Source organism: Xenopus laevis, chromosome 6L (assembly GCF_017654675.1).
Source record: "Xenopus laevis strain J_2021 chromosome 6L, Xenopus_laevis_v10.1, whole genome shotgun sequence".
In the NCBI taxonomy this organism is placed as follows: domain Eukaryota; kingdom Metazoa; phylum Chordata; class Amphibia; order Anura; family Pipidae; genus Xenopus; species Xenopus laevis.
In genome coordinates, this window is record NC_054381.1 from 156,927,614 (window position 1) to 157,069,580 (window position 141,967).

A 141,967-nucleotide genomic window follows, 5' to 3' on the forward strand; every position below is an offset into this window, starting at 1 on the left:
ATGGGCCCCTGGTGTCCCAGTCCGACACTGCGTCGACCCCAGCTTTTTATACTACGCTTCACACTGCCTGCATTAATGAACGTCTACTAATGGGACCTGCTCATAGGGCCAGATTCAATTCAATGAGAAAAAGATTTATCACATGAAGACTCATTGGCAAGATTCAATTTGAGATGCAATTTAATTCAGAAAAAAATTATCTCACTGTTTATCAAATGAAAACCCCATTGAAGGCTATGGGAAAAAACTGGAACTGAATTTGGAGAAAAGTTTTTTCCCTTCTGGCCCATTGTTTAAAAATAACCAGGAGTTAAATGGATTCTGTCACGATTTTTATGATGTCGTTTTTATTTCTAAATGACACTGTTTACACTACAAATAATTTACTCTACGTTATAAAATTTCATTCCTGAACCAGCAAGTGTAATTGTTTAGTTGCAATATTGGTGTGTAGGTGCATCTCAGGTCATTTTGCCTGGTCATGTGCTTTCAGAAAGAGCCAGCACTTTAGGATGGAACTGCTTTCTGGCAGGCTGTTATTTCTCCTACTCAATGTAACTAAATGTGTCTCAGTGGGACCTGGATTTTACTATTGAGTGTTGTTCTTAGATCTACTAGGCAGCTGTTATCTTGTGTTAGGGAGCTGCTGTCTGGTTACCTTCCCATTGTTCTGTTGTTAGGCTGCTGGGGGGGAAAGTGAGGGGGTGACATCACTCCAACTTGCAGTACAGCAGTAAAGAGTGAGTTAAGTTTATCAGAGCACAAGTCACATGACTGGGGGCAGCTGGGAAACTGACAATATGTCTAGCCACATGTCAGATTTCAAAATGTAATATAAAAAAATCAGTTCTTTTTAGAAATTGATTTCAGTGCAGAATTCTGCTGGAGCAGTGTAACGATCTAGTTATCGGAAACCTTGCTATGTGACAGGTACACTCACAATGCACAGGGGATCCCTGTGGATCCCTGTGGATTCCGGTGTTCAACGACGCCTGTTAGGGGCCCAGGACTTTCTGCTGTGGAAAACACAAGAGAAAAGTGCAAAACAAACAACAAGCCCGTAAACGAGGTACCGGCAAGGATTTAGAGGAGACGTAGTCAAGAATCAGGCGAAAAAGTTCAAGGCAGACGGCAGGAATCAGAGCCAGAAGTCAGGCATGGGTCAAAACCAGGAATACAATCACAGAATAAATGCTTCGGCTGGAACAGAAAACTGGAACCTAGCTTGGGCACTCTCAAAAAGGTGGACAGGCCTTTAAGAATGATTTGAAACCAAATTCAAATCTGGCGCCCCTCGATGACGTCATGACGCAGGCGTCAATGGGACCAGGAACCCGGAAGAACGTGCCTGCGCACCAGGATTGCTCGAGAGATGCGCCGGGAGGTAAGGGGAGCCGGTAATCTCCCGGTGCGTCTTACAAGCAGCACTATTAACTGATGCGTTTTGAAAAAAAATATGTTTCCCCATGACGGTGTCCCTTTAAGCCAATGCTGCTTTCAATAGGAATTTTAAGAGATTTTAAGAAATAACTTTAAAAACACTGAAAATTTTTCATGACTGCATATTGGAAAGTTACTTAGAATTCTCTATTTTCTTTTATTTTAGGGATGACTTGCCCTTTAAATAGTTCTCTAATTACTGAGTCCATGCTAGCATTAGCAGCTTATTTTTTTATAGTTGGAGACCACAGTGAGGGTCATTTATTAACACTGGGCAAATTTGCCCATGTGCAGTAACCCATGGCAACCAATCAAATTGCTGCATTCATTGTTCTTCTTACACTAATCATTGATTGGTTGATATAGGCAGGGACGATTCTTGCTATTATGCCGCCTGAGGCCTTCTTTCGCCGCCCCCACCCCACGGCACTAACCTTTACAGCGCCTGAGAGGGCAGGGGCGGTCCGCGATGCATAGTGCAGAGAGCGCAATAGCACTCTCTGCACTAGAAGAGCCGAATTTCCGGTTTGAAAACCGGAAATTCGGCTCTTAGTTACCAGGAGCCGCATTTTTGCCGCCCCTGGCCACCAGGGGGCGCTGCCGCCTGAGGCGAGTGTCTCAACTCGCCTCATTGGTGGAGCACCCCTGGATATAGGTAACTGCCCATGGGCAAATTTGCCCAGTGTTGATAAATGAGCCCCAGTAAGTCCATATCTTTAAGTTCCCATACTTGAAGGGTGCTATTGTGTCTGCAGTGAATGTGGCCAACTGAACTGACAGAAATCAGAGGCGACAGTTAGGAAACGTCCTTTCCTCATAGGCTACAATTCCTTTCTAATTGTGTGAGAGCTCAGCAGTTAACCGGCAGCAGGTCTGGTGTGAAAGACATGAGGGAGTCCTGGAATATCTGTAAAGAATCATCTCTTTCTCCCGATAGAAAATGAAATGCAGATACAGGGGCTCTGAGAGACACACTTTGAAATGAATAGATTTCCACACACACTCCCTGTCACATCTCATGTCTCTTCACTGAAGAAGTCGCTGGGCACTTGTCACGAGTTTTTTCACAGGCAAATGGAATGAGAATCAAGGTACAGGGCGAGTTTAGCAAAGGAAAGTCTATTTACTGTTCAGCTGAAAGGAGGAATCCTAAATAACTTCAGCTAAACAGTATAGATGTTCCTGTAGTTTGTTTTTAATGACAGTTGAGAACCTGCACTGTTTAATGGGCCTTTAAATTAAATGTCAGTATGATATAGAGAGTGATATTCTGAGACAATTTGCAATTGGTTTTCATTTTTTATTATTTGTGGTTTTTGACTTATTTATTTTTATTCAGCAGCTCTCCAGTTAGCAGTATCAGCCGTCTGGTTGCTAGGATCTAAATTCCCCTAGCAACCATGCATTGATTTAAATAAGAGACTGGAATATGAATAGGAGAGGCCTGAATAGAAAGATGAATAATAAAAAGTAACAATAACAAGACATTTGTAGCCTTACAGAGCATTTGTTTTTTATATGGGGTCAGTGACCCCCATTTGAAAGCTGGAAAGTCAGAAGAAGAAGGCAAATAATGTAAAAACTCTAATAAAAGAAAAAATTAAGGCCAGTTGAAAAGACGCTCAGAATTAGCCACTAGAGATGGGCGAATAAATTGGGCAGACACCAATTCGCAGCGAATTTCCACGTTTCGCTGCAAGAAAATGAATTCCCGAAGCTGCAGCGTCAATTCACCGGCGAAAAATCTGATACGCCCAAAAATTTCCGTGCACATAAAAATTGCTTAGAATTAGCCACTAGAGATGGGCGAATACATTTGGCAGACACAAAATTGCGGCAAATTTCCACGTTTTGCTGCAAGCAAATTAATTTGCAAAACTGAGGCGACAATTTTCCGTCGAAAAATCTGCACGGGCATAAAAATTGACTTTAATGCATTTGGACCAAATAGTCGCGCATATAAAAATTGATCGCATCGAAATTGATGAGCGAGAAAGTTGACAAGTGTCAAAATTATTTTGATGCCCATTGACTTCAATGCGTTTCACAAATTTTTTGCCGTTTCGCCAATTTCGCGGTCAATTCGCTATGGGCACAGATTTATTCTCCAGAGGCAAAACTGCCAAATTCGCTGCAAATTAGAGCCTGCTGAATAAATTCGCCCATCGCTATTCAACAGCATTTTAAGAAATCTGGTAACCAGGGTCCAAATTCCCCTAGTAACCATGCATTGATTTGAATAATAAACAATAATAAAAAATAAGGTGAACCACCCCCTTTAAAATATCACCAAGGTGAGGACTTCCCAGCAACTCATCTGAGAGATATTACCTATACTACATGTTACATTAGGGGGCAGAGGGAGATTAGGGAGATTCACGTAAGATTGGTTTAGGTATTTTATAGAGGGTTTGGAATGGGTTTTATCAGTCTATTATGTCATAACAACATCCCTGTAAATGAATTCCAGAGCATGGAATTGTCCGCACAGTATGAGAGGTTTTGTTTCCAACATAATTCTGTAAGGCAATTTCCATCTAGTTATAAGTATGTTTTTCCTCTTCTTTCTTCTTTTATTTTCCCTTTAAATTCATTAGCAGGACCCATGTTTTCCTCTGGCACATCACTGGTTAAGTTAAAGGCTCGCGCAGCCCAAACCCCAGGCATCACACAAACTCGTCAGACTGCTACAAGGAAACATGTCGTACATGAAATGGCTAATTAGGCAAATGTACGGAAGAGAAAATGAACACTGAAAGCCATTCGCCGCTAGTCTGAACAAACATCTCATTTCCAGCAGAACCAGTTGAGAAGGAGAAGCGATGGGCGTCCTTGGTTGAAACTGTTGCACTTGCTCCACTCTACTGGCTCTGCCTTTTGTACACGTATTTGGTCTGCCAGTTAGTCAATTAAACATGAGATTCAGCAAATACAGGCAGTGAGAGGAGAGCTGGGAAGGAAAGGCAGGTTATAATAATACAGTAGGTGAAGGTTGAGGAATTTGTTGCAAGGACTCTACATACCAAACTGTCTGCTCCTTGCCTGGCACTAGTGTTCGGCATGTGGTGGAAAAGTGGACAAATTATTGGGTAGGGCTGGGGAAGACCCGAAAGTTGGGGTACACATAGGGGCTGATTCACTAAGCTCGAGTGAAGGATTCGAATGAAAAATACTTCGAATTTCGAAGTATTTTTTGGGTACTTCGACCATCGAATTGGTTAAATTCGTTCGAATTCGAACGAAATCGAACGAATCGAACGAAAAATCGTTCGACTATTCGACCATTCGATAGTCGAAGTACTTCCCCTTTAAAAAAAACTTCGACCCCCTACTTCGGCAGCTAAAAGCTACCGAAGTCAATGTTAGCCTATGGGGAAGGTCCCCATAGGCTTGCCTGTGATTTTTTGATCGAAGGATTTTCCTTCGATCGTTGGATTCAAATCCTTCGAATCGTTCGATTCGAAGGATTTAATCGTTCGATCGAACGGAAAATCCTTCGATCGATCGATCGCAGGATTAGCGCTAAATCCTTCGACTTCGATATTCGAAGTCGAAGGATTTCAATCCGAGGGTCGAATTTCGAAGTATTTTTAACTTCGAAATTCGACCCTTAGTGAATCGGCCCCATAGGTACCAATGAGAAAGTTATAGGAGATGGGGAAGTCCTTAAGTATGATTTTAAAAAACTAGGTGTAAAGTTGAGGGCGAGGACTTCCAAGTAGTGATGGGCGAATAAATTTACCAGCATTCGCGGCAAATTTCCTTATTTCGCTGACGGCGAATAAATTCACAAAAATTCCACAAAAAAATGTGTCGCGCTTCAGAATAGTCTCGCGCATAAACATTGTCACATGTCAAAATTATTCGACACCCATTGACTTAATGCATTTGGGCAAAATAGGCGCACGTATAACAATTGTCACGGGCGGCGAAATTGGCGTGCGTTAAAATAATTTTGACGCCCATTGACTTCAATGTGTTTCACAAATTTGGAGGGAAATTCAGAAATTTTTCACCCATCACTACTTCCAAGGTAATTTCCTCAGCGATATTCCCTGTGCCACAAGCAATGTTAAGCAGCATCTGGAGCTTAATGTGGGGAGATTGTAGGAGGGTTTTAGGGTTTTTGGAGAACTGGGCCGATTTCTAAATAGGCTACAGGCTCTTTGCCAGGGATGGGGGAACCTCAATGATGATGGTGCAGTTGCTTTGGAGAGAAGATGGTTAGAGGGTTGGAGGAGATTTTAAACTAGGCGTGGGGGTTGCAGTAGTGAGGTAATGGACATAGTAAGGGAAAAGGGGTTGGAGATTTGGTTGGGGGTATAGATAATGGTAGGGAGGGTCACAAGTGGTATTTACACAATTTAAAAGCTGGTGCCAGTATTAAATGTATGTATACTAATGTAAGACTGATTCAATTAGAGATTTGAAGGCGGTGGAGGAGAAATAGAGAATTTTACTTACCTACTTGACGTAAATTCCTTTTCTTCTAGTCCCGACATGTCAGTACACATGGGGCATTGCCCCTCCCAGACCTGGAGGTAGGACCTATAACATAGCCAATCAAAATGAATCATGACCTATAAGACCACATGACCTCCTCCTCACCACAGTTATACTTTTGCCATAGCAGTACAGTAACCAAAATAAATAATTGGGATGGGAAACCCTGTACTGACATGTCGGGACTAGAAGAAAAGGAATTTACGTCAAGTAGGTAAGTAAAATTCTCTATTTCTTCTACGTCCCTCCATGTCAGTACACATGGGATCTACCAAGCCATGCACCGAAAACAAGGGGTGGGAATAACCAATATAATGCAAAAACCAAACTGATGCTAAGGAGGCCCTGAGAAAAGGCCAGCATCACATCCATCCAACAGGGGAGCTGATAAATGTATATCTCCTGAAAAGGGTAGATAAAAGGCACAAGAACAACATGTCCTAGGACATGGTAAACGATTAACAAGAGCTACAAAATCAACCACAAAATTACAGAGACCGGTACTTGAGGATCAAGCATTGCAGATGAATAAACATATTCTGTTTAAAAAGGTTCCCTCAGTGACTAGAGGGATACCTGCAATATGGTTATCTGACAAAACCCCACCTGGGGAAGAACAAAAATCCTGCAACTGTTAAAACAAAAAAGGTGCCTAGGACAAAACCAGAATGATGGCAATAGCCATCTCAGAACTAAAACACCCTAGAAACCACCAGGAAATCAATCAGATCAGAAACTAAACACAACTTGAATGCATCTATCACCAGTGCTGGAGAAATACATGATCCTCAGCAATAGCAAGTGGCTCTAAAAAGACTTGGCCCACATTAGCCTGGTCCTGCATCTTAATGGAAGCAGCTCAAACCAGTGCTGACCGGAGTCACCTCTACACCAGAGATCAGTCCAAGATCCACTAACTCCATGCTAATAATACCTAATGAAGACTTAACTAAATGAACACCAACTCTGGGTTATCATAAATCAGCATATCATTGTAACCATTGTAGAGCCAAGCTGGTACAGCCCAGTAGCTCCACCAACCACCAAATCTAAACTGGGTATACAACAGCACAAGGATAAGCTGCTGAACCAACCAATGTGACTTAAAGCCATCTACCAGTAAGCTATGCTGTTGCCCCAGCCAACTGCTACACAAGCAAGCAATGGGACCCAAGCCAATTACAGTTCTAGAAAACACCCACAAAAGCCGAGGCCACTACAGCTCAAGCTGCACAATGATACAGTTTATGCAAAAACTGAACCAAACCTGTGACCATACATAGAAGCTACTGAACCAGCCAACAGCTGGGATCACAATCCAAAATCAGGCATGCCAGAAGCTTATTGCCTACAAAAACTGGTACCAACCAGCAATGATGCACAATCCACTGGCAGAGAGCCAGCCACCATACATGCAACCAGTGGTGGACCAGCCAGCTATTATGTATTCCAACATAGATGTGCAAGGCCATTGTCACACTAGCAGGCCAAGATGCCCGTCAGCTGAAGTGTTTGCAAAAAACCAGAGTGGAATTCGAATACACAAGCAATAGTAAATAAGCCAGCTATTGTGAATGCCAGCCTTATTGATGATAAGCAGTGGCATACAAGACCAAAAACAATGCATGTAAGGCAGAAGAAAAGGTTAGCTGTAAGCCAATATATGACCAAGATCAGCTGCTGAATACCAATCAGCAACAAAATTAGCTATGGGCTGTGAAACTCAGAGCAAACACCAGCTGATGGTACAACCCAACTAGTCAATCATGCCTACTGCTGGTGTAACCAGAACCATACCTGCAAGGATTGCAGACAAGACAAAACCAATGGCTGTTGTCCTGCCAAGGATTGCCGCAAGGCAAACAGACATGCCCACCAAGGGCCACAGCAAGAATAGTAACCATGCCTATCAGCCGCCACAGCCTGGCTGGCACAGCCAAGACTGGCAGCCACAAGCCCACAAGGACTATAATAAAAACTAGCGGCCACCTTAGCCAGGGGCCACAGAAAAGGCCAACAGCCCAAGAACCCTGGTAAAAGGCAAGCAAGCACCTAAGTTAAGGGCCATGAAAACAGGCCCGCAGCCATAATAACCCAGGTAAAAGGACAACCAAACAAATGTGCCAAGGGTAAAAGACCACATGAGCCAAAGGCTCATGCAACAGGCCAGCAGAACAAGGGCCCTTGTAAAAGGCCAGCAGACCCAGGAGCCGAGGACCATGGTAAAAAGCCATGGACCAAAACAAGGGCTCTAACCCAAGCCAAGGACCATAATTAAAGCTAGAGGCCACACAAACCCAGCTCCCTGGCGAGATGCCCGAGGCCACACAAAGGGCCATAGACTACAAGCTGGCTTCAAGCATGTTAAGGTGCCAATAGACATAACAGTAAGTGCCCTTTAATCTACCAACAATTAAAGAAGGGAAACCTACAGTCACAAAAACTCAGTAGATGTAGTATAACTACAACTGAGCTCCCAACAAAAGCCACCAGATGGGAATAGAATATCTAAGAGAAGGCCTATATCACACAAAAAGACACCATATAACTCGGAACACTGCCTGTTAAGTGTGGAAACATCATAGGAAAAAATGGGGTACAATGCTGCTACAGCAGAACAAACCCCTAGCCGGTCCTGGAAATACCAGGTGTAATAAGAGCACACTTACCTACTGTGTCTGCACAGAGAACTCGGGCTCACAAACCTAAGACCTCAGATGACAACTATACAAGAAGTCAGAGGAATACAGGCACCAAACCAGATAATATGTGCTAGACAGTAGGAATAATCCAGACAGATCCTTGGTGGCAGACTGCTTCTAAGGAGCAGACTCAGGGGCGTAACTAAAGAGGAAGCAGACCCTGCGGCTGCAGGTGGGCCCAAAAGGTATAGGGATCCATGAGGCCCAAATAAAGAGCAATTTCAATACGTATTGGTAAAAAAGCACAACCTCTGGATATGTTAGGGGCCCTAAAATGAATTTGATGTGGGGCCCAAAGACATCAGGTTACAGCACTGAGCAGACTTAATGTAAGGAAGGGGCTACCATACTGCTTCAGCAGTGCAAGCCTCCAGCCAACCCTGCAAGCACCCAGTGTAATAAAAGGCAAATATAACCTCTGTGTCTGCACAGAGGACAATAGAAACAACAGAAGCAAACTGAGGAGTATCTGCACATTACCTGATAGCAATGAAAAGTCCGCAGGTTGGAAACTTCAGCTAGAACCCGGATAGCTTGCAGCTGAGGGACATAATTAGCTTATTAACATGCAGACTTAGTACCTTGTGTAACTGCATTTTGCACAGAGGACTCCAGCTCACAACATACGACTTCATATAATATAAGAAGGAACACAGACAGCTTACCAGATAGCTCAGACTTGTCAGCAGGAATATCCAGTCCAGTGGAACACTGCTTGTTAAGACTCATAAGAAAGAAAGGAAGGAAGGAGGTGCCATACTGCTTGAGCCAATATAACCACTGTGTCAGCCAAGAGGATGCAGGTTCACCCATACAAAACTTAAAATATTAAACAGCAATATTAAATGGGCCAAAGGAACACCTGCACCTTACCAGATAGTGACTAGTTAGCTTGATGGAAACTCCAGCCAAAGCCCTGATAGCTTTCAGCTGAGGGACATATTAAGCATATTAACATGCAGACTTCCCAGTGAAATTAATGTTTCAAATACACAATGGATACTGAGAAATCAAAATCTCTGGATTCAGGTACCACACTGCTTAGGCAGAGGGATTCACCAGCCAGTACTTAAAGTGCAGCAAGAGCCAATACTGTATTTTGCACAGAGGACGCCAGCTCACAACACAAGACTTCAGATAATACAAGAAGTCAGGGGAACACAGGCACCTTACCAGATAGCTCAGGCTTGTCAGCAGGAATATCCAGGTGGAACACTGCTTGTTAAGAGGAGACTCATAAGAAGGAAGGAGGTGCCATACTGCTTGAGCAGTGCAACCTCTAGCCCTTCCTGGAGGTGCCAATATAACTTCTGTGTCTGCACAGAGGATGCAGGGTCACCCATACAAGTCTTAAAATATTAAACAGCAATAGCAAAACGGGGCGAAGGCACACCTGCACCTTATCAGAGTGGCTAATTAGCTGGATGGAAACTCCAGCCAAAGCCCCAATAGCTCTCAGCTGAGGGACATAATTAGCCAATTAGCATGCAGACTTCCCAGTGCACTACACACAGTAGATAATGAAGAATCATACTCACCAGCTTCAGGCTGTTATAACTAGCCCATATGCATACCCACGGCCCTTTTGCAGAAGTTCTGTAAAGTCTCACATAACTCAAAAGAAAAGGGGAGTCCAAAAAGCTCACAGGTAACAATGTGGGAAGCCCACACCTGTGTCTGTTCCCAAAAAAGCACTAGATTTAATCTTGTGCCTCGCTGGGCATATAGCAGGGGGGCTATTTTAGCACAGGGCTAGGACCATGGATATGCCCACACCTGCACCTCTTCCCAATAAGCGATAATTTACAGATTATGCGTCTTGAGGCATCAGGTAAAATCTTCTCCATTACCTGGGAATCATCCCTCTGTGTCTACACAGAGGTAAAAAATAAATAAATAAATAAACAAAAAGAAAATGCAAAAGAAAAACAAAAACTGTGTTTGATTTCTCTCAAAATTCAACAAAAAATAAAAAGTGAGGAGGGAGATCCTACCTCCCTGTCCAGTAGGACAAAAAATAACTGTGGTGAGGAGGAGGTCATGTGGTCTTATAGGTCATGATTCATTTTGATTGGCTATGTTATAGGTCCTACCTCCAGGTCTGGGAGGGGCAATGCCCCATGTGTACTGACATGGAGGGACGTAGAAGAAATACAATATAAATGGCATTGCTTAAACATGGCTAAATAAGTTGCATGAGTGGGCAGTAAATATTGGAGGTTATACTTTGTTTCAGAGGGACAGGGGCAATAGAAAGGAAGAGGGGTATGTCTGTTTGTTAAGCAGGAGTTAAATGGCAATATGAAGAAAAAAGTGATGTTTGAAAATAAGGGGGCTCAAGCCTTATGTGAAGATCTTTTCAGAGATTATACAGGATTATAGGGGTGGTTATAGACTCCCTCATGTTAAAGGAAAAGTTAAGCTCCTGTTGAAACTAGAACAGGCTGCTAGTTTGGGTAAAGTAATTATAATGGGGAATTTTAATTACCCAGATATTGACTGGAGCAACAGTACTGCCAGGACAGTTAATGAGAACACGTTTATAAACTGGTTACATGGCAATGTGATGTCACAGGTTGTTGAGGAGCCAATCAGAAACCAGGCTATTCTGGATCTAGTGATCTATAATGTCCCAGAACGTATAGCAAATATGCAAGTTATTGAACCTCTGGGTAATAGTGACCATAATGTGATCTCATTTAATGTCTGGTGCAAAAAACAAAGTTACATTGGGGCAACAAAGAGTAAAAGAAAAAGAATAGCAACTTTTAGTCTAGTACTTCTGACCTTAGATTGGGGTGTTAGGTTTTCAGCTAAAACACAGACCAGAAATGGTTGTAATTGAAAATGTTATTAAATCATTAAGTAAATGTAGAAGCACTAAGAATCACCCTGTGTGGCTTAATATAGAAGTAAAGAAGTCAATAGGAAAGAAGAAAAAGTCTGTGGGAACATAAGTTGTGTTTAATAAATATAACACTATAATACATTTTGTAAAACAGCAATCAGGCAAAGATAGAAAACGGGGAGCGCATTGTGGCAGATGCTAAGAATAACCCCCCAATAAAAAAGATTTACATATATTAATAGTAAAAAGATGGAGGTTGAAAGTGTAGCTCTATTAAATAATGGAAACAATGTGGTTATAAAGGGTACAGAAAAGACCTTTTCAATTCTTTCTTCAGTGTATCCAATTGAGGAGTCATTGTATCAAGACCCATCTGATAGAGACACAGATGGCTCCGCTCAGTCTAGTCAGTGGGTGTAGGATATTGTACATAAAGGTGACTCAAAATTAAGGTGAAAAGGGCTCCATGGCCAGATGGAATACACCCCATGGTACTTAGAGAGCTTAGTTTGGCTTTAGACTGCCATCTATTTCTGATTTTCTCAGACTCGCTTTCATCTGGTATGGTACCTATGGATTGGAGGAAAGCTGATGTCATTCCTATATTTAAAAAACACTACAATCTCAGCCTGGCAATTATAGGCCAGTAAGTTTGATATTTGTGGTGGGCAAGTTATTTGAAAGCTTGTTAAGGGATCACATTCAAAATTATGTTCTGGAGAATGCAGAAAATGTAAAGTTTGGTGATACCTTTTATGATGCAAGTTCTGGAGAATAGCATTACAGGCAGTAATCGGCATGGCTTTGTGGAGGATAAAGACTTGAAGCCGCAGCCCTGCCCTGACATACACTAAGTTTATTTTAAAGCAAAAATTCCCTTTAAAATAATAACATTAACAGCTGCCGTTTTAGTGACATGAGATTTATTCATATATTGTATTGTTCAATTTTTAGAGAAAGTCTTCAAGAAGTGTGCACAAAAGTGAGCATGGCTCAATAAGTAACATGGGTGGATCTGTCAGAATGGCTCATTCACTCATTGATCAAACTCTGAGAAGATTCGAAAAACATCCACTAAAAAGGAAGAGGGAGCTTGAAAAGAGCTTTGAAACCCCCTGGCTCTCCTCTCCCTAATAAAAGCCTTCCAATCCTGCTCATACATAATACATTACAAAAAGAACGCAGGGAAACCAATTTTACAGAGATTTCTAATAGTTGTCGCTTTTTTTACTTTTCCGATTTGGATGATATGGAAATGGATATAATCTCTAGTCTTTCAGACCGTTGGAGAATCTCACCGATAATAAATGAGAATGTGAGTTTTAAAATCCCCCTTAAGTAGGGTATAATCTGAACATTCCCCTGATGCATCTGAGAGCTTGGTAGATCTTTGCAAAGTGTCTGAGAGTGGGTTCTACTTTCATTATAAGAGAGTAGTAGGGGCTGAGTATTCCCCAATGAAAATCCATGGGAGTTTCTCAAAGAGTAAAAGGCACAGATATTGTTTGCTTTGATATCTGAGATATAACTTTGTCCAATACTGTTGTATTCTACTGGGGTGCTATTACCATTTGGTTTAATTAAACATTTGTTTAGAACCACTGGTACATTGTGTGACGAGTAAAGGTGGCCATACACGGGCAGGTAAAAGCTGCCGACAGAAAGTGTCTGCAGCTTATTGGCCCGTGTATGGGGCCCCCCGACGGGCTTCCCTGATCGAGATCTGGCTGAAAGTCGGCCAGATCTCGATTGGATGGGACGAAAAATCCTGTCGGATCACGGCCGCATCTGTTTGTTGATGCAGTCCCGCGATCCGACCCCCGTTTCCCATGCGTTAGGATCCGATCGTTGGGCCCTTGGGTTTGACATCGCCAAACGAGCGGATCTCTCCGTGTACGGCCACCTTAAGCTGTACCATATCCAACGGAATCTTATGCAGCCTGTACACTGAATTTACTGGATAGTAAAACAAGACAGTCTGGAGAAAGATGATTGAGTAGTTATCAATAAGCTTGAGATACCTTGCGCTTAAATGAAAGGACCCTTATAAGGAACGTTACAAGGGAAAAGATGGGGCTGCAGCTAAATGTAAGAAAGACGAAGGTTATGATGATGAGAATAACAGCTCACTTTGGAGTTTATGGTGACCACACAGAAGACTTAGACAGCTTTTTCCTCCTTTGGTTCAATCTTACACAGTAAGAAAGGCATTACCAGCATAAAGGCCTGTCAAAACATTCTTCAATATTTGATATCCTTAGTGTATTACCTGTGAATGATCCAGAGCTGAACGTAATTATGCTGCTCGAAGTAGACACAAAGAGCCGTCATGCACCTGTTATGGATAATTCTATTAATTAGAAATTATTTAATTTAAAAAAGTCAGAGCAAACTATTTGATTCTATTTATTATTAAAAAAGCACAATTTAATCAGATTGGGGAAAAACCTGATAAAATTGAGCAAAAACATGAATTTTTGTAACTGCACGATTTTTTTCTAGCTTTTTTCCAAAAAGCTCTAATTTTTTGGATTTTTGCCTGAAAAGCCCGAAATAGTCAGATTTCCAGGTTTATTCCAATGCAGACCACATAAACTTTCAAATAGGATAGGGGCCTCTCCCATTGACTTATATACAACTGACTTTATGCAGCCTTGGGGTATGATAAATGTCGAAAAATGTTAGTTTTTTTTCCACTAAAAATTCTGATTTTATAATAAATTTTTTTTAGTTTTTAGCATTTGGACTTTATTAAATAAGCCCCAAAAAGTACAGACAGATAAAGTTCTGTAGTGTATGTAAATGTTGCTAGTAATGTAGGCCATTTTGAAGGTGTTCAAAAAGTTATATCCAAAGATATATGTCCCCAAGGCTTTTCATAGGTAAAAACAAAAATGTTTGTTTAAAGTTTCATTAAAAAAATTAGATACATACTGACCCCACACGGTCCACCTTACGCATTTTTGTACCCTCCGGCATAATGACTATGATAATGACTAAGTGCCGGAGGGTATGAAACGCGTAAGGTGGACCATGTGGGGTCAGTATGTATCTAATTTTTTTAATGAAACTTTAAACAAACATTTTTGTTTTTACCTATGAAAAGCCTTGGGGACATATATCTTTGGATATAACTTTTTGAACACCTTCAAAATGGCCTACATTACTAGCAACATTTACATACACTACAGAACTTTATATGTCTGTACTTTTTGGGGGTTATTTAATAAAGTCCAAATGCTAAAAACTAAAAAAAAATTTACTATAAAAGCCTGGGGACATCTATCTTTGGATATAACTTTTTGTATGCTGTGAACTGGGGCAAGTCCCTTTGGTTTGATTGGTTTGATTGAGGATACACAGAGATCAGGTGTGGATTCCCGACTAAATATTCATTTTGAAGGTGTTGCCCAAAAATGTCAGTAAAACGTGGAATACACTTGAATAGAAATGCTTCAGTGAGATGAATCCCAAGCAGTTCATGACAAATACAGTAAAAGCATGTGCACCATTCTCATTAAACATTTATGAGGCAAATGAAGAGAGAATGGATCATTATAGAAATGTATTAAAGTTTCTGCGGAGAGTTTAGACAAATACGTCTTTCTGGTAAAACATTTTTCAAGTTGGCGTTCCCAGGAGACAGTGTGCATTCAGATGCTCCGTTTGCTTCTTGGTTGCTACTTGCTATTCGAGATGCATCTCACCGTGGGAAATCTTGAATTGGGTTAATTTCTTAGGGAACCATCGTTTTTTTAAAAAATTTCATCCACAGTTATGAGATTTTTTTTCATTTAACCTATTAATAAATGTCAAAATAGAAATAGAAACCTTATATAAGAAAATCAATCTTCTAATGACAGTATTTTCTACATGGAGTTTGGAGAAGGAAAAAAAACAAAAGGTTTTATGGTTAGGTTGGATCTGATCCCATGTTTGGTTAGTTCCAAATGCCTTGAAATGATTAGTTAGACAGAATATATACTGTATGTGTATTTATTTATTTGGTAGCCAACCCTTCTGGGACTAAGCTCTTTGTGTAGGATAGAGTCTACAGGGGTTGCCTGGGAAGAACATTTTGGAAAATTTGGGCTTTCCATGGAAAATAAACTGAAAAAAACCCACAGTTCTTTTAAATCTTGAGTGATCACAGTATACAGAGTATACAGAACAGTATATAGAACACTCCCTTTGCTGACACTTTGTCACATTTCCATTATCACTTAACGTTTCAAACCTATCTTACCTCTATGATCACTCAATGGGGCAAATTCACTAAGATCCGAAGTTGCGCTGGCGACAGCTTCGCCACACTCCGCCGCACTTCGCCAGGCGTAGTTTCGCCAGCGCTACGCAAATTCACTAAAATGCGAAGTTGCGCTCAAGGACGCGAAGTTGCACTAGCGTTAATTCCTCAAGCAAAGCGAAGTTACGCTAGCGATGCATAATTTGCATACGGCGCCAAGTTAAAGTACAATTAACGTATATGTTGCAGCAAATACATTACACTACACAAACCTGGGAAAGCTTCATAAAATAAAATAAAGTTGTTATATTGCCCTACACATGAGCCCACTGTATAGTTTATGTGCCATATGTTAGGAAATGTAGGGGGGAAGGAGGGTACCCCCCAAAAAAATGTATGATCTTTTTCAGCCTATCACCCTTAAAAAAGAAAAAGACGCCAGAGTTTTTTTGGGACTTAGAAAAATTTTCAACCTTTTTTGAAGCAATCCCTATCTACTCTATTGCACTTCGCCTGGTCTCAGTTGGCGAAGGCAAGTCTGGTGCAAGCGTTAACGTTCATGAAAATCCGCAAGTTAGTGAATTAGCGTAGTTACGTCCCTTCGCCTTAGCGCAACTTCGCCTGGTCGTAAGGGTGCGAAGTAGCGGTAGAGTAGGTCCACTTCGCTAGCCGTTAGTAAATCGGCAAAGTAACAAATGACTAGTGATGGGCGAATTTGCGCCGTTTCGCTTCGCCGAAAAATTTGACGCCGGCGCCCGTTTTTGACGCCGGTGCCCGTTTTTTCGCCGCCGGCACCCATTTTTGACGCCGGCGTCAGTTTTTTCGAAAAAAATTTTTTTGACACCAGCGAATTTTTGCCGTGAATTTTCGCGGGCGTTTTGCGAATTTATTCGCTGGCGGCGAATCACGCAAATTCGCCGCGAATTCGCGCCTGCCAAATAAATTCGCCCATCACTAAAAATGACGTCACGCTGGCGAATTTGCAGTAGCGTTAGCCACTTGGCACTTTACTGAATTTGCCCCAATGTACTTGCAGGTCAGTCTCTGGGAATTTAATCGCCCATCACTACTTGCCAGTATTTATTACCCTTTATGTGTGTATGTATGTTAAATTACCTACTCTATAGGTGTGTCTCTTAAAACTTGCCATGTAATCGTTCCAACAGTGTATATTTATATAGTGAATAATTATCCCCTATTGTGAAATATAAATAAATTAGAAGTCACCTCGAAGTTGTATGACCACATAAAGGGAAAATACTGGAAAGCAAATACCATTAGAAAGTACATTTTTGGATTCGTAACTGTAAATAATTATCATTTCTGATACATCCCACTCAGATTACATTATCTCATGTTTGAACAATATAAAAAGAGTAGAAGTTCAGTTGTTTTATATCTGACTTCAATCTATTTTTAATTATTAATTTCCTTCATTTGACCTGGTTTTCACCTGGTTTTCGCTAAATTTTTCATGAATTCTTTGCAGTAGGTACTGAATTTTGATTATGAAGGTTTCGCTAATTGGGACACCACTTGCTTTTACTCTATGGCTATTCTGTAATTAAACATGATTGAACATGGTTTATGTCATATTAATTATAAATCTACAGTATGAAACTTTTATATAAGATTCAATCTGCAGTCCCTTGGGTGGGTGTCAGATAGAGAACTCATAGAAGCTGCTCGGAGTGGTCTGAATTTTGCTCAAAAATGTATGTTGCTTGACAGTATTAACTGTCAGTGTCACTTTAAATGAGTGGTTGTTGGAAATATTCAATTCAGCAGAACCACACTCAAGGAAAGTATTGCTTTATCTGTTGTTCAGTCATAGTTCCAATATAATCTAGGAGAGCAAATAATGATCTGTCCCATATCTCACAATATTGAACCTTCCAGCTTGGTTTTCAGTTGTATCTTGGAGAATGAAAAACAATCTCCCCAAATCAATCCATAGGGTTATGGATGTAAAACTTGGCGGAAGCCTGTGTATCTATTTATTTGCATATGTTTGTTAGTAACCCAGGGATGTGCTGATTTAGTAGCACTTCCTCTTTGGCCTTCACCTGAGGAACAGGGTGGATGTTGCTCGGAGCATGGGCCCAGTAAAGGAAAGGCCCCAAGGGTATGGAGGCCCTTGGTGAAGTAGGAGAACAAGGTCCCTCAAATGAGGTATTAGATAGTGGCAGGTGTAGCTCCCACACTAGTACACTATAGAAGCATAGGTAAGTTAGGGTTGAGCTATAAAAAGCAGTCCTGAGCTCCAACATTTGAGTGGCAGATTGTAGGTGTCTTTCCAAGGTCATATTGTAAGGGTCCCAGTGGATAGGGAATCAGGACAGAGAATTTTCTGGAGGTGATTAAAACCAATAAGAGGTGCTGTAGAGATGAATTGAGATCCCTGCCAATTATGTCCTCAGTGGAGTGTCAGCTTGTAGTATGCTCTCCATTTGTTGTTGCCTGTAACACATGCCTAGAGAAACTGTAATGTGAGTAAACCCTGTGGATGCTGAATAAACCCTTTTTATTGTTTTTTTGCAAGAACCATTTTTTTGTAACGCAGCATGAGCGTTGTAATTGCAGAACACCCTCAACTTCCTCTTGCACTAAGAGATGGTCCTTTCTAGTTTCCAGTGTGACCCATCTTCTGCTGGTACTAGTCCAGGAAGGCAGGAATTGAGCCAACAAGAAAGCTCTGTTGGAAAGTCCAGCCCCACAAATTTGGTATTTTGGACAAATTTGGTATTCTGCATCACTGTCAATTAGATGATTGGCAGACAAATGATACTGCAGCAAATAATATGTATGGAAAAGAAACAGAGGTTTGTGACTCCACTGGCCTCTCAACACACTATTCTTACTCTCCAGTGTGGAAAAGCTACAAAAGCACCAGAGGTGCACCATCAAAAGTGCAGTAATAGCCACCTTAAATTCAGCTATGGTTTGTGCAATTGTAAGCAAAGAAATTGATGGCATCGGCAATGTGATTTTTTTTTTTTTTAGGAAAGACTGGAGAAGAAGTGCAAAGCACTAAGGGGGACAACAGCATGCCCTTTAATGCACATTTAGCAACCAATCCTTATGGCTGTGGTCTGCACCTTGCATGCCAAGGGACATTGGCCAGCCCTGGAAAGGAGGTAAGGAAAGGGCTCCATTGCCGTCTGCATGCTTTGAGACACCCTAACTAGGGGACAGGGAGAGTACAGGTGGGGGTTGCCTACATACCTCCCTACTCATGGGACCATAATTTACCCCTCATTTATTCTACATTGTATAGTATAGCTGCACTATGGTTTCAAGGTGCAAGTAAGGTGGCTGGACAAAGATCTGCAGAGGCAGAAGAGCATGGGAATCATTTTACAAAATGGTGGCTCAACGTGGCTGACATGCAGCACTGAAATGTTTTCCAGTGTCTACGTGGGTTTCTTTCATGCACTCAGGCTTCGTTCCACAACCAAAATATGGAGGCAAGTTTATTGGCTCCTGATAAATTTGACAACAATGTGTGTGTGCACAATGCTGGGACACGCTCCCGATGTGACGTGGGTGGGGGAAGACGGTCAAGAAGTGCCACATGGGAGGGCAAGCAGGGCAATGATCCCCCAGGAACTGCCAACTAGGAGGAACTGTAGGAAGTCAGAAGAGGTACATGCTTGGCACCCCCCACCGTTGCACTCTAGGCACATGCCGCTTCTGCCTCCTCTATTTCCGGCCCTGTGTGTTACTGTGATTGGGACCTTAGATTGCAAGCTCCACTGGGGCAGAGACTGATGTGAATGATGAAAAATCTTTGTAAAGTGCTGCAGAATAGGCTGAAAACCTCATTACTCTAAAAAATGCATGTGGTGCACCTTATTCTTTAGGTTTTCCCATGAGTTCTTTCCAGTGCTGACTGTTACAAGTTGATGAATTAGCGACGTTGGGACCCAGATGATCATGGGGGTCAGTTAAATGCCATAGGTTTTGGGAACACAACACCTTGGTGCTTCCTGACTCTGTAATAAAGAGTCCCCTTCCTCCTTCAGGAACCAACTAACAACAAAATGATATTCCGTCGAATGATTTATGTTGCTGAACACAAACATTTTTCTTCTGACACAGTTTATTTTTAACATAAAAACATTAGCCTAAAACACAAGCCATTCATCTCCCAGCTTCCTCGGGTAACTGACAGCTTGCAGTGTAATGATTAAGTAGAAAACAGCGAAATATGTCATGGGTCCGACAGTTTTACACTGGTGTGTTAACTAGGTGCCATAAAACCAGCCTCAGATTAGTCTTGTACATCAGTGCGTGTGAATAATGAAACAGCCAGGGCCCAGGCCAAACATGTTTTCTGCATCTTACAAATGTTAGGCCATTAAACAGAACTGTCCATGAGAACACAGAGCGGCGATTGTTATTAATGACTTGTGCATCTGCCAATACTAATTGATAACATTAGACTGCCGGGAAGATGTTTTGTTGAATGATATAAACAGGACAAAGGGATATGGCTTTAACAAGAATTCTGCACTGGCTCTAAGCGACCAGACACACCCAACCCAGACATGGAGTCCACTCCTGAACCAGAAACTTTCTGCACAACTTATTCCCCTACTCCAGTGTTTCTATAACTGTGAGCCTGGTCCCCTGAGGGGCTTGGAGCAAAGATGGGGGCTTAGCCTAAAGGCCAATAAGGTTTTTCCCCTTATTCTGCTCAGCAATCCCTGCTCTATAGCCGGTCCCACTAGCACTCACCTACTTAAACCCTTCTTCTACCCTTCTTCTTCTATCCAACTCATTCAACTTCCATTTACCTGTCCCACTTCCTAGCCCAGTCAAGGCTCGTCCACCCCAGGCTACACTCTCAATCGGCGCCCCAAATGCAGGGGTTATGCTATTAGAGGTAAATGAAAACTGCTCTACTAGACCCAAACTAAAAATAAAAAAAAATAAAGCAGCTACCAGACTCTGTACCCAAATTCAATAACCTACATCCTGTCCAAAACCTTCCTTGAACTATGGGTACCAATATGTGCTCATAGGTCCAACGATATAAAATGTAAATCTTCCAACTATCCTATTATTTATGGGATGCTCTTGAACTGAGCTCCTGTAGGGGTATTGTGCTGAACTCTGATGGGCTTCTCCTCTGAGCTGAAAAGGAACATTACCTTTTATAAACAACAATAAACAGGAGCCAGTTCTTCAGAATGAATACAAATGTTGGCAATGATATCACTTACTGGTCTCTATTGTATCACTTCCAGATCCAGGTTCTACAGGGGAACCAGGAGGATAAAAGCGAATCAGTAATTGACAACAAAAAGCCACACTTGGCATGGAAGGACTTGGTCTGTATCGCACATAAAGGATAGATCTGCCTGTATGATGGGACTCACTTCATTTTTTGCTTTCAACATGCACAATGGAGATAAAACTACAGCTGTTCCTGGCTGGCAACCGATGCGCCGAGTAAACAAAATGGTGATTAAATGGCAGATACAACGTATGGCCTTTAGTGGGACTTCAGAACAAGGCAAGATTTACTTTAGTTGTCATATGCAAAGAAGAACAGCTTCATAAATCAGACTAGGATATATGTATATGAAAATTGCTGCTTAATATTTATTGTACATTATACTATAGGATTGTGATCCCCAACCAGTAGCTCGTGAGTAACATGTTACTCTCCAACCCCTTGGTTGTTGCTCTCAGTGTCCTCAAAGCAGGTGCTTATTTTTGAATTACGGGCTATAGTGTATATAGTGCCAAGTAAAGCCTCTTGTAGGCTGTAAGTCCATATTGGGGCTACCAAATAACCAATTACAGTCCTTATTTGGCACCCCAAGGGACTTTTTCATGCTTGTGTTGCTCTCCAAATCTAAAAAAGGTTGGGGACCGCTGCTATAGGAGATGAGTTTTTTTTAAGCGTGGCTTAATCGAAGTTGGTGGGATTTAGGGAGGTTCAGGGCAAGCCCAGGCATAACCAGCTCAGATAAGGGGCTTGGCCTAAAATGTCCTGATTTCTGATTAATTGGGTGGAAAATTATCTAGGGTTACAGGGCATATATCATCAACCTAGACGTACTACTTGTCCACTTTTGACACGGACAGCCCAGGTTTCAGAAGGGCTTCCTATTTGGAAAACCTGTCAGGATTCTCCTTGATTGACTATGTGATAGGCCAATCGCCTAGTCATAGCCCTGCCCACAATGGCACACACTCCTCCCCACCCTGTGACATCATGTACACGCCCCCTGTATGTTCAGGTAATATGGGAACCCTACATCAACCAGAGTTGTGGGCTCATATTGCTGGTGCTCTGGTTAGGGGAACAATACTATCTGGAACACTATGGGGAACATGTTCTAAAGTTTGAATTTTCTCTTCATCTAACTTCACCAACGTTCACTTCGCCAGGCGTATTTTCACATCTCATATATACTAAAAATCGTAAGTTCACTTTTTCAAGAGAAATGTGGTGAATTTTCTCCTGGCATAAATTCTCTGTGAAAATTCACCAGTATATTTTCCCCTAACAACAGTAGTGAGGAATATTCTCAAGATAAAATGAGCATGTTGATAATGAGTTTTAAAAGTGTTATCCTTATAATGGTATTTCTCCAGCTTGAATCTGGAGAAATTTCTCTTGGAGAAACTTTGTTCTTGTACTGTTAGTGAATTGGAGGCTTTTCACTGGAGAAAGTTCCCCTGGAGAAGAGAGGTGAATTTACAGGGCAGATTTATCAAAGGTGGAGGCGAATTTTCAAATTCAAAAAATTCAAACTTTGAGCTATTTTTTGTGTACTTCATCTAGGGAATAGTCCAAATAAGGTTAGAATTTGAAAAAAATTTGAATATCGAAATTTATCATGTACTGTCTCTTTAAAAATTGGACTTCGACTATTCGCCATCTAAAACCTGCCAAAATTGCTGTTTTAGCCTATGGGGGATCTCCGAGAACCTATTTGTAGTCAATTGGTGGACTTTGAAAAATCAAAGGTTTTTGGGGAAAAACTTCGATTCGAATTCAATTGAATGTGCTATTACTTTGATTCGTACAATCTAAAATGCGGGGGTAGGCTCATCACTTCCCATTATATCCAGTGACAGCAGATAAAATCCAGGGAAACTAGGAAAAACCAGTATAAGAGACAGTACATGATAAATTTCGATATTCGACTTTTCGAATTTTTACACAGTACACAGTACACAAAAAATAGCTCGAAATTCACATTTTTCTAAATTGAAAATGAACCTCGACCTTTGATAAATCTGCCCCTTAAATGTTTTCCACCCTCCACCCCATGGGGAATGTCATCTTAATGGACAAATACAGCACTAATCAGTAGAACCTCAGATGTTTTTCCCACCAGTATAGATGAATAAATATGTTGCCATAGAGTGAATGTTGTGACCTTCTTTCCAATATCTGCTCTACATTGAGCTCTTTCCAGCATTCCACAATGTTTCCACAATGTTGGCAAGAGCAGCCTAATTTATGTTAATTGATGTCTGATCTGAACTATTTGGCTCACAAACTCTGGCCATATATATATGGCACCCATCCTAACTCTTAAGTTACATGCTAAATATGTGCCTCAGTGTGGAACACGTCTTGCTAATGTCATTGACCTCATCAGCTTGGCACCCTGGATGCCTAGAGTTGCACAGTCTGTTGTCCATAAAAATCCCCAAATCCTTCTCAACTCTTTTCATCCATTTTTGCACTGAACAAGAAATCAAAACCACTTTTATGTTCTAACATCCTGGTTCTGCTGAGCCACTGTTTGAGGAGGTATATGTAGAAAAATAAATAGTCCCGTTCTCTTTCATCATTAGCAGCTTCTTTTTTCAGAGGCTAACAAAGGCCTACACTTAGAGTAAGGAGGGGCCTTGTTTATACAGAGGTCATTATTTCACATTATGGAAGAGGGGGCAAAACAAATCCAATTTCCTTTCCGGCTTTAGAAAAGCTATGGATCCATTGAATCCATATTTTTGGAATTCGTCCAAATCCTGAACAAAACCCTAATTTAAATAGTTGAATGTCATTTTCACGAGTCAAAAAATGAATAGTGATGGGTGAATGCTAAATCTGACCCGTTTTGCTTCTCCAATAATTTGCGAAAACGACGAAAATTTGCCGAAATGCATTCTCTTAGTAATTTTTTTGACTTGTGACCAATTGCGAGTCAATTTTTTGATTTTTTTTCAGCCATTACAGACTATGGGCGTCTAAAAATGAAGTGTGTACCAAATTAGTCACATTTTCTGCCTGGGGTTTGGAATTGGTTGGGCTAGCTGCTTGTATTCACCTGAATTCAAATCCTGCTGAAAAATTGTATTAAAGGGGACCTGTCACCCTAAGAAACAATTCCAAATTCTGTTCTATCATGTTAGTTTAGCAAAATAAACTTTACTTACACTATATTTATTATTTCAATTTTGTTTTCTTCACTCTTGGAATTACACTATCACACCAAGAAGGCAGCAGCCATTTTGTGGGCACAGTTATTTAGATAAATTATGTATTACCCCAAAATCTTGTGTTAGAATGAGAATGGGGAACCTAATGCCCAAACACAGTGTCCTACATAATTATAGGGCCTGGGGAGGGAAGGGGCAATGTAAGAAGTGCAGTGATATGTAGGAAGTGCTGAATGGAAAGTGAAAGTAATTAACTGCCCCACCTCTATGCCACAGGCATAGAGGCGGGGCAGGTAATATTTGATTGACAGCTCAATATACCTTTATAACAGGTATGGATGTTTTAATGAAAAAAATAATTTATTTCATGTTTAATTTGCAAAGGACTTTCATTATGCAGCTTTTTATGTGTAGGTGACAGGTCCACTTTAAACCAAATCCCGGATTCAGGGCATCCCTAATAAAAGCAACTAGGGATGCACCGAATCCACAATTTTGGATTTGGCCGAACCCCTGAATCTTTCGTAACAGATTTGGCCGAATACCGAACCAAATCCTAATTTGCATATGCAGATTAGGGCTGGGAAGGAGAAACATTGTTTACTTCCTTGTTTTGTGACAAAAAGTCACAAGATTTCCCTCCCCGCCCCTAATTTGCATATTCAAATTTGAATCCGAATCCCGAACCGAATCGTGGATTCGGTGCATCCATAAAAGCAACACATTAGGAATATTTTTAATTTGCTTTACTTAAAGGGATACTGTCATGGGAAAAAACATTTTTTTTTCAAAATGAATCAGTTAATAGTGCTGCTCCAGCAGAATTCTGCACTGAAATCCATTTCTCAAAAGAGCAAACAGATTTTTTTATATTCAGTTTTGAAATCTGACATGGGGCTAGACATATTGTCAATTTCCCAGCTGCCCCAATTCATGTGATAAACTTCAATCACTCTTTACTGCTCTACTGCAAGTTGGAGTGATATCACCCCCTCCCTTTCCCCCCCAGCAGCCTTACAACAGAACAATGGGAAGGTAACCAGATAGCAGCTCCCTAACACAAGATAACAGCTGCCTGGTAGATCTAAGAACAACACTCAATAGTAAAAACCCATGTCCCACTGAGACTCATTCAGTTACATTGAGAAGGAAAAACAGCAGCCTGCCAGAAAGCATTTCTCTCCTAAAGTGCTGACACAAGTCACATGACCAGGGACAGCTGGGAAATTGACAAAATGTCTAGCCCCATGTCAGATTTCAAAATTGAATATAAAAAAATCTGTTTGCTCTTTTGAGAAATGGATTTCAATGCAGAATTCTGCTGGAGCAGCACTATTAACTGATTCATTTTTAAAAAAAATGTTTTCCCGTGACAGTATCCCTTTAAAGAAAAGGAAGAATGCACAAGTCCTATATGTTGTACTCGCATTGAGCAAAGGTGTATACTGCCCCTCTTTTTGGTTGCACAGGTGTTTCACTGTAATTCCAATGCCATAAAATGGTTCAGGTTGTTTTATCTTTTCCTCTTTTATTGTTGTTACTTCCATGAAAAATATCCTTTATTTCTGAGTCCTTCCCACCTGCCTTTGTTCTGGCAGCGACTACATTCTGATAGAATGGCAGACTTTACTCTATTCCCCGCGCACGGCATCAAACCAGCCCTGTTGCAGATTGACATGCGGTGATGGAGACCTTTGGAACATTAGAGGCTTAATGCTTGGTGCGGTGGCGGCTGTCAGAAACTTGCAAACATCTGTGCTTTCTATTGACTGAACAGAGTAGAACAAAGACGGGAGCTACCACTGCATTGCCAAAAGGCTGGTCGTGACATTATTAATTTTTTACTCGCCGTGTACCTGTCTCCGAGCACAGAAAGCAAACTCCTACAGAACTAGGCTAAGTCCAAAGCACGGTCAGCTTGATAAATGGAAGTGCGTAGAGGAACGCTAAAGAACGTTCTCCTCTAATAACCGGCAGATACCTTGGGATCCAATGTGACCATCTGTGTGACTGCGAGCCGCAATCATGCATATTAAAAAACGTGACAATAGAGCATAATATTCCAAATTAATAATGTAATAAAAGAAAGAGAGTGTTAAAATAAAAAAGAGAGAGAAAGAGACAGAGAAATTCCGTTTAAATTATTTTGCGTTCCCAACTGGGTCATTTACATGGGGACCCGCCATATTTTATTGATGTTGTTTATGCATTTTTAAAGCGCAGAAGACAAGGCAAAAGAACGTTATTTGTCGGCAAACAGTATAAAACCCCATTATTTTTTATGCATTTTTTTAGCTCGAACGTTCCAGTGCGTTTAAACGACAGTATAAATTCAGACTGCTGCCATTTTCTTTAAAATATTTAAATTATTTTTTTTGCTTGCGGTATAAAGGAAATGGATTTCGCTCGGCTTTCTCGTCCATTAATTGCGTGCGCAGAAGCAATCTGTTTTGTTTAAGTGGTAGCTGAACCCTCGGTGCTTTGAGATGCAAATGTACAGAAAATTACTCTGCATCTCTTTCTGGGGGTGAGTGACGGGGGGGATCCTCAGCTCACTCATGTGTAGATGTAGATAAGAGCTTGGCGTTGCACAGGAGTTACAGGTTCTAACTAAAAAGAAACAATGATAGGAAATAAGATAACATATTTCTGCAGCTAAATTATTCAGAGCCTTGCTGAGAAAGAGCAACAGAAATAGAGAGGAATGTTTGTAGCATAACTAGGTGGCGGAGTCTATGACTACTACTACTACTACTACTACTACTACTACTACTACTACTACTCTCTGTCACTGGGGCGGCCAACTGGATGAACTTTGTTTCCGTATGGAAAATACGTCTGTATATTGCGCCACTGCAGTTAAGGAATAGCAAGCAAGGATAATAGTCCTGGTTCCTCCCAATCAGAACAGCATTTGTAGTAGAGTTGCCACTTGTCCGGTTTTCGCCCAAACATCCCTGTTTTCAGAAGGGCTATGCAGGTGAAAACTGCCTGTCTAGATTTCAGAATTAGGAACTCTGGACAGGGCTTTAAAATGCATGGCCACCTCATAAACCTGCCCCTGATGTCACAGGATAGTCGCCAGTCCCGCCCCCTGATGTCATCTGCCCGCCTCTGACATCACCAGGCCCACCCCATGCCCTATGGGCAGAAGGTGGTAACTTTAATTTTTAGGGAGGAAGAGTAGGCACCTTGTAGATCGTATGTCACTCATGAAAGAACTATTCTTAAGGTGGCCATACACGAAAAGATTCGCTCGTTTGGCGAGGTCACCAACTGAGCGGATCTTTCCACGATATGCCCACCACTCTATGCGATTCTCAATCACCAGAAAAAAACAACACTCCCTGATCAATATCTGGCCGATTTTTGGCCTGATATTGATCGGGGAGACTCGTCAGAAGCCTCCATACACTGGCAGATAAAATGCCTAATCTGTCTAAAGGACCAATATCAGCAGCTTTAATCTGCCTGTGTGTGGCCATCTTAACTGCCCAAAAATGACCAAGATTAGTGTAAGAACCTACCCTGGTGGTCTAGTGGGAGGGGGTCGGCAGGGACGCCTGCCGCCCCCTCGGCAGGGACGCCCGCCACAAACCGAATCCTCTCTCCCGGCGCGCGCTGTTTGCTAGGTGTGTGACCCCTGCCTGTTCCTGACCTCTGCATCCTGATCCATTGCCTGAATTTCGACTATCTCTTCTACTATATCCTTCTGATTGATCTCCCGGTTTTGACCCTTGCCTGCCTGACCTCGCTTTGAACGCTGCCTGCCCAGACCCAGCCTGATTTGTTTACGCTTACTTTCTGCCTGCCTCGACCTGGCCAGTTCCGACTACGATTCTGTCTAACACCTTGTACCACGACTTTCTGCCCAAAGACTTTGCTAACTCGTGCTTATCCAGAACCTCTATCCTTGCACCTCTCGTTTAAGTCCTGGTGGCATCCAAGTAGCTGAGGGCTCCTCCCGAGGCCAAAGGCAGTCACACTACAAGTGAAGCACTAGCCGAGACCAGGGTGCTTGACATTTGTTCTGGTGTTGGGTGCCAACCGTGACAATTAGTATCTAATTGTCCATCAAAGCAATACATAAGGGTATTACATTTAGCAAACACCACATTGCCCCTTTTAGAAAGCTCTAACCTATGTCAAGAAGTGGTGGTGATTGTGGTGGTGGTGCTTAACAGTAGATCCTTCCAGATGACTCAAGGACTTGAAATGAGAAAAGAGGAGGTTTAATCATAGGATGCTGGAAACGTTTTTACAGTGAGGCTGGTGATGTTGTGGAATTCTCTCCACGAATCACATGTACTGTCTCCAAAGACCATTTGGGCCAAGGGCTGGTTGCTTTTTAAACAAATATAGATTCAATATACTGTAACATGACAACAAGAACTCCAAGTTTACTCCATTTGAAGGGATTTTGCTTCTTCTCTAGCAAACTGGGCATAATGATAGATTTTTTTGGTTTAAATAAATCGTTTGGGGGTCTGTGGGCTGTAGTACTGTACATTGAGCGTTTGATCAGTGCTACTTCTTGCAATGGTAAAAACCCTGAACTCTGCCACTAGTGATGGGCGAATTTCTCCCATTTCGATTTGCCGAAAAATTTGTGAATTTCCCACGAAATTCGCAAAACGCGAATTTTGACACAGACGTCAAAATATTTTTTACGCCGGTGACAATTCCAACACTGGTGACAATTCTGACACCCGTTAAGGTCAATGGGCACCTAGAATTGTCGCCGGCATCAGAATTGTCACCGGTGTCAGAATTCTCTCCGGCAAAATGCAAATTTTCGCAGCAATTTAACTAATTTATTCACGGCGGTGAAACGCGGAAATTCGCCTGGCGAATAAATTCGCCCATCACTATCTGCCACTTCCCATTGACATCTGTGGTGCTTCCTATTTACGTACAGTATTTTGGAAGAGTTAGTGGAAGGGAACTGATGTTCCCATTTGCCTTGAAAGACTCTCCTGGGGTCATTTATGTCTGGGAAAGCAGCATGCAAAGTGCCAAAAACGGCTGCAATTGGCCATTTTTGGCATTTTTTACCCTGTCTCCCAGATGAAAAACTTGCATCAGGTTCCTGTACTTTGAGCAGTGTCGTATTCATGAGAGGCAAAAAGAGAGGAGATACTGTAGGCAGCCATTTCCCCTCCCACCCTCTACCTGCCCCAGACTTGCACATCCTTTATTATATTGTTTTAACCCTTATACAGGTATGGGATCCGTCATCCTGAAACCCATTATCCAGAAAGATACAAATTACAGAAAGGCCGTCTCCCATAGACTCCATTTTATTCAAATAATCCACATTTTTTTTTAAAAAATTCCTTTTTCTGTGTAATAATAAAACATTAACTTGTACTTGATCCCAACTAAGATATAATTAATCCTTATTGGAAGCAAAACCAGCTTATTGGCTTTATTTCATGTTTACATGATTTTCTAGTAGACTGTAACTGAACTAGACAATTACTGAAAGATCCCTTATCTGGAGAAACCCAAGTTCCAAGAATTCTGGATAACAGGCCCCATACCGGTACAATCATGAGAGGTGTTTTCCCCATAGGCCACAATGGAACTCAGAAAAGTAGCAGCTTTAGTCCTGTTGTAGTGAGTGTCATAAATTCTGCAGATAATAATAAAAAAATTAAATAAAAATCTATTTAAAGGGGTTATTTATAGAAATCCGAATATTTCTGGGGATTTTTAAATAAAAAAGTCCAACCAAACTAGAATCCCTGATTCGACCTTATTTATTATTAAAAATGTAATAGGATCAGGGGAAAACTAGATAAAATCGAGCAAAAACAGAGGTTTTCCCGAATCGCTTGTTTTTTTCTGGCTTTTTCTCAAAAAGCCTGAATTTTTCAGATTTTTGCCCAAAAACCCAAAATATTCGGATTTTTTGGGCTAATTCCAGCGCAGATCACAGAAACTTCCGAATAGGACTGGGACCTCGCCTGTTGACTTATATAAAACTTTGCCAGCTCTGAGATGCCAGATATTCGGATTTGGACTTTTTGCATCCTCTGGGTATAATAAATCTAAAAAAATTCTCGTTTTTTTAAACCACAAAAAATTCGGATTTTATAATAAAAAAACCTTTGGTTTTTGGCATTCGGATTTTAACAAATAGCCCCCTAAATGTGTCTTGATTAGTTGTGCTAAACAATGAAGTGCACCCGGTTCAAACTTCAGATCAATGGTTGGAGCATAAGGTATTTAATCAGATTCTTCCTCTCGGTTAAAGGGATACTGTCATGGAAAAAAATTTCCAAAATGAATCAGTTAATAGTGCTGTTCCAGCAGAATTCTGCACTGAAATCCATTTCTCAAAAGAGCAAACAGATTTTTTTATATTCAATTTTTAAATCTGACATGGGGCTAGACATTTTGTCAATTTCCCAGCTGCCCCCAGTCATGTGACTTGTGCCTGCACTTTAGGAGAGAAATGCTTTCTGGCAGGCTGCTGTTTTCCCTTCTCAAAGTAACTGAATGTGTCTCAGTGGGACATGGGTTTTTACTATTGAGTGTTGTTCTTAGATCTACCAGGCAGCTGTTATCTTGTGTTAGGGAGCTGTTATCTGGTTACCTTCCCATTGTTCTTTTGTTTGGCTACTGGGTGGGAAAAGGGAGGGGGGTGATATCACTCCAACTTGCAGTACGGCAGTAAAGAGTGATTGAAGTTTATAAGAGCACAAGTCACATGACTTGGGGCAGCTGGGAAATTGACAATATGTCTAGCCCCATGTCAGATTTCAAAATTGAATATAAAAAAAATCTGTTTGCTCTTTTGAGAAATGGATTTCAGTGCAGAATTCTACTGGAGCAGCACTATTAACTGATTCATTTTGAAAAAAAAATGTTTTTTCCCATGACAGTATCCCTTTAAACATTTTGTATAATAAAATTGTAGGAAGGAAAATTCTTTGTATATAGAACATATTGTTCTCTACAGACTAAATCCGTTCATTTGACTTTGCTCTAATAATAATAGGGTATTGCTGGGGTGGGACAAGCATGGGCCGGTTGCTTTCCGCCGACGAAAGAGTGAATTATCTCTGCTGTATTCTTTCCAGATACCAGCTGCTCAGCCAAGCCAGTTCAATCTTATTTTTCAGCAATCCCAATGCACAGCCTAAATGAGGTCAATGTCTGTGCCGTGCGGAACATCTTGATTCAAGAATGTTTGCCTTTGGCATTATGGCATGAAAATAAATATACCGCATCCCTGACTAGCAATAAGAAAATACATAAGACAACATTTATTCCGCTCTTGGAAATGCACATAATAACGTATCTAAACCTCATGAAAAATGTATTTTTGAAAGAAAAGACCAAACCGGTTATCAATTTGGTGGGCGGTAGGAATCAAGGTATTTTATACACGATAATGGGATTTTTATGCATTGAAAAAAGTGAATTTCAGGGAGGGGAAAGTCATTTGGAAACGACGGGTATTTTTCTTTGCTCGGGAGCCTCTTCATCAGACCTTCTTCTTATTCGGCAGATCAAAAGCTGTGATTTCAGTACGACAAGCAGAGAAGATATCTCAAAAGTTGGGTTTATAGAGGAAAGAGTTTTCCTTGGTCCAGGAGCTTATAATAAATCATTCTGCAGTTAAGCTTTTGTACAGTAAGAATAATGAAATGAAACAAGTGATTTGGGTTACTGGAAACTGTAGACTTATTGTTTCCTTCAAATGTAACAGGAATTTCTTACTGATATGGAGGAAACAGAACCTTCAGACAGGTCTTTCCCTAATCAAATCCATTGGAAGGGCCAGAGGAGGAGCTGGCAGTTTGGGATTATTTGTGCGTTTAGGCAGCCAGTAATTTATGTTACTGTGACGCTAATAAAGCCTGTGAGAATCACTCACAATTATAATGAGGCCAGAATGGACCCTCTTGTTGCTTGTAATGTGGAATAAATGTTACTCTGACCTACTGCATTAAATTCCTCAAGGCACAAGAATCTACTACAAAGATTGTTACTATGAAATATTATTACCGTATATACCCGAGTATAAGCCGAGTTTTTCAGCATCCAAAATGTGCTGAAAAAGTCTACCTCGGCTTATACTCGGGTCAGCGGTACCGACCCGAGTAGCTGAGATTGCAGTCACTTTTAATCATTCCTATACCAACAGTACACTTGGGGAGAGACTGCAATATCCCACAATGCCCTCTGTTGGTTATATGAAAGAATAACAGTGACTGCAATATCACACAGCGCCCTCTGTTGGTTATATTAAAGAATAACAGTGACTGCAATATCACACAGTGCCCTCTGTTGGTTATATGAAAGAATAACAGTGAATACAATATCACACAGCACCCTCTGTTGGTTGTATGAAGGATTAACAGTGACTGTAATATCACACAGCGCCCTCTGTTGGTTATATGAAAGAATAACAGTGACTGCAATATCACACAGCGCCCTCTGTTGGTTATATTAAAGAATAACAGTGACTGCAATATCACACAGCTCCCTCTGTTGGTTATACAAAAGATTAACAGTGATGGCAATATCAAACAGCACCCTCTGTTGGTTATACGAAAGATTAACAGTGATGGCAATATCACACAGCGCCCTCTGTTGGTTATACGAAAGATTAACAGTGATGGCAATATCACACAGCGCCCTCTGTTGGTTATACGAAAGATTAACAGTGATGGCAATATCAAACAGCACCCTCTGCACATGGTAGTGGGACAGTGGGACAATGCACACAGTAATCCGTTTGGCAATTCTCTGTCACCGTCAACTTTGCAAAGAAGTTGGGTTGATCGCTGGGGGGGTCGCTTTGGCAGAATGTGCGCTGCTGGGAGACAGAGCTGTAGTTGTGTCTAGGCTTATACTCGAGTCAATAAGTTTTCCCAGTTTTTGTAGGTAAAATTAGGTACCTCGGCTTATACTCGGGTCGGCTTATACTCGAGTATATACGGGTATGATTGCCTTGGAGATACAGACTTGTGCATTTAATGGTCATAGAGAGCCTCACTTACTTTGAATACACAAGTGATACTTGGAAGCAGGTCCAGACTGGAGGGCCCGGGGCCCCACCAGGCACCCCGCCCCTCCTGCAACCCCCCTCCTCTACCCCCACGAGTGCACGCACCTGGTTTTTTTTTTGCTCCGAGAGGGAGATTTGGGACAGGAACACTGGGTTTGGGCAGGGATTGGATCTGGGCCAGCGGGGCACACAAGAATCAGGTTCCACTGAGTTTTTTCCCAGTGTCCTGCCAGCCCAGTCTGACCCTGCTTGGAAGTCCCTGACTCAGCCTTGTGCCTTTATATGGTCACAGAACCCCTCAGTGACTTCTAATCATCCTTATCATTTACAGTAGGGGGTACATAATTAATATACATATTAGAAGTCACTGAGGGGTTGTTCTGTGACCATATAAAGGCACAAGGCTGCAGGCTGAGTTATACAGGGAACTCCGAGTATCACTCATGTATTATAAGGGATAATGTACCCCCTACTGTAAATGATAAGGATATTAGAAGTCACTGAGGGGTTGTTCTGTGACCATATAAAGGCACAAGGCTGCAGGCTGAGTTATACAGGGAACTCTGAGTATCACTCATGTATAATAAGGGATAATGTACCCCCTACTGTAAATGATAAGGATATTAGAAGTCACTGAGGGGTTGTTCTGTGACCATATAAAGGCACAAGGCTGCAGGCTGAGTTATACAGGGAACTCTGAGTATCACTCATGTATTATAAGGGATAATGTACCCCCTACTTTAAATGATAAGGAAATTAGAAGTCACTGAGGGGTTCCGTGACCATATAAAGGCACAAGGCTGCAGGCTGAGTTATACAGGGAACTCTGAGTATCACTCATATATTATAAGGAATAATGTACCCCCTACTGTAAATGATAAGGATATTAGAAGTCACTGAGGGGTTGTTCTGTGACCATATAAAGACACAAGGCTGCAGGCTGAGTTATACAGGGAACTCTGAGTATCACTCATGTATTATAAGGGATAATGTACCCCCTACTGTAAATGATAAGGATATAAGAAGTCACTTAGGGGTTGTTCTGTGACCATATAAAGGCACAAGGCTGCAGGCTGAGTTATACAGGGAACTCTGAGTATCACTCATGTATTATAAAGGATACATTGGGCCTCTAGAGTCGTCCTCTAAATGTCTTTTATTGGGACCCCAGCCTTGTTTAATGCGTTCCCTGTATATAATTCCATTCTTTCTTGTCCGCATGATGAAATATATCCATGTTTACTTGTAACATAATTATAATATTTCATTTTAGAATACAGTCCCTTAATTATTTAAAAAAAAAAAAGAATTCTCATTTGAATATCTGATACAGTAATTATTTACTCAGCACTTTGGAAAGACGCTTTACTTATTATGAAAGTTTCTCATTTTTAACCTCGGTGACATTTCCTGTTTCACCCCGCAAGACAAATTGTTATTTGAAGTGGAATTTATGCGCAACACAGAAATACAGTCATGGGAACGTTATTAAACAAGAAGCGCTCGAGACATTAATTAAAAAAAAAATATTCTCGCAGATAAACGTATTTTACGGAGCATAAAAAAATAGCGGGTCCGATGTCGCATCATTATTGTTCCATTTAAATAGATTTGCAATTATTTTCATTGCGCGGGAAGCTGAAACTTATGCACAGAGATGCGGCCGTTGTATTTACAAACTGTCATCTTTATGCTGCACTTTAATTTCCTTCCTTGTAGCCTTAGGTTCCCGCTACTTCCAATAATTATTTCATCCATTTCTTTTACTACTTTTGAAAGGAAAGAGAATGAAACGAAACAATAAATATATCCAGCCTAAAACCATAGTTTCACAACTGCGTATAAAGGGACGACTTGAACAGAATGCACTAAATAAAGGCTTTTAAAGGACCACTAAACTCAGCTCCGCGTCCAGGTATGGAATCCATTATCCGGAAACCCGTTATACAGAAATCTTTTAAAAAATCAAGAATTTTTTTCGGAATTTATTAAACCCCGAGGGTGTAAAATTCTGAATCAGAAAATCCAGCATCTCAGACCTGTCAAGGTTGCATATAAGTCAATGGGAGAATTCCCAATTATTTTTTGATGTGCGCTGGGTTTCCTGCAATACCCCAAAGTTTTCGGGTAAAAATTCAGAAAAAAAACGTGAAAAGCGGATTTTTTTTTACCACATAACACAGTTAATAATAAATAAGCGCCGTCTATTCCGTCTATCGCATTTCACCTACGACTTGGTGCTCTTAAGCATAAAACGCGTAAGGAGATTGAGATGTTGTGTCAATAAAGATTTTTCTTTTTAATTACAGGAAGGGGATCTGTTATCTGGAATCACATTATCCAGACAGCTCTGAATTACGGAAAGACCATCTCCCATAGACTATGTAATAATAAAACAGTAGCTTGTACTGTATCACAACTAATATATATAATTAATCCTTATTGGAGGCAAAACCAGCCTATTGGGTTTGTATAGTTTTTAGATTATTTTTTAGTGCAACTTTAAGTACCATATCACAACTTCCTAGGGATGGGCGGATTTTTTCGCCCATAGACTTCTATGGCGCCGTGCGTCAAAAAAAAAAAAAGCGCGTCAAAACAATTTCGCTGCGCGACAAAATATTTTTGACGCCCATAGACTTTAATGGGCGTCTGCGACATTTCGCCGGCGGCGAATTTTGGCCAAAACGAAACGGGTCAAATTCGCCCATCCCTACTTCCTAGGCCCTCTCCTGATATCCCTCCATTTTCCCTCAAATCCCCAGCCTAGTCAGAGGAATGGGTCGGGCCCACTGGGTTTTTTACAGGTGTCACGTCAGCCCAGTCCGACTCTGGAAAGATCTGTTATCCAGAAAACCCTAGGTCTCAAGCATTCTGGATAAAATGTCTCGTACCTTACTCTTACATGGTAGGGTGCAAAGTGCAAATAAATGGATGCAATATGATATGTGCCACAGGTCTCTGTGTTGCCTGCTTTCAGCAGCACTGTATTCATTAGAGGAGGTCGGAGAGAGGCTCATAATCACCCCTGCTCATACTTCCCAACATTTTGGAAATAAAAAGAGGGGGAGAATTGACCATGTCCATTTTTGTGGCCACACCCCCTAATTACCATGCTCATTTTACAAAATTTGGCAGGTTATGAAAGTTTGAATATATTTCTGTGGTTTTTTTTTTCAGTTATTACAATTTTACTAATACCTTCCTGCCGGCTATAATGAAAATTCACCAGCGGGACGGCTTTTCGAGGCACTTCATTTTCCGAAGTCGCCCGAAGTTTCTTCAAGAGGCGACTTCGGAAAACGAAGCACCGCGAGTGCCATCCCACTGGCGATATTTCATTACAGCTGGCGGAAAGGTAGGGGCTAATCTCCCCGAATCTGCCCTTAAGCTGTGAGTCTAATTTTTCCCAAGGGATCTTTGTTATGTCATATTGTTATAATTACTTATTTGCTTATCTCAAAATTGTACAAAATTATCTTATCTACTGCTGTGGCTGTGCTGGGCTTTCTGCCAAAAACCAAATAAAGTTAGAAACTTTGTTTCTTGTTCTGGCTGTTCAGTGCAGAGAAAAACGGGACTTTCCTGTACAAACGAGGGACTGTGGGTTGAGCAAAAGAGGGACTGTCCCTCTAAAAACGGGACAGTTGGGAGGCCCTGCTCACTGCATAACTTGCACATCTGGAATTGTAACAGATGACTTTGCACTGTTATTACAAGGAGTAGAGGTGCAAAAGGTACAATTAGCATCAAGGGCTCATCGCGGCTGCTGCTTCAGGGGCCCCCGCACACCCCCTTGCCCCCACCCCAGCTGCAAGGCCCCCAGCTACAGGGGCACATCTGGGTCATCAGGGGCCCATCAGGTTTTTTCCCAGTGTCCTGCTTACCCATGCTGACCTTGGGCACAACCGTGGTTCAGAAATGCATGTGCTCTTATTTATAGGAGGTAGTTAGGTGCATGTGCTATAATATACTGTAGCTTAAATATATGACCGACTCCTCTCAGCACCCCATCAACATAAAGATAAAAGAAAGAATAAACAAACACCAAAGATATTCAGTTTTTTTGCATCTCTGAACTGCAGTTTTTTTATATACTACAAATGAATTGGATTGAAATTGTCCCATTGCAGCACCTCTAGTCCTTTACCTTTAATTCAGATGCAAGAGAACTGACCAATAAGAATTCTTACCTGCATTTTTTTTTATGTTTTTTTTTAATTATTGGCTTTCTTCTTCTGACTCTTTCCATCTTTCAGTTGGGGGTCACTGACCCCATCTAAAAAACAAATGCTCAGTAAGGCTACAAATGTACTGTTATTGCTACTTTTTATTTCTCATCTTTCTATTCAGGCCTCTCCTATTCATATTCCTGTCTCTTATTCAAATCAATGCATGGTAACTAGGGGAATTTGGACCCTAGTTACCAGATCTAGGAGAGCTGATGAATAAAATGTGAAATTACTCAAAAAAAACACAAATAATACAAAATGAAAACCAGTAGCAAATTGTCTCAGAATATCACTTTCTGCATCATATTACAATTTTATTTAAAGGTGACCAGAACCTTTAATAATGTCTTTAATGTTGCCCCATCTTGGATCTATTCAGGCCACATTGTGTGTGTCACTGGCACTGCACATGCTCAGTGGCTCTGGCAGCTGATTGGAAGCTAAGCTTAGGGTTTATTAGAAATGATCAAGCAGAGATTATAGTTTATTTGTCATAGAAGCTGATGCTACAAGGTTGACTATTAAAGTCTGATGCTTGGGAATTCACACTTAGGGGCCTATTTATTAAACCTTGGTTTTGTTTTTAGTCGAGTTTTTAAAGTGAAAAACTCAAATATTTAGAGGAAAAAAAACCTTGTATTTTTAAAGATTTATTATACCCCAAAAACTGCTAAAAATCCAAATCCGAAAATACACCAGCTAAAACCTGTTGAGGTCATGTAAAAGTCAGTTGGCAGATATCCCTTTTACAATTTGTATGTGATCTGTGCTGGTTTTCATGATAATCCAAAACATTTAGGGTTTTCAAAAAAAAATAAAAAAATCAAACGATTCCGGACGTAAACTTGAAAATTTGTACAATTCAAAGCTCAATTTAGTCAATACTTTGCCCTCACCGACTTTTTCTGATCAATGATTTAAATTTCTGGATGGCAGTTTTTGATAAAAAATTACATAAAAAATAGTGAAAAAAAAACCCTTTGCAATTTCAGACCTAAACCTGGAAATTCCAGGCCTGGCATGGGCCCAGAGTTGTCACCTTCTGCCCCTTCACAGTCAGGGCAGAGGACAGGACCAGTGACGTTTTAAAGGGTGTGCCAATGTCATCAGTAGGCGGAGTTATGATGTGGCTAATTTTTGGCCAATCGCCATGCTATTCACTTGAAGCCCTGCCAGATTTCATAACTTCCAACATTTTTGAAATAGAAAGAGGGACAAAAAGATTTTTATGACCACGCCCATTTTTGTGGCCACACCCCCTGATTACTATGTTCATTTTACAAAATGTGGCAGGTTATAAAAGTTTGAACACATTTCTGTGTTTTTTATGTTATTAAAGTTTGGCTAATGAAGGCAAATTGGCCTTTAAGCTGCGAGTCACAGTTTCCCAAAGAGACCTGCTTATCTTAAATCGTTACAATTACTTATTTGATTATCTTAAGTTGTTACAAAAGTATCCAAGTGCACCTGATGCTTGTTCTGGGCTAATCAAAGGAGAACTAAAGTTTAACTAAAGAAGTAGGTAGAAATGTTGTACATGATGTTTTGTGCTTCTGTACCAGCCCAAGGCAACCACAGTCCTTTAGCATTAAAGATCTGTGTCTCCAAAGATGCCCCAGTAGCTCCCCATCTTCTTTTCTGCTGATTCACTGCACATGCTCTGTGCTGCTGTCACTTACTGAGCTTAGGGAGCCACTCACAATATACAGTACACATAGAATAGAAATGTCACAATATAAGGCTGATTAGTAATTAATACAGATAAGTACTACATGGCAGCACAGAAACCAGTGCAATTAGCATCAGAATTGAATAATCAGCAAACCTGTAGCATCAGCTTATATTACAGCCAGGGAAGCTCATTTTCTGCTGGATAATTAGTGCCGAGCCCTAAGTTTAGCTTCTCAACAGCCAATCAGAGCCCACTGAGCATGTGAGTGTCACAGACACTTTCCAAGATGGTGACCCCCTGTGACAAGTTTGAAGTCCTGGATCATTGCTGCTATTGACAAGCTGAAACTTTAGCCTCATGCAAAAAGTTCACTGTATAAAACATGGCATTTTTAGTCAAATTCATTTTTAGGGTTTAGCTCTCCTTTAAGTTGTAAACTTTGTATCTTTTTCTGGCTGTTCAGTGCAGGAGATCGAAGAAAAAGTCGGGACATTTCAGTAACAATCTTGGACTGCGGGTTGAGTTGTCAAAATCTCAACTGTCCTACAAAAAATGGGAGAGTTGGGAGGTATGAGATTTCCTAATTTGGAAATCTGGGCAGGCAGTTCTTATCTGAAATCTACCAAGTGTCAACCCTAGATGGGCCTAAACAAGGAATCCATGTTACAAATCATCTCTGTGGCTTGAGCCTGAAGTCATAGGGGCAGATTTATCAAAGGTCGAAGTGAAAATTCGAATTAAAAAAATTTGAATTTTGAGCTCATTTTTGTGTACTTCAACTAGGGCAGGGGTGCCCAAAAGGTAGATCGGGCTCTACCAATAGACCTGGTGATCAGTAGATCTCAAGACACAAGTCACAAAAAAGCTTGTCCAAATCACCCTCCTGTTCCATGCTTTTCATTCAGATATTTATTATGTTAAGGTTACATAAGTAATAGCTGTCTGCTAAATATAGCAATATGCATTTTCCCATAAATCAGTATTTAAGTAATATTTTCCATGGAACAGAATGCTATCATGGATGTGGATCATCACGGGACAACATCACTAAAAATAGACCTCACATTAGTAAAGTATGGGCACTCCTGGACTAGGGAATAATCCAAATTCGTTTGGAATTTGAAAAAAATTAAAAAATTTGAATATCGAAATGTATTTAAAAATTCGTCTTCGACCATTCGCCATCTAAAACCTGTCGAATTGCTATTTTAGCCTATGGGGGACCTCCTAGAACCTACTTGGAATCAATTGGAGGACTTTGAAAAATCAAAAGTTTTTTTTTTGGAAAAACTTTGAATCGAATTCAATCGAATGCGCTATTAACTTTGATTCGTACTATTCAAATTTGATCGAAAACTGACCTATTCGGCCAAAAAAAAAAAAACTGATTTTTTTGATAAATTTCGATTGGTCTTTTTTAATTCGAATTTCGAAGTTAGGGGAGTTAAAAAAACTCCCATTACTTCGAAATTGGACCCTTGATAAATCTGCCCGCCGATCAAGTGACTGCCGGTCCTCTGTAAGACATGAGGGGCAAGTGACCCCACTGCAGAAGAAATATTTGGGTTTCTAGTACGGCTTATTTGTATTATACACATGGCGGATGAGCACGGACCCACATCATCTTCAGTCTGAACATCCTCTCCATTTCGATGCAGCGTTCATTGCAAATTAACGCCGTCGGAGATCACAGAGAGTTTAGTTAAAAGGTCTGGGTTTCATAAGCGCACACGGTACAGTCTGTTTGCGAACGAGCCATGAAATGTGATTTTTAATTAAAGTTGTACGACATCCATACGCCGCACCGCCACACGGATATTTGCTGGAGGAAACGCTCGCGACCTTACATTAGAAATAAAAGCTCGTCCTAAAATTCCTCCGGGACCCACAGGGATAATTACTTGCGTACACTGTAGCCGTCAGTCCCCTCGCTGGGAGAGAGCAATTATAAACAGAAGCCAGCATGCCCCATGCTACAGCCACCACAGATTCCTCTCCCCTCCTTCTGTCGCTGATGATTTTTAATGACAAAAACAGGGAATTCTGTTGAGCATTCAATCCATTACTGGCTAGCTGCTGCCGCATTAACTTTATAGATCCAGCCCTAAATTAAAAGATGGGCTAATTAAAATGTACTGCGGAAATAAAAAAAACAAAAAAAAAACAGATTGGGCTCGGCTGCAAAACGATCCGGCGATGATAAAATAAAGAGAAAAGCCTCGTTATTACCGTAAATCAGCGATGAATTAAACAATAAGTTCTGCTGTCTTTGAAATATAAAAACTGTATGAAAAACAGGTTCATTAATAATGTTTTGTTTTTCCTTGCCTGTATCTTCACATTCCCCCCGGAGACAGGCCGTATTTCATTCCCATAATTAAACACTGCCATCTACAGGTCCCTGGTTTTGCCAGAGAATCGCCCTCGTAATGTAGCAATATTTCTATCCACAGGTCATTCCTGCTTTATCAGATTGATATTCCCCCTATTGCACCAAAGGACATTGCTGGTCGTGGTCATTTGTTACCTGTTCCCTCTCGATGGCGACTTGTTACAGTAAAATCGTTAAAAGCAGCGAATAGAGATCCACATGCGCCGGAGACACCAGGTCTGACGGCTTAACCCATTCACTGCCGGCTGCAGCACCTTAACGAGGCTCTAAGAATATAAGAAAAAGAAAAATGATGTTCATTGTGACAAATGACATCTCCCTCGCGGCCACAATTACACTGGAATTATAGGAAATAAATGCTGCATTATAGATAAAACAACAGCAAATTGCATCAGAAATGACAATTTGCACCGTTCACTTAGAATTTGAATGAACGCGAAAAGGCATTTTTCTTTTTTAAAGAAAGAATCAACTGTCCAAAATACGCTAATTAAAAAAATGTTCAGAAAGTTGAAGCACTATGGGTTTGTTCCTTCCTGCAATGCTGGTTGGAACTCTTAAAGGGCTTTAAAAATTTATTTTCGTATGATGTAGAGACAGATATTCTGAGATAATTTGCAATTGGTTTTCATTTTTTTAATATTTGTGGTTTTTGACTTATTTAGCTTTTCGTTCAGCAGCTCTCCAGTTTGTAATTTTAGTAATCTGGTTGCTAGAATCCTAATTACCCTAGTAACCATGCACTGATATGAATAAGAGACTGGAATATGAATAGGAGAGGCCTGCATAGAAAGATGAGTCATAAAAAGTAATAATAACTATAAATGTGTAGCCTCAGAGAACATTGGATTTTTTAGATGGGGGTCAGTGACCCCTATTTGAAAGCTTGAATGGGTCAGAAGAAGGCAAATAATTAAAAAAACGATCAAAAATAAAAAATGAAGGCCAAATGAAAAAGTTGCTTAGAATTAGACATTCTATAACATACTAAAAGTTAACTCAAAGGTGAACCACCACTTTAAAGCCTGCTCTCCCTTTAGCCAATACTTTAGTTCCCACAACGGCTTCTGCTACATGGTTGTTTCTAGTGTCAGAAGAACCAGCCTTGCTGAGAATAGGAAGAGACAGACAGGTAATGCTTTCAATAGTAATACAGGTATGGGATCTGTTATCCAGAAACCTGTTATCCAGCTAACCCCCCATTGATTGTTGTATTTCCTACTCATTTAAAGGAGAAGGAAAGGCATATTTAATTGGGGGTGCCAAAAGTTAGGCAACCCCGATTTACTTACCTGACACCCCGGGCTGGTGCTCCTATCAGTAGAAAACTGCACGGGGTGTCAGGTAAGTAAATTGCTGTTGCATAACTTTTGGCACCCCCAATTAAATATGCCTTTCCTTTTGCTTTAAAGGAGTAATTCCAGCGAACGCCACGGAGCGATCGTCTTCCTTCTTTTTCTTTTTTCAAATTTTCTGGGGTAAAACTCATACCCAGTAGAATGAAATAGCGACTTTGTTAAAGTTTGGCTTTTCCCGCTACTGAGCAGGAAAAAGAAGCAGGAAGAGGATCACTCCGTGATGCTTGCCCCAGGTAGCGCAGCAAATTTTATTTGACCATGCCCATTTTTGTGGCCACACCCCCTAATTACCATGTTCATTTTACAAAATTTGGCAGGTTATGAAAGTTTGAACATATTTCTGTTTTTTTTCCAGTTATTACAGTTTTGCTAATGAAGGTGAATTGCCCTTAGCTGTGAGTCTAACTTTTCTCAAATGTTATTTGCTTATCTCAAAATTCTAACAAAAGTATCTTATCTGCTGCTGTGGCTGTTCTAGGCTCTCTGCCAAAAACCAATTAAGTTAGAAACTTTGTTTCTTTTTCTGGCTGTTCAGCGCAGAGAAAAACTGAACTTTCCACTACAAACGACGGGTCTAACACCTCAGGTTAGGGCCTTTGCTAAATGGAAGAATAAAGATGTGGTGTAGAGCAACTACAACTCCCACGGGCTAATGTGCAATAAAATAGGAAAAGAATGGGCGTCAGGTGGTTCTTGCAGTCAAAGAAAATAAACTTTTATTTGTCAGAGACAAATGATTCACAGGGGACTTACATCAGTAAAGAGACATTTGCAGAATATATGTAGGCACACACAAAGCTCACACAGAGCTTCAGAGGTAGAGGCAGGTGCATTCCCTGAGGATGTAGTCAAGGCAGTACAGCACCTCCAGGCAGAAATACCTCACACCTGGTCTGGATCTCACCCAGTGGACTGGACAGGGAGGAGAACCTAATGGCTGACACCGTATCCACTGTGTCCCTTCACTGTAGGCAAATCTTACAGCCTAGGAAGCTACTCCCTGTTACACCTCCTTGATGGAGCACACAGCTGCTCTTTCTCTCTTTCCTCACTGCCTTACTCTCCTAGAGAGTCTACAACAGATCTAATCCTGTCTCTAGCTAATCTCGTGCACAGGGTCCCTGCTCCCCGATTTATCTCTCTAGAGGTACTAGTCCCTCTAGGGCACATGGCTTAGCCAAAGAAGAAAATCCACCCCTTCTCACTCACTATACCAGATTGTGACAGGAAGTGGTCACAGCGCCTCCTGGCCAATAGCACCACTATGCAAATTACATCTAGCTACATGGGCATCTGCCCAGCAACTAGGGAGATCAGGAAGTGTAGGGAATTAAAGCCATAGAAGCACATTAACCCTATGGGTCCCTATATATATATATATATATATATATATATATATATATATATATATATATATATATATATATATATATATATATATATATATATATCTCTATATATATATATATATCTATATATATATATATATATATATATATCTATATATATCTCTATCTATCTATATATATATATATATATATATATATATATATATAGATAGATAGATATAGATATAGATATAGATATAGATATATATATAGATATATATATATATATATATATATATATATATATATATATATATATATATATATATATATATATATATATATATATATATACCAAGAATTAAACTGCACTCCAAGGCCTTGAAATGGTGAAAAAAGTGGAAAGTTTTATTTCAACATTTCGGCACACCAACTCGGGCCGTCTTCAGGAATATATATATAATCAGCTGTGGGTGCCTAACTTTTAGCAACCCAAGTAAAGAGTGCCTTTCCTTCCCCTTTAAGCAGAAGTGTCAGACTTCAGAGGGTTTGATGGTGCCGCAGGGGGCTCTGTGATAGCAACTTACCTTTAACCAATTCCTAAAGGAAGAATTCTAAACTAAGGACTATACACCTTTATCATTAGAACATCTGAAACAACAGCTCAGTAATATTGGGTCACAACTAGAGCTGTCTCCTGTCCTAATTAGGGTTGCCACCTGGCCGGTATTTTACTGGCCTGGCCGGTAAAAATGTTGCATGATTGCAATGTTAAGTATAGGGAAAAACCATAAAAACGTAGGAAGGCCGGTATTTTTTTCTAGAAAAGGCGGCAACCCTAGTCCTAATACAAATACCAGCCTTTCTATATCTGTCATATCTATTCCCTATTAATAACATTATTACTATTTCTACTGACTGGGACAGTTGGGAGCCCTTCCTACAGCTGAGAATGTGTCGCTTTCTTTCTCATAGGGGGCAAAGTAGTAAAACGTTAGAGGCAGACTACATGGCAGCACAGACATCAGTACAGCCTGCAGCATCCATCTCAGTGAATTGCTAATTAAGCTTAGGGTGCCGATTTAATACATATTCCTGGTTCTGAAGTAAATGGAGGAGTCAACTATAGAACTCAATTCTACCCAGAATTCCTCTCCCCTGCAGTTTTATATATATAACATTGTACTTCCTGTGTGGGATGTATACAGTAAGGTGGTCACATGACCCTGACCCTGAGGGGGAGGACTGTTTAGTGACAGGAAATCCCAGTATCTGGTGTAGGTACATTGCATAGGGATATGGTAACCATAGAAACAAAGTATCCTGTGTCTTGTAGGACTACATAAGGACACAAAGATAAGGAAATAGGCTAGAGAGTCCACCACAGGAAGTACCAATTAGCACAAGAGGCCTAGAGAGCGATAGGCAAACCATAGTAATGAGGAAATAGGCTAGAGAGTCCACCACAGAGAAAACCAGTATAAAGGAAGAGGTGGAGGACCCTAATCACAAGGAAATAGCTTGTACGATCCAGTATTAGTGGTGAGGTAAGATCCATTGCAGGTTAATACAGGGACATCACTGTGCACTTCCCACACATCGACTTACCTCTTTGCCAGTTCTCTAGCAGCCCAGCAGGTTAAAATGGTGTTTGTTGCCAAAGTTATTAAAGAGAAACGTCACCTGTAAAAATGCTTCTAATACATTATAAATGACCGATTATGTTATTTTACTGTTTATTGTTTGGAATTATGAGCCTCCCTCTTCTGCCTGTACTTATTGTATCATTGTTTATGTTTCTATTCAGGCATCTATCATCCATCTTCCTTTTCACTTCCACTCAGACGCCCATTTCTTCGGTAATTATTATTATTATTATTATTATTATTATTATTATTACGTATTTATGAAGTGCCAACATGTCCGGCAGTGCTGTACAATGAATGGCTGTACTACACAGGTACAGATTTACAAACAAAAATACAACCACAGAGGGCTCAGCTCAATAGAACTTACAGTCTAATTAAAACATAGCAACCAGTCTAATTAAGCCATAGCAACCAGTTAGCTGTTGAAATTCTGAGCTTGACAACCGCAGAGGATACAAAATTTTAATTAAAAAAAACTGCAAAAAATAATTAAGAGTATTAAGATTAACTACAAGTTCTCTTGAAATGCCAATTTCTACACACAGTAAAACTAAACACTATAAGGCAGACTAACTAACCGTCGAAAAGTCGCCAGCGTCCACTTCGCACCCAGCGCAACACTGGTGAAAATCTGCTAAGACAACACTTATTCACTGAAATGCGGAGTTTCGTCCCTGGCGTTGAACACTGGTGGCTTTTGGCTAAAGCTACTTCGGTAATGCGAGCATTTCATAACGAAGATACGCTAGCTTTCATTTCTGCCTAGCGAAAAGTAGGGATGCACCAAATCCACTTTTTTGCATTCGACCGACCCCACAAATACTTCACGAAAGATTCAGCCGAAAACCGAACCGAATCCGAATCCTAATTTGCATATGCAAATTAGGGGTGGGATGGGGAAAATATTTTTTACTTCCTTGTTTTCTGACAAAAAGTCACCCAATTTCCCTCCCCACCCCTAATTTGCATATGCAAATTCAGATTCGGTTCGGCTGGGCAGAAGGATTTGGCCGAATCCGAATCCTGCTGAAAAAGGCCGAATCCTAGCTGAATCGAATCCTGGTTTCGGTGCATCCCTAGCGATAAGTCACTAGAGATTTCAATTCATCAATCAGAAAATGAGGTTCACATGTCATAGAATCTGAGGCTTCAGGGCTGATTATGAATGAATTCTGATGCAGTCTCCACTGATTTCTATGCTGTCGTGTAGAGTGAACCTGAATTAATTACTAATCAGCCTTATATTGTGACATTTCTATTCTATGTGTACTGTATATTGTGAGTGGGTCCCTAAGCTCAGTAAGTGACAGCAGCACAGAGCATGTGCAGTGAATCAGCAGAAAAGAAGATGGGGAGCTACTGGGGCATCTTTGGAGACACAGATCTTTACTGCTAAAGGGCTGTGGTTGCCTTGGGCTGGTACAGAAGCACAAAACACAATGTACAACATTTCTACCTACTTCTTTAGTTAGAATTAGAATGATAGAGTAGTCTCTATCACTTTACTTATGTGGGGATAATCAGCAAAGGTGCCACATCACTAAAAGCACTTTCCTCTCACTCTTGTCCTCATCTCCATGCTCATGTCCTATAATTCAGGGTGAGACTGGGCCAGCGGGACACTGGTTTGCCCCTGTCCTCATGGGCCCTGCCGATCCAGACTCAATTTTGGTCCGGAAACCCTTGGTGCTGCCCCCTGACCTCCCCACATGCTCCTGATCTCGGTTGCAAAGAGAAAAAGGTACATGCGGTGGAAGGGTAGAGGGGAGTTGCGGCTGGTGCAGGGAGTGTGGGCAGGTGGAGGGGGTTGTGACTGGGGCGGGGGCCAGGGGGTTACAGGCCCCTGAGGTGGCAGCCGATGCTGCTATGGGAGCGTAAACATCCCAATGGGGCCATAATTAATCGGGTTCAATGCATATTGGTAAGGAAGGTGAACTTAAAGCTCTGCAAGGTCCCAGAAATTAATTTGCTGTAGGTCCCAGTAAGATCCTGTTATACCACACTCTTGGCACCAGAAATGGCAGCAACATCACAGAGTTGGTTAAACTTATTAAGTGCCACTGCTTCAATGGACCATTGGACATATTTCAAAGGTGGCTTTCTCTTATCTGAATGACACCCCATGCATCAGCAGCTACACAGTACTAACCCAGAACAGCCTGGTTCCTAGGGTCCAAATTCCCCTAGCAACCATGTATTGATTTGAATAAGAGACAGGAATATGAATAGAAGAGGCCTGAATAGAAAGAGGAGGAATAAAAAGTAGCAATAACAATACATTTGTAGCCTTACAGAGCATTTGTTTTTTAGATGGGGTCGGTGACCCCCATTTGAAAGCTGGAAGGAACCAGAACAAGGACAATTGAAAAGTTGTCTAGAAGCAATCCTATAACATAAGAAAAATACTTAAAGGTGAAAGCCCCCTTTAAAGGGAACTGGCAGACTAGATATAAGTTCAGTTTAAATCAGGGCAAAATAAAAATCAGGACATGCCCTTTAAACAACCACTGTTCATCGAATGTGCCAAGTTCATTAACGTTCGGCAGAATTTCCCCTCTGTCTAATGGAACATTCCCATCAGGAATAATAAAGCCTTGTGAATATTTAAGATTCCGCAGAGCTCATCCTTTATTTTCCGCTTACAAGGATTTAGGATTCGAATGCTCATCACAACTTGATTCCTTTCTAGATTTTGCTGAATTATGCTTTTTGAACCACAGGTCAGCTGAGTAAGGATTTATTCAAGGAGAGTATTTCCATACCCAGAAAAAGCCGGGGGTCGTTTTTATTTCATAAATACACTGAGATCTAAGTACAGGTATGGGACCTGTTATCCAGAATGCTCAGGACCTGGGGCTTTCCAGATAATGAATCTTTCCATAATTTGGATCTTCATACCTTAAGTCTACTAGAGAATCATATAAACATTAAATAAACTCAATAGGCTGGTTTTGCTTCCAATAAGGATTAATTACAGTCTAGGGATGGGCGAATTTATTCGCCTTGTTTCGCCGCAGAAATAACACCCATAGACTTGTATGGTGTCGCGCGTCAAAACAAATCGCCGCGTGTAAAAAAATTGTTGACGCCCATAGACTTTAATCTTTAATTTTTGGTGAAATGAAACGTTCAAATATCTTAGTTGAAATGATGGGTGAATTCACGGTGTATTTCCATGTTTTGCCGAAGGTGAATAAATTAGCTAAAATTCACCAGGGTCAAAAAGTTTTGGACGCATGGTGGAACAGTTGCTCGCGTCAAAACCGCCGCGCGTCAACACTATTCAGACGTCCATTGACTTTAACGCCAGTGTCAAAATTGACGCAGGCCCAATTTTCGAGTTTCATGATTTTTTTCACGAAAAAACCTGGAGAAATTCACCCATCACTAATTAGTTGGAATCAAGTACAAGTTACTGTTTTATTATCACAGAGAAAAAGAACACGATTTTACAAAATTTTGATAAAATGGGGTGTATGGGAGAAGGCCTTTCCATAATTCGGAGCATTCTGTACCTGTACTGTTTTTTACTACAGAGAAAAAGGAAATTATTTTTAAAAATTTGGATTATTTGGATAAAATGGAGTCTATGGGAGACAGCCTTTCATTAATTCGGAGCTTTCTGGATAACGAGTTTCCGGATAACGGATCCTATACCTGTTTCCTAAAAACAACACGCGTTAGGGCGCTAAAGCTCACAAGCCGAGATGTAAATGTGCCAACGAACAACTATCCTGCTGACGATTCTCTCCTTCCCCAGTAATTGGAATATTTACATTCATGCAAAGCCTATTTCTTTTTTATTTTTTTTATCTGGGAAACCATGAATGATTGAATTTGGGATGAACGGGCATTGCTGCTTCAGAGAGTTACAAAACAATAAGTCTGGGGACGTCAGTGTAAACAGGGAGAGGACTTTCATGAAGTCTCTCGCCGTGTGTTGAGATCAAAGTATCAGATGTTTAAGAACCAGTGCAATAAGTTACCTTTGTCTCATAAATTATGTAGCGCAGGTATCCTTTGATCAACCATAAGAACTGTGAAAGCGTATATATCCCGGCATATTCCCCGCCGCGTGGAAAACATTCAGAAGAACAACCACTGCTTCTGCCTCCTTGGCTATTTTTTTTAAAGCCCTCTATTTTCAAGCTGTGAATAGATTTTTTTTTATCTATTTTTTTTTATGTATTAAGGGACTTTTCAACCGGCCCCTTAACATATTTCATTTCTGAGATCTCGCTTCTGGCTTCGCGGGGAATAATGATTTTTTTTCGGGCAGAAGGATGTGATTCATTTTATTTGTGTCGTGGGGAGCTGATATATCTCTCTTTTTTTTTTCTTCGTTTTCTGCGTTACGGAATAAGCAGCTCATTTGGATGCATCTATAGGTAGAAGTATAGAAGTCTTTAATAATAGATGAGCATGTTGTAGTGTTGTTGAAAGGAAGAGGTGGGGGGGGGGTTTGATCATGCAATGTGTGTAGGAGGGACAGTGCATGGGGATGTTTATCTTCATGCAGTTCTGCACTTCTCTTATCTCGCAATTCTTCTCCCAAGCCATCCAACCTCCATCAGTGAAGGGTCTTCTGAAAATCATTCCTTTTCTCTGAATCTCAAAGCTTTATCCAGGGAACTGGAGTATCCTCTCTTCCAGAGACATTGAACATTCATTGAACTGGAGGGGTCTGGACCCTCACCCCCTCCGGACCCCCAACCCCCCTCTGCTCTTGCCACAAATCCCCCTGAACTCTCTGTCCCCTCCACCAGCGTGTACCTTCTTCAGCGTGTTTTATTTCTTCATGTGGTGGGTATCAGGAAGGAGCAAGGCTCTGCCAGCAGCAATGAGAGGTTCTGGGGCCCACAAGGGCTGGGGGTAGAGTCCTGCACGGGTCCAATCAGAAGGACCCATTCCTGCCAGCCAACACATCCCACTACCCATCCCGGACCCTATACAGTGAAACTTACTTTCCGACCCAAAACTGGAAGTGACATCACCATAGAGCGGAAGTGACATCAGCCTCAGACATCAGACATCGATTCAGCCTCAAAAGGACAAAAACATTGCCTAAAACACTTAGGGGCAAATTCCCTAACTGAGGAACACTTTGCCAGGCGTAAATTCACTAATTCACTAAAGTTTGAAGTTGTGTCCAGGGCGCCGAACGCTGGTGAATTTTCACTAGCGTTACTTCGGCAATCAAGGCGAAGATGCGCTAGCGTTTCCTAATTTGCATACGCTGGGAAATGATTAAGTTACATGGACGTATATGTTGCAGCAAATACATTACATTACACAAGTCCAGGGAGGGAAGCTTAATAAATAAAATAGAGTTGTTATATTGCCCTACACATGAGCCCAGTGTATAGTTTATGTTCCATATGTTAGGAAATGGAGTGGGGAATCTGGTTACCCAAAAATAGATTTACGGGCCTTTGCAGGCTAGCACTAGAAAAAAGGAAAAGACGCCAGCGTTTTTTTGGACTTAGAAAATGTTTGCACTACAAATTGAGGAAGTCCTATGCATTCCATTGCACGTCGCCTGGTCTGAGCTGGCGAAGGCAAGCCTGGCGAATGAAGTAACAGTCAGTAAAATCTGCATCTTAGTGAATTTGTGGAGTTACGTCCATTCGCCAGAGCGAAAAGTCGTTAGAGTGCGAAACAATGCTAGCATCTATCTCCTTCACTAGCGAAGTGACGCCTGTGTCGTTAGGAAATTGGCGAAGTCCCTGCGGGTGGTAACGCTAGCTGTAGCCACTTCGCCCTTTAGGGAATCTGCCCCTTAGGGTGGGAGGGCTAAGTGCCACACCTTGGCTGCGTATCCAGATGGGTTACCTGCGGACTACCCACATAGTAAGGGGATCAGAGATTTTCTGAACGAAACATGACCGCTTTCCGGGTATTCCACTATAACCCTGACCGCTGCAGGACTCTAGCTGGGGGCCCACCGGGTTTTTTCCCGGTGTCCCACCAGCCGAGTCCGACCTTAATTCAGGGTGACAGGGCAATAATGACCACAGATCCACAACTCTGATATTATTTCTCCCCCTCCAACCACTTTTGTAAAGTTCAGAAATAGCAATACAATATGCATGTATATACAGTAGCAACTGGTCGGTGGTCTAATGTGTATTAGAGATGCGCCAATTCCAGAATTCAGCCAGGATTTGGCCTATTTCAGCAGGATTAGGTTTCAGCCAAATCAAAGTGCCTGGTCAAACCAAAAACAAATCCCTAAAATCACACAAACAAGGAAATAGGGGTCACTGACCCCATATTAAAAAATATGCTATTTAAGGCTACACATTGTTATTGCTACTTTTTATAACTCATTTTTCTATTTAGGCCTCTCCTATTGATATTCCAGGCTCTTATTTAAATCAATGCATGGTTGCTTGGGTAATTTGGACCCTAGCAACCAGATGGCTGAAATTGCAAACTGGAGAGCTGCTGAATAAAAAGCTAAATAAATCAAAAACCATAACTAAAAATGAAAACGAATTGCAAATGGTCTTAGAATAGAACCCCTTTAATATAAAGGAAATCACTATAATATCATTTATTTTTGTCTAGATGATTGATATATATTGATATCACTATGGATGAAGGTAAGTTCCTTGATTTGGCTTATATAGTGTTATATTCTTATATTTCCGTTATTCCTTTTTCCCAACTCTGAGATGCACTGATCCAGTCAGACCATGTGTATTAGGGTGGTGGCAGACGAGGCTACTGGGGAAGATTAGTCGTCCAGCCACAAATCACCTCTTCTTCGGGCGACTAATCTCCCCTAAATGCCTTCCAGCTGGCTAGAATGTAAATCATAGACGAGATGGCACTTGGATTGCTTCGGCTTTCTGAAGTCGCCTGAAGTTTCCTCGTGAGGATTAGTCGTCCGAAGAAGAGGCGATTTGTTGCTGAGCGACTAATCCCCCAGTAGCCGCGTCTGCCACCACCCATAGGGATCCAGTAAAGGCCCAGTCATTTTGCCTTAGATTAACTAAATAGGGAAACTTATTTTTTTTGTGTGTTAAGTAGTCTGTGCTGCGTTTATGGGTAGCAGGAGAGTGATTACAGATTATTAAAAAAGATTCCGTAACTCCCTTTTTTGAAAAAAAAAAAAAAATCAGCAGTTGGACAACTGGAGGAACAGCACCTGTTTTAATCACATTAGGGGGCCCATTTAATTAGCTCGAGTGAAGGAATAGAAGAAAAAAACTTTGAATTTTGAATGTTTTTTTGGCTACTTCGACCATCGAATGGGCTACTTCGACCTTCGACTTCGAATCGAACGATTCAAACTAAAAATCGTTCGATTATTCGACCATTCGATAGTCGAAGTACTGCCTCTTTAAAAAAAACTTCGACCCCCTAGTTCGCCACCTAAAACCTACCGAAGTCAATGTTAGCCTATGGGGAAGGTCCCCATAGGCTTTCTAAGCTTTTTTGGGTCGAAGAAAAAACGATCGATCGACGGATTAAAAATCGTTCGAATCAAAGGATTTAATCATTCGATCGGACGATTTTTTTGTTCGATCGAACGAATTGCGGTAAATCCTTCGACTTCGAATATCGGAGTCGAAGGATTTCCATTCGGCAGTCGAATATCGAGGGTTAATTAACCCTTTGATATTTGACCATAAGTAAATTTGCCCCTAGGTGTAATTTAAGTAGCACAGCAAATGTGTGGGCCCATACATTTCCCTGCAGTTGGTTTCGTGAAAAATCCCATTCATTATAGCTGCTGCAAATGCAGTCCCATGCTTATTGCTGCCTCTGCTTTGTAATACTCATCTTTCTATTCGGGTCTCTCCTATTCATATTCCAGCCTTTTATTCATATCAATACATGGTTAATAGGATAATTTGGACCCTAGCAACCAGATTGCTGAAATTGCAAACCGCTGCTGAATTTTAAATAAAAAGCTAAATAACTCGAAAAAAAACGAATAAAACATGAAATACATTCTCATTGTATGGTAGCACAAATATGAATGCACTATTACGTGATGGTATGTTATAATACTGAAAAAAAGTACAGGTATTGGATATATTATCCAGAAAGCTCCAAATTACAGGAATGCCATATTCCATAGACTCAATTTTTCATCATATAATTCAATTTTTTAAAATTGATTTCCTTTTTCTCTGTAGTAATAAAACAGTACCTTGTACTTTATCCCAACTAAGATATAATTAATCCTTATTGGAAGTAAAACCAGCCTATTGGGTTTAATGTTTACATGATTTTCTAGTAGACTTAAGGTTTGAAGATCCAAATTACAGAAAGACCCCTTTTCTGGAAAATCCCAGGTCCCGAGCATTCTGGATAACAGGTCCATACCCGTATGGTTTTTCTTTGCTTTTCTGTTGAAAGATCAGGCAAGAAATTTAACACCCTTGAAGTTTAGGTGTGAATATCAGAATGTATATTCTTCAGTATAGGGACCCTTTAAAAATTTGAATATGGCCCTGTGTCTAATTAGTACAGGTATGGGATCTGTTATTCAGAAACCTGTTATTCAGAATGCTCCAAATTACATGGAATCAATCTCCCAGATAGACTCAATTTTAATCAAATGATTCTAATTTTTTAAAAAGTATTTCCTTTTTCTGTGTAATAATAAAACAGTACCTTGTACTTGATCCCAACTAAGATATAATTAATCCTTGTTGGAGGCAAAATCAGCCTATTTAATTTATTTATTTATTTAATGTTTACATGATAGTAGTAGACTTAAGATATGGAGATCCATTATCTGGAAAACCCCAGGTCCTGTGAATTCTGTATAACAGGTCCCATACCATTACTATGAATAAAACAATGTAATCAGTTATAAGCAATCAGTTTAACTGAGCAATTAAACAGTGTATCTGTTTAAACAAAGTGCATATTGTGGTAGAAACAAAAGACTAGGTGCTAAACTGTATTCGTTGATACATATGAAGTAAAATGCAATAAAGTTAATTCTCATCAATACAGTGACCTTCTAATGAATGATGTCCTGACAGACTTGCCATGCACAACAAATCATTATTTAAAAAGAAAACACCATTATATTTTGTGATTAAATATGTCTTTTTGGTTACAGGAGATTTTCTGGCAGAGACGTAAGTAAATACTTTATTTCCATACATATAGAAACTGCAGATGCGGTCTAAGAACACTCACACACATGCAGTGACACAATAAAGTGTAATATCATAGAGTACAAATAATGCATAGAAAGGCCATCCAAAATAGCATTTCATAATGTAACCATATGATCCATGTTTAACAGTATCAACAGATTGGTACTACTGAACATGGCGACTGCAGACGATAAGGAGGAGATTATGAAAGCGGAAGTCCAGACTAGAAATGAGCAGGAAGATGAGAATAAAACTAGAGAAACAGCACAGGCAGGAGAGGAGAGTATCCTTGCCACGCTAGGCCAAGAAGATAGCCAGCTAACAGAGGAGGCTAAAATGAAAGAAGTCCATGATATTGATGATAAAGTTATTTTTAACTTAATTGATCAGAAAGAGAGTAAAAGTGGAAAAATGACTGAGACAGGAGGACAGGTCCCCCTTGTTTTATTAAATCAAGAAGAGATTCCTCTGAAAGAGGAGGAGAAATGCAATGAATGTACTGAAAAAGACCTCAAAATGAAATTGAGTATCATACAGGATGGGAACGAAAGTGTAAATATGCTTAACAAACCTCAAGAAATAGATGAATGGATGTTGTTATTGCAAGATGAGAATAAAGAAATACTAGAAAAAATGTCTTCTGACCATGATGCAATGAAACTGCCTGAGGAGAAGCCGATACAAGTAATGGTGGAGAATGAACAGGGAGAAGAGGAGAAGGAGGTTAATGTTGTTGTTAACAACTCAGAAGAGGAAATGCAAAGAGAGGAGCAACAGTCCATAAAAAATGAAAGTGCAGATCTAGAAAATCAAGATCAGGTTATGGTAGGAGAAGCAAACCAAAATGTGGCTAAAGAGAAGGAGGAGTGTATAATGATAGACATGGAAGGACAGATTTCCTTTGTTCTTCTACATGAAAAAGAGAAAACAGTTATAGAGAAGAGGCAAAACACAGAATGTTCTGAAAAAGACCATCAAATTGGTTCTAGCACCTTACAGGATGAGGCTGAAAGAGTTGATCAGTCCAATAAACAGCCATGTGTTGTCTTTTGCAACTCAGAAGAGGAAATACAACGAGAGGAGCAAAAGCCCATAAACAATGAAAATGCTAATCTAGAAAAGCAACGGCAATATATGGTAGGGGAAGCAAACAATGCAGCTAAAGAGAAGGAGCAGGAGGAGTTTATAAAGATAGAGATGGAAGAGCAGATTTCCTTTGTTCTACTACATGAAAAAGAGAAAACTGTAACAGAGAAGGGGCAAAACACTGAATGTTCTGAAAAAGACCATCAAGTTGGTTCTAGTGCCGTACAGGGTGAGGCTAAAAATGTTGATGAGTCCAATAAAGAGAAACAGGTTGTATTTTGCAACTTAGAAGATGAAAAACAAAGAGAGTCAGTGAATAATGATAACAGTCAGTGGAACTATGATCTTTTCTTTTGGGACGATAAGCTACCAACAGTTCAGCAGACTGAAGGAAGGAAAAAGAAGGACGGCATTATGATAGGAGAAGCAAATGAAAGTTCTGCTTATGAAAGTGGGAGTGATGAAATGAAAGAATTAACAGAGATGGGCAATAAAGAGGGATCTAGAGCAATTCAACAAGGGAATGAATGCATAAATGAGTTGAACGATAAGAGGGAAGGTGCTGAATGTGCAGCGTTCAAGCTAATTGAGAGCAAAGAAATAAAAGAGCAAAATATAGAAGCGGTATCTACTTACCTAAAGCAGGAAGAAAAGGATGAAAATTCTCTGGTTGGTGAAAAGCAAATAAATGGAGTCCAAAATAAACTGGAGAAGAATGACCAGGTGGTCAGCACATTAGAGAAAAAAGAGAGAGAAGATAGGCAGCTGGTGAATAAAGAAGCTAGAAGAGAAGACAAAGCAGACATTGTAGATGGAAAAACAAATATTGTTGGACAACCAAAAGATAAGCAAATAGGGCATGCTTCTGGACCAGTCTACCAGTCTGTTCCTCCGGTTGAACCGTCACCCTCCGGATTCTTCTTTAACAGACACAACAGATCTAATATCACTTCTCAACAGTGAGTGAATTAAATAATCATTATTTATCTATGTTTAGGTGTATGTATGTATGTTGTACAAAGGTGCAGAATAGAGAAAGTATAGTTCAACATATACCAGCATACATATTCTTCGGCACACCACTTACTTTTCTTTTTTTCTTTAGGGTGCATTCAACTCCTCCAGCTACTTCCAAGCCTGGTTTTCATACAACGATTCCCATAGGGAGGAAGCACACCAAACATATGATTTTGCCTTTTAGGACATTTATTCAGCAGTGTTGGCACAAGCACAAGCTTTCGGGGTCAACCCGCACCCTATGGGAATCGCAGAATAGAGAAAGATATGGCGTTTATGAAGAAAATTGGAAGATAACTGTATAAAACCAGTCCTTGGGTTTAATGAGTCACATATCTAATTCTAGAGGTTGGAATCAATTTAATTGTTTACAGCAGATGCTGTACGAATATACATTTGTAGATGGAGCAAACTATTTTGGTGCCTCATTCATTTCACCGAGAAAAAAGGGTGTTTATTCTTCTGGGTACCAAAGGCTTTATTTGAACCTGCTTCATTTGTTTAATGTGTTGTATGCATACATATGTATATATTATTCCTTGACTTCTGTGACTTTCAGAGGAACCTTCCATCTGTAGTTTAGCAAAAGGCCACAGGTGAGACAGTTCTATATTCAAGTGATAATACATCAGGGACATAATGTGCTCTACCAACAAACCAGACCCTCACACATCTTATGAAAGGCTAATTGTTAAAAGCTCTATAAAGATGCAAAGCTTATGTATTACATGCAAAATAATACATTGAGAGCAAGGCATGCCCAATTTCTACTTCACATTCAGTGAATGCACTATTTATTAGTATTATTTATTTGTTTTGCAGAGACAATGATTCTAACACCAATAGAGAAGAACTAGAGGATGAAGAAGAAGAAACTCCATGCTGTCACTATTTATGTTTACAGATCTCCAGGCTCTTAGCGTGGTTACGGGGAATTTTTCGGAGATGCTTTGTAAGTGAGAAATAGTGTAAAGGTTTAGTTTATGCTTTAGGTAGAAGTTTAGGTTGCTAAGGAACCAATCAATAGCGTATCTTCATCAGGCCAAGCCCCTCTGCAAAACAATTTTCGGAGGGAGCCTCCGGAGCTCATGCTAAAGCCTAACCTCCTTTGGGCCTGCCATCCGCAAATGAATGAGCCAGCAAAGTTGCAAATTGGCTAGAGACAGCGAACTACTATACAGTGGACCCCGTGGTCTAGGCCCCCCTCTGCTGTATAGGTATTTACGCCACTGGAACCAATAACCTCTCTTTGTATAAAGGAAGGGGCATGGTGTTTACAAAAAGAGTTAAATCGTATTCACTAACTCACATTGGAACACTGACCTGCTGCTTGAAGCAGCCATAGCCTAGCACTCAGTCAAACCTAGATTAACAACAATATATATTTATCAAAGAGTGAAGTTAGAGATCTCCGTAGTCCGCAGAGTGAATACCACCTCTCTCCATTAATTTCTATAGTTCACCATTTGATAAATACGCCATTTAAAAATCCCATAGAAATGAATGGAGAGAAGTGGTATTTCACTCTGCGGACTGTGGAGATCTCTAACTTCACTCTTCGATAAATATACCCCTGTCTGTATTTACACAATTTATAAATTTGCACAAACTGGGTTATTTATTAAAATCCAAATGTTTCTAGTTTTTTTCACTAGAAAACTCAAATATTTGAAGGAAAAGAAACCTTGAACTTTTTGAGATTTATTATAAAAATTGCTGAATCTGAAAATCCGCCATCTCAGACCTGTCGAGGTCCTGTATAAGTCAATGGGAGAGGCACCCTTCTCAATTTGAAGTTTTCGTGGTCTGCCCTGGGTTTAGCCTTAAAATCTGACTTTTTCTAGGGGTTTCGGGCAAAAACTTGAAAAATTGAGCAAATCAGGTAAAAAAGCCCTAAAAATTCTAACAAAAGCACAAATTGAATTTTTCCATGATCCGATCAAATTGAGTAATTTTATTAATAAATAAGCTAAAATTGGGAATGGGAGTTTGGTTGTGTTTTTTTTCAATAAAATATGAGATAAAATCTGATTTTAGTAAATAACCCCTTAAATGCAGTGCCGGACTGGCCCACCGAGATACCTGGAAAAATTGTGAATTTTGGATGAGCGTCCGAAAAGTCACTTGTGTCAATTTTAACACTGGCGTTAAAGTCAATGGGCGTCCGAATAGTGTTGACACATGGTGATTTTGATGCAAGTGACTTTTTGGACGCGCATCCAAACAAACAAAAAGCAGGCAAATTTTTGTGAATTCGTGAATTTATTTGCCGCCAGCCAAATGCGGAAATTCGCCTCAAATTCATTACAGGCAAATTCATTCGCCCATCACTTGGGGTTGGCAGGCAGGACAGTGGTTTTTTGACCAGTGCAGTTCTCTATATGGTAGAAACTCTGTGTGTGCCACATTTCTAACAGAATATTTTCAATTTACAGGATGATCCACAGTCTGAGAGTTTTTCTGGAGAGTATTATTAATGGACAAGAATGAAGCCATCATCTCTCAGCAATGATGGAAATCCTGGCTAAAAAAATACCTTTTTGCCATCTCCTTGGGATTCTAATTATTTTTCTGTTTTAATTGGTTTTGTTGTTGTCCATTGTTTTAGTAATTACCTTGTTTTACCAAGTTTCTTGTTATTTATTTCTTCCAAAAAAAGTTTTATTGATGTGACCAAGAAATAAAATGGGCACATATTAAAAATACAGCTGTACAGTGTACTGAAAATGTGGTATTAGTCCATACATGGTACATACCCTTTCTATGTGATAAAAAAAAAAAAACCCTACCCTCCACCCCACATAGAAACCCTCCCCCCCAGCATTGCTGCCCCCGGGGAAATGCTCCTAACTTTATACTTACCTGCAAAGTGGCGCATGCGCAGATGGAGCAATTTGCCGGTTTGCAACAACTGCGCATGTGCCAAAACTCACCAAAATTCCTGATGCGCCAGAAGAAGACACGAAGACCCGGAAAATGGCTGCATGGAACTCTGATACCTGAATCTGTGCCGAGGGGTAAGTATAACGTTTGGGGCATTTCCCCGGGGAGCAGCTATGCTGGGGGGAGGGAGGGGGGTCTACATGGGGTGGGGTTTTATTTTTGAAAACTGTTGAATTCTCCTTTAAAGGGGTTGTTCACTGTTGAGATAACTGTTAGTATGATGTAGAGAGTGTTAATTTTGAGTTATTTTATTTGTGGTTTTTGAGTTATTTAGCTTTTTATTTAGCAGCTCTTCAATTTGCATCTTAACCAATCTGGCAACTAGGGTCTAAATTACCCTAGCAACCATGCATGGATTTGAATAAGATGATGTTTTGGTTCACATAATGTTTCTCATCAAATATTTAGCAAATTCAAAGGTTAGAATTTTCTTTGTGTATACACGACAATGAAATTGTTATTTAAATTATTATATTATCCTTTTTGTAGATAGAACAATCGTGTTATGGAGCATTTGACGGATAGAATGTTTGACTATTCAAACTAGGCACATACACACACACAATGGGTCACATTCAATTTAAAAAAAAATGTTATTATGTGAATATATGGACATGGAAGGAGATTCAATTTGAGAGACTATGAATCTCCCAGTTTATCATGTGAAAGCTCTACTGAAATCTATGGGGAAAAAATTGGAACTGAATTTGGAGAAAAGTTTTTTCTCCTCGAATTGAATCTCATCCATTAGTTTTCATGCAATAAAACATGAGATAACTTTTTCTCTCTAAATTGAATCTGGCACAGTATGGTTACTTTAATCAGAAGCCATTCAATTTGCCTATTTGGTCTATTTAAAGGAGAACTAACCCCCATCAGCTGGCCCCCTTCCCTGCCTCCCCATGCACAGTCGTACACCTGAAATCTTTCCCCTCACTGGTGCCATCTTCTTCTCTTCGGTGATCTTTGTGAAGTGAGTAGTGATGGGCGAATTTATTCGCCAGGCGCAAATTTGCGCAATTCGCCATCAAATTTTCGTCAAAAACAGGCGCCGTTCCGTTTTTAATATACTAGAAGTGAGTGGCATATTGGCGCATGTGCAGTTGTAGTAATCATCCGGTTTGAGACAACTGCGCATGCGCAGAAAGAGACAGAAATTGCAGAAGGGGAGGAAGAAGACACAAAGATTAATGAAGAGAAGAAGATGGCGCCTGTGAGCTCTGCTGCACTCACTCTGCATGTGCGCCCGCTATTCTTTAGAGGAGACAGAATTCAGGGGTAATACTGTGCAGGGGGGAGGGGTGGTGGGGACTTATCACCATGGGGGGTTTAGTTCTCCTTTAAATGGAGCATATACACTCACAGGGTATTGTCCTGGATAGAACGTTAATGATACCAGCATTACAAAACTGTCATCATTTTAGTAATTAACAACACAGGGCCAGATGCAATTGAATCTGGCCCATAGTTGGAAAAGGGGATAGAACTTAATAAGTGATGCAAGAAAAAAAGAAACAGTGCAGGGACCCTGAAGGAGGAGTAATGTAATGCAAGCAGAACACTGAAAAGATGTTTTTAAGGAAAGAAAATAATTGGTTGATACATTGCAACTGACAACCAAGGCAGAAAAGCGAAGGAAGATAAAACAGAATATATAAAAAATTAAATTGAGAGTGTGTGTGCTAAAGGCTGGATGAATGTACAGGTATGGGATCTGGAAACCCGTTATACAAAAAGCTCAGAATTACGGAAAGGCCGTCTCCCATAGATTTCATTTTATCCAAATAATCCAAAGTTTTAAAGACTATTTCCTTTTTCTCTGTAATAATAAAACAGTAGTGTGTACTTGATCCCAACTAAGATATGATTAATCCTTATTGGAAGCAAAACCAGCCTATTGGGTTTATTTCATGTTTACAGGATTTTCTAGTAGACTTAAGGTATGAAGATCCCAATTACGGAAAGATCTGTTATCTGGAATACCCCAGGTCCCAAGCATTCTGGATAATAGGTCCCATACCTGTATAAGAAGAAAAAGACCATGAATATATGACTGGTGAATTGTTAATGGGAATGAAGAATAGTCACAAAAATATCTGCAACAGTTGTGTGAGAGAAACCTCATTGGGACAGTATTCAAGCCATTCTAGCTCCTGGAAAGTCTTCAGCGAGCTGGTGACCTATGGGATATGACAGTTGCTGTACTATTTGTATGTTCCAAGATCCATTCAACAGCATTGTATGTATAAAACGTTACTAGCCATAGCTTCAGTAAACATTGTCCTACTGCTTACGGATACTACTTTTACACCCCATTCCTGGTTCCTTATGAACTGTAAGTTACTGCCAGGAGATTGGCATTAGGAAAGAGTAAATGGTCATTTATCATATAAAAAAAACATCATTCAGATGCATTAGGTTTGAGCTAGAACTTCTTTCAGAACCACAAAGCATAAAATAACACGCTGTGGAGGAATGCTGTGTAGACAGACTACACTCTTATTTATAATACAAGATTCTAAATTCTTATAGGTCTACTCCACTGCCATGTTATTGGGACTGAAGAGGAAAACTGCTCTCTTGAAAGCTTTTATTCTATACGTACTCAAAGTTATACCTATTACTTGTATTCTCTAAGGGAAAAGCTATTCCACCTCTACTTTGTATATGTGGAGGCAAAAAAAACCTATAAAAATCGAATTACTGTATTTTTCTAGTATTTTTCTAATTTAGGTAATTTGAATTTCTTTTGGTAGCTTAGTCAATTTAATGTAATCTTTTTTTAAAAAAACATGATCACAATACAGTCACATTTTTCTATTCCTTTTCAAACAGTCATCAATATCTGAAAACATTTTTTAGAAACTCAAATTTTAAAATAGCTGGAATTTTAAAAACGTCAACCTTCCATTGCATTCTAATTTTCGAGTTTTATGCATTTGATTGATTGAAAATTTAAGTTCAGATCCAAAAATGATCACAATCACATTTTCACATCAACTTTTTCACAGTGAACAAATGTGATTATTTTCTAATCTGAACTTTTCCAAACTCAGCCCTCTTAGAATATTTACCATTTAATTATGTATTTCGGGGGATATTTATCAAAGGTTGAATTTTGGTGATTTTTTTTTACTCTAATATATAATAATGTACTCAAAACTCAAATTTTATCTTATTTAAGAAAAAACTAAAATTTGAACGAATGTTACTGACCTGAAAACTCAAATCAAATTAGAATGAAATTAGATTCGAGTTTTTCAAGAAAAAAAACTTGTATGTTAGGAAAGCTATTAACTAGGGACGGGCGAATTTGACTTGTTTCGCTTCGCCAAGAATTCGCCGCCGGCGAAATGACACCGACACCCATTAAAGTCTATCGGCGACAAAAATTTTTTGATCCGCGGCGCAACAAGGCGAAAAAATGTGCCCATCCCTATTATTAACATCTTCGAATGGGTCAACAGACCTCCTGCCATTGTCTAAATTAATTCGGCCGGTTTTAGGTGGTGAATATTTGGATTAGAAACGTTTCCATGGTCGAGGTGTGATAAATCTCACATTCAAATTTACATTTGAGTTGGTGCTTTTAAATTCAAATTTGTAAATTTTGCCAAAAAACGAAAATGTTAATTTACCATTCAAACCTTAATAAATCTGCCCCTTCATGTTTTGTTGTGTTTTTTTAGCTGAAGGATCACTCTGAGCAAATTAATCAATAATATAATTTTATTTTGTTGGTCTTCACGGCACAAAAGCAACACAGAAAAGCACAATAATGAAAATGTACAAAAATAGTCACAACTTATTACTACTACAAGTTTTTTAAGATGTCCAATAACAAATAGCAGAAATATGTTACTGTGGTATTAGGAGTTACATTCATATCTTCAAGGGGAATGCGTGTCCTTTATTATTTTTTTATTTTCAATTGCAAAATAACACAACCAAGAAAATAACTATGAAACTCCCTTCAAATGCAAACTTTTCTGGGCACAATTTTCTTGTATTTATACCAATTATGAAATTTTATTTAACACTGTTATAAATGTACATGACTGTTTGTATCCTTTGTCTGTGACATGTGGGGTTTATTTACTAAACTCTGAATACAAAAATCCTGAAAAATTTGTGATTTTTTTTTATAAAATCGGACTTTAAAAAAATCACAAATTTTTCAGAATTTATTAAACCCCGAGGATGGAAAAGTCCGAATTAGAAAATCCGGCATCTCAGACCTGTTGAGGTTGCATATAAGTCAATGATTTTTTGATGTGCGCAACACCCTGAAGTTTTCTGAGTTTTCAGGCTAAAAAGCATAAGAAATCAGAGTTTTCGGGTGAAATATCCGAAAAATCTTGAAAATCTGATTTTTTTCCTGCAATGAAAATTTTTGGGAAAATGTAATAAATAAGTGTAAAAAACTTGAGTGGATTTGATCGGAGTTTGTAGCAGAAAATGTTGAGATAACATCGGACTTGATAAATAACCCCCTTACTATTTTATACAATTCAGGCACTGTTATTAGGAGATATTGTTCACCTTGAGAGTCAAACTGTCAACAGAAAAAACTGCAAAAAAAGAATCACTGCGACCATTAACATTTCTAACTCCAAATGGCTTCAGGAAATGATGATATAATCACCATTCAGTAAGCAATGGTAATGTGGTGAAGGTACAAAAAAAACACAAACGCTTGCTCTCTCCTTTGCTTGCCTACATCTTAACTAATAACTAACTTAACTCATATTAACTAACTTAACTATTAAATCAGAAACTTATGTTTTTGTCAGAAAGGCAATCATTCTGATGAGCACGAAAAGGTCTAGAGTTTGCTACTGTATTAGAAGAAGAAACAAATGAAAGAATACTTATATGGACACTCTAAGGGGCAGATTTATTAAAGGTCTAGGTTAATTTTTTGTGTACTTCGACTAGGGAATAGTCCAAATTTGTTTCGAATTTGAAAAAAATTTGAAAATTTGAATATCGAAATGTATCATGTACTGTCTCTTTAAAAATTAGACTTTGACCATTGGTCGTCTAAAACCTGGCAAATTGCTGTTTTAGCCTACGGGGGACCTCTTAGAACCTATATGGATTCAATTGTTGACTTTGAAAAATCTAAGTTTTTTTTAGGAAAAACTTTGTATTGAATTCGATCAAATGCGTTATTACTTTGACTCAAACAATTCAAATTCGCCCAAATACTGACCTATTCTATCGAACATGGACCTATTCGACCCAAAAAAAAATTCAGTTGGTCTTTTTGAATTCTTATTTTGAAGTCTTTTCATTTCGAAATTCGATCCTTTATAAATATGCCCCAACTGTATAAATTTAATAAATGTCCCGTGTGTACATTTAAAAAAAATTCTCACGTCATCAATAGCTGCACAGACAAAAAATAAAGAAGGCCAAACAAAAGAAAATGTAACAAAAATTGACTTTAATAGAAATGGACTATTTTACAAACAGGGTCAGACTGGAGCATATGGGGCCCACCAGGACTGCAAAACAAAGGGCCCTCCTAGCAGTCCCCAGGGGCCCCCTCCTGAAGTCCAGACCCCTGTCCATGCCGTGCAAATGCAAAAGACACGTGCGCCTCCATGAACGTGCCGCGCAAAAGGCGACCAACGCATGTGCAAAAGACATGGCAATTTCACAATGTTTTGGAGCTTTCGGGTGAAATTCTGAGATTTCTGGGAAAATTCACGAAAAAATCGTTTATTTATCAAAGGTCGAATTACGAATTGAAAAAACTTAAAAATTTGAATTCAAAAAGACTAACCGAAATTAAGTCAAGTTAAGTTTTTTTTGGCCGAATAGATCCATTTTTGATTGAATAGGTTTGTACGGTATGTGAATTGTTCGAATCGAATTCGATTCAAAGTTTTTCCCCAAAAAAACCTTAGATTTTCCACCAATTAACTCCAAGGATGTCGCCCATAGGCTAAAACAGAAATTCAGCAGGTTTTAGATGGCGAATGGTCGACGTCAAATTTTTAAAGAGACAGTACATGATAAATTTCGATATTCGAATTTTTGATTCTTTGATAAATCTGCCCCCTAATGATAGGAGACTGAAACTGAAATAGATTTCCCAACACACCTTTCATAATAAGAAGGATAACTCCCCTTTATAAAGTGGTGTCTTCACTTTACTTTTAGTAATTTTCAATTTGAGCCATAGTGCTATTGTGGCAACCTTGTACGCTCAACTCCAAGGAATATTCAATGTATTTGTTTTCTTTGGGATACCCATTACTCCTGTTTACTTCAGTCTAAATTAAATTTGCTTGCAGGGACCTGTAGCAACCTCTCACTGAGATACTTTAGGCACATTGCAATAATAAAATGTAATTGGCACTTCTTTTGTAATAATGGCTACATGTGTATGTCAAATCTGACTTGAATCGAATAGATAAAAAAAATGTTTTAACAATTAAACCAAAATACGTCTACATTTATTAATAAAACGAGAAGATAACAAATCAAAAGTCTACATAAAGTTTAAGTAGATAGATATACTGGCTATATAAATATAATAATTTAAGGGGCAGATTTATCAATGGGCGAATTTAGCGTTTATGGGAGTTTATAAAAATTCCCATAAACTCTCATGTACTAGATTTTTGAGTTAAAAATGAATTTTAAAAAAAAATATCTATTTTTTTTTAACTCGGGTGAATGCGATTGACCCACAAACTTAAATCGAATTCAAATCAAATTTTTCTATTTTCAGGATGCCACCAAACAACTCCAAACTGATTCAAGGACACCCCCATAGGCTAAAACAGCAATTTGGCGGGGTTAAAGTGGCGAATAGTCAAATTCGAATTCTTAAAGGGTCAATACATGATAAATTTAGAATTTGAATCTAATTTTAACTATTTCCTAGTTGAATTACACTAAAATAAACTCAAAAATTAGAATTTTTAAATTTGAATTCAAAATTTGAATTTTCACTTCGACCTTTGATAAATCTGCCCCATAAGTGTGGTCAATTTGCAAAATAAATAGCAATGATAGAAACACAAAAATGGATTTTACATGTTGCAAATGCAATTTGGAAAAAAAATTAAATTAAAACCTATGTCATTTGTACAGATAATATACAGTTAAGTTATACAGCATTTACAATAGCTGGCACCGGCCCTGCGGAATCGGAGATTATTGCTAGCACGTTCCTCACGTAGATTGGTGGTAGATATAGAGATAAAAATATACAATTCTTTACCATCAGTATGTATTATAGTATGTATAATATTATACAATTCTTAATAAAAAGTCCAATTAAAACTAAAATAATGATCTTGGTTACCAGTCATTTACCAGCAACCAACGAACAAGTGGTTGAAGATTTGCTGTGAAACAGCGAAAAATTTGCAAAACGGTGCCCGCGTCTCGTATTTGGCGCTGCGTCGAAAAAACGGACGACGCATCCTTTTTTTTTTAGACACCGGCGAATTTTTGCGGCCGTTTCGCGAATTTATTCGCCGGTGGCGAATCGCTCAAATTTACTATGAATTTGCGCCTGCCGAATAAATTCGCCCATCACTAGCTAAAATTAAAACTGGCTCAAATTTCATCACAATTAACAATCACAGTTTAACCAATTGACATATTTCTCAAAGCACATCTATGAGCCCAATCAACATTCTCATTTTAGTGGGTATAGAGGTTTTTGAAGCCATGAATAAACCAATTTTCTCTAAAATCAGAAATGTCGTGTCATTTATTAAAAGCTCAGAAAATAAAAAAGAACAAACGAAAAAAAGCTGTAAACAATTAAAAAAAATATGAATACCTCAAAATACCTCTAAAAATCTGAATTTTTTGGACAATTCCTAGAAGAAAAAAAATTAGAAAACCTCCAAAATTCTGAATGGCTTAAAAAAGGTCCAATAGGAGAAGCGCAATAGGATTGTAGTTTTTACACTTCATAAAACTCAAATTTTAGTTTTGAGAAATAAAGAAAAATTGTACATTTTTCTATTTTTGCTATTGATACTTGTGATGATAATTGTGCAGGACGGTGCAGTTCCATGCAAGATGCAGCCACTTTGCAGAGTGATTTGACTAAATTGGGGCAGAAAACTGGAAAATGAGGTTCAATTTTGCAAGTTATAAATTAAATGGAAGCGTGTTGTGGGGTTTCTTTGATTGAGAAGGATCTGGGAATTCAAATTCGCTGGCGGAAATGCGCCGTTATACTTTTTTTTACGCCGGCAAATTTTCATTTGCGAATTTATTCACGTTGGCGAATAGTGGGAATTCGCCGCAAATTCACCCATCACTAATAAGTATCAATAACAATAAATTTGTAGCTTTCAGAGCGTTTGTTTTTTAGATGGGGTCAGTGACGCCACATTTGAAAGCTGGAAAGAGTCAGAAGAAAATAGCAAATAATTAAAAACTTATAAAAATACACAATGAAGACAAACTAAGTTTGCTGAGAAATAGTAATTTTATAAAATACTAAGAGGGTTATTTATCAAAGTCTTTTCTGAAAATTTTGTTTGCGGGGAAAAAAACATGCAAACATTGTTAAAAAAATGAATCGTACGATTTTTTCTTATTTTACCATGAAAACCATTATTGTACGAAACCCAGTGCATATCAAACATCTTTGGGACTTCTCCTATTGACTTATATGCAACCTTGACAGGTCTGAGATGCCGGATTTTTGAATTTGGACTTTTTCCATCCTTGGGTTATCCTTGTGTTTTTTTTTTCCATTAAACATTCGATTTTAAATTTAAAAAACACAAGTTTTTTTTGGTTTTTGGCATTCAGAGTTTAGTTGCTAACCCCCTAAGATTCAACTTAAAGGGGAATCACCCGTTTAAGTATAAAAAAAACCCACAAAAAAGTAAAAATCCTAAAATTTGCCAGGTAAAAGTTATCGAGGTCCTATAGAAGCCAATAGGAGCTGCGCTGAGTTTTTTTCACTAGCAATGCCTGAAAAACTAAAATTTTTAGAGGTTTTAGAAGTATTCATATTTTTTCAGATCGATCAGTGTTTTTTTAAAAAAATGTCATGACATTTGTGCTTTTAGAGGAAGTGAATTTAGCTGTGGTTTTAAAAACCACTGAAATTAAACCGATGATAAATAGGCCTCCATGTGTCAATTTGGCATAAGTGAATTGAGTAGTCAAATTCAATTTTTCTAATAGGTGTCATTTCAATGCTAAACTCATGCACCCATTTGGAAGGTGAATGAAAAAAATTGTGTTGCGTTAAATTTGGATTAACACAATGCTGTTCTATAGGCCCTTTCCAAATATGTAAAAAAACATTCTCCATGTTATTATGAATCAATAGTAACATGGAAATGATTTGTACAAATGAACCTATATATTTTTAAAAACTGTTGGTACCATTTGTAAAAAAAAGGAAGGCTTTATAAATCAGAGCTGTGGTTTAGAATCCCGCCTTTTGCAATTAACTTGGGTTGGTAGGGGATGCTGGGAAATTTCGTTAAAGGGATTAGGGATGTAGCGAACGTCGGAAAAAAAGTTCACGAACATATTCGCGAACTTGCGCAAAAATGCGAGCGGTTCGCGAACGGTTCGCGAACCCCATAGACTTCAATGGGAAGGCGAACTTTAACATCTAAAAAAAAAATTTCTGGCCAGAAAAATGATTTTAAAGTTGTTTAAAGGGTGCAACGACCTGGACAGTGGCATGCCAGAGGGGGATCAAGGGCAAAAATGTATCTGAAAAATCTGCCTGTGTGTGCTTGGAAGAGATAGTGTAGGGGGAGAGCTGTTAGTGATTTCAGGGACAGATGATAGTAAGTTTGCTGGCTAGTAATCTGCTTGATACTGCTCTGTATTGGAGGGACAGAAGTCTGCAGGGATTTGAGGGACATTTTAGCTTAGGTAGCTTTGCTGGCTAGTAATCTACTGTTCTCTTTAAACAACTGCCATACGTTGACCTTGTAGGCATTGTTTGCCCAGTTTTTTTGGACGCAGCCACTGAAGCACAGTTGCCAGAAAAAATATGCCATATAAATGCTGAAAATAGTAATTTTTCGCCATACGTTGACCTTGTAGACATTGTTTGCCCAGTTTTTTTGGTTGCAGCCACTGAAGCACAGTTGCCAGAAAAAATATGCCATATAAATGCTGAAAATAGTCGTTTTTTGCCATACGTTGACCTTGTAGGCATTGTTTGCCCAGTTTTTTTGGTCGCAGCCACTGAAGCACAGTTGCCAGAAAAAATATGCCATATAAATGCTGAAAATAGTCATTTTTTGCCATATACGTTGAGTCAACGTATGGCAAAAAATGACTATTTTCAGCATTTATATGGCATATTTTTTCTGGCCTCTGTGCTTCAGTGGCTGCGGCCAAAAAAACTGGGCAAATAATGCCTAAAAGGTCAACTTATACACTACTACAGCGATGGATACGGATTACGTAAAATATATTATGGCTGCTTGAAAAAAGTCACTCCGGTGTTTTTTCTGGAGACGGTAATATTATGGATATTTAGACAGAATGTGAACAAGGTCACACAGCTAGATGGCAGTTGGTTGAATAACACACTGGGCAAAAAATGCCTACAGGGAAAATAATGCCTAAAAGGTCAACTTATACACTACTACAGCGGTAGTAAAATAAAAAAAAGTAAAATAAAAAAAAAATGAATATTAAAAAAAAAAATTAAAGTTGGTGCTGCTGAACTACTAGGAGCAGCAGATTAGCACACCAGTCCCACTCCCCAACACTGCTAGACTAATAGCACTGGGCTCTTATAGTAGTAGTAGTAGTAGTAGTAGTAAAACAACAAAAAAATAAATAAAAGCAGTCCTTACAAGGACTACTGTTATTGCAGCAGTCAGCAGATGAGATCAGAAGCAGGACAGCTGCCCACTGCAGCTACATACAGAGCACTGCAGTAGAAGGTAGATTACTAGCCAGCAAAGCTACCTAAGCTTAAATGTCCCTCAAACCCCTGCAGACTTCTGTCCCTCCAATAACAGAGCAGTATCAAAACGATTACTAGCCAGCAAACTTTCAACTGTCCCTGAAATCACTAACAGGCAGCAGCTCTCTCCCTACACTATCTCTTCAGCACACACAGGCAGAGTGAAAAAACGCTGCAGGGCTTCGGTTTTTATAGGGAAGGGGAGTGGTCCAGGGGAGAGCTTCCTGATTGGCTGCCATGTACCTGCTGGTCTGGGGTGAGAGGGCAAAAAAAAGCGCCAACAATGGCGAACCCAAAATGGCGAACGTCGCGCGACGTTCGCGAACTTCCGGCGAGCGCGAACACCCGATGTTCGCGCGAACAAGTTCGCCAGCGAACAGTTCGCGACATCTCTAAAAGGGATACTGGCATGGGAAAAAAATAATTTTCAAAATGAATCAGTAATAGTGCTGCTCCAGCAGAATTCTGCTCTGAAATCCATTTCTCAAAAGAGCAAACAGATTTTTTTTTATTCAATTTTGAAATCTGACATGGGGCTAGACATATTGTCAATTTCCCAGCTGCCCCAAGTCATGTGACTTGTGCTCTGATTAATTTCATTCACTCTTTACTGCTGTACTGCAAGTTGGAGTGATATCACCCCCCCCCCCAGCAGCCTAACAACAGAACAATGGGAAGGTAACCAGTTAGCAGCTCCCTAACACAAGATAACAGCTGCCTGGTAGATCTAAGAACAACACTCAATAGTAAAAACCCATGTCCCACTAAGACACATTCAGTTACATTGAGAAGGAAAAACAGCAGCCTGCCAGAAAGCAATTCTCTCCTATAGTGCAGGCACAAGTCACATGACCAGGGACAGCTGGGAAATTGACAAAATGTCTAGCCCTATGTCAGATTTCAAAATTGAATATAAAAAAATCTGTTTGCTCTTTGGAGAAATGGATTTCAGTGCAGAATTCTGCTGGAGTAGCACTATTAGCTGATGCGTTTTGAAAAAAACATGTTTTCTGATGACAGTATCCCTTTAATCAAAAGAAAAGAACAGAGCTTAAAAATATCTGCTGAAAACAAAACACATTTATACCATGTCACTTGGATCATCTGTTTCACAATGATGAAATGTTTCGGAAAAAAAATATATATCTGGTTAACAAAAATATGGCAATGTTATGAAAATGTATGTATAAAAATATTCGCCGTTATCGGCTTTTGCCTTCAATACTCTGCAGCATAATAAATAGTCTTTTGAAGCATAGTCATTTACAGAGACATATCTACTGTACACTCATATATCTTTTTCTTAGTAAATTGAAGTTATAAAATTTTTTTTTTCACACAATTTTACAGCAAAAAAAAAAAAAAGGAAAAAGTTCTTCATAGCTAAAATCAATAAATTCTGTAGTATTGCAATCAGGGGATGTAGTTTGGACAGACACAAATCCAAAGCAAAAAGTCTAGACAAAATCGTGTGACAATTCGAATTGTGTGATTTGACTTTTTCGGATTTTCGAATGAAAAACCAGCCTCAAACAGCCCTCAGATATCATGAAGGCAAAAAAAAAAACATCTTCCAATTGTAAAAGGGACATGTGCCATTGGCTTTTACATGACAAGTTTTAGCTGGTATATTTTCGGATTCTGATTTTTATCAGCTATGGAGTATAATAATTCTTAAAAAATTCGAGATTTATTTTCCTCTAAAAATTTGGATTTTTAACCTTAAAAACTCGATCAGAAAAATCTGAGGCTTAATAAATAGGCCCCTTAAATATTAATTAAATTCAATTGTTTTGCCTCCAATAAGGATTAATTATATCTTAGTTGGGATGAAGTACAAGATACTGTTTTATCTTTAAAAAAAAATAAGAATTATTTGATTGAAATCGAGTCTATGGGAAATGCCCTTCCTATATGGAGTTTTCTGGAAACCCGGATTCCGGATAATGGATTCCATACCTGTTTAATATATTTTAATATATTATATTATAATAATATTTCTATTTTACACCCTGTAAGTGATTAAATAGTATCATAATTCAAATATTTAGATTGCTATTCCTAAAATTTGCAAGGACTCCTGTAAATACATATATTTGTTAAAACTTAAAGGGTCTCTGCAAAAGTATTTATATTGTTTTTTTATCTCTTATATAGAACTCACCACAGTAGAATTCTACAGCTCTTTATTAATTTCTACTGAATTTTTAGAGGCATATTTATCATATGGTGAACTTTTACTTTTGAAATGAATAGAAAGCAGTGAAATTTTACTGTGGAGATTAGTGATGAGCGAATCTGGCCCATTTCACTTCACTGAAAATTCACGAAATTTACAAGAAAATTTTCAAACCACAATACTTTTTTTACTAAACATTGGGGGAGTATTTACTTAAAAAAAATTCGACCAAACTCCTAAACCCAAATCCCTTTTACCAATAGTTCTTCTCCAAAATGTTGGTGGGAAAAAATATCACAACAAAATCGTGCGTCAATTATAATCATGCGACTTTTTCAAATTGACACTCTGAAAACTCGACTTTATCAAATTGTCACCGCAACAACTCAAACTCATCTGATTATCGAAGAAAAACGATCAACAGTTCACTATGTGAAGAAACATCTTCAGGGACATCTGCCATTGACTTCTAAGGGGCAGATTTATCAACGGTCGATTTTCGAAGTGAAATATACTTTAAAAAATCGACCATTGAATGGCAATACTTCGACTTCGAATATCGAAAGTTTTTTTTTACCGAATTTGACCGTTTTGCAGTCGAAGTAAAATCGTTCGATTAAATCGCTCAAATCAAACGATTCGAACGATTTCAGCGATCGATCGAACTATTTTACTTTGACTACATAAAACTTAGAAAAATGCATTAGAAGGTCCCCATAGGCTAACATAGCTCTTCGGCAGGTTTAATTTGGCGAACTATTGAAGTTGAAGTTTTTTTAACGAGACATTACTACGATTATAGAATGGTAGAATATTCAAACGATTTTACTTCGAATCAAAGTCGAAAATTCCCTCGAATTGACTTCGACCCTTGATAAATCTGCCCCTTAATGTGAAGTTTTCATATTCGGGTTTTTAGCATCTTTAGGGTATAAGAAATCCCTAAAAAGTTGAGTCTTCACAGTAACAATTTGATAAAGTCGAGTTTTGGGCCGTCAATTCTAATTGAGACTCAACTTTTTCAAGAATTATTGGTAAATTAGTTCAGTTCATGGATGGGAGTTTAGTCGACTTTGTTTTAATAAAAAAACGGAACTAAACTCGAGTTTTTGTAAATAACGAGCCTTTGTGTGTTTTTTTAACGACGAAATATGGCAAAATATTTCACTCATCCCTAGCGGTGAGCACTTATTTCTAAGGGGCAGAAATCTTTCCGAACTGGTTATGTTACTGGCAATTTACTAACAGCATATAGACAGGAGAAACATCTTCTCCAATCAAGAAGCCATATGTAGTGATGGGCGAATTTGCGCCGTTTCGCTTCGCCGAAAAATTAGCGAAACGGCGAAAAATTCGCGAAACGGCGCCGGCGTCTCGTTTTTGGCGCCGGCGTCCGTTTTTTCGAGACAAATTTTTTTGCCGCCGGCGAATTTTTGCCGCGAATTTATTCGCTGGCGGCGAAACGCGCAAATTCGCCGCGAATTCGCGCCTGCCGAATAAATTCACCCATCACTAGCCATATGGTACGGTCAAGAAGATGAAGCTTGTACAGAACATGGTGGAAAAAGTAACTGCAATGCAGAATATAAGAGTAGTGTTTTGTGGAGTCTTAGACAAAAATGTATCCTTTTCAAAGACAGGCCATTACTAGTTAATAGTAATAATCGTATTTATGATCAAGACTCTTGTAGGCACGTTCTTCAACAAAGGCAGTAAAAGAGGAAAGAAAATGCAGCATTGAATTTAAAAGAAGGAATACTGGATGAGGTTTTGTGTGTTTGTATTAAAAACAAACATATATGGAACTTTTTTTTTTCATGGCACAAGGGGTACAACACTCAAATGGGCGTATGTACTAAGAAAATACTCCTTTACAGTAAGCTTCCCACACTAACCAATGAAACGTTTGCTTTATTAATTCATTTTTTTTTTTGCTTAATGGTTATTGAACTGCAGCCCATTCACAGCGTCGACCTACTGTACATACTGTCAATTGTTAAATCAACTTTAATTAATTAATGAATTAATCCTTTTTTTTTGTTTTTGAATTCTAGTGCAGTTACCCTGGTAGAGGCAGCGTGTCATTTAAATGATGTTAAAAACAATATAATGAGGTATTCTGCAAAATATACACCAAAAGAGAAATTTGTAGAATATTTTTAGCATATTAAAGGAAAAAAAAGTTCCCCTATTTTTGGTGACCAATTGCATTTTGCATCAGAATTAGAAGTTACTTGAAATATCCAAGTCCAGCAACAAGGAAAAACTTCTCCAGGAAGAGTTCGGAATCCAACACGGCAATGTGAGCTGCACGTCCAATGAGAGTATTGGCAGTGTTTGGGAGAGCATGGGACACATTGTGCCGTATCAAAGTGCAGTCCTTGGAGTCTATTACTGGTTGGAGAAGGTTGTTTATCATCTCGGTATATACAGGTCCTGAAATAAAAGGAAACACACACACATATATATATATATATACACACATACTGTATATAAGCACAGTCATTGGTTCTGATTAAGCAATAGAAGGAGATGAAAAATGTTGGTTGATCTTGACTAGCGATGGGCAAATGCATTGAAGTCAATGGGCGTCAAAATAATGTTGACGCGCAGCAATTTTTGATGCGAGCAACAATTTTAATACGCGCGACTATTTTGTCCAAATGCATTGAACTCAATAAACATTTGAATAATTTTGAGGCGTGACAATTTTTATGACGGCAAAAGCATTTGCAGGAGGCGAAACATAGAAATTCACCGCAAATCCATGCCTGGCAAATTTATTCGCTCATCACTAATCTGTTAGTTTAACAATATTCATCCATCTTCCTCGCATATTATTTTAATAGTTTTGGCTCAAATCTGCCAACCCATGGGCACATCTTCGCTTGTTGGAATGGAAATCTAACCTATCGTGCCGCTTCCTGTCTTGCTTTACTGTTACAGACCTATTTACTCATTTTCAAGGTCGAGGAAAAAAAAATGGAAAAAAGTTGCATTCCATTGTTTCATTAATTTGCAATGAGACTGAGAAAAAACCTCAAATCTTAGGCAACTTAGACAATTCTCATTAAACCTCAACAGTTTTTACTTGCTCGAGTGAGTTTTTGCAGGTTTTTTTTTTTAAAAAAAAAAAAATACAACTCCAATACTCGAAGTTTTGTGAAAGAAAACAACTTGAATCTTAATAAAGCTGCCCCTAAGTATGATGTAGAGAGTGATATTCAGAAATATAAATATGTAAAAACCCATTAATTTTTAGAGTAATTTGCGGGGGGGAAAAAAGAAATCCCAATGTTAGTAAATAGGTCCCTTAGAGATTTTTTTTTAAAAAAAAACTAATTTGTAGAGAAAAAATTAAATCAATGTTAAATCAAAAAAAAAAGGTCCAATAGGATTAGCACAGTTATATAGTAACATAGTAAGTTAGGTTGAAAAAAGACACACGCCCATCAAGTTCAACCTTTTGACTCTATTTTAACCTGCCTAACTGCCAGTTGATCCAGAGGAAGGCAAAAAACACCATTTGAAGCCTCTCCAATTTGCCTCAGAGGTGGAAAAAATTCCTTCCTGACTCCAAAATGGGGACCAGTCCCTGGGTCAACTTGTACTATGAGCTATCTCCCATATCCCTGTATTTCCTCACTTGCTAAACACCATCCAACCCCTTCATATACCTATCTATAGTGATGGGCGAATTTATTTGCCAGGCGCGAATTCCCGCTATTCGCCGCCTGCGAATAAATTTGCAAAACCTCCGCAAAAACATTTTTTTGGATGCTGGCGCATTTTCGCCAGCGAATTTCATGAATTCAAAGTCAAAGTAGCCTATTCGATGGTCGAAGAATCCAAAAAATTACTTCGAATTTTTTTACTTCGAAAATTCCCCATGAATTCAGTTCGACCCTTGATAAATCTGCCCCTTAATAAATCTCACATTTTTTGAGTTTTAGAGAAATTTAAAAGTCCATGGGGCAAATTCACTAAGATTTGTAGTTGCGCCAGGCGTAACTTCGCCGCACTTCGCCAGTTCTTCGCAAATTCACTAAAATCCGAAGTTGCGCTCAGGGGTATCGTAAGGTTGCGAAGTTGCGCTAGCGTTGATTCGCTAAGTAAAGCGAAGTTACGCTAGCGAAGGCTAATTTGCATACGGCGCCAAATTCAAATTTCAATGGAGGAATACGTATCAGCACTACAAATGGCTAGAAAAGCTTCATAACATCAAATAAAATTTTTATTTTGCCCTACACATGTGCCCACTGTCTAGGTAAGTTGCCATGAGTCAGGAAATGTAGGGGGGAAAGAGGGGAGCCCAAAAAAAATTTGCAATCTTTTTTTGCCAGCGTTTTTTGGGACTTAGAAAAAATTTTGACTTTTTTTGAAGCAATCCCTATCTACTCTATTGCGCTTCGCCTGGTCTGAGGTGGCGAAGGAAGTCTAGCTTAAAAGGTAGCGTTCAGTACACTGCTCGCGTTAGTGAATTTGCGTAGTTACGTCGCTAGCGAAACTTCGCCAGGCGTAAGGGTGCGAAGTAACACTAGCAAAACTACGCCAGCGTTCGTTAGTGAATTTGCGCAGTAACAAAAATGCCAAACGCTAGCGAAGTAACGCTAGCGTTCGTCACTTTGGCGCTTATTAAATTTGCCCCCATGTATTTTAAGAGAAAAAATACGATTTGTGGAAAAAAAGAAATCCAAATGTGAGTAAATATGTCCCTTAGAGAAATTTTTTAAAAACCAACATTTTTTGAGAAAAAAAAACACAATTTGTGAAAAAATCTGAATGTTAGTAAACAAGCCCCTAAAAGTTATAAAGGTGAACCACCCCTTTTAAACTTTGCATGCTCGGCACCTTATGACATTACAAAACATATCTCCAGGTCAATGAAAGCCCCTGGCCAATAAAGGAAACACCACCCATATTCAATTAAGAAAAATTATGAAAGTAAAGAAAAATTTAAAAAGTGACAGTTTATTGAACATAATCATTAAATATAAATATGGTAGAAAATTACTTTGAGTCATTTTGTATCGTAAATTTGTGTTACAAGACGTGTGAGTTAATGGACCCGTGGGTTTGTAACAGATTGTGAGCTGTTATTGACCCTGTTTAAGTAAGAGTTTTTTATGACCCTCACGTTAGGCGAGTTAATGAACTCCAGCTATCCGGGAACTCCTGGTGTGTAATGGAGATCATTATGGCTACTACATCTGTTCATTGTAAAGATAAAAAAATTGGTTAGGAAACAGGTTGGCTGCGTTTATTGCTGATTCCCCTACGTGAAGAAAACGAGATGAAATTTACAGTTATGACATAGAACAAAATAAACACAGTCATTTACCAATCAGCAGGCTTTGAGTGTGTGGCCGAAAGTGTTGAATTAGTAAATACCAATATTGGTGGGTACAATAATATGCCGTTACCTGTGTGTCTGTCCTTCGTGGCATTTTTACACATTTCAATTCTCGCCGAATGAAACGGGACGTATCGATCCTGCGGCGACGCAACCAGAACCACATTCTTAAAATACTGAAGACCTGAGAAAATAAAGAGGATAAGAGAGCTATAGAGTTCCTGAGATAATTGCTATTTACTAACAATGGAATTTCAATTTTTTCCATGAATCTCAGAAAATTTGTAGTTTTCCTTTTTTTTAACAAATGCTCTGATTTATTAAGCATAAAAACCAACAAAAACATCTAATACAAAACTTTGCCAGGTAAAAGTTGTCCTATAGAAGTCAATGATCCTATTTTAAATTCATTTGGCCTTTTAGAGGTTTTCCCTTTTTTTTCACTAGGAATAGTCTGAAAAACTTGAATTTTTAGAGGTTTTAGAGGTATTCATATTTTATTTGGATCGTTCAGCATTGATTTCCATTCGTACTTTTTTTATTTGGACCTTTTAATAAATTTCATAAAATTTGTGGTTTTAAAGAAAAAGAGTTTATTTGCACGCCTGAAAATATCTGCTGCTGTGCATTTGGATAAAAAATATATACAGCTAGAATGGAAGGGTTGTACTAAGCACAATTCAACAGGAACAGCCCCTAAATTTGCTCATAGTCTGTACAGAGAGATCCCATAAAACTATGACAGCATAGGTATTCCCTGTACTAAGCACAATTCAGCAGGAACAGTCCCTAAGTTTGCTCATAGTCTGTACAGAGAGATCCCATAAAACTATGGCAGCATAGGTATTCCCATGTACTAAGCACAATTCAGCAGAAACAGTCCCCTAAGTTTGCTCATAGTCTGTACAGAGAGATCCCATAAAACTATGGCAGCATAGGTATTCCCTGTACTAAGCACAATTCAGCAGAAACAGTCCCCTAAGTTTGCTCATAGTCTGTACAGAGAGATCCCATAAAACTATGGCAGCATAGGTATTCCCTGTACTAAGCACAATTCAGCAGGAACAGTCCGTAAGTTTGCTCATAGTCTGTACAGAGAGATCCCATAAAACTATGGCAGCATAGGTATTCCCATGTACTAAGCACAATTCAGCAGGAACAGTCCCTAAGTTTGCTCATAGTCTGTACAGTGAGATCCCATAAAACTATGGCAGCATAGGTATTCCCATGTACTAAGCACAATTCAGCAGGAACAGTCCCTAAGTTTGCTCATAGTCTGTACAGAGAGATCCCATAAAACTATGGCAGCATAGGTATTCCCCTGTACTAAGCACAATTCAGCAGGAACAGTCCCCTAAGTTTGCTCATAGTCTGTACAGAGAGATCCCATAAAACTATGGCAGCATAGGTATTCCTCTGTACTAAGCACAATTCAGCAGGAACAGTCCCCTAAGTTTGCTCATAGTCTGTACAGAGAGATCCCATAAAACTATTTACATATGTACTTGTACTCAGACTGAACACAAATCTGCAGGAACCAATTAATACCTTTTTATCATGTAATATTTATAATACTGTTGCTTTTCATCTCTGTATTTCTAGGTTCTTCCATGGTTGACAGTTGCACTCACCTGGCTTTTGGCTGAGCTGGTACAAGAAGCATTTCCGGAGATCAGCATTATCCCTGAACGTCAACTGCAGCAGCGATCCGGATTTCTTTAACTTTTGCATAAGCCACAAACCTGGGAATAAATGACAAATGTATATCTATGAGACAGTGGTAAAGAGTATAACTTGAGTCTATTCAAACCAGAGGAGCCTGGCATTTGATTCTTGCTCTACCCAAGAATCTCAGTAATGATGATTTATTATTCATTGTATTTCTTACCTGTATTAACCAAAGTACTGTTACTATAAAGAGTACCAAGGTGAGGCCCAGAGAGAGACAGAAAGGTGTGCAGTTTGTTCAGGTAGTACCGAAAACGGGGCCGGGTGAGCACAGATCGAATGATGATGGTCCCCAATGAATGTCCTATAAAGCTAAACAGAAACAAATATACAAGCTTTGTAACATGTAAAACGACATTATTCTGACATGTTGCGAATTTATTCGCCAGACGCAAATTTGTGGCGAATTTTGACATTTGCGAAATTGCTGCAAAAATGTGCTTCTAATTAAAGGCGCCCATTGACTTTAATGCGAGTCAAATTGTCTTTGGAGTCGGAATTGTTGCCAACGTCAAAAATGTTTTGACTCCGTTTCACTAATTTTTCACAGTTTCGTCAATTTCGATGAAAATTCACAAAGTTTACGACGAAACAGGAAAAATTTGCCCATCACTACTCCCGAACCACCTATTGAACCTGTCCTATGATTAAAACGAAAGAAAGTAAAAAATTTACAAAATGAAAAGGCTGATTACAAGAATTTAGAGAGTTACTGTCATAGGAAAACATGTGCTGCTCCAGCAGAATTCTGCACTCTTTTTTCAAAAGTGCAAACAGACTTATTTATATTTAATTTTGAAATCTGATATAGGGCTAGACATATTGTCAGTTTCCCATCTGCCCCCAGTCACGTGACTTGTGCTCTGATAAACTTCACTCACTCTTTACTGCTGTACTGCAAGTTGGATAACAGCTGCCTGGTAGATCTAAGAACAGCACTCAATAGTAAAATCCAGGTCTCACTGTGACTCCTTCAGTTACATTGAGTAGGAGAAACAACAGCCTGCCAGAAAGCAGTTCCATCCTAAAGTGCTGGCTCTTTCTGAAATCACATGACCAGGCAAAATGAGCTGAGATGCACCTACACACCAATATTACAACTAAATACACTTGCTGGTTCAGGAATTAAATTTTATATTGTAGAGTGAGTGTAGGGGGCACATTTACTTAGCTCGAGTGAAGGATTAGAATAAAAAATACTTTGAATTTCGAAGTATTTTTTTGGCTACTTCGACCTATGACTACGACTTCGACTTTGAATCGAATGATTCGAACTAAAAATCGTTCGACTATTCGACCATTCGATAGTCGAAGTACTGTCTCTTTAAAAAAAACTTCAACCACCTACTTCGCCACCTAAAACCTACCGAGCATCACTGTTAGCCTATGGGGAAGGTCCCCATAGGCTTTCCTAGCTTTTTTGGATCGAAGGAAAATTGTCCGATCGATGGATTAAAATTATTCCTTCGATCGTTCGATAGAACGAATATCGCTAAATCTTTCGACTTCGATATTCGAAGTCGAAGGATTTAACTTAGACGGTCGAATATCGAGGGTTAATTAACCCTCGATTTTCGACCCTAAGTAAATGTGCCCCTAAGTGTAATTTATAAAAAAAAACTGCACCATAATAATCAGGACAGAATCCCTTTAAGAGAATTAATAGTATTGCTCCAATGTGCCCGGGTGTCTCAGTGCATCTCCATTGTCCCTCCTGCTGTCCTTACCTGCACTCAGTTTATGGCAAAAACATAAAAAAGCCACAATGCTTTATAGTTCCCCATATATACGGAGCAATATTTTTTAGTTTAAAAAGTCATTACATGAAATAACATGAAATAAATCCTACCTTATTCTGGATATTGATAAGTTATATAACTGAATGTGCTGAACTATTTCATCAATCAGTCTGTCAGTCATAGCATCGAAATCTGCAAATGTGTCAGTCTGTAAAAAATAGAGAAGGAAAGAGTTTGAAGAGGAAAAGTCTTCAGATTTTGTTAGCGGATGTTCTACTGGTTGGGATTTTGGTGATGCCTTTAGAAAGACAAGAACAATAGAGTGTGCTGATGAGATATTCTAAAGAGAAATGGCCCATTGGGTTGATCTCAGGACAATGGGAAGTTATCTAAGAGGCTAAGAGATTGTCCATCTGAAGATGTCCTAGAAATAAAGTCAAAGCCATAATCGGCAGCAGTTCCATGGCTTGGTATATGATTCAAGGCCATCCAGTATACTGTAATGCTTTCCCCTGGATCAATATATTTCAAATTGCAATATTAGGAATAGGTGTACACATTTAGCTAAGGGAAGACAAACAAAGGAGGACATGGAGGTGTAACAACAGAAGATTGCCAGGTGGGCCAATGCAAGACAGTAAAGTAATCTACTGATTATTTGATGTCATGGAACACACTGATGTTATCAGTGCTCCCTTACAATGTGTAGCACTTGCATATATTGAGCAACTCAAGGCTGCTTTATCTGTACATCGTCTAGTAGTGTCTGTAATCAACATGTGTTAAATTGCTATTAATCTGTAAGGCTCTGCTGGGACTCAAACCCAGGACCTCCTGGTTGGTGGTTGCTCTCCTTAACCAGTGCGCCAGGAAAGCAGTCAGAGCCAGCAAGTGCTCAGCTCCTTTCCACCAATGTCCTTGGCTGTGTTGTATCACCCCAGCAGCCTCATTGGTTGGGTGGGGTCAGCCAATCAGGGCTGACTGTGCCCTATAAAAGACCAGCCCTTCTTGCAGCCCTTGCCTGAACATTAGCTTTTCCTTCATGAGCCCTGTGGCATGTCCCTAGCTCTTCTGTTCCTTGCTCTGGCTCCTGTCCTGTTCCAGATTCTCTTCTTTTCAATCTACACTGTCCCATTCCAGTCCTGTAACCATTTCTACTCTGTCCTGTCACCAGTTCTCCACCTGCTCTGTTCCAGTCCTGTTCTCTTCACCCTATCCATCCCTATTCTGCCAGACCCTGACTCGTTGTGATCCTCACCCTGATCCTATTCCTTCATCACCCATTCTTGTCTCCTGTATGCACAATATCAGTTATTGTCTGAAGGACTCATCCTCTATAGAATCTCTTCCCTTACATAATCATGTCCATGTGGCTTGTTCTTCACATGCACTACCTGATTTTTTTCAGACATGAGGAAGTCAAGATTTGCTCCGGGCAATCCCAGCTCCAAAAAAGTCTTTACTAGTCGCAGATCAGCACTGTTACCTAGAAGAAAGGAAATTGAATAAAACATGTATCTGTAAAATGCACCCCAATATTTTGCCTGAACACAAGGCTTCTTATGCTAACAATATTTATGCTAAAATTAAAAAATTAAAAAAAGTTAAAAAAAGACAAAATTTATAAAATGTTGTAGTATTTTTACTGCGGGCAATTTTTATTTAAAAATATTTGCGGTTTCCTTTTTCAGGGTCTTTGGCCAACGGTCATGGATATGTATAATAAAGGCTTGACTGCAATCATTTGGGCAGTTGGCCTGAATGAACCGAACTACCCAAATGGCCCCTCAAACAGTACCACGGGGCAGCCATTTGGATGTCATTTCTGGTTGTCCATACATGGTGTTTGAACTGTTTTTCCTTTTGATTTCTCTACAGTCTGATGTTTACAATGATATCTGGTTCCCAGGGTCATTGATGTCATCATGTACTTCCAAGATTCCACTTTGCTATCATTTACACCGGCTATTTCAATTGTTCATGAGTTCCTTTGGTTGACCTGGTCTGTTCTGGAGACTTTACCACCGATGCTCTTCTTCATTTGCCCTGATTTTGTGTCACATCTTGGTCTACTGTATCAATCCTGACTAACTATACAGGTATGGGACGTGATATCCAAAATGCTTAGGACCTGGAACTTTTTGGATTAGGGATCTTTCTGTAATTTGGATCTTTATACCTTAAGCCTACTTAAAGAAAATATTAAACGTTAAATAAACCCAATAGGATTGTTTTGCCATCAGAAAAGATTAATAATGTCTTAGTTGGGATCAAGTACAAGTTATTGGTTTATTATTACAGAAAAAAAGAATTATTGGATTCAAATGGAGTCGATGGTAGATGGTCTTCCCGTAATCCAGAGGTTTCTGGATAACGGATCCCATACATGTACCTGTTATCCTCTTACTACAAGTGGTCAATTAGCATTCTTGTGTGAGAGTCAGGACGGTCACTTAGTTCTGGGTTGATCATAGTGGGGGGTAAATCCATGACTTATTTTTATAATTACCATCTAGTCCATGCACACAGACAACCAAATGGATTCCATCTTCTGTCTGTTCCTCCTCGGGAGGGAAATAAGGCACATCAGAAGCAAGTACCGGCTGGTCACTGTAGAGGAAACCTTCAAACTTCAACTCTTTCCTGAATTTGTCTTTAGCCTGATGGAAGCTACAAAATATACTCATTAGCAGCACTAACAAGGCTTGATACTTAATAATAAATTGCATGGTAATTACATAATTGGTTAATTGATGAGCCATTTATTTTTATTTTTTTTTTACTTTTGGTCACATGTTTTCAGGGTTGAAATCTTCATGTCCCCCTCCACTATCTCTAAGCATGTCGATCTTGCCTATATGTAAGTTTTACACAGTCCCACTGCTACTCCCAACTGTAAGCAGGACCAGGGTGACAATCTACTCAATTAAATCACTTTCATTTCACTTAAAATGTGTGCTGAACAAAATCTTTTATGTCGGGTCCATCTATGTGACTACCTAACTGCCAATTTATTGATTTGGACCAGTCCTATCCAATCTAGTTTTCAGTTATCTAAACCCTTTCCAGCAAAAGTCAGAAAACTGTGCATCCGGTTGGCCAAATACTTTGATATTTACAGGGCTCCTGAATGAACACAAGCTCAGGATCAAAGTGACAGAATGGATGTGAAACTGATCATTTATTGATTATTATATTATTTAATGATGCTATTCACAAAGGGCATATGCATTCTCCTAGCATCTCTTAGCATGCACCGATGCCCCCATCCAGCTTGCTCTTATGAATTGCATTAGTGTTTGCTATGGAAAACCTGGAACTACCTCCAACTTGGTTCTTATTTGACTCTAGCAATTTGAAGCATTTTCCAATGTCCTTGTTCAGTCTTCTCTTATGAATTGCACTTATGGATTCTAGGGAACCCTGGAACTACCTCCAGCCTGGACCTCACAGTAAATCCAGGGCTTCTCTACTAGGCGCCATACATAATTCTAGCAACTTGAAGCATATAAAAATGACCTTGTTCAGGCTTCTCTTATGAATTGCACTCATGGATGCTAGGGAACCCTGGAACTACCTCCAGCCTGGACCTCACAATAATTCCAGGCTTCTCTAATAGGACCCATACATAATCCTAGCAAATTGAAGCATATACCAATGCCCTTGTTTAGTCTTCTCTTATGAATTGCTCTCAAGGATGCTAGGGAAACCTGGAACTACCTCCAGCTTTGGCCTCACAGTAATTCCAGGGATTCTCTAATAGGGTCCATATATTAACCTAGCAATTTGAAGCATACACAAATGCCCTTTTTCAGTCTGCTTTTATGAGTTGCACTCATGGATGCTAGGGAACCATGGATCTACCTGTAGCCTATACCTGGCAGTAATTTCAGGTTTCCCCTAGAAGGTTGTGTCCATTTTGGAGTCAGAAAGGATTTTTTCCCCCTCTGAGGCAAATTGGAGAGTTTTCAGATGGGGTTTTTTGACTTCCTCTGGATCAACTAGCAGTTAGGCAGGTTAAAAAAGAGTTAAAAGGTTGAACTTGATGGATGTGTGTCTTTTTTTCAACCTAACTTACTATGTTACTTACTTGTGACATTAAATTGCAAGCTAATGACTTTAACAACACCATGTTCACTGGTGTCTTTTGACTTGGGTCCAAAAATCTGGTACTAACTTATACTCATATTAGTGCATATTGACAGTGTGTGCTCCTTAAAATCCCAGAAGGCTTTTGTGTCTGATTTCTTGTGCACCAGTTGTGCCTATTATTGCAAATAGTAAGACGCATGCGTCTTGGTACCAGGCTCCATTTTTGCACTGCTTCCACTCTCTTTCATGGCACCAGTAAAGTTCTGGAAGACGTGTAAATGAACGCCCATGCCCTCCCCGTGTCACACCCATAGTGTGCAACTGCCAAATATTGGCAAGTGCCAGTTTCTGATGCAGTAGTGTATTGAGCCTAAACTTTCATAGACTGTACTAAGATCCTCAGAGTGATTGGATGTAGCAGGCAACTCTGCAATGAAACTCCATCAGTTTCAGTGTAACTATTTAGCTTCTTTCCTTCAGGTTAATAAGTGACATGAAAGCGCAGTCTAAACTCACCAAATACGCTGCGTTATGAGATTCAGAATTAGCTATGGGCACATTTGTGTTATTTTTGGGAGAGTGATTTCTAAAACAGATGGAGTTCAAGCACTGAAATAATTAGGCAAAGGCTATGCTGACTTAATGAGTGTGATTTCTTCAGAGAGAGAGAAGGAATTACATTGTATAAATACTTGTAGTTTAGAACTGCTTACAAGATGAAAAGATAATTTCAAGGAAATAGAAGGTTTATCCACTTTGATACGAATGTACTAAATAAGGCTTCGGGGTTACAATTCTGTATAAATACTTTTACTCAAATTAAATTGCACTAATCCCTAGGAGACAGTTTAAAACAACTGCCTGATGTGATTGAATTTGTAACAAGGAGCATATTAACGGGTATAAGCCAGCATCTGAATTTAGGAGAAAGAAGAAAAAGGGGACATAATGCAGCTGCATTGACAATCACAATAGTAAATAAAAACTTCTTTGTAAGGTGGGTTCCGTATAGAGTCCCCTATGCCTGTAGCCAGATGAGATACGCTCTGAGAAACACTGCATTCTCTGCCAAGGAAATAATTAAAGGGATGATGTCATGGGGAAAAAAGTTTTTTTACAAGATTAATTAATTAATAGTGCTCCTCCAGCAAAATATTGCATTGAAATCCGTTTTTCAATTTTTTTTCAATTCAATTTTGAAATCTGACATAGGGCTATACAAGTTGTTCGTTTCCCAGTTGCCTTCAGTTATGTAACTTGTGCTCTGATAAACTTTCAGACTTCAGCCATTCTTTACTGCTGTGCTGCAAATTGGAGTAATACTTCCAAACATATTTCAGCAGCACTCCGATATAGTGAACATTTAATTTATTTGTGCAACAGGTGAAGGTGTAACACCTGTTGCACAAATAAATTACATTTTCACTATATCGGAGTGCTGCTGAAATATGTTTGGAAGTATGGTTCGGACCTGAGCAGACAAAGTCACAGTCGGCACCCGACACTACAAAAGCGGTGAGGATTGTGTAGCACTACTTTGTGTGCTTGCAAATTAGAGTAATATCACCTGCCTTTTCCCTCAGCATAACAATGTGAAGGTAACCAGACAACAGGTAACCAGTCAGCAGAACAATGTGAAGGTAACCAGACAACAGCTCCCTGCATTGCTAAAAAAGCTTCAATGCCCACCCAGTGGTATATATGAGAACTCAATAGTAAAAATCGAAATCCTACTGTGACTCGAGTTTCATTGAGTAAGAGAAACAATAGCTTATCTGAAAGTAGTTCCATTGTGAAGTGCTGGCTCTTTCTGAAAGCACATGGCCAGGCACAATGACCCAATGGCTGCATACATACCGATATTACAACTAAAAAGATACATTTATTGGTTCATAATAACATTTTAAATGGTAGAATGACTTACTTGCAAGGTGCACAGTGTAATTTAGTAATACAAACTATACCATTAAATCTTGACAGAATTCCTTTAAGGTGCCAGCTTTTGTGATTGCCTGTAGTCAGTTTTGGACATCAGAAAGCCTATCACTGGGAGCCTTTCTGCAATGACCTCAGTAATGTGCCACCAGCTTCTCTAAAGACCTCCTACTCCATCCTCACCTGTCAAATGCCTTTAGTGAGCAAGGCAAAGCCACCCTAGAGAGTTAATCACTGGTGTGTCCATTTCCAAAAGGCAAAATATGCCCATTTATAAGTAGGTTTGATTCTGAATTTATGCTTTATATTTTTGCCCATATATTTTTTTTTTTTAATAAAAATTTCTTATTAAAACATATACAGTATAATAGGTTATTTGGGTAATGGGGAGTTTAAAATATGAATTTCATCTTTGGTGATGAGTGTATTGCAACTCCAGGCTCGGAACTTGTCCTTTCCAATCTCTAGTAGACATCGTAAAGAACATAAACAGAACATGCACCTACAGTGGATGATTAAATGTAAAGGCATCATGAACATTGTACCAGTATGTGTTGGTGCTGCATTCTGGATACACCCACATTCCTTCATAAATCCTATATATCTATATTCCCTGCATGATCATTGTTGGTCCACCACCACTTGGAGTGGGAAAGACCTCAACAGCTTTAAAGGAATCATACCTGAGCTCAGCAAAAGAGGTGGGTACTAGTTCATTTTAGGGCTATTAGTGGACTGTAGGCATGGAGCTCAATATATTTTTGTCAAGGGGTGATTTTAGTTAAATGTTGTAAGTCAATGTATGTACTAAACAGTTTAAGCTTACAACCATGCTCATATACATTGTGTAGTGTTTATTGATGCTAATACTGTATCTCACCTCAGCATTCTTTCATTGCTCTCTTCATCTGTGTTAGAGTTGCTGGAGTTAACCTCAAAGGAACCCAACGGTTGTCTTGTTATTGGGAACAATGCTTGTTTTGTTGAAAACCCTGGAATCACCGGAGTGTCTTTTTGCATTGAAGAAAATGGTAAACATGTAGCAGTACAGGACACAGACAAATTGACCAGTTCAACTCCTTTCCTTCTTTCTAGCACTCTGACAGTAGACAAACTTGCGCTGGTTTCCTCAAGTTCAGAAGCACCATCTGTTCTATTGTTTGATACTTCTTTCTCTATACTGTAGAGTTCATGATAATAATTATCTATTGACTGATCAATAGATTCAACAGAGTCTTCGCTGAGCTCAATTTCATGTAAAACTGGAAAGTCCTCAAATATCTCTTTGGCTGGTGCTATAACAGAAAAACTAGTATGGGTAATGGAGTTAACATCTACTAGTGGATCCGCAGAAAATGAACATGCCTTTGCTACATGCTCCATTTTATTGGAATGATCTAAAATGTTCTGGTCATCTGTAGAGTTTAAATCACACAAGATGGTTTCTTGATGAACTGATGGGAAATCATCTGCTTTAGGGACAACAGGATCATTAAAAATATAATCATCAATCACTCCGGACTCAGAATTTGGAATCAAACCTTGAATGAAAACATTTGCCAAAGAAGACTCAGGAGACTTGGTGCCATTGGTGTTGTGTGTGTCATTTGCAAGCTCACTGATGATGTCATTTGTGATGTTGTTGTAGTAGTTCATTGCCGTTTGACTTTCCTCTTCCTTCTCCTCGCTTGAACATTTCTTCAAGCTGTGAATGATTTCACCCACCAGTTTGTTATTTAGTAAGTCATTTAGGGTCTCCTCCGGACTACTGATCTGCGGGGCTGAAACTGATTTTGTTAACTTTGAAAGCTCCATTTCCCTGTCTTCCTCCTCGAACGGCAAAGAATTTATGGAAGCTAGTGAGGCCTGGATCCCACTCGGCAAACTTGTGTTACTTTCCATGTGGTCTCCTTCCAAGGAGTTTCCGTAGGCCCAGTGTTGCTTTGATAGCTGCAGCAGAAGATCTTTATCGCTGTTTAAGTCCATTCTCCTGTTATGGACATCACACCAAGCAACGGAGCTGGGTTCGCTTTCTATTCCAGAGTCTGATATCACAGAAGAAGACCTCTTGATACACCCTGATGCGAATAATGAAGACTTTTCATATATATCTCTTGGGCACGATTTCACCATCAAGGTATCTTCTGTAGAGTTCCTTATCAATTCAGTGCTGCTGCTCTTTAATAATATATGACTGCACTGACGGGACTTCTGACTTTTCAACGTTGAAATTAGTTCATTTTTCGTGCTACTTATTTCATGTAGAGCAATATGTTCATATGTTCTCATGCCATTGTTACTATTCATTGTCTCACTTTCAGATTGAGGAGCTTCACTGTTAGCCAGAGACAAGCTGTTACCATATTGGGAACTGACAATTAACACTGTTTCTCCTTTGTATTGATCTTGGCTTTGAGGTTTTACTTTAATATAAGTAACTCCTGGAGTCCTTTTTGGTTCCTGGTAGCACCTGGTAACTTGATCACAGTCTTCATTTAGAGCTGACAAGGATAATTTGGCTCCACTGTCAGATGTTTCAGAGGGTGGAATAGGTAATGGAGTAAAATCTGCTACAAATTCTGATTCAACACTTGTAGCTTCCTGATTATGATCAAAGCCTTGTTCTGGGCCCTCAGTAGAACAATCTTCCTGAGCTTTAGTGCCAACATTTGGCTTTTCAAACGATGCATTTTCATGAACTGTTGTTGATTGAATTGAATGTGGTTTGGAGCCAACATGAGTATTTTCAGATGGGGATTCCTCACTAAATTCACATTCGTCTTCATTTGCTGGCTCCGCAAGTGCATTATCTGTAATGTAATCTGAAATACAAAGAGGATTTCTTTAACGCAGAGAGTAGCGAGATGAGTTCTAACAAGAGCTGAAAGGCTATCAATTCTCAGTTTTCCCAATATTGGTGACATTTCACAACAACAAATAAACGTATTCCTCTACTAACATAGAGACTATCAAGGAGTTATTTACCAAGGGTACAGCACCTTCAAGAAGAAGGAAAGGTCCAATTATAGGGGGGGTGTCAAATGTTAGGGCACCCCTCAAGGATTGTAATCACTGAACTGGTGTTCCTTTTAGCAGAAAAGTGCACCAACAAGTGACTGATCCTCTTCCTTCCTTCTTTGTTGACTCAGTAGCGTAAAAATACAGACTAGCTTTTTTGCTCTACTGCACATGTGTCGGCTGTGGGATTCTGAAAAAGGAAAAAGGGATGTAGAGGATCACTCGCAGTTTTCTGCTAACAGTTATCTTATAATTGTAATGACCATGATCCTATCGTATAGAACTGAACAGGACCCAGACACAAAATGAGTGGTGTGTTGCACTTTGCACTGTGCAATTTGGTCAGGTCAAGGGTGTGGTCAAACCAGTGTACACAGGCCAAGGCTTCAACCCATCAACTGCATTACTCAGTATGTTGGGGCATTCATTGTTGTCATCAAAGTTAAAGGCAAATTACTTGCTGAAATAATGCAGATGTTGCATCATATGGGCTGCAATGGGTTCCTAATGAAAATATTAATATTTATATTCCTTCTCAGTCAGGTAATTAGGTGGCAGCTGAAGGTGGAGCTGTCTATAGATATAAAATGGGGTGTGTTCCAATACCTGGGGGATCTGGATGTTCTCAGTGTGTGAGAGGAAGCCAAAGAGAGATCCAAGGGACCGATGGGGCCAGTGACAAAAGAGAGAGTCTGAGACAAAGAGATAGAGTGCCAAGGGGGCTATGACTCTGCCTGGAGAAAGGCAGTGTTTGGGAAAGTGCAGCAGTGAAGCAGACTTGGAAGTAGGCTGTGTGACCTGGCTGATAGAGAGAAGTTCTCTGAATTGTGAGTAGCAGTGTGTTAAGCTTGTTGTGATCCAGAGTTTAGGAGAGGACCTGGAGTAGTCAGGAAGACTGCAATCTCAGTTGTGAGAGAGACTGTTATATTTTGTGCTGCTATATGAAGACAAGACAAGTACCCTGCTGCAGCGCCGGATTTGCTTTGCAGGCGACCCTAGGCTGTGCGGTCCTAATGCCCGTCCACTCTACCTCACGCAAGCGCGCTAGTGTGCAAGCGCCAGAGACCTGGGCAGCAGCGCGTCCCCATGCTCCCCATAGAGCGGCTGAGCGACACGCCACCCCGAAAAATGTGCCGCCCTAGGCCCTGGCCTATGTGGCCTCGCCACAAATCCGGGCCTGCCCTGCTGTGTTTTTTCATAAATAAAGTAAAGACAAAGTCCTATTTTTCTGCAGTTTATTGCCCCTGTCTCTGCTCTGCCAAGGTATCTTGCTTAGGGGCAGGGACCATGGATGAAAGCAGATTCATTCCTTTCTGATCTCTTTTTGTATTTAATCTTCATGACTAACTGGTAATCCTACCTTTTCTTGGACACTCCACATATCGATCTTCAAAGATAATAGGAATAGAGTTCCAGTCTCCGTCAATATCCAAACATTCTATTGGAAGGGGAGGCAGGGCAGCCAGATATTCCGAATTCCGGATTTCTGTTGAGAGGTTGCTTTGGCTCTGAATCCTAATAGCAGGGTATAGGTTACATTTAATTGCATATAAATATGATAATAATGCAAGACATGGGTATAAAAAACAGGGGCATCTGACTACTTGACTGCCCACCATCCTCCATATATATTATCATGGGCCATGCACTGGGTAGTGGGGTCTAGAACTAAACTTTGCTGGGGGGACTAATTATACAATATTGTGACCTTGAAAAAAGGAAAAAAAATAATTGTATTTATGCAGCTACAAAATTGTAATGTCCCTGTTATTCCCAGTTTCAGGGGGACAGACCATTTTTCTTCTAGAGAAAAGTGTCCAATATACACAACAGTGCCCTATACACAACATATAATATAATACAAGTCTATGGGCGTCATTTCTGCGGCGAAACAAGGCGAAAAAATTCGCCCATCCCTAAAAAACAAACTCACAGGTTTTCCTGGAATGTCAGAACAGCAGGTTTCTCGTGCTCTGTATAGAAAAAGGCTTCCGAAAATCGTCTCACCTGGGCAATAAAAATAACAGCAAAGCATTGAGTTTAGATCAGACTCATTTAAACCACTGTGAAAACGAATTACATCTACGGGTTAAGTTGGGTCAGTTTGTATTACCCATTGGCATCATTCCTATCAAAAGTGACAGAGGGGGGTTCAAATGTTAGTAATTGTTACTTGAAGTTCCTAAACCTGACAGTTTTGCCAACCCGACTGTCCCATCTCAGCCTGTCAGTAAGAGTTTCTAATGCTAACGGACTCCTGCTGCACAAATATGGCAGCCCCCTCATACAGGAACATGGGGAGTCAGATGGGTAATGTAAAAGCTTTGTGTAAATACTTTATGGCAAATTTATAAGTAGCTTTCATAGGCAATATGACGATAGATGTAAAAAAGAGTTTAATTTCTGGTGTCAGTATCTCTTTAAGTTAAAATGGATAAAATAAGACTACATAGTAACATAGTAAGTAAGGTTGAAAAAAGACACATGTCCATCGAGTTCAACCTTTTTTTTTGTTTTTTTGTTTATTAACTACCTATCTGCCAGTTGATCCAGAGGAAGGCAAAAAACCCATCTGAAGCCTCTCCAATTTGCCTTAGAGGGGGAAAAATTCCTTCCTGACTCCAAAATGGCAATCGGACTAGTCCCTGGATCAACTTGGACTATGAGCTATTTCCCATAACCCTGTATTCCCTCACTTGCTAAAAAGCCATCCAACCCCTTCTTAAAGCTATCTAATGTATCAGCCTGTACAACTGATTCAGGGAGAGAATTCCACATCTTCACAGCTCTCACTGTAAAAAACCCCTTCCGAATATTTAGGCGGAACCTCTTTTCTTCTAATCGGAATGGGTGACCTCGTGTCAGCTGGAAAGACCTACTGGTAAATAAAGCATTAGAGAGATTGTTATATGATCCCCTTATATATTTATACATAGTCATCATATCACCCCTTAAGCGCCTCTTCTCCAGCGTGAACATCCCCAATTTGGCCAGTCTTTCCTCATAGCTAAGATTTTCAATACCTTTTACCAGCTTAGTTGCCCTTCTCTGTACCCTCTCTAATTCAATAATGTCCTGTTTGAGTGCTGGAGACCAAAACTGTACGGCATATTCTAGATGGGGCCTTACCAGTGCTCTATACAGTGGAAGAATGACCCCCTCCTCCCGTGACTCTATGCCCCTTTTAATACAGCTCAAGACCTTATTTGCCCTTTATGCTGCTGACTGGCATTGCTTGCTACAGACAAGTTTATCATCTACAAGGACTCCAAGGTCCTTTTCCATAATGGATTTGCCTAGTGCAGTCCCATTAAGGGTATAAGTGGATATTGTCACATCCCAGGTGCAGGACTTTACATTTATCAACATTGAATCTCATTTGCCACTTAGCTGCCCAGATTGCCAGTTTGTCAAGATCCTGTTGCAAGTGCCACATTCTGTATGGAATTAATTGGGCTGATAGTTTTGTGTCATCTGCAAACACTGACACATTACTTACAACACCCTCCCCTAAGTCATTAATGAACAAGTTAAATAAAAGTGGACCCAATACTGAGCCCTGGGGGACCCCACTAAGAACCTTACTCCAAGTAGAGAATGTCCCATTAACAACCACCCTCTGTACCCGATCCTGTAGCCAGTTTCCTATCCATGTGCAAACGACTTCATTAAGCCCAACAGACCTTAGTTTAGAAAGCAGTCGTTTGTGGGGCACAGTATCAAACGCTTTGGCAAAATCCAAATAGATCACATCTACTGCCCCCCCACTATCCAGAATCTTACTTACCTCATCATAAAATGCAATCAAATTCGTCTGACATGACCTATCCTTCATAAAGCCATGCTGATTGTTGCTCATAATGCCATTCATTAGGACAAACTTTTGAATGTGATCCCTTAACAAGCCTTCAAATAATTTGCCCACCACAGATGTCAAGCTTACTGGCCTATAATTGCCAGGCTGAGATCGTAATCCCTTTTTAAATATTGGAATAACATCAGCTTTTCTCCAATCCATAGGCACCATACCAGATGACAGTGAATCTGAGAAAATCAGAAATAAGGGCTGGTCTAAAACTGAACTAAGCTCTCTTAGAACCCGGGGGTGTATGCCATCAGGCCCTGGAGCCTTGTTTACATTAATTTGTATTAAAGCTTTTTGAATCATATCCTGAGTCAGCCACTGACTAGATTGAGCTGAGCCATCAGTGCAGTTATTAAGTGAGCCTGTGAACCCAGACTCCTCTATTGTATACACTGAAGAAAAGAACTGATTTAACACATTTGCCTTATCTGTATCTGCTACAACCATACTGGTACCATTATTTAATGGAGCAACACTCTCAACCTGCATCTTTTTACTATTAATATATTTAAAAAACTTTTTAGGGTTAGTTTTCACCTCCACCGCAATTAACTCTTCATTTCTTTTCTTAGCCTTCCGGATTGCTGATTTACAACATTTATTACAGTGTTTATATTCATTAAATGCAGCTTCTGTCCCTACAGATTTGTAGTTTTTAAATGCCTTTCTCTTCTTTCCCATTAACTTCTTTACCTCTGTATTAAGCCACACAGGATGATTCTTAGAGCTTCTACGTTTAGTCCTTAAGGGAATAAATTGAGAACAGTAATGATTTAATATCATTTTAAAGGACAACCATTTCTGTTCTGTGTTTTTAGCTGAAAACCTAATGCCCCAATCAATGCTCTGTAGGGCAGCCCTCAAGGCACTAAAATTAGCTTTGGCAAAATTCATGGTTTTTGTTGCCCCAGTATATTTTTGTTTTTTGCACCAGACATTAAAAGATATAACATTATGGTCACTATTACCCAGGGGTTCAATGACTTGCACATTTGCTATAAGTTCTGGGTCATTTGAGATCACTAAATCAAGAATAGCATTTTTTCTGGTTGGCTCCTCAACAACCTGTGCTAAAAAATTGTCGTGCAATAAGTTTATAAACTTGTTCCCATTAACTGATCTAGCAGTACCGTTGCTCCAGACAGTGAGAGTAGAACAAGAAGGTGACTATAGGGCTAGCAGGGCCGGAACTAGGGGTAGGCAGAGTAGGCACATGCCTAGGGCACAAAGCTGGGGGGGGCGCCAGGAACGTACCGCCTCTGTCACCTACCTACCGGCTTGCCTAGGGCGCCTGGCTTGCCAGCGCGGCCCGGCTCTGAGGGCTAGAGGCAAGATGAAAACAGTAGAGCAAGATGGAGACAGTAGGGCAAAATAGAGACAGTAGGGCAAGGTGGAGACAGTAGAGCAAGATGGAAACAGTAGAGCAAAATAGAGACAGCAAGGCAAGGTGGAGACAGTAGAGCAAGATGGAAACAGTAGAGCAAAATAGAGACAGTAGGGCAAGGTGGAGACAGTAGAGCAAGATGGAAACAGTAGAGCAAAATAGAGACAGTAGGGCAAGGTGGAGACAGTAGAGCAAGATGGAGACACTAGAGCAAGATGGAGACAGTAGCGCAAAATAGAGACAGTAGAGCAAAATAGAGACAGTAGGGCAAGATGGAGACAGTAGGACAAGAAGGAGACAGTAGGACAAGAAGGAGACAGTAGGGCAAGATGGAGACAGTAGGGCAAGATGGAGACAGTAGGGCAAGATGGAGACAGTAGGGCAAGATGGAGACAGTAGGGCAAGATGGAGACAGTAGGGCAAGATGGAGACAGTAGAGCAAAATAGAGACAGTAGGGCAAGATGGAGACAGCAGGGAAGGATAGAGACACCAGGGAAAGATGGAGTCAGTAGGGCAAGATGGAGACAGTAGGACAAGGTGGAGACAGTAGAGCAAAATAGAGACAGTAGGGCAAGATGGAGACAGTAGGACAAGTTGGAGACAGTAGGGCAAGATGGAGACGGTAGGGCAAGATGGAGACAGCAGGGCAAGATGGAGACAGTAGAGCAAAATAGAGACAGTAGGGCAAGATGGAGACAGTAGGACAAGTTGGAGACAGTAGGGCAAGATGGAGACGGTAGGGCAAGATGGAGACAGTAGGGCAAGATGCAGACAGTAGGGAAAGGTGGAGACAGTAGAGCAAAATAGAGACAGTAGAGCAAGATGGAGACAGTAGGGCAAGATGGAGACAGTAGGACAAGATGGAGACAGTAGGGCAAGATGGAGACAGCAGGGCAAGATGGAGACAGTTGAGCAAAATAGAGACAGTAAAGCAAAATAGAGACAGTAGGGCAAGATGGAGACGGTAGGGAAAGATGAGACAGTAGGGTAAGATAGATTTGTATCTAGCCCCTTCCACACTTTCATAACCTGCCAAATTTTGTAAAATGAACATGGTAATTAGGGGGTTTTGCCACAAAAATGGGAGTGGTCAAAAAATGTACGCGCTACGCACGGCAACTCTTTTTGTCCCTCATTTTATTTCCGAAATGTTGGGAGGTATGTTATAAGGACTGTACTAGTCAGTGTTTTATCTGCTAGTGGCTCAGATAGACCCCAACTGTACTCACTGCAGGATTGTTATTTGAATTAGATGCCCTTGCATTTTCCCAATTCTACTGTATATAAAGTTTATACTTGTTTGCTGCAAAGCTCTGTGTGTTTAATTTTTCCTAGAGGTGTATTCTACGGTGGCCACTAGGTGGAGGCACTGAGCTGTTTCCCAGTCTGTTCCATAAGCAGAGACATCAGGGGGTATATTTATCAAAAAGTGAAGTTAGAGATCACCACAGTGGCATAACTAGATCTTTCTGGGCCTTTAAAAATCCCATAGAAATGAATGGAGAGAGGCGGAATTTCACTCTAGAGGACTGTGGCGACCTCTAACTAAACATTTTGATAAATATACCCCTAGGACTTAAAGATTGCCGCAGGTATAAACGAGTGTGGTCCTACTCTACAGTATAGTAGTAGTGATGGGCGAATTTGCACGTTTACCTGCCAGCCAATAAAATCACGGTGTCAACGTTTTTTTGACACATGTGACGGAATCTACATCAGCGAGATCAATGGACGCCCATAGACTTTAAGTTGACGCCAGCGCCCCTTTTGATGCTGGCGAATTGTTGCCGGTGTCAAAATCAGCGCTTCGCTAATTTTTCGCCCATTTCATGAATTGTGGGAAATTTGCGAAATTCGCGGCAAATCAAAATGGGACAAATTAGCCCATCACTATACAGGAGTGTATTGTTAAAAGTATACTGGTATTTGTAGTCTGGCAGCAAATAAGTAATGTGGGGGTTAAGCAACAGTGTTTAGATCCCCTTTAAGGTTGATAAATTGTAAGCTTTTGTGGGCAGGACCCTCTGGTTCTGTTTTTATTCTATATTGCTAGTGCCAGAAATGATGCTGATGCTAAAAAAAGAACTAAAGTTGGCCATAGACATCCACATTTTAAATTCTGATGCTAATTGCACTGGTTTCTGTGCTGCCATGTAGTAATTATGTGTATTAATTACTAATCAGCCTTATATTGTGACATTTCTATTCTATGTGTACTGTATATTGTGAGTAGGTCCCTAAGCTCAGTAAGTGACAGCAGCACAGAGCATGTGCAGTGAATCAGCAGAAAAGAAGATGGGGAGCTACTGGGGCATCTTTGGAGACACAGATCTTTACTGCTAAAGGGCTGTGGTTGCCTTGGGCTGGTACAGAAGCACAAAACATCATGTACAACATTTCTATCTACTTCTTTAGTTAGGCTTTAGTTCTCCTTTAAATATATGAATTCTGCTGCAGTATCAAAATTAACCAGCAGATGGTGCAGGTTTTCTAGAAACTGCAGGTAGGACTAGTCAGGGTCCAATGCAGTGCGCAAAGTGCAAATAGAGACCACAATCATCTATCATGTTGCACTTTGTAGGCTGCATTCTGTAACTGTATTAATTAGTGCTACATCCAAGAGGGACGGGGGAGGGGTACGTAGACTCGCTCTTGTGTCCCATACATTTGTATCTGACCCCTAATTTGTATGTGATGTGTTATTTGGGAAGCATCTCTGCCTGATATTGGAATTGGCTTTGTCACAAGAGCCACACAGGAATTGTTTTCTAGTACAGGTATGAGATCCGTTATCCGGAAACCCGTTATATAAAAACAGCCATCTCCCATAGACTCCACTTTATCCAAATATGTTAAAACCATCTCCTTTTACCTTGTACTTGATCCCAACTAAGAAATAATTAATAGGGATGCACCGAATCCACAATTTTGGATTCGGCCGAACCCCCGAATCTTTCGCGAAAGATTCGGCCGAATACCGAACCGCATCCTAATTTGCATATGCAGACTAGGGCTGGGAAGGGGGAAACATTGTTTACTTCCTTGTTTTGTGATAAAAAGTCACAAGATTTCTTCTGCCTGGCCGAACCCGAATCCTAATTTGCAAATTAGGATTTGGTTCGGCCAGGCAGAAGAAATCTTGTGACTTTTTATCCTGGATTCAGTGCATCCCTAATAATTAATCCTTATTGGAAGCAAAACCAGTCTATTGGGTTTATTTAATGTTTACATTATTTTCTAGTAGACTTGAGGTATGAAGATACAAATTATGGAAATATCCGTCACCCAGAAAACCTCAGGTGCAGAGCATTCTGGATAACAGGTCCCATGCCTGTACTTGATCCCGACTAAGATATAATTAATCCTTATTGGAAGCAAAACCAGCCTATTGGGTTTATTTAATATTTATATGATTTTCTAGTAGACTTAAGGTATAAAGATCCAAATTACAGAAAGATCTGTTATCCATTATCTGAAAAACCCCAGGTCCTGAGCATTCTGGATAACAGGTCCCATACCTCTAGTACTTTATTTGCTATACAAACGACGCTCCATGAAGAGTGGCTTTCATTATGCACTGGCCTATCAGCATGGCATGAACTGCAGCCAATTACTTTAAAACAGGCAGTGAATATGAGAGAGGAGCAGGTCATGTAGAAATAATTAGTGATGGGTGAATTTATTCGACAGGTGCGAATTCGCAGCAAATCTGCCTGTTTAAATAAATAATAAATTCGCAAATTTGCTGTGAAAAGTCACTGGCGAAAATTCGCCAACGTAGAAAACTTTTTTATGGCGGCGCTAATTTCGATGCCGGTTCTGACGCCCATTTAGACGCCGGCGACAATAAACTTACGCCCATTTACTTTAATGGCCGCTAAAAATCGCAGTTTCGCAAATTTTGCGGGAAATTTGCGAAAATCGCGCCGAAGCGAAATGGGATAAATTCGCCCATCGCTAGAAATAATTCTTCACTGGGGATTAGTCCTCTCGAGTCTTTAATGTGTAGATAAAATACAGTGAGGTGAAAAACACAATTAAATTCTATTGTTGATACTTCAGGGCTGAATTGTCCAATCATATTGCTTTGTGAATGGACAGCTACACAGACATAGGGGCACGTTTATTAAAGGGCGAAGTGACTAACGCTAGCGAAGGCGATAGAATCTAGCGGTATTTCGATCCCTAAAGCCTGGCGAATTTGTGCTCTGTGGGTGTGATTGGGCAGCATATGCCCCTAAAATTCTGCAGCCCTAGGCCTGGGCTTTGGTGGCCTCTCCACAAATCCGGGCCTGGCCAGACGATGGCGCCCACGAGCTCTGCTGCGCTTACTCTGCAGCGATACATGAGTACTGTGTTAGGGGCACTTTCAGGGGTAGTCAACAATGATAGGGCAGTAGGTAGCGGCTTTACTTATCGGAGGGTTTAGTTCTCCTTTAAGAACCACTTGGGCAGAAAGGAAGAAAAGAAGAGAAAGAGGAAAAGAGCAGAGGAAGAGAGAACAAGAAGAGAGGAAGCAATGGAATGGGTTCATGGTGGAAGATTTTCCTTGGGCCCGGGGGTGGAGTTTGCCTTACCCTCAGCGTGTGGTGTTCCTGCATCAGATAGGAAGTGACATCAGGCTGAAGGGTGACCGTTTCCAGGAAGTGGCTCCACGTTATGAGCAGCTGAGAGCGGAGCCACGCCAGGTCCTTACTTATCTGTTCCGTTATCTCCTCGGGGTCACTCAGCAGCTGAAACACAAAATATCCTATTAACCCTCAGCGTTAGGCGCACGTATAATCCAGTCTCAGCTCTGCACACACTCACATACAGTAACCTTTAAGGTGCCGCAGACGTAACAATTGCGACCTTTCTTGGAAAAGACGTTTCCAAGAAAGATGGTTCATTTCAATACACACGTGTAGAGCTGAATGGTCAGATGTACATATAGAAACAATAGAATTCTGCCTGTGTCTGATGATTCAGCACTAACAATGGCTGATGTTTGGGTCCCTTCTAGGGATGGGCGAATTCTTTCGCATTGTTTCGCCGTGGAAACGACGCCCATAGACTCGTATGGCGTCTCGCGTCCAAAAAAATTTCACTGCGCGACAAAATGTTTTTTGCCGCCCATAGACTTTAACGGGCGTCTGCGACATATCTTTTGGCAAACGATACGGGTCAAATTCAACCATCCCTAGTCCCTTCAAAAGATCCCGATCAAAATTTTCCGTCCAGCGCAATCGACAAGCCGTCCGATATCCAAGTTTTCTGCTGATATCGGCCGGCTCTTTTCCCATGATACATGCAACAAATATCGTACTAAAATTAGTTTCATACGATATTATTTGTGCGTCTCTGGCCACCTTTACTCATCTATTTGTCTTTACAATAAGCAGGTGGTTCATCTAGGGCAGAGTTAGGAGGTTTTAGTTACCCTTTAATATCAGGCCGCTACTTATTGCTGTCTGTAAAACGTGGCAATTCTTAAATTTTTCACATCGCAGTCAAGTTTTACTCTCATCCAATAAATATTCAAGAACATTTTAAATGTTTTTAAAGGAACTTTTTTGATCCACAGTTTTCCAGTTTGCAAGGAAATCTATTGTCTAGGGGCCGGTCTTTTACGGATGAAAAGGAGATTATCCACAAGGCACAGAATTCCCCAGTGACTGTAAATAATAATTTATATTACGTAGGGTTTCTGACTTTTGTGTAAAGCAATATTTTATCTTTCTGCCCTAATAATAACATTGGTATCGAGCATCATTATTATTGGCCAGGCTGGTAATATACTGGCCACGTACATTATCCCTTATAATACATGAGTGATACTCAGAGTTCCCTGTATAACTCAGCCTGCAGCCTTGTGCCTTTATATGGTCACAGAACAACCCCTCAGTGACTTCTAATATCCTTATCATTTACAGTAGGGGGTACATTATCCCTTATAATACATGAGTGATACTCAGAGTTCCCTGTATAACTCAGCCTGCAGCCTTGTGCCTTTATATGGTCACAGAACAACCCCTCAGTGACTTCTAATATCCTTATCATTTACAGTAGGGGGAAGATTATCCCTTATAATACATGAGTGATACTCAGAGTTCACTGTATAACTCAGCCTGCAGCCTTGTGCCTTTATATGGTCACAGAACAACCCCTCAGTGACTTCTAATATCCTTATCATTTACAGTAGGGGGTACATTATCCCTTATAATACATGAGTGATACTCAGAGTTCCCTGTATAACTCAGCCTGCAGCCTTGTGCCTTTATATGGTCACAGAACAACCCCTCAGTGACTTCTAATATCCTTATCATTTACAGTAGGGGGTACATTATCCCTTATAATACATGAGTGATACTCAGAGTTCCCTGTATAACTCAGCCTGCAGCCTTGTGCCTTTATATGGTCACAGAACAACCCCTCAGTGACTTCTAATATCCTTATCATTTACAGTAGGGGGAAGATTATCCCTTATAATACATGAGTGATACTCAGAGTTCACTGTATAACTCAGCCTGCAGCCTTGTGCCTTTATATGGTCACAGAACCCCTCAGTGACTTCTAATATCCTTATCATTTACAGTAGGGGGTACATTATCCCTTATAATACATGAGTGATACTCAGAGTTCCCTGTATAACTCAGCCTGCAGCCTTGTGCCTTTATATGGTCACAGAACAACCCCTCAGTGACTTCTAATATCCTTATCATTTACAGTAGGGGGTACATTATCCCTTATAATACAAATAATTTTTGTACTAAATATTGCAAATATTATCAGAACAGTGCAGAATCCTTACAATCCACCAGATGGGGCTGTAATATTATGAATGGTTTCAGCTAATACTGATAACAAGACCGTATTTACCTGTTCTTTAATTAAGAGTGGCGATTAAACATGTATCTGCTGTTAGTGTAATTACAGCTCGTTCATTAGAACATAATTACAATGACTATGAGTTTACACTGGTGATATGAGGCTCCTCAGACAGACAAGAAGCCTAACAAAAGATTGACGAATTTAAGGGATTGTTCACCTTTAAGTTTTGTCTGTTAATATGTTATAATATGACTTATTCTAAGCAACCTTTTAATTGGTCCTCATTTGTTCTTTTTTATCGTTTTTGAATTATTTGCTTTTTTCTTTCCAGCTTTCAAATCAGGGTCACTGACCCCATCTAAACAAATGCTCTGTAAGGCTACAAATATATTGTTATTACTTTTTATTACTCATCTCTCTCCTATTCCAGTCTCTTTTCAAATCAATGCATGGTTGCTAGGGGAACTTGGAGCCTAGCAACCAGACTGCTGAAACTGCAAACTGGAGAGCTGCTGAATAAAAAGTCTCAAAAAAAATCTCAAAAACCACAAATAATAAAAAATGATAACTGCAAATTGTCTCAGAATATCACTCTCTACATAATACTAATAGTTAATTTAAGGGATTTAAAGGTGCACAACCCCTTTAATGGACATTCCTCAATACCATTGGGGGGGGGGTGCAGAATTCAACACAAGCTTTTTTTTTTTGAGTCAATGGAATAGATTTTGATCTGACCAACTGCAATTCTGTTTTTAAAATCCTGTTTCCCATGGATATGCACCGTCCTACTTTTTTGCTTCCTATTATAGCCATTTAAAGGGTAAGTAAAGACTCAGATACCAATGTAATTAAGGCAGTGGTTCTGTAACTGTAAAACTTGGGGCAGTGACAGGGGGGTGCCACCAGGTGACATATTTATTGCTTCCAGAATCCATAATTATAAGGAAAGAAAGTAATTGTGTCGTCATTACCTGCAGTTGGTTGCACAGCTGAGATAAAGTCCTTTCAGTTGGTAATTCATCTGGAAAACAAAGGAACAGATATTTTATTAGCAGGAGGGATTTGATTTTGTTTTATTTGACTAAAAGAGAGAGAGGTAGAGACTGGGTTACGTTGCTGCATGAAACAGACCATGAAATGATTCTTTGTACCATGTTATTTACAGGCCACGTGATTGTGTCGTTGACATGTCTCCTGGCCGTGGGTCAATAACATGGTCTGGAAGAGACTGGAGCCATGAAACCACTGGTGTTAATAAAAGATGAGAGATAAAATGTATGGCCTAGTTCCTCCTCTATACAATCATCTCACAGGGGAATCTCGACCTCAATTCCTCAGCCTATGGAGAGGAGTTTGTACAACGGCTTGTGAAGACCTTGGGTTGGGTCCTCCTCGGAAATCTTCATTATAAAGGCAAAGAAATGTCTGAATATAGTGGCACAATTAACCATTGTACTGGGTATGCCCTAATAATCTTTACTGTGTATTGACCTCACCTTGTTCAACCATGGATTGTACCATGGACTTCAACAGGCACTTAAAGGAGAACTAAACCCTAAAAACAAATGTGACTATAAATGGCATATTTTATATAGTGAACTTATTGCACGAGGCTAAAGTTTGAGCTTGTCAATAGCAGCAATGATCCAGGACTTCAAACTTGTCACAGGGGGTCACCATCTTGGAAAGTGTCTGTGACACTCACATGCTCAGTGGGCTCTGATTGGCTGTTGAGAAGCTAAGCTTAGGGCTCGTCACTAATTATCCAGCAGAAAATGAGCTTCCCTGGCTGTAATATAAGCTGATGCTACAGGTTTGCTGATTATTCAATTCTGATGCTAATTGCACTGGTTTCTGTGCTGCCATGTAGTAATTATGTGTATTAATTACTAATCAGCCTTATATTGTGACATTTTATTCTATGTGTACTGTATATTGTGAGTGGGTCCCTAAGCTCAGTAAGTGACAGCAGCACAGAGCATGTGCAGTGAATCAGCAGAAAAGAAGATGGGGAGCTACTGGGGCATCTTTGGAGACACAGATCTTTACTGCTAAAGGGCTGTGGTTGCCTTGGGCTGGTACAGAAGCACACAACATCATGTACAACATTTCTACCTACTTCTTTAGTTTAACTTTCCTTGTCCTTTAATAAGTAGCAAATTATAGAGTGCATGAAAGGCCACAATTAAGCAGGAATGTTGGGGGAAGAGATGTATTGTGATAGCCCACAATGTGTGTCTATTTCGCATTTGGCCGATTGTAGCGGTAAATAAGCCCCCATGTATCAGCAACGACTGCTTGTGGAAGGTGTAATTTTTGACATCAATCACCATGTTTCTTTACCCACAATGCAGCATTTTCGTCCTCAATTCTGTAGTCATTGCTTCAAAGTGAACATGAAGGCATCTGCCAATGACACAACCTGGGGGTAAGTTGCATCTCCTGCTGGAGAAACTGAGATGCACTTGATCCTCTGGCCTAAAGGCTGGTTGCTATGAAGCCTGAGCATTTTGCACCCCGGGATTTGAACTTGTGGGTTGCCTCATGGATCAAGGTGATTGTGGCACCAAAATCAAGAGGCACCATGCACACTTTACTTTGGTACTTTAGCATGCACCTGCTCTTTTACCCCAGCCTGTTGGGCATTGAGTGTAATTGAATTTTTAAAATGTAGGGGGCTGTAGGGAGTTGTAAAAATGCCCCCCCCCAACCTTGCAGTGAAGGGGGTATGAGGATCCTTGTTTCCTGCTGGAATTCTGGTTGGGGCAAAAGGGGCTCCTCCTGGCTTCAGCTGAGGGAAATCCAAAGCCTCTTTTTCATTGTGGGCCTTTTGGCCTGATGATGGGGATTGGGTTTTTTTTCAGGCAAGTTCTATTGTACTTTTTGAGTGTTGTTGCACCTGTGTTGTACTGGGTGGTTTAAAGCACTTGCTCAGACTTCCATAAAAACAAATTGTACAGAAGCAACTTGGCCCCACATAACGTTTCTTAGAAACAATCGTCTGGCCAATGAGGGCACCTGTTAGGCCAAGTCATTGCAATCATTGAAATCAATAGGGATCTATTCTGTGTGTTCTGTCACCCACTGAAGAACCTCATGCATCAAAACATGAACTTTATAATAGAAAGGAATACAGAGCAAATACAAACCTATCTCAGAGTGGGGTAGGTCTGGAATTTCTTTTAAGACGTTGGCATGACACAAGCCCAGGGCACTGTAGGCAGAAAGCAGAAGCTGGCAGAGGTCCTTGTGCCATTTATAGGCATGTTGTATGCAGTCTTCTGATGGGACATAACTTCCCTGGGACACAAAACGAAAAGTTAGTAAAACTTCAGAACCTTGAAATGGATTCAAATCCCTTCTCCAGCCATCAAATTGCTGCTCTAGTCTCTGACTGCTAAAGACCAAACCTACCTCTGATGATGGTGGCTTGCAGTAAGCACTTCCGAACACCAGGTTCTCCATTGAAATGCTGGTGTTGTCTGTGACCAGTTCCTGGCCACTTTTCCCCAACCATGATGCTTTCACCGGGCGGGCAAAGCTACAATTGCAAGATGGGCAGATGTTTAGTTTTCCCTTGCATAATGCAAATTGCAGAAGAGTTGTTGAAGATATTTGTCTCAATTTGGATCTGTAGGACCAAGCTTGGGATCAAGGACACTCTATGGAGTCTATCTCACAACCTTTGTTTGTTTTATTGGCTGCACTTGGGGCAGAGTTCCTTAGTTCTGATTGTTATCTTCTCAATCATCCATGCATGTAAATAAATTAGAAATGCACCAAATCCATCACTTCTGGATTGGGCTCAAAATGAGCTTTATGGGGTCACTTTAATGGAAAGGGAACATATACTTTCCCTTTAAAAGAAGACAAATTAAATTCCTCCTTAATTTATGACAAATTGTGTTGGTGACATGGCTAAAATTATAAAATTGGTACAATCACAAGGCAGAGACTGTATTTCATGGCAACAATGTATTTTTTTCTTTTACAGAATTTCTCCTTTTCAAGAGCATTTTGTGTGTAGGCAGGTGCATTGATTTGCTGCATTTACCTTATCAGCGGCTGATGCAGGGCTATCAATGAGCCGTGCACTGTAACAGAAATCACAGACAAGTGGAAATAATCAAACATGACGGGAACATGGTGGTGCAAACCGCTCGTCGGGTGGAAATGTAGGCCCAGAGTGCGACTGCTGATCAAGGGCACAGCCGACATGTCTTTCAGCCTGGAAAAAATGTTTACATGTGTAAGTGACTATTGTTGTTGTTGTTGTTGTAGTTCCCTCTGCATGAAAACAGTCATATGTTCAGAATTGGGTATTATATTGATGCAACTTTTAGGCTTCCATAATAGTCTCTGGGAAGTGTGACTGTGGGATAGCAGGTATAGTAGGGAGAGATGGTGTCTATAGTAACAGTGGATAATAGTCTCTGGGAAGGGAGTGTGACTGTGGGATAGCAGGTATAGTAGGGAGAGATGGTGCCTATAGTAACAGTGGGATAATAGTCTCTGGGAAGGGAGTGTGACTGTGGGATAGCAGGTATAGTAGGGAGAGATGGTGCCTATAGTAACAGTGGATAATAGTCTCTGGGAAGGGAGTGTGACTGTGGGATAGCAGGTATAGTAGGGAGAGATGGTGCCTATAGTAACAGTGGATAATAGTCTCTGGGAAGGGAGTGTGACTGTGGGATAGCAGGTATAGTAGGGAGAGATGGTGCCTATAATAACAGTGGATAATAGTCTCTGGGAAGGGAGTGTGACTGTGGGATAGCAGGTATAGTAGGGAGAGATGGTGTCTATAGTAACAGTGGATAATAGTCTCTGGGAAGGGAGTGAGACTGTGGGATAGCAGGTATAGTAGGGAGAGATGGTGCCTATAGTAACAGTGGGATAATAGTCTCTGGGAAGGGAGTGTGACTGTGGGATAGCAGGTATAGTAGGGAGAGATGGTGCCTATAGTAACAGTGGATAATAGTCTCTGGGAAGGGAGTGAGACTGTGGGATAGCAGGTATAGTAGGGAGAGATGGTGCCTATAGTAACAGTGGATAATAGTCTCTGGGAAGGGAGTGAGACTGTGGGATAGCAGGTATAGTAGGGAGAGATGGTGTCTATAGTAACAGTGGGATAATAGTCTCTGGGAAGGGAGTGTAAATGTGGGATAGCAGGTATAGTAGGGAGAGATGGTGTCTATAGTAACAGTGGGATAATAGTCTCTGGGAAGGGAGTGTGACTGTGGGATAGCAGGTATAGTAGGGAGAGATGTGTCTATAGTAACAGTGGATAATAGTCTCTGGGAAGGGAGTGTGACTGTGGGATTGCAGATATAGTAGGGAGAGATGGTGCCTATAGTAACAGTGGATAATAGTCTCTGGGAAGGGAGTGTGACTGTGGGATATCAGGTATAGTAGGGAGAGATGGTGCCTATAGTAACAGTGGATAATAGTCTCTGGGAAGGGAGTGTGACTGTGGGATAGCAGGTATAGTAGGGAGAGATGGTGTCTATAGTAACAGTGGATAATAGTCTCTGGGAAGGGAGTGTGACTGTGGGATAGCAGGTATAGTAGGGAGAGATGGTGCCTATAGTAACAGTGGATAATAGTCTCTGGGAAGGGAGTGTAAATGTGGGATAGCAGGTATAGTAGGGAGAGATGGTGTCTATAGTAACAGTGGGATAATAGTCTCTGGGAAGGGAGTGTGACTGTGGGATAGCAGGTATAGTAGGGAGAGATGTGTCTATAGTAACAGTGGATAATAGTCTCTGGGAAGGGAGTGTGACTGTGGGATTGCAGATATAGTAGGGAGAGATGGTGCCTATAGTAACAGTGGATAATAGTCTCTGGGAAGGGAGTGTGACTGTGGGATATCAGGTATAGTAGGGAGAGATGGTGCCTATAGTAACAGTGGATAATAGTCTCTGGGAAGGGAGTGTGACTGTGGGATAGCAGGTATAGTAGGGAGAGATGGTGTCTATAGTAACAGTGGATAATAGTCTCTGGGAAGGGAGTGTGACTGTGGGATAGCAGGTATAGTAGGGAGAGATGGTGCCTATAGTAACAGTGGATAATAGTCTCTGGGAAGGGAGTGTGACTGTGGGATAGCAGGTATAGTAGGGAGAGATGGTATCTATAGTAACAGTGGATAATAGTCTCTGGGAAGGGAGTGTGACTGTGGGATAGCAGGTATAGTAGGGAGAGATGGTGTCTATAGTAACAGTGGGATAATAGTCTCTCTGGGAAGGGAGTGTGACTGTGGGATAGCAGGTATAGTAGTGAGAGATGGTGCCTATAGTAACAGTGGATAATAGTCTCTGGGAAGGGAATGTGACTGTGGGATAGCAGGTATAGTAAGGTGAGATGGTGCCTATAGTAGCAATAGGAATGATATACAATATTCTATTAAGGGTGGGTGATTAGGGTGGTATGACACATTTAATATGTATATCAGTAACAGTTCCTTAAAAAAGTGTTGTCTAACTGGCAGCTCATTGTGTTAGAGTTCTTATCACCCACTGAGAGCACACAGCTGATTTTCTTATCGACCACAGAACTGACAGATATCCTGCTGCGACCCTGACATTCAGTGAATAATCTCATTGCTTTACATTTCAGTAGCTCTCCCATCCTGCGACATTCTTCATCACAGTCAGATCAGACGTATGTTCATCTGGTGCTTAAGGAGGCATTAATACTGTCAGTGCCGGCATCTCTCGAACAGAACAGTCGCTAATCCTTTATCAAAAGAATGATCTATATCTCTTTATCCCATTGTCCCCAAACCTAATTCTATGAACTGACTCAGATCTTTTGCCTTTATCTCTCCTGCTACTTTAAAACCACACAATGCACAGTGTCTCTGACATAGGATGTCCCTCCTTATCATCTCATTATTGAATCCATCACTTTCCATTCACCTTGAAGCCGGAGACTGAAAAGGAAAACACATGATAGGGATGAAGCGATTGCCCAGTCACATGTACAAGGTCACCTTTCATCACAGCAAGAAAAGGTCATGGAATTACCCTCCCCTGTTCCTGAACACATAGGGGCGCTCTGCTACCAGGGTACTTACTGTTCTTAAGTCTTCTTTATTACCTAACTCCCTAATACTCCTATAGGCACTACTAACTCTCAATTATACCCTAGCTTAGAGTACTCCTCTAGGAATCTACCTAAGGGCAGACTCTGGATACACATGAACCATCAATACTAATAAGGTTTCCAAAAGAAAGACATGCCTTGAGCTCCTCCCCTTTCTTCACCACACAGTGAAAGTCTTGGACTTTTTTGCTCTGGGAGGATAAGTGCTAGTTGAGGCATTCTTTGGAGAACATTGCAGGTGGCAGTTATCTGGAGAATGCCAACTCCAGTAATAATGTAGTCAACTCCTCATCAAGGAGGACCATGCTGGATTAGTCACTTTGTGACCATTGCCATACACTATATTGGGGAGAAAACTTCTCCAAACCTTAATGTTATACTTTATGTGTACAACCATAGGATATAATTCATAAGCTTGCACAGGAACAAAAGAAGCCAAAGCCTTTCCAAATGTACCCTTGGAGATAAAAGACTTGGATGCGGACAATGGTCCACTAAATACCATAAATATTCTGTCTTCATTCTTTTGAGATGATCTTCTTACTGCTAGAGCGCTCATAAGAAAAGGTATGGGGGGCTGGTCACCATTTTTTTCCATTTTGACATTGGGACTTTAATCCCAGTTTTGGATGTTGAGATAACGATGCATTGATAACAATGGAGGAAGTCAATGGAGGTAGTCACAACTTACTGTTGCTCACTGTCAGTAAAGTGGAGATCTAACTTCAGCTGGAAGTCTACTTCACTTAGGGCATCCTCTACCTAGAATACAAAGAAACACACCATTCATGGGGGAGCTTTCTATGTGAATGTGCAGGGGGGGCAGTCATCTAGGTGCCTTCATGACCTATTGGAAGCCATCTAGGGGACTCATTCAAGCTTAAGAACAAGTACTTTATTCTGAATCTTTACTCATTTTTCCCATCTCTTATTGGCTAAATCCCCATCTCCTGGCCCTTTAAGTGTTGTAAATATCATGTATGTAAAGTTGATATTTATTCATGAGCTCTCACTCTCACTTCTGTGCCCAATAACATATATACCCCCAACATTACCCCACCACTTATTTTAGATCTATGATCCCACTCTAGACAAAGGTTCAGCATCATTTTCCTAGTTGGATTCAGAACAGAAGATTTTCTCTCTATCCCCTTTCCATCCATCCATCCATCCATCCACCCAACCATCCAATCTATCATCTATCCAGCCATCCAATCTATCATCTATCCATCCATCCAATCTATCATCTATCCAGCCATCCATTCTATCATCTATCCATCCATCCATTCTATCATCTATCTATCCATCCTATCATCTATCCATCCAATCTATCATCTATCCAGCCATCCAATCTATCATTTATCCAGCCATCCAATCTATCATCCATCAATCTGTATTATATGATGTCGTGATAAAATCCCAAATAAATGAGAATATTTTGATTACATACTGTGTATTAGGACTGAAATTTGGAATAGCAGCAATGGCTCAAGATACAAACCCTCTCTCCATCGAGCAGCAAGTGCACTTTGAATGCCATCACATCATTAATGTCAATGTCTTCATTTCTGTACAGGATCTGAAACATGCGGCTGTACACAACATTATCATACACACATGGCGGGTATGGCCCAGGATCATCTATAAATAATAAAAAAAAATAAGTTGTCCTTTAATTGAATGCTCTTTCTTCTACAGTACCCATACTGTACTGTCACATGACCTTTATACAGTACATGCCCTGCAGCCCTCCTGCTGACTTATAATTCTTACAAATACCCAATGAGGGAATTAACGTGCCGCATAGAGAGCATAGTTACATTTCATTGGGACAATACCAGCCATTCCCAGACAATGTTCCAGTAGGAATGATCCTTGCTCTCAGCCTGTATAGAGAAACACCAAAAGACTATGGTGGTGTTATGGAGAGTACTGGCATGTCATGAGCTGAGCAGGCACATATCTGTAATCCCTCTTAACAATCAGTGCTGACTGACCCTGCTTATATAAGGCCCTCCTCAACCTCTTTGCCTGAGCATTGACCTACATTAGCACTGTGGCATAACACCAGCTAAAGGTTCCTGCTCTAGTCTTTCTTGTTCTGCCTTGTCCCATCTGAACCTTTCCCTGCCTTGTCCTGCCTTTACCTTGAACCTCACCTTGTTTACCTTGCCTTGTTCTGATCCTGTCTTGCCTTAACTTTACCCTGTCCTGCCCTGACCTTGCCTGTTCCTTCTCCTGTTCCAGTCCTGCTTTGACCTTGATCTTGCCTCAATTTAACCTTGCCTTGACCTTTCCCTGCCTTGTCTAACCTTGTTCCTGCTTTCCAGTCCCCCTGTTATGCAGTCCTCCTGCTTTCCAGCCCACATCCTGTTCTGATCTACACCCGCTCCATCCTGTCCTGATCTGATTTGTCGCCTGAACTGTCCTGCTCCAGTTCCTTTCCTGTTCTACATCTGCTCTGTCCTATCAGTCTGCTCCTGTCCTGACTTCTGCATAACTATATTGTTTATTCAGGGTCTAGGGCAGTATTCATGCTTGTACCAGGTGCCTGAAGGTGGTCATACATGGGCAGATTAAAGCTGCCAATATCGGTCCTTTAGACCAATTCGAAACGTATCTCACCTTGTGTGGGGGCTTCTGACGGTTCTCCCCAATCAATATCAGGCCAACAATTGGCCTGATATCGATCGGGCAGGTTGGATTTTTCCTGTGATAGAGGACCGCATCAGCTAGTTGATGTGGTCCTACGACCCATAGGCGCCAATTTCCTTCATTATAATCTAATCATTTGGCCCTATGACAAACGAGCGGATCTTATCATGTATGGCCACCTTTACTCTTACTTGCTAAAACAAAGATCCTTGGATGTAGAGCAGTTGTTGTCAAACTAGTTCAAGTCCCTTGTAATGATCATGGCCCTATTTAGCTCATAAAATTGATAAAGATACAGTAAAATATCAGCCATGCAATCATCATTTCAAGAATATCTAAAAACATATTCACCCTAAAGCTCATCTTAACCGAGCTCCAAGTTGGATTTTCAAGTGTGTCTTGAAGAGCAAATGGTGATTCTCTCCTATCCTTGCCCTAAGTGGCCTTCAAAGTCAGCTGCCATGCAACTGATTCAAGCCCCCTCTTTCCGGGTAGCCAGCAGTACGGTTTGGGAACAATTGATGTAGTGGCTTTGCATAAAATTTGCAAAGCTGTACAGTTACAAGTAACATTACTTATCATTGTGTGCACTCACTGTACAGTGTTAAGACCTCACCAAAGTAAGTAGGCGAGTAGAAGAAACAGAAAAGGGTTCTTAGAGCTCTGTATTTTTAAAGAATATGATAGTATGAAAAACCACATTTCCCTTAGTAGAAGATTAAGCAGCGCCATTTCTACCCATGTTGAAGGAAAGAATGGAAGGAACAATAAAAAGGAGTTTTAAATTTTAAAATGTAATAAAGAGAGAGAATTAAAAAAACAAAAGAGAAGGAATGGCAAGAAAATTAAAGGAGGGAAGGAAGGAAAGAGATCAATTCAATCAATCCTTTGCTCATTGCTCTCAAGTTAATGAACACAAGAGAAAAGTCATCTTCCTACCCACCCATTTATTATTATTATCAGCCTCATTTATAATAAAAGAAAACAGTTTGGGGTACCTGTTTGACCTACAAGTGTAGCCACGAGCCTGTGAGGGATCCGTGATGATGCCTTCAAAGATGCTCTTACATGATAATATCTGAGATAAAAAAGGATAAGAGGATCAAATACACACGTACCTACATACTCACAACTATGTCAGTGGCTCAAAAAGCTGTTTGTGATATAACTTATTCTGGAAATATAATATATGTGTACGGCTATAGTAAATTGAGTAGCACCATTTCACTTCTAGCTTTACCCCAAAATATGTGTTCTGGATGAGACTTTAAATCCCAGGGTATGAAGCCTCGCAACGGTGATGAGGCAGGGTGTTGAGCAACTGTAACTGGATGGAATGCACAATAATTGAGTGTCAGTGGTTCTTGTAACTTAAACATAGAACAGCATCTACGAAGGTACTACCAGCTTTCAGCTTTTACCCCAAGTGGAGTGCACTCTGACACACAGTCCTTAATTCTAGGCAATTAGTACCTGGGATCAAAATCTCACTCAACACTAGTGATGGACGAATATGTGCAGTTTCGAATTTACAGCAAAATTCGCAAACACATTGAAGTCAATGGGCGTCAAAATAATTTTGACGCAATCGACAATTTTTTATACGCGTGACTATTTGGTCCAAGTGTATTAAAGTCAATGGGCGTCCAAATAATTTTAGTGCGCGCCAATTTTATGTGCGTGAAAATTTTGACACGCAATAATTTTTTTTCACGGCAGTTTCCCAAATTATTTTGGTTGCATCGAAATGCAGGAATTCACCGCAAATTTGTGCCTGCCTAATTTATTCGCCCATCGCTACTCAACACTCATCCGTGGAGCCTCAGCTGCTTGGCTAAATAGCCTATCTATCCTCCTAGGGTGATCTATGAAAGTGAGTAGCCAATCTTTACTAGACTTGACCTGTCTGAGTTCCACTTCACCCTTCGTAACTGCTCAGGTAAGGGGACTAGCAAAATGGACCAAGAGCACGTGTGCTCAGGAATATATAGTATTAAACAATGCCGTCTAGTGGCCAAACTGGGGAAGGCTAGGGGTCAGGCTTTAACCCAGGAAGAGGAGTCTAGCTCCTGTATAACCAAGAGTCCTCTTGGTGACCATTCCTTATGAGGATGCAAGGTAAATGGGGAACACATTTATCAGTCCCCTACATGTGCATATGCATATTTCTACATAAGGGTTGGACTTGCCATCTTGTTTGTACAGCATGATGGTATAGAACATTTATTTATTATGGCCGGGGCCATTACTCTCGCCAATAATATTGAATAGTTTACATAATAAGATTATTTGAATGTAAAATATTTACCTGCTTACATTAGTTATACTAATTAGATAAATTAACTACAAATCATACCTCGTTCTACAAACACTTACCCTCGTTGGAACAAGTCCACGTTGTGAAATTTATGCAGCTCTATTGAAAACTCTATGGTACCTTGTACTTCAGACATGTTATTTTCAGCTCATCACCTACGGAAGAAAAAACAGACATAATGGCTTATTAATATCATTGCATGGTCAAATCCTTAGGGGGCTATTTACTAAAACTCAAATTAATCTAAATTTTTTAGGAAAACAAAGGTGACCAAACTCTCAAGAATTAAAGCCATTTATCAATACATTTTCTCGAAAAAGTTGGAGCCACAAAACATTGCATTTCGTATCGTACATTTGACACTCTGAAAGCTCAACTTTTTCGGCTGTGAAAACTTCATTTTTTCGGATTATCGAATGAAAACCCCTGGATAGTGATGAGCAAATCTGTCCCATTTTGTGTGAAACGGCGAAAAATTAACGAAATGCATTGAAGTCAATGGGCGTCAAACACATTTTTACGAGTGACAATTTGTAGTTGTGCAACTTTTTTTGACGCAGCGAATCAATGCCTGGCGAATAAATTTGCCCATCACTACCCATGGATTATCTAGGGCCGATCACAATGTCAAAACAAATCTTCAAGTTGTAAAAGGGACATCAGCCATTGACTTCTACATGACCTCAACAGGTTTGAGTATTTTCAGATTCGGACTTTTATCAGCTTTGGGATATAATAAATCTATAAAAATGTAAGTTATTTTTTCCTCTAAAAATTCAAGTTTTCCCCTTAAAAATCTCAACCAGATAAATCTGAGGTTTCATAAATGGGCCCCTTAGTGTTGATCTTGGGCAGTTGCCTGGATACTATTTTTCAACAATTTTTATTCTCTGCACCCTGTGGAACAGGACTTACCATAGCTTGTCTTGAACCACTCAAAATGAAAAAAAAAAGGTATCAGCAATAATTGTTTTATTTATATATATAAATAGGCGAAATGCAATAGAGTAGATAGGAGTTCCTCAAAAAAAAGTTGAAAATTTTTCTGTCCCAAAAAACGCTTTTTTTCCTATTAAAAGGGCGATAGACTGAAAAAGATCGTAAATTTTTTTTCCGGGTATCCTCCTTCCTCCCTACATTTCCTAACATATGGCACATAAACTATACTGTGGGTACATGCTGCAGTATATACTTCCATTGTACTTTAACTGCACGCCGTATGCTAATTAGCCAACGCTAGCGTCACTTCGAGCTAGCGTCACTTCGAACTGCTGAGCGTAATTTCACTGGTGTAATTTCGCCAACGTTCGGTATCCTGTGTGCAACTTCGGATCTTCGTGAATTAGTGTTGTCCAGGCGAATTTACGCCTGGCGAAGTGTTGCGAAGTGCGCAAAGCCATCGCTGGCGAATTTTCGCCTGTTAGTAAATTTGCCCATAGTGTTTGCAGCAGCAAATGGTGGTGTCTTGAGATTTGGGGCAGATTTACTAAATGGCGTAAAGACTAACGCTGGCGAAGATTTGCCAGTAGTGATAGGCGAATAAACTTGCCTGGCACGAATTCACAGCGAATTTCCACGTTTCACCGTGGCGAATAAATTCATAAATCTCCCTCAAAAAATTTTGGATGTGCGTCCGAAAAGTTGCTCACGTCAAAATCGCCGCGCCTCAACAGTATTCGGACGTATTCGCTATTTTTTTCGCACATTTTTTGCAGTTTCGTGAATTTTGCAGGAAATTCCCAAATTTTTCGGCGAAGCGAAACGGGAGAAATTTGTCCATCACTATTCTCCAGCGTTACCGGTTTCAGGGACTTCGATGATTTACTAACGGGCGCGGGCCTCATTTCACTAGCGAAGGAGATAGATGCTAGTGGTGATTTGCACTGTATTGCCAGGCGAATTTAGGCTCTGGCTCATGGACGTTTCTCCGCAAAGATACGGATTTTACTGAACGTCACCTCTTCGCCAGACTTTACTTCGCCAGCTAAGACCAGGGGAAGTGCATTGGAGTGCATAGATCTTCCTCAATCCTCTGTTACTTACAATCTTACATCATATATTTTAATGGAAAAAGTTTCTAAGACCAAAAAACACTGGTGTCTTCCTTTTTTCAGAGTGATAGGCTGCAAAAGTCCTTAATTTTTTTTTTTGTGTAACTGGGTTTCCCCCTCCATTTCCTAACATATGGCACATAAACGATACACTGGGCTCATGTGTAGGGCAATATAACAACTCTATTGTCTTTATTAAGCTTCCCTGGACTTGTGTAATGTATTTGCTGCAAAATATACGTCCATTCAACTTTAAATTTCCCGCCGTATGCAAATGAACCTGAGCGAAGACCTCTAACAAAGTTGCGCTAGACAAAATTGAACGGTAGCTAGTGATGGGCGAATTTGCACCGTGGCGAAGAATTCGTGAAACTGTGCCGTTTTCACGGAAAAAAACGGATGGCGGCGAAAAATTTTTTTGACGCCGGCTAATTTTTTCAGGCGAATTTTCGCGGGCGTTTTGCTCTATTCGCTGGCGGTGAATCGCGCAAATTTGCGGCGAATTTGCGCCTGGCAAATAAATTCGCCCATCACTAACGGTAGCGCATATTCGCTTTGATTTGCTCACATTGCCGAAGTAACGCTAGTGAAAGTTCCCCAGCGTTCGGTGCCCTGGACGCAACTTCGCATTTTAGTAAATTATCGTTGTCTGAGCAAATTTTCACCTGGCGAAGTCTTGCGATGGCTGCGAAGCTGTTGCTGGCGAATTTTGTGCGATGTAGTAAATTTACTCCAAAGAGTAGACACAGCTTGTTAGATAGACGTTACAACACAAGTATTACAAAGGGCCTGGGAAGTGTCTTCTAAAACTTGCGACTGGACAAAGCAACAGCACTTTCAGGCTTTATTTTTTTTAAACTTGTGTAACTATAGGAAGCAGGGTCATTAGCCATGAGTGTATCCCATCAACTATATGACGGTAAATACAGCGCATGTTATTTGGTTATTTGCTTTGCTCATATACTGTATATAAGCTACTCTTTGATAGGGTTGAAATAAATCTCTACTATAGATTAGTTATATAATTGGCAGCTGCATCATGTATGGATTAAGCCTGCCTCATACATAGGGGTCATATATTAAAGGCAAAGTATCAATATCCAATTAAAGGCAGCCTGTCAAACCAGATTAACAGTAAACAGGAGAGAAATAAATATTCTCCAATAGGTTGTGCTGGAATATTCCCCTAGTGTTCTTTGCCTTCTGACAGAGGAGTCGGACACATGGACAGCAAACATAACGGACAGTGGGATTAATCACAGGCCGACTATCAATGCTGCTCCTTCATATGAGTGTAAATAATAATACTCCATATTTTATTCATCAGCATGACCATGACATAAGGTGCAACTCAGTGCTGAAAGGATAATATCCACACGTACTGTAAGAACAGGGCATTAACTCAAGGGATGAAAACATAATTATGTCTCTTTATAGGTCCCTGGTGAGGCCTCGTCTGGAGTATGGGGGGCAGTTTTGGACTCCAGTCCTTAAAGGAACAGTAACACCAAAAAATGTAAGTGTTTTAAAGTAATGAAAATATCATGTACTGTAGCACTGCACTGGTAAAACTGATGTGTTTGCTTCAGAAACACTACTATAGTTTATATAAACAAGCTGCTGTGGAGCAATGGTGGAAATTGAAAAACGGCTATATGACACAGGTTAACTAATGGATAACAGATAACACCATTAGGCAGACAGAGCTTATTTGTTATCTGCTGTGTAACCTGAGCCTTTTCTCCTTTGAAAAAAACAAATGGTGCGGTTACCTCAAACGAACTGCGAAAAACTTTTAAGTCGAAACCTTGTGATTAGGGATGTAGCGAACTGTTCGCCGGCGAACTAGTTCGCGCGAACTTCGACTGTTCGCGTCCGCCGCAAGTTCGCGAACGTCGCGCGACGTTCGCCAATAGGCGTTCGCGTCAAAATCGTTCGACCATTCGATCGCTAAAATCGAACGATTTTCGTTCGAATCGAACGATCGAAGCCATTGGATTGAATGAAATCATTCGATCGAATGGCTTCGATCGTTCGATTCGAACGAAAATCGTTCGATCGAACGATTAAAATCCTTCGATCGTTCGAATCGAACGATTTTCGGATGTTCGAAGTTCGCAAACTGTTCGCAAACTGTTCGCATTTTTTGCCGGTGTTCGCGAACGGCGTTCGCGAACACATACTCGGCAGTTCGCTACATCCCTACTTGTGATGCACCTCCGCCGTGTGTGCTGCTGAATAGGTCCACAATTATAAACTTCGCAAGGATCGATCAAGACTGCAGGTTAACTGCTCAAGCTTAGTGTTTATTGTTGTGTTAAACAATAAACACTAAGCTTGAGCAGTTAACCTGCAGTCTTGATCGATCCTTGCGAAGTTTATAATTGTGGACCTTTTCTCCTTTGAATGGCTGCCCCCATGGCTACACAGCAGCTTGTTTATATAAACTATAGTAGTACTTATCTGTTATCTACTGTGTATCCTGTGCTTGAATGGCTGCCCCCATGGCTACACAGCAGCTTGTTTATTTAAACTATAGTAGTACTTATCTGTTATCTACTGTGTATCCTGTGCTTGAATGGCTGCCCCCATGGCTACACAGCAGCTTGTTTATATAAACTATAGTAGTACTTATCTGTTATCTACTGTATACCCTGTGCTTGAATGGCTGCCTCCATGGCTACACAGCAGCTTGTTTATATAAACTATAGTAGTACTTATCCGTTATCTACTGTGTATCCTGTGCTTGAATGGCTGCCCCCATGGCTACACAGCAGCTTGTTTATATAAACTATAGTAGTACTTATCTGTTATCTACTGTGTATCCTGTGCTTGAATGGCTGCCCCCATGGCTACACAGCAGCTTGTTTATATAAACTATAGTAGTACTTATCTGTTATCTACTGTGTATCCTGTGCTTGAATGGCTGCCCCCATGGCTACACAGCAGCTTGTTTATATAAACTATAGTAGTACTTATCTGTTATCTACTGTATACCCTGTGCTTGAATGGCTGCCTCCATGGCTACACAGCAGCTTGTTTATATAAACTATAGTAGTACTTATCCGTTATCTACTGTGTATCCTGTGCTTGAATGGCTGCCCCCATGGCTACACAGCAGCTTGTTTATATAAACTATAGTAGTACTTATCTGTTATCTACTGTGTATCCTGTGCTTGAATGGCTGCCCCCATGGCTACACAGCAGCTTGTTTATATAAACTATAGTAGTACTTATCTGTTATCTACTGTGTATCCTGTGCTTGAATGGCTGCCCCCATGGCTACACAGCAGCTTGTTTATATAAACTATAGTAGTACTTATCTGTTATCTACTGTATACCCTGTGCTTGAATGGCTGCCTCCATGGCTACACAGCAGCTTGTTTATATAAACTATAGTAGTACTTATCCGTTATCTACTGTGTATCCTGTGCTTGAATGGCTGCCCCCATGGCTACACAGCAGCTTGTTTATATAAACTATAGTAGTACTTATCTGTTATCTACTGTGTATCCTGTGCTTGAATGGCTGCCCCCATGGCTACACAGCAGCTTGTTTATATAAACTATAGTAGTACTTATCTGTTATCTACTGTGTATCCTGTGCTTGAATGGCTGCCCCCATGACTACATAGCAGCTTGTTTATATAAACTATAGTAGTACTTATCTGTTATCTACTGTGTATCCTGTGCTTGAATGGCTGCCCCCATGGCTACACAGCAGCTTGTTTATATAAACTATAGTAGTACTTATCTGTTATCTACTGTGTATCCTGTGCTTGAATGGCTGCCCCCATGGCTACACAGCAGCTTGTTTATATAAACTATAGTAGTACTTATCTGTTATCTACTGTGTATCCTGTGCTTGAATGGCTGCCCCCATGGCTACACAGCAGCTTGTTTATATAAACAATAGTAGTGTTTCTTAAGCAAACACACCAGTTTTACCAGTGCAGGGCAACACTGCATTATATTTTCATTACTTTAAAACACTTTTATTTTTTGACGTTACTGTTCCTTTAAGAGGGATATAAATGAGCTGGAGAGAGTGCAGAGACTAAGTGCAACTAAATTGGTTAGAGGGAGGGAAGAGTTAAATTATGAGGGGAGACTGTCAAGGTTGGGGTTGTTTTCTCTGGAAAAAAAAGTGCTTGTGAGGGGACATGATTAGTGATTGGCGAATTTATTCGCCAGGCGCAAATTCACAGCGAATCTCCTCATTTCGCCGGCGACTAAGCATTCCACAGTCTTTTAATGAACCTAGAGCACACACCACCCTAAATAGTCAACAGCAACAGTTAGAGGCGCCCATTGACTTTAATGCGCATCAAATATTTGCCGGCGTCAGAATTCCAAAGTCCAAAAAAAATTTACGCCTCCGTCAAAATTTGTGTTTCATGAATTTTTCCTAGTTTCGCAAATTTCAGTTTTTTCGGCGAAGCAAAACGGTAGAAATTCGCCCATCACTAGACATGATTAGACTTTACAAGTACATTAGAGGACATTATAGACAAATAGCAGGGGACCTTTTTACCCATAAAGTGGATCACCGTACCAGAGGCCACCCCTTTAGACTAGAAGAAAAGAACTTTCATTTGAAGCAACGTAGAGGGTTCTTCACAGTCAGGACAGTGAGGTTGTGGAATGCACTGCCGGGTGATGGCAATGTTTGGCATCATCACTAGTGATGGGTGAATAAATTCGGCAGACATGAATTCGCAGTCAGGCCCGGATTTGCGGCAAGGCGGCAAAAAAATAGGGGCGGCATGCCGCCCAGCCGCACTATGGGGACGCGTGCGTCCCCATTCAATTACAGCAGCTGCGCCGGCGGATAAAACGCCGGCGCGCTGGGAAGGGGAGGTGAGGTGGGCGCTAGGACCGCACGGCCGCCTGGTCGGACCGCGCGGCCTAGGGGCGCCGCACATTGAAATCCGGCGCTGTTCGCAGTGAATTTCTGCATTTCGCCACAAGGGAATTAATTGGCGAAACTGCGGTGACAACTCACCAGCGAAAAATCCACAACAGTAAAAGAAAATTGACGCGCGTCAAAATAGTCAGGCAAAAAATTATTCGCACACCCAAATAGTCCATTTGACACGTATCAAATTTATTTTGACGCCCATTGACTTCAATGAGTTTTGAGAATTTTTTCAGCACAGATTCGCCCATCACTAATCATCACAGAATGGTTTAACAGATTTCCTTGTGTTGGCATCACAATGGTAGACTGTACAAAAATGTATGTCCTTTTCTACACAATCGAGAATGGTTGGGCGTAATGAACCTGGATTCTGTCATGGAACCCATGTTTTTTTTTTACAAAATGCATTTGTAAATAGCTCTCCTCCTGAAGAATCCTGCATTAAAATATATTTTTGAAAAGAGCAAATAGATGTTTTATATTTAATTTTGAAATCTGACATGGGGCTAAACATGTTGTTCGTTTTCCCAGGTCCCCTCATTCATGTGACTTTTGCTCTGATAAATTTCAAATTCAAATTTTATTGGTCACATACACAATCATACACAGTACAACATGCAGTGAAATGCTTGTTGCTGTGCAATACCATAAAAATTTACGAATCACTCTTTACTGCTGCACTGTTAAGTTGCCAGTTTCTCCCTTAGCAGCCTATCAACAGAACAATGGAAAGGTAAACAGATAACAGCCACCTGATACCTACATTGCTAAAAATGCTCCCATCACCCCCAGTGGTAGATATGAGAACAACATCTATATAAAAACCCAAGTCCGGCTAACACAAGTCGCAACAGTTACATTGCATAGGAGAAACAATAGCTTATCTGAAATCAGTTCCATGGGGAAGTACTGGCTCTTTCTGAAAGCACATGATGGCTGCCTACACACCAATATTACAATATCAAAACATTTATTGCTCCAAATATAAAATTAAAAATGGTAGAAAAATATGTGCAATGTACATAGTGTAATCTAGTAATAAAAAGTATACTATAAAAATCCTGTCAGAATCCCTTTAAGGAACAGTACATTTCTGAATGAGTTAAAACATCTCAAATCTTTTTTCTAGAAGGGAAAAAACAACTGACCAAAAAAATAAAAAGAAAGAAGGCTGGACCAAACACAATTAGTAGACGACCCAATAATGAGACAATATTTGCTTTAAAATAATAAATCTGATTGGAATGGGTAATCAGTTAATTCCTTTGGTTGTACAAATGAACAAAGGGAACACAAACATTTCTTGTTCTAGTTTTCACAAGAACAATGTCAGACAGATTATTTATTATGAATCTGACAAACATTTCAAGCAGTGGAACATGCTATTGCAGCATATTAACATCTGAATGGGGAATGGAGAAACAGTGGTATAAATAAAGCGAAGATACGGTATGAAATGCCTTACTGCAGTGTAGAAAGTCCTTTTTCAAGGGACTTATCAATGCTGGCCAACAGCAGTGTTGGCCTAAAGATACATGAGTGGTTGCATATGTCCTGCACCAGGTAAGTGTTGAAAATTGTGCTGACTGTGTTCTTCAGTTTGCGAATCCCCCTATGTATTCAACATAATCAGACGGCATTAGTATCTTCAGTACCAAGTTAGGCCTCACCAAGTTTAAGCAGGCCTTAAAGGTCCGGGAACATGGGTGTGCACCATGGACTTTTATCTCCTGAGGTTCGGAAGTTGAGATGCTTGTTAGTAATTATTAAATTACCAGAATTATATGTCTGGGTTGGGTAGTACAAATAGGGAAAACTATTCTGGGATCCAATCACAGGACCCCTGCAGAGGATTTTAGAACAGTAGCCATAGCAGGGCTATCTCACCAGCCATAAGACAAAGTGCAGCTTGCAGACTGAGCAAATAATTGTATATTCAAGGCAGCAAGTGAACAAACACTAAATGTTCTGCCTGACAACAATGCGTGAGTCATAACACCTCCGGAATATTTCTGCCTCTGTATATCCATTAAGGAACAGTGACAGCTGATTACTTAGGCATAAGTAAAGCAGTTGCCCGTGTCAGCGAATCAGTGAAATGTTTCCCTAATGTGGAGCGGGTCACTTACTCGGCTGATGAGCGAGAAACTTACATTAAAGGGATATAATGGAAAAATAAAGCCTGGCTCTGAATTCTGTTGGACACAGATGTAGTTACTCATGGCACATTGAACCTGTATAATGTTGGTGGGGAGCAGTGGGCAGGTAACATACACAACAGTTTCTTATGCTTTGTGAATAATGATACTCAGGAAGCAAATGCATTTTCTAACCCCATGTATAAGGCTTTGTTAGCAGCCAGGAAAGGCATAAAGGACAAGGAAAGTAAAAAAATTACTGGGTGCTAGTTTGTTAAGCACACCTAGGGATCAAGGAGGACAGACCCTCTTCATTGAATTTGTGTTGGAAAAGGTGGTCTACTGTCCCTTTAATTTGGACTTCTATACTGATTGCTGCACCAAGAAAATGAAATTCCATCAATGGCCACACTGTTTTAGTAGAGAAGGGCCATAAAATCTCCTGATATACCTACTTTTCTAAATATTATTCGGTCATTATATTGACCCTGTCTCCTTTCAGGTAGGCATGTAAAGAACCAGGTAGTAATGCAGACACTGTTGGATGCTACCCGAGAATAAGTACATGTAAAGACAACTAGGAGGCAGTTTGGGGAACTGACAATTTAAATCCAGAAGAGCTACAGCTCCCTCTCATTTGATTTCAGACCTGCTCATTGGGCTATCGGCCAACCATAAGGTCTACTGCCCCTTTAATTTGGAATTTCTGCACCAAGGAAATGAAATTCCATCAATGGCCACACTGTTTTTGTAGAGGAGGGCCATGCTACCCTCCTGATATACCTACATTTTTAAATACCATTCAGTCATTATATTGACCCTGTCTCCTTTCAGGTAGGCATGTAAAGATGTCACAGAAAGTAACACAGACACTGTTGGCTGCTACCCAAGAATACGTGCATGTAAGGACAGCTAGGAAGCGTTTGGGTAACTGGCAATTTAGATGATGGGATCCATAAGGTCTACAGCAACCTCTCATTTGCTTTTAGACCTGCTCATTGGGCCACTGGCCAACCATAAGGAGCAATCTTACTTGATGACCTTTGTTGGCAAGCTGTGAGATTACCCCATGATGCATGAAGACATAACAGAGGACTAAGAGTCCACATATGGCTTAGATCTTAAATCTGCTTCTAAATGGCTCTCCAATGAGTATGTTAAGGCATAACAATATCTCTTTAAATGGTCTTTAGTTGGTCTGTCTATGGACTGGTATAGTTGCAAATTTATTAGTGGGTACATCAAGAAGACCCCCTGTCTCTGGAGCTGATGATGATGAAGTTGATGGAACATGGGATTCATGGTAGGATTGATAGGGTAGTAGGGTTTGAGAAATTGATTTTTTATGCCCCTGGTGCAAATACCCTCTAGCATTTTAGATAACACCCTCCTTAGACATATCAGTTCATTCCTGATTAGACAACTATATAATCTATAGGACCTTCTCCATAGATACTTTTCTCTGACCCCCTGCACATGCTGCCATTGTCTCTGTCCCCAACATAAACGTTTTCCTCCCCCCAAACACAAAAGTCTCTTTCTACCTCAATCCACTCCTAACGCAGGCACCTTGCTGCATTTTTCCCATTCAACAAAGAGATCAATATTCATATACATGGCTCATTGCGATGCTGCCCCTTCTTGCTCCCCAGCGCTTACCTTTTTTGATCAGGTTCACATCGCTAGTGCAGAGAGCACTAGGGATGGGTGAATAAATTTGCCAGTAAATTTCCATGTTTCACTGCTGGTGAATAAAGTCGCGAAACTCAAAAGAATTTGGAGGCGAAAAAGTCAACACTATTAAAACGCCCATTGACTTTAACGCCCATCACTAGAGAGCACAAGTCTAATTCATAAGAGTGGGAGTAACCCCTCAATCATTCTCCGGAGCAGCCCCCCATCATGCCGTACAGAATACTCAGCACTGCGGGATCATTGCAGTTCTACAAAATTCACTTTGACAGTTAGTTAATAATGGATTGAGGCTTCCAAATTTGCAGCAGCCGTTCTACATGGGTTGACACCTTGTTGGCAGCATTGCCGCAGCAGGAGGCTCGCTTAATGTAGCCCCCATAAATATTTAATTAACGTCGCAAACATCAACAAGCCGAGAGGGCGCCCTTTAGTCAATGGGAACGTGTTGATAAGAGCGGCTGCTTGTTATAGACATTCCGAGAGGCTTTAGATTTCCCTCAATGTTTTATTAACTGGAGGAAATGAAAATGTTTCTTTTGAATTACAATGGGAACATTCGCCGCCACCACTGCAGTTACTACTTGTATTTATTGGCCGCTGAAGGAGATCTAAACATTGTTTGCTCAGCCGGCTGCTACAAATCCCATCATTAACATGGGAAACCGTTATCTTAAATGTGTCATTAACAACCAGGATATTTGAGGCACTGAGGGGTGCAAAGTGCAAAAAATTGGTGCTATCCGGTGAATTTGTCGCGTTTCGCAAAACACTAATTTTGATGCCCGCATCAATTCTGACACTCGCATCAATTTTGACGCCGGCGTTAAAGTCAATGGGCCTCAGAGTAATGTTGAAACGCGGCAGTTTTGATGCGAGCGACTATTCCGACACACGTCCAGCCGGCGGTAAAACACTGAAACTCGCTGTCAATTCACGCCTGGCGAATTTATTCGCCCATCACTAGTGCTATCTGCAATGCTTCTTGCACCCTGTCTGGCATGTAGGTGAATTGTAACAGATTCCCCTGGGCGAATACAGTGCTGCCTGCATTTGTCAGCACTGTATTCATAATCAGTGGCTAGTATTTACAGTACATTTAAAAGCAAAAATTGTATTGGTTGCTATGGGTTACTGAACCTGGGCAAACTTATTACATTTTAGAGCTAAAATAGTACAGATAGTACAGGTAGGGGACCTGTTATCCAGAATGCTCAGGACCTGGGGTTTTCCAGATAAATACTTCATACCTTACGTCTACTAGAAAATCACATAAACATTAAATAAACCCAATAGGCTGGTTTTGCCTTCAATAAGGATTAATTATATCTTAGTTGGGATCAAGTACAAGCGACTGTTTAATTATTACACAGAAAAAGGAAATCGTTTTTAAATATTTGGATTATTTGGATAAAATGGGCTTCCTGTAATGCTGAGGTTTCTGGATAACAGGTTTCCAGACAAGGGTTCCCATACCTGTAGAATGATTATTTTTAAGACCACTTATGTGAAGTAAAATGATGTCATATACAAAGATATCCATGGGGCCCCTTATGAAGGGCCACATCTGACCTCCCGGCATCCAGGTGCACAACCCTGACCTACAGTGACCTTTGTGACCTCACTCTTGTGTAGTGAAAGGGGCAGACGTCTTGTAACCCACAGCAACCAATCGATTAGTAGTTACTGGGGTTAACACAATTTGAATAATGACATTTCTGCATATTATGTTTAAATAACGGATTATTGCATAATTTAAAGGGGTGGTTCACCTTTACATTAACTTTTAGTATATTTTAGTATATTATAGCATGGCTAATTCTGAGCAACTTTTCAATTGGTCCTCATTCTTTTTTTTTTTTATAGTTTTTTAATTATTTGACTTATTTTTATGATTCTTTTCAGCTTTCAAATGGGGGTCACTGACCCCATTTAAAAAAAACAATGTTCTGTCATTTATTGTTATTGCTACATTTTATTTCTCATCTTTCTATTCGGGCCTCTCCTATTCATAGTCCAGTCTCTTATTCAATTCAGTGCATGGTTGCTAGGGGAATTTGGATCATAGCAACCAGATGGCTGAAATTGCAAACTGGAGAGCTGCTGAATAAAAAGATAAATAACTCAAAAACCTCAAATAATAAAAAATGAAAACCAATTGCAAATTGTCTCAGAATATCAATCTCTACATCATACTAAACGTTAACTCAAAGGTGAACAACCCCCTTTAACCCTCTACAATTTTAATTCAGAATAGTCACTCATAAACAATGGAGTTTGGTCTTTTCGCCCCCATCTCTTGCCCCAACAGCTGATTGTCCTTGTTTGTCCAGAATCTGAGCAGCGTGACAATGACTTCCCCCCTCATGCAGAGCCGCTGCTAAATGAAATTACTGCGGAGAGAAATTCTAGGCTGGAGTCAGACCTCGCCGATCGTTTCAAAAACAATTAGAAAAGCAATTAGGGTGGTAAATGAAATTTCAGGTGGTGCATGTTAAGAGCCTAATTCAGACAAAAATGCTTACGCTGGAGACACGAGGCAGAGACAATAAATCTCCTGATATAATGCGGGTCTGATGCACCTCCTTAATTCAGATCATGTCATGGCATTGTTATAACAAGCTTGATCATCTCTCATAACTCTGCCTGATAATGCTAATCATTTAATAAACCTTTGCAGCCTACGGGATTTCTGATTGGCTGTATGTGTATTTTCTGCATGTCATTGTTAATTGTATTGTTAGCTGTAACAGGGCACTTACTCTTATGTTTCTATCCTCTGTTGTACTAAATACAGGGGAATTTCTGGACTGACATAGTTTTATGGGATCTCTCTGTACAGACTCTGAGCAAACTTAAGGGACTGTTCCTGCTGAATTGTGCTTAGTACAGTGGAATATCTATGCTGCCATCGTTTTATGGGATCTCTCTGTACAAACTATGAGCAAACTTAGGGGACTGTTCCTGCTGATTTGTGCTTACAGGTAGTTTATTTAATGTTTTCATGATTTTCTAGTAGACAAGGTATGAAGATCCAAATTACAGAAATATCCATTATATGGAAAACCCCTGATCCCAAGCATTCCGAATAACAGGCCCTGTACCTGTACTGCTTTTTCCATAAATTGCTAGAGTGGTTACATGAAGATGGAATAATGAGTTTCTCCTGGGTGCATCACCAAAGAGTGATGATCCTCCTATTGTGTTATTTTAAAGCTGCCCATACATGGTTCAACTCTGGCTACTGGCTCCTGACCTGTGTGTGCAGCTTACTGGCCTTTGCATTGGCACCAGAACTATAGCCTTACCAAGAGATATTCAGTTGGGTTTGATTAGATATTAATAGAGAAGAATGAAAAGTCCTATGCTTTTATAGGTCCCAACTGGGATTGCCATTGGACTAGAGGCCAACCATCTGTTTATTTTTTTCAAAAACTTGTCTTTTGCAGAATAGCTGGTTTTGCACTGGAATACTGGAATACTTTTATAGGCTGGTCATCATCACCTCTGCAACAATCTTAGGAATCTGAGAAAATGGCATTTTCCAATAAAAATTTGACAAATTGACTTTCTGTAAGAGAACAGATATTAGTAGGTCCTCAGTCAGGAAGACAACCATGAAATCCTTATTCATACACAGTAATATCTACATATTCCTCCTACCGCCAGGGGTGCTTCGCCAATGAGGCGAGTTGAGGCAGTCGCCTTAGGCGGCAGCACCCCACTAGGTACCAGGGGCAGCAAAAATGCTGCTCCTGGTACTTTAAGAGCAAATTTCCGGGGGAGGGGGGGGCAGCAGCAACTGCTGCTGCCTCAGGCAGCGGAGGGGCCAGGATCGCCCTTGCCTACCGCTCATTAATCATGTTCAGGTAAATCATTATCTCATTCGTTACTATTTCATTGATCATCTATGCGCGCAAGAAAGTCTTAATATATTCAAAAGCCAATCTCAGGTCAAAAGTGCTTTCAATGCCAGACACAACATAAAAGATGGCTACAAGTAAAACATCTTATTGCACAGCTTCTGAGGAAGTGGCAGGTAGTCACAAACCGCGTTAAGCATGCAGCCCGTGGGATGTTTGAGCCATGTGAATTTTTAAAGATTATGCAAAAAATTTCACTTTTTAATCTGCGAATTTTGGCTTCCCTGGTGCTCAGTTTTTTTTTATTGAATTTGTATCTTATTGCACATGACAGATCTTAAAAAGAACTGATTTATGCTCATGCATGTCGGAACTGAGGGGTCCAAGGGGGCTATGGCCCCCAGAATTTCTCCCACCAGTTCCGGAACTTGATGTGGCGGGCAGGAAACCCTGATAAAAAGTTTGGTTTTGCGCAGAGCTGAAACCTATCACAGGACCCCTGCCCGAAATCATCTTCTGTTGCTTCTGCTAGATTGTTTCAAGAACCAGAGAATAGAAAGGGATAAATAAATACTACTTTTAATTGCAATTACATTAGCAGCTTCTGCTGATGAAAAGACTCATACACAGGTCAGCGAGATTCTCCCACCTTGTTTTGAACTTTTAGGCTTAAAGGGACAGGATACACAATTTTCTAATATTAGTACAAGGAATAGGAACTAAACATATTGTGCCTATTGTTTTAATTATAATTTTAATTCTTGTACTAATTGCCAAGTGATAGCTACATAGCTACCATGAATTGTGCCCTTTTCTTCAAGAAGTATTGTCCCCACTGGCACCGTCCTTGCCTGCCCCTGCCACCTACAAAACCTTTAACCGATTTCGTTCTAAATGCTGATAGTAAGAGGCCTGAAGTAGCAGTTTCTCTGTGTTTTACAGAAATAATGCAAAGGTAATGCTCATTTTATGAGTGGTACAAACAGGCACTATCACATAAAAGATATGGAAGGAAAGGTGTTCTACATAACACATGCAAGCTTCTACTGGAAGTCCCACAACATGATGATTCAACCTGGACAGCTATTCATCAAGTGTGGTACTTATTGGAACCAGAATGGGGTGCTTTGTGTAGCTGTGCCTGTTTCCACCATTACTGGTTCTGGAAATCCTGGTCTTCCCCCAATGTCAGACTAGTTTATATTGGGTCCACCAGGACTGCCACCTCAAGGGCCCCACCCCAGTTTTCAGCTTCTTTAGGTACGATACCTGATACCCTCCTTCCTTCCTTTATGTACCTTTTACATCTTGCAGCAATCAATGAGAGATCAGAGGGAAAGCCCACATTTTGCGGTTGGGGGCAGGTCTGTGCAAGCAGGGCCCACCGGATTTTTTTCACAGTGTCCAATAAGCCCAGTTAAGGTTGTCACCTGTCTGGTTTTTGGAAGGGCTGCCTGTCTGGATTTACAAATTAGGAAATCTGGACAGGACATTGAAGTGAATGACATAGCAATCAGCCAATCGATGATTGACACGTCATCAGTCCCTACCCGATATCATCAGTCCCAATCCGATATCATCAGCCCACCCACCCCCGCCATCCCCCCGCCATCAACCGGCCCACCACCAGCCAATTTTCCCCAAGGAAAAAAGGTGGCAACCCTAAGCCCAGTCCAACAATGATTGACACTTGATAAAGGGTATCTACCCAAAACATATTGTTTAACCACAACCTGGAATAAAGAGTTTTGCAGAGATCCTACTGGAGTTCTCCTTCCTTTACTATTTTGATTTATTGGCACAGTGGAGTTGTTGGCACAGAGCAACTTAATTGGAAGCAGAACATTAAATTCCTTTTTCAGCTGTACAAACCACCAACAACCCTTTACCTTGGATAACACTGATTTTACCTCTCAAAATGTAAACGATGAGACCACACACCACATCCAACCTACTGTCCAAGAATTGTTACCTACCAACTGAAACTATGCTCTGCTTTCTTACATGGACATAAATATCACAATATTATTCTGTGTACAGAATAATATTGCTGGCGTCGAAATTGATGCGCGGACGCCCATTTACTTCAATGCATTTCATAAATTTTTTGCCGTTATGCGAATTTTGCAGTAAATTCACCAATTTTCTGGCGGAACGGGACAAATTCTCCCAACACTAAGTCTGGGTTATACTGTAATTTCAGTTCAACTTCCTGGTTCTTCCAAATTCATTTGTCAGTGAACATCAAAACCCCCTGCATAACAGACTCTTGTTTGTCTGTAAGCTAAAACAAAAAGAGGAAGGGTGGGGGAGTTTATACAGAGCTCATTAGGTTCTCTAACTTGACTGATAACAGAAAGGTAGTAAGTGTAAAAACAAAACAATGATCCAGTAGTGCTTTATAAATAAAATGACATTTTGGGTATCCCCTTAATTCCTTAATGTGAGAATAATAAGGATAAATCTTAAGTGAATACATCTGAGACCTTGTCTTTTATCCATACTTCCAGTCCACAGTACAATAAAATCATTGACATTATCAAAAAGAATCTTGCCATGTTGGAAACATTCAATGCTAAACAAAATCCTAGGATTAGGATATAGATTTTTTGACAAAAAACAAACTTTAGGCAATATTTCATACGCTAGTTTGATTGAAAGCAACAGAACCATTTAAACCCTTTACTGGTTGGCTAAGAAGGAAAGGGAGGTGGGTGATATCAATAAAAGTAAAGAGAGACTGGCATTTTTCAGAGTGTAAGTCACATAACTGAAGGCAGCTGGGAAACTAACAACATTTCAAGCCCCATGTTAGATTTCAAAATATGTTGGGGCCCTAAAATTAATTTGTTATGGGGCCCAGTAACATCTAGTTACTCGACTGATCCGAGGCAAAGTGCACGTGGACTCCAACCTGTTTTGGTAAATTCTATCACTTCTCTAGAGTTTATGATCATTTTAGATCCCCTGTAATATTTCTTAAATAAAGCTCGAATCTTTTTTCTCAAAGCAGTTTCCTCGTCCTATAATGCCAATGACTGCTATAGAGTAGCTACTATCAGAATTTGATCATAATAATATCTTTTGCTTAAAAGGGATTTTATAACAGGAAGTTTTTTTCAAGAAAAATAAGAAACAAGAACCTCTAGTTAATATTTCACTAATAAAGTAGACTTGCTTAAAGGGGCATTAACTCAATAAAAAGATAATTTTGCCTCTTTATTGATGCTTGGTAAGGCCTCGCCTGGAGTATGAAGTGCAGTTTTGGGCCCCAGTCCTAAAGAAGGATATAAATGAGCTGGAGAGAGTGCAGAGACTAAGTGCAATACAATTGGGAAGAGGATTTACATGATTAAACTATGAGGAAAGACTAGGGTTGTTTTCTCTGGAAAAAAGGCGCTTGCGAGGGGACATGATTAGACTTTACAAGTACATTAGAGGACATTATAGACAAATGGCAGGGGACCTTTTTACCCATAAAGAGGATCACCGTACCAGAGGCCTCCCCTTCAGACTAGAAGAAAAGAACTTTCATTTGAAGCAAATTAGGTGGTTCTTTACAGTGAGGTCAGTGAGGTTGTGGAATGCACTGCCGGGTGATGTTGTGATGCTGATTCAGTTAATGACTATAAGAGTTGCTTGGATGATTTCTTGGACAGATATAATATCAAAAGCTATTGTGATACTAAAATCTACCATTAGTATAGATACTGTTATATATAGTATATCATTTTTTCACTCCAAATTACTTTGCAACTGTGTAACCTGACCCTGTAATAATAATATTCGAACTTCTGCTCATCTGAGGCTGGGACCAGACAGGAGCCTTATTTTCTGAAACTGCTCTAACCCGGCCAACTAATGACCTCTTAACGGCTAAAACCAACAACCACTTCTGATACTTCTTGATCTCTCAGTTGCATTTGACCCTGTGAATCATCCTCTCTCCCTCCAGTCCCTCCATTCACTTGGCCTTTGTGACACTGCCCTGTCCTGGTTCTCTTCTTACCTCACTAATCAGTCCTTCAGTGTCTCCAACAATGGTGAATCATCTTCTCCCCAACCTCTTTTTGTTGGGGTTCCTTCAGGCTCTGTCCTGGGCCCTTTACTATTTCCTCTCTATACTTCCTCCCTCGCAAATTAATCAACTCATATAGTTTCCAATACCACCTCTATGCTGAAAATACTCAGATCTATCTCTTCTCTCCTGATCTCAACCCAAAACTCTTAACTCAGGTCTTTGCCTGTCTGTCTGCTATCTTCATCTATCATGTTAATAATAATAATAATAACTGCAGGCAAGATAGTTTATTCCAGAATGTAATACTGAATACCTGAAATGTTACAGTATTTACCTCTAATTATTGCAGAGTTTAAGAGAGACAAGTGTGTACATGCCAACATATGAAATGTGGCCAGGGAGTTTAAGTGGAATCAAGTTTAATTCACACAGTGATCATATTCAGGCTCATACATCAGAAGCCACACAATTAATTAGCAGATAACCACAAAGAGCGAAAACTCACAGTTTTTTTTTTTATTGCTCTGGCAACAAGATTGCAGGCTTCGTCACATATCAGTTAATAGGAAAATGAAAATAGATTTACATAAATAATTACAAACAGAATTGGCTAGCTACATTGTGTAACAGACCAGTTCTTGTTCTGGGTTTCTCCTTCCCTTGATAAGTCCCTACCTTCCAGAATTTGGCACATTGCCTTTGCAAGCTACTCAATATGGAGCTGAAATCCTCAGTATGGCCTTATGTTTCCTGCCTGCAAATGGGCTTGTAACACTAGTTCTTCTCCTGTAAAGAAACAACAGAAATCTTGGCTCAGGGACTGGAGAGGTTGGTGATGGGTATTTACACCTCATTGTCATTGTTTCAACTTGTGTTCTCTTGAGAGGAAGAATACCATGTACCAGTATGTACCATGGGATCTTATGAGGAGCAGAAGTGCACCAAATCAGACGACGGAGCTCTAGGAAAAGGGATAAGACCTGAGACAACCAATCACCAATGGCCTGTTGACACCTTAGCTTCTAGGCACCCATATCCTACTTTCCATGGGAGAATAATAATTTTTTTTCAAATTATTTGTGGTTTTTTTAGTTATTTAGCTTTTTATTGAGCAGCTCTCCAGGTTGCAGTTTCAGCAATCTGGTTGCTAGGGTCCTAATTACCCTAGCAACCATGCACTGGCCATAATATTAATAGGCGAAGCCTTGAAACTAAAGATGAGACATAAAAAGTAGCAATAACAAGACATTTGTAGTCTAACAGCGCATTGGGGTCAGGTGGGGTCAGTGACCCCATTTGAAAACTGGAAAGCGTCAGAAGAAGAAGAAGGCAAATAATTTTGAAAAACTATAAGAAAAGAAAAAATTAAGGGAAAGTTGCTTACACATTAGACATACTATAACATTCTACAATTTAACGTTAAGGTTAATCACTCCTTTTATGGTCTGACTTTTAAGGCCAGACATTTAACCTACAGCTCAGAGAAAAAAGGGTGTCTCCTTTGAAAGATAACATTTTTACTTTTTGAAGGGCAAACAAAACTAGAAGGAAAAAACAAGAGCTTGCCTCAGTAGACTATAGATATATTGACTTTACTCAAATTGTCCCAGGAGATGGTTTTAGCAACTTTTTTTCAAAAGCAGTAGGGAGTGAACTAAGGACCTTCAGCTTTTTCATATGGAGTAACTCACCAGTAGGTAACGTTTCTCCCCACCAAGATTTCAGTTGCTTCCCTGTTGTCCTGATGACTTCTTTTTTACCTTTAGCCCTAGGTTAAGAGATATTGTCATCAAAAAAAGTGTTTACTTGTGCCTGAAAACAAAGGCGCTCGTTGACAAATGGGTCAATATCCGAATGGGAGACCCATTAAACTTCTGCTTGTTTTATGGCTGAAAGAAGATACTAAAGATAATTAAGATGCTTGTGCCCCCTATGGTCATGAATGACCCTTTATATCTTTGTTACAAGTCTTCAACAAACACAAAGTCAACTGGAACTTGATCTTCAAGGATCAACATTCTCAATAGCGCTCTTTGCAGCCTGTCCCAGGGAGCAGGGACTCTCTCCCCTATCCTCTGCCTTCAGAGACAACTTTCCATGCAACTACTACTGCTAGTAGCAATTCTACTAGAAAATCATGTAGACATTAAATAAACGCAATAGGCTGGTTTTGCCTCCAATAAGGATTAATTATATCTTAGTTTGGATCAAGTACAATGTACTGTTTTATTAGTACACAGAAAAAGGAAATCATTTTTATACATTTGGATTATTTGGATAAAATGGAGTCTACGGGAGACGGCCTTTCCATATTTCGGATCTCCATACATGTAAATGCTCTATACAGATAGTTGACTGTTAAAGAGGAACTATCGCGAAAATGAAAATGTAATACGTAAAAGCTTCTGCATACTGAAATAAGAAGCTTTCTAAATACAATCATGAAACATTCAATGTTGTTTCTGAAATAATCAAGTTTATCTTCACTATTCCTCTCTCAGTTTCTCTTCATTCTGTCTTCTTGCAGCAGTTGGGTGTCAGATTATTCATTGACAGATCCAATATATCTTATAGGGGGGCTCCTTTTGCCTAGAAGATGTATTAGAGCTCACTCTATTAAACTCACCAGACATCATGTCTCTCTACATGCAGGATTTGTGCAAAAGGCAGTTATTTTGTTAGATTGTGTTTGTACTGGAATCAGTTATTTGAGTGAGCTCTAATTCATCTGCTAGGAAAGGAAGCCTCCCTATAAGATATATTAGATCATTCATCTGACACCCGACTGCTGCATGAAGAGAGAATAAAGAGAAACAGATGCTGAGAGAGGAATAGTGAAGATAAACTTGATTCATTTCAGGAAAAATGCTGAATATTTAATTGATTGTATTTAGAAAGTTTCTAATTTCAGTATGACAAAGCTTATACTAAATGTTCATTTTCGTGATAGTTTCCCTTTAAGTTACCCCTAAAGCTGCTTTATGGAGTGTAGGGCTGCCCAACACCCCAATCACATGTTCATTTTACAGGCAGGTCAATCCTAGAACCATTAAAAGACTAAAAGGGGTACACATTGGACCTGTTATCCAGAATGCTTGGGACTTAGGGTTTTCTGCATAAGAGGTCTTTCTGGAATTTGGGTCTCTAAACAATAAGGGGGTTATGTAATATGAGGCACTAAGTTTGGCCTGAAGCAGTAACCCTTAGCAACCAATAAGCAAGTAGCATGTACTGGTCACCTGTTTCAAGGCAAACTTACTAGTTGTTATTGGTTACTGCTACTGGGCAAACTTAGTGCCTTTTATTACATACAGTATGGGGGTAAGTCTACTAAAAAAACATACAAGCATGTATTAAACCCAATAGGATTGTTTTGCTTCCAATAAGGATTAATTAAATCCTAGTCAAATGCAAGTTATTGTCTTCTTATTACAGGTAAAATTAAATTTAAAGAAAATGAATTATTTTATTAAAATCGAATCTATGGTAGATGGCCTTCTCATAATTCTGAGCTTTCTGGATAATAGGTTTCCCATATCAATACTACATTGTATTCTAAAATCACTCTTAGTGGGATGTAGTAGCCAATTATAGCTCTGCCTTATCACATGGAGTAATATACTGCAGCTCCCTTTCAGGTCCACCAAGTTGCTAATGACTGGCCGCCTACAAGATTTGGATTGGCTGGCATCCAATAATGTAAAGTGCTAACTGTCACCAGTAGTGATTTTCGCGTTTCGCCACCGGCGAATAAATTGGCAATTAAAGGAATACAGATTGACTTTAATACGCGTCAAATTGTCACCAGTGTCGGAATTGTTGTGGCGTCAATTTTGATGCTGCAAATTGACGCTGGAGTCAAAATTCGCATATACCCGAATTTTTCACAGTTTCGAGAATTTCCAGCGAAATTTTATGGCAAAGTGAAACAGGACAATTTCACCCATCACTAGTCACCAGCTGTTGAAATGAGGACCGGCCAGAACCTTATCCACAAGTCAAATGGTTACGTGTTGCTAGTAAGGTTTTGGGGGAAATTTTGAATAAAGCAGTAGAAATTTAATTTGTAAATATAATGTATCTTCTATTTTTGAATGAATCTGACATTAAGATGATTTACTACATGTAAAGAGCATGCATTTCATTATCTCATTTATAAAACGAATTGATTTGGGGTTAATGGGCATGTTTGTGCTCCTGGGAAGGTTTCTGTTTAATAATATTAATCAGCAAATGTAATTTTGCAAATGCATTATTTTATTGGAGGCTTTTTTATGACATTCCCTGACTTCTGCCCGGTGCTTTTCTGGTGCTCAGATAAATTGCCAGGGATCAAGAGGACTATGCAGCACTTACACAGATTACCGAGAGCATTAATAAAAATACATGCCCGAGCCGGATTTAGATTCCAAAACTCAATCTTGTTAATATTAACCCGATTCTCTGGCCGGGTTTAAATGGCATAAAATAAAGAAGTTAAAGCTAACTGTTATTTTAGTCACTAACTAAAGTATTTTTCAAGTTGCGAGTTTTGGGTATTTCTAAGAGGAACATTAATATGAAAATTATTTTTTAATGTGATTTTATAATAACTCAGTTTAATGGAAGGTTTGTAGGAAAAGGGCTAGTTAATATCTGACATGGGTCAATATAACAGTGTTAAAAAAATCTAGAAAACGGTTAAGGAAATTTGCTACACTGCATGACTGTCAGGAGCCCTCTGTTGCAGAGCGCTCCACTACATATTCAAGATGGCGGCGCCCCTGGTCGCACAGTGACATCATCAATGTGACGGCATGTGACATCATCACACGCGTTACACCATGAAAATGTCTTGGTAAACGTCCTGGGTGCTCCTAATTGCTGTTTTGCCTTGATCCTTTGGTCCCCGACCTCCTGCCTTGTTCCTGACTTTGCTACATGCTCCGGGTCGGTCAGCAGCCTTGGGGGCCCACTGAGGCAGCAAAATGAAGAGCCCTCCTTGACTTTAAGCCAGGTATTCAAAAAGAAGCACCTGCTTGGAGACCACTGGGAGAAACATCCAAGGGATTGAAGAGCAACATGTTGCTCATGAGCTACTGGTTGGGGATCATTGAGTTTAAGAGATGAAATGTTGGAGTCTAATATGTAGGTAAAGGTCCATCTGTAATTTACAATCCTGTACCATTTAATGGCTGTCAGCCCATGAATGCCAGCTAAGGCAATGCCAAACCCCAGAACAGTGTCTGGATTCATGTCTAGGCATGTTAATCTGCTTATAACAGCTACCTTTAGACTTTGGCCTTGCCCCTAGGTTCTCAGGTGCTACCAGGTCTTACTGCCCAAAAATCCAGGGGCTTCCTCTTGCATGAGCAAGGGCGTCAAATGAAGAAGCTGGTAAGGACACATCAAAGTGTAGTTCGCAAAACAACTCAAGAACAAAAAGCAGACAGACTTCAAAACCAGGAGAGCAATACTGGGAACCGGAAGGAACATGTCAAGAGTCAAGGGATCAGGAATCAAAATACAGGAGTCACAGGCTCAAACTGTTTTAATCTACAATGGGCAGCAAATGAACTCAGAACTGGGGATTATAAAGAGAAGTTGATGGGAAACCTAACTGTCTATAACACTACACCTACCCCAAAACTCAAGTATAATGAGAAAGCATTGAACCTGGAACCTCACATAGAGCAGAGATATTGCAAAGGTGCAATAAACGACCAGTCAATAGTCCCAAACCAAACAAGATATAACAATTGGGCAATTTGACCTCCATCTGATGAGGTACACACCACATAGCAGTGGAAAACCACGGGACCTGTTATCCAGAATTCTTGGGACCTGGGGTTTTCCAGATAACGAATCCCAAATTCAAATCTTCATACCTTAAGTCTACTAGAAAATCATGTGAACATGAAATAAACCCAAATGGGTTGGTTTTTCTTCCAATAATGATTAATTATATCTTAGTTGGGGTCAAGTTTAAGATACTGTTTTATTACTACACAGAAAAAGGAAATAATGTTTGCAAATTTGAATTATTGATTACTAGTGATGGGCGAATTTGCGCCGCTTCGTCGAAAAATTTGCGACATTCGCCCGTTTTTTGATGCCGGTGGCCGTTTTTTCCAACGCCGGCGAAATTTTTTTTTTTTTATTTGCTGGCAGCGAATCGCCTTTGCATAATTCGGAGCTTTCTGAATAATGGGATTCCGGATAACAGATCCCATACCTAGATTGATAATGGCAGCTCTCACCTCAAACAACTTTCTTTTTTTATCTGACCATGCAGACATCAAAGTGCAGAGCTGAGGATTTTGGACTTGTTGGTTTCAAGATGCTCTGTGTTACTTACATAGCAGCTAAAGGATAAGGGAACTAAGGGCTTTAGTACAGGTATTTGTTTACCAAAAGTCATCAGAAGCTTCAGGACGTAAGATAGGATTTTGAAGCCCCCCTGTACCTGTTCATATGTACTCATGGAAACCTGTCACTGGGTGAGCAGAAACAATAGCAATGTCAATGAACCAAAGTCCAATCTTCTTCTGAATACTGGTCCACACTATAACATTAACTATAGGACTGATATATCATGAGCTCCACAGGCTAAGACCTAGGTGAAGCAAATGTCAAAAGTTCTGACCCTTCTTTGCTAATTAGGCTTTACTACATTGTGCTCAGACCATAAAAAAATGGTCCTTACCACCGGAGGGTCAAAGAAACCTTGTAGACTTTTTTTCTGTGGAACTCATCTTTCATCTTAGCCATTGAAGATTGACCTTCTGAGGAGCAGAAGATGATCTTATACGGTATGACAAAATCATAGGCTATAAAGTGTAGAAGTGTCCATATGGTGACCATGTTGCCTCCAAAAGTAAACTAATGATACCATCTGAAATATCTTGATATTTGGATAGTTTATTTTCTTTCAATTCTTTTAAACAAAGTTTTTCACCCATCTAGAGACTTACAAGGCTGTGGTGACCTGCAATGATCTTGCTCTTATCACTGTTCTGATCTCTAATAATTCAAGTTTCTCCATCAAGAACAAATGACCTTATCTTCTTGAATGCCTGATAATGTACAGTTGCAACTTAAGCACATTAGAACCTTACATTTTTGCCTCCTTTTTGTTATATCAGGTCTTCCAGCAACACATGGTTTTTTCAACACCATCACCAGCACAATTACCTAAACAAAGTAACATCACATAAACATCAAGCACCATCAGAAGATGTAGTTGTAGAGCTGCAAAGCCAAAGACCCATTTACAGATTGAAGGTCTAATTATCCAATCAACACCTACATCTGTTTTTATTTCAGCCTTTACAGGACAGTGTGGGGAAATGTTTTATTTATACAAATGCAACCACCCAACTGGATTAATTATGCATTGACTCTGCTCCTGCCTAAAAATATGCCTTACTATTTATAGGCAAATGGAAAAAATTACATTCCAGCACTTATAAGGGATAATGTACCCCCTACTGTAAATGATAAGGATATTAGAAGTCACTGAGGGGTTGTTCTGTGACCATATAAAGGCACAAGGCTGCAGGCTGAGTTATACAGGGAACTCTGAGTATCACTCATGTATTATAAGGGATAATGTACCCCCTACTGTAAATGATAAGGATATTAGAAGTCACTGAGGGGTTGTTCTGTGACCATATAAAGGCACAAGGCTGCAGGCTGAGTTATACAGGGAACTCTGAGTATCACTCATGTATTATAAGGGATAATGTACCCCCTACTGTAAATGATAAGGATATTAGAAGTCACTGAGGGGTTGTGCTGTGACCATATAAAGACACAAGGCTGCAGGCTGAGTTATACAGGGAACTCTGAGTATCACTCATGTATTATAAGGGATAATGTACCCCCTACTGTAAATGATAAGGATATTAGAAGTCACTGAGGGGTTGTTCTGTGACCATATAAAGGCACAAGGCTGCAGGCTGAGTTATACAGGGAACTCTGAGTATCACTCATGTATTATAAGGGATAATGTACCCCCTACTGTAAATGATAAGGATATTAGAAGTCACTGAGGGGTTGTTCTGTGACTATATAAAGACACAAGGCTGCAGGCTCAGTTATACAGGGAACTCTGAGTATCACTTATGTATTATAAGGGATAATGTACCCCCTACTGTAAATGATAAGGATATTAGAAGTCACTGAGGGGTTGTTCTGT

At 40.0% G+C, this 141,967-nt stretch overlaps 2 protein-coding genes across 5 annotated transcripts; one reads left to right on the forward strand and one right to left on the reverse strand.

The window, feature by feature from the left end:
- The first annotated feature begins 45,427 nt into the window (after positions 1-45,427).
- LOC108719433 (cilia- and flagella-associated protein 251) lies at positions 45,428-59,748 on the forward strand. 4 transcript variants are annotated; one of them, XM_018268283.2, is made up of 7 exons: positions 45,429-45,708; positions 45,969-46,020; positions 52,381-52,415; positions 54,899-54,917; positions 55,088-56,983; positions 57,864-57,993; positions 59,477-59,748. In XM_018268283.2, the coding sequence occupies exons 3-7, from the start codon at positions 52,406-52,408 to the stop codon at positions 59,516-59,518; spliced, it is 2,097 nt and encodes a 698-aa protein (XP_018123772.1). In that variant the 5' UTR covers positions 45,429-45,708; positions 45,969-46,020; positions 52,381-52,405; the 3' UTR covers positions 59,519-59,748. The 4 variants fall into 4 exon arrangements, with proteins under 4 accessions (XP_041422592.1, XP_041422591.1, XP_018123772.1 ...); XM_041566658.1 differs by lacking the exon at positions 54,899-54,917 and having other exon boundaries at positions 45,428-45,708; XM_041566656.1 differs by lacking the exon at positions 52,381-52,415.
- Positions 59,749-75,142: 15,394 nt separating this feature from the next.
- fam135b.L (family with sequence similarity 135 member B L homeolog) lies at positions 75,143-115,258 on the reverse strand (the record flags this gene model as incomplete). The annotated part of the gene is given in 19 exon segments (NM_001094366.1): positions 75,143-75,538; positions 78,526-78,639; positions 80,087-80,197; positions 80,344-80,495; positions 82,033-82,130; positions 83,317-83,408; positions 84,432-84,592; positions 88,830-90,771; positions 92,328-92,482; positions 92,901-92,974; positions 100,795-100,950; positions 104,002-104,051; positions 106,180-106,330; positions 106,445-106,571; positions 107,085-107,258; positions 110,823-110,893; positions 111,633-111,772; positions 113,785-113,864; positions 115,163-115,258. Coding segments are annotated over 19 exon segments (4,131 nt in total). The 3' UTR covers positions 75,143-75,332.
- Between the last annotated feature and the right edge of the window lie 26,709 nt (positions 115,259-141,967).

Coding starts and splice junctions, on each gene's coding strand:
- LOC108719433 (XM_018268283.2), top strand. Junction 56,984..57,863: donor TCTAATATCACTTCTCAACA/GTGAGTGAATTA, acceptor TTTGTTTTGCAG/AGACAATGATTCTAACACCA. Junction 57,994..59,476: donor GAATTTTTCGGAGATGCTTT/GTAAGTGAGAAA, acceptor TTCAATTTACAG/GATGATCCACAGTCTGAGAG.